This window comes from Saccopteryx leptura, chromosome 1 (genome assembly GCF_036850995.1).
Source record: "Saccopteryx leptura isolate mSacLep1 chromosome 1, mSacLep1_pri_phased_curated, whole genome shotgun sequence".
Lineage (NCBI taxonomy): Eukaryota > Metazoa > Chordata > Mammalia > Chiroptera > Emballonuridae > Saccopteryx > Saccopteryx leptura.
Window position 1 is genome coordinate 247,967,479 of NC_089503.1, and position 143,339 is coordinate 248,110,817.

Sequence of the window (143,339 nt, forward strand, 5' to 3'; positions counted from 1 at the left end):
TATTGTCAGTAGGATTGAGATTGCATGAAGTAAGCATAAAATAAGTGCTCAATAAATGGGAATGGATGTTATAGTATCCTGTGGCAGAGCCAAGGCAAATGGAGATATTTAATGTCTTGGTAATCTTGCCTGTAGGTTAAGACAAGTCCTTAGGGCTCTCTTCTTCCAGAAGCCCTCAGGTAAATTCTTGTCTGCTTTTACCTACAACCAACCATAGTCATGAGCATCGTAAGGGCTAAATCACTGAACTGAGCATCATACATGTTCCCTTTTCTTGAAGATCCTCTTCATCCAGTTTCCAGTAAGGAGGGCAAGGTAGGTCCTAGACACTTAAGCCTCATGGCCTTGGGAAACCAAAGGGGCTTTTACCATGGGGCTTTGAGGATTAAGTGTGAGTTCTCTGGGCAGAGGACTCATCTTAGGTGATTCAGCTAGGACCAAGCTTAGGTTAGAGTCTGACTTTTCTGTCCATTTTGTCCCACAACTGACACTAGGAAGATCCCTCTCCCTTATTGAATTCAGAAGTTAGGAGCTAAGTGTTTTTGTTAATACAAAAGAAACTACAAAATGCCCCATTAACTTCCACTTTCATATTTATTTTTATTTTTTGTTAGAATTTATTCTATTATTTTCTAGTTATTTGAATTGAAAGCTTGGTTCATATTGTTTTCTGATCGTGTTCATGACTGTTTTCCTCTGGGTACCCCTTTGAAAACTGCAATCCACAGATTTCATTACACAATATACTTATTTATAGTCTTTCTTTAAACCCATGCCTTATTTAAAAATGTTTTTTAAAATTTCTCACTTTAGGCCTTTTTGTGGAGGCAGACTTTACCGCAGAATCTACTCCACGGTGCCAAGATCTGGTTATTTTATCTAATATTTGTTTTTTTGAATTTGTAAAGCTGTCCACTGCTGGTTTTTCTAAATGTTGACTTTTTTAAAATAAATGGTCCATGTGTTTGAGAGATTGGGGGCTGGGGAATATAGGGTTTGATCAGCCTATTTGACTAAGTTTATTAATAGTGTTAGCTACATCTTCTATATATGTACGGACTACTTGATCTAATGGTTTCTAAAAGGAGTAATTCTGTCCTTTCCTAAGCTGGGCCCCTGTCCTCACTAAAACCATCTCTCCTTGTCCCTGGGGCCTCTGTGTGACCATAGGGTGAAGGATCTTTCATCCCATCTCTGAGTCAAGGTATAGACAGAATGGCCCACCCTCCATCCCCCAGGGTCTGACTCTGGCTTGGAGCATGGGTCCACTGATAATAGTGCTCCTAACTCAATGCTTCCTTCTCTGGACTCAGCTCTCTCACCAGCCCTTCCAGAAAAGGTGGCATGGCTATAGTTAGGACTGACCAGAGTATGATTCCCTGCTCCATTTCAAACCTGTGTATATGATTTTGGGTTAGTGCCTGCCTTTCTCTGAGCCTCAGTTTCCTCATCTGTAAATTGGGTTGATGATGCCCATCTTAGACATCTGGCTCCTGGTAGATGCTCAGTGGTGGTCACATTATAATCAACAAGAATAACTATTATCAATGAGGCAGACCCTGTAAGACCAGAACTTAGGTTCTAGCTTTAAGTCTTAGTACAGCCCCTTTAGACACTGTAATCTTGGACCAGCAACACCACCTCTCTGGGCTCCACTCCTCATTGGTCACACGATGGCATGAGAATACAGCTTTCCAGGCCCTGGTCAGCACCTAGGACAAGATGAGACAGACAGAGGCACGACAAAGATGCCACCAACGGCCGGGTTCACACGATCTTCCTTTAATACAAAGTTGATATATCTACATACACAGAGGTGGGAAAACCACCCAGCTGCTTCCATTTGAATAAACAGGGTCATGAGCAATGGCAGATCTGCTCTTGTACAAAGAGAAAAACTCACTTGCTCGGGGATGGGGGATACCGTCCTTTCTGCTTTTGCCCCAGAACTGCCCCCGAGTCCCAGGGGAAAGCTCCCTGAACGGGGCAATACACAGCCTCTCTGTCCCTGAAGAGGCGGAATCTCCTGTTTTCTTCATTCTTCCTCCTCAGGGGCAAGTGATGGGGGCTCGGGCTGCAGGCAAGGCTGGCTGCGGTCATCTCCTGGGGCGGTGCCCACGCCACCCTGCCCACCTTCAGAACTATTCTTGATATGTCTGAGAATTTAATCATTAAAAAAAAAAGGTAAAAAAGAAACCAGGAGCAAAAGGACATCCTATTTCTTGAGTGAGGCACGGCTTCTGATGGCAGGAAAAAAGCCAGCCACAGGGATAGCTGTCGTGGCGTGCACTTGCGGACACAGCCAGCACACAAGAACATCTTCTATGGTGAAAAAATAGACTGTGAAGATAACAGGAATAAGCAACATTTTTCTTTTTAAATTCGCTTACTGGCAAGTTACTTTTTTTTCTGTTTGTTTCTTCTTTAAAAAAATGGGAAAAAAATACGCTATTTAAAAAAAAGGAAATGTCACTGGATACAGTCACATGGAGTTTGAAAAGAAAGCTGAATTCTGCCCCCTCCCCAGCCCAGTGCCCCAGGATGCAGGCCTGGAAGGCTCCCTGGGGGGTGAGGGGCCCCGTTCCCGGCCCCTGCCCTCCTCTGGTTCTGGGGAGAACCCCCATTTATTCACCATCCCCCCACCCCGGAACTGCTCGTTTTGGAATCCAAGGAAACGAGGAATGTGGAAGTATTAGAAGGCGACGGCCTGTGCCAGGGAGGCTGCTGGGGCCGCGGGGGGGGGGGGGGGGGGGGGGGGCTCGAGGGGCTGCGTTGTTCCCAGAGACCGTGCAGAAATGCTGCCACCGGGGTGAGGCGTCCCGGGCCTGCCCAACCTGGGCAGGAGCATCAGGAGCCGGTGCAGTTGGGCCGGACGACCATGGCTTTAGGTTGCATAGTGGTCAAAGCTTCCCAGATACTCCAGAGCTGCCTGGTAACAGAACTGGTACTCATCCTGTGGAGGCGGGGGTGGGGGGGGACAGGAGCTGTCAGTGACTCCTGCTCTGACGCCTCTGAGGGCTCCCTGTGGCCCACAGGAGCAGCCATCTCCTTAGCCTGGTGTGTGTCCCTTGCACGGGCTAACTCTGCAGACTGAAAGTCCTCTCCTCTCTGCCTACAGGTCACACACATCTTATAAGACTCGGCTGCTCAGCTGTCCCCTCCACCTGCCACCTGCCCCTCTAGGCTAGGAACCTGTAACTCCAGCTTTGTCTCTGTAGAGATGGGAGTTTCAGTACATTGTTTTTAAAATGCCCAATGAAGAATGCTATTGCAGGAAGACCCTCCCCACTCTGGGCCTCACTTTCCCCATCTGGGGAGAGGTTGGACTTTACAGTCTGTGGCCTGTTCTAGGGCCCTGGCTGAGCCATGAACTTTGAGACTAGAATGGAACCCTCTCCATCCATTCCGAAGGGCACATCTTGGCTCTGGACTTCAGCCTACTCTCATGTCAAGAGTTAACTAATCCCCTTTTAGTCTAAAGCAGGAAGCGATGAAGACCACCCATTCACAACAAGCCCACCTCACAGAGGAGGGGACTGTGGTTCAGGCGACAGAGCTGTGAGGCCAGGCCACCTCTGCCCCTCACTCCTCACCTCCGTCTGCACCATGGCTGGCCTCTGGGTCCGCAGCATCTTCACCGTCTGGAAGATGTCCACCACTCCTTCGTACCGCATCCGCTCCAGCACGATGCTGAGCGTGATGAAGACACCGGTCCTGCCCACGCCGGCACTGGGGGAGGAGGTGGCAGTTCAGGGCCAGGGGCTCTGGAGCCCCCACTTCTCTAGGCATGAAAATAGCCCAGACTGGACTGCCTGAGGCTGATGGCTCTTCTCCTTAGGCCTCAGTCTCCCTAGACAGAAAATGGGCTGGGGCCTGGGGAGCAGCTCACCTGCAGTGGACAGAGATGGGGCCGTCCTGGCCGAACTGCTCCTTAGTCTTGTGCACTTGGCCGATAAAGTCAATGAAGCCCTCCCCTGACTTTGGCACACCCTGTTCCGGCCAGTCCGTGAACTGGAACTGCCGGACAGTCCGGGACTGGCCGTCCTGGAAAGAAGAACCCAGTCTTGCTATTGAGGTCAGTGGTAGTCATTCATGGTTGTTTTCTGGCCCTGCCAACCTCCACTCTGATCCTCCAGCCCAGCTAATAGCACCCTCCATCCCTCCTCATCCACCCTGATGACTCACTGTCCTTCACCTCTAATGGTACCATCTTCCCCTGAGATGCTCCGGTCTCACTGCCAACACCACTGTACCCCTCCCATCTTCTGTTGTCTCGCTCCAAAGACACCACCTTACATGGCCACTGTCCACCCCCCATCCCGCCCAACAGCTCCTCTCTCCCTATCTCCAATCCCATCCACCACAACCACAGTGCCAGCCAACACGACCATTCTCTGCCATCCTCCATCCTGTACCACCCACCTCCCTGTCCTCAGTCACCCTGCACCATCTCCAGGCACCACTGGAACCATCATCTTCCGTCCTTCACAACCCAGCAGCTCCATCTTCTACCAGCGCCAACCAACATCAGCACCTGTGCTCTTCGCCACCCAACCGCGCCATCTCCCCCCACCCACTGCTCTCACCCTCCGTCTGTCACTCAGCGGACCACCTGAAACGGTCATCTCCCCCCTCCCTCCTCCCCCTCTAACTTATCTTCTGCTGCCATGTCGTCTGACACCCCCCTCCACCACCCACCATCGATAGAGCAGTGCCTCCCTCCTCCGTAGTTTCGCTTTCTATGGTTTCAGTTACCCGCTGTCAACCATGATCTGAAATCTGAATTATTTCTGGAATTTTCCATTTAATAAGCTCTTGGTGTGGCATTCTGAGCAGTGTGATGCACTCTCACGCTGTTCTGCTGGTACGGGAGTCCTCCCTTGGTCCAGTGTCCACTGTGGATGCTCCCTGCCTATTAGTCACTTAGTAGCCATCTTGGTCTTCAGATCAACTGGTGCACGTGTTCAAGTTGCCCTTATTTTACTTCATATTGGCCCCAAAGCTACTCATATAACTTGTTACAGTATACTCTTATAACTGTTCTACTTTATTGTTGTTAGTGTCTTATTGTGCCTAATTTATAAATTTATAAAAAAAAATTATAATAGGTATATATGTCTAGGAGAAGACGGTCCATACAGGGTTCAGCACTATCCACCATGTCAGGTATCCTCTGTGGGTCTTGGAACACCCCCCCCCCCAAAGCTAAGTGGAGGACAACTATACTCATCACCCTGTATCACCACAGAGTACCCCTAGCACTATGCCCTCCTATCATATCATCCACCATTGCCAGCTCCCAACCTCTGACCACCCCGTGTCACCTTCCACCGACGGTCTCCATTTCCACCAACCACTCCTCCCCCTCGCCAGTCCTGCCTCCCACTACCCAGCAGTGCCGCCTGGACCCTCGCTCTGCCACTCCCACTCCTCACGGCCCAGCGGCACCACCTCCCCTATCCATCTCCACTGTCCAAGGAGTGTTATCTTCCTCTGATGTTCTCTACCCTCCTTCCCCATCATCTGCTTTTCCCCAATCACATTCTCTACAGCAAAATGGTGACATCCAATGCCATCTCACCCTAAAAATCTTGATCCTCCACCACTTGCCAGACCCTTTCTCCAAGCCTGCCTTCCTCTATCTACAGCAATGCCATCTCACCCTAAAAATCTTGATCCTCCACCACTTGCCAGACCCTTTCTCCAAGCCTGCCTTCCTCTATCTACAGCACTGTCAACCACCAGTGAATGTTTACCATTCTCTACATTCAGAAGTCATTTTCCATTGATTTTCTTCACCACCCCCTACTGGCTCTTCTCCAATCTCCTCTTCTTCCGTCCATTGCTGATAACACATCACCCTCGCTGGCCTGTAGCGCCACGTTCCATGGGCATTACCCATCTTTTGTCCACACATTTCCATTCTCAATCCTCTCCCATTCAGCGCCATCCTTATTCACACCCACTTCCACCATCCAACAGTACACTCTCCCACCAATTCTCCAATCCCACAGCCCCGTCTTATACCACCCAACAGTGTGACCAACGATGATGATCATTGGCTTTGCCAGCCACTGGCAACATCCTGACTGCGTCTTCCCAACCCCAATCATCCTACCTCTGCATTCTCCAATCCCCTCTTCTACCACTCACTTTGATCCTCTGTAACCCAACAGGGCCACCGTCCTGTGTTAGTCTTTATCCATTGCCATCTGATAGCTACTGTTCTCCCACCATCCAATACCACTGTCCTCCACTGAGTCCTTATCAAACACCTCTGCTCTGCTTCTCATCTCTCCCTACTGCCCTGGTGCCAAGTCCCACCACCTCACTCTCATTGTTCACCACCCCTTTCCGTTCCACAGCTCCAGTTTCCGCCACCAGCAGCATCAAGCCATCACATCTCCCCCCAGCCTTCTGCCTCCTCACACTACCCAGGCTGCTGCTTCCGGGGCACACCGCTCACTCCCTTTCACATGATCCCCGTGGGCTGTGTTCCCTAAGAGTGGGGTTACACATGCTCCAGTGGGGACACTATAGGACAGCACAGGGACACAGTCCTCTCTTTTACCCACTTGGTGGCAGGAGAGATCGGTCAACTCACTCTTTTTCCTCCCAACCCGTATGCTCATTCCTACCCCCTGGGTCTTTGCTTCTGCCCCCAACTAGAGAAGCGCTCTCCAGATCACCAGGGAAACAGAGCCAGCCTGGGCTCTTGCCAACCTGTCCCCACACTTACCCGGGCGTCTGTGACCTTGAATTCTCGCAGGATGTACTGTGGCATGTTGTATTCCGCCATTGGGTCCACCACAAAATACTGGTAGCGGGCGGAGCGCTCAGCTGGCCAGTACTGGTGACATTTTTCCTATTGAGGGGATGATGTCTGTGGTCAGCCCTGTCCAAGTCCCTGCTTGCCTGGGCCCTGCCCTCCATGACCCCCACCTACCCGGCCCATCTCCCGCAGCTTGGTGAGCATCACCACAATGGTCGAGTTGTTCTCCCACAGCATACGCCAGAAGTCCTCCGTGGTTTCTGCCAGCGGTCCCTGTGTTGCGATGTAGGCCTTCTGCTGCCTGTGGGGTGGGGCTGTGAGGGCAGGGCTCGGGGAGGCCTGGGCCTGGCTTGATGCTGCCTAACTGGTCAGGAGCAAAGCAGGACTCCACACCTGCCGCGTGCCAGCCTTCCTTGGAACGGGTGGCCAGTGGACCATCTCCCTGTCTTATTCAGCTTTCCCAATGACCCCACTTTGCACATGGGAAATCCTCAGGATTTGTTCCAGCTCGCTACACTGTCCGCTGACCTCACTGCTTTGCCTCCCTTAAGTGCCAATAAACTAGTTTCGGCTGTTGGCACAGACCAAGTTCTCGCTCACACCAGGGCCTCTGCACAGGCAGTACCTTCTGCCTAGACACCTGCCTCGGCCAGTTTTTCAGCATCAGCAGCACTGACATTGAAGGCTGGATCACACTCTGTGACCAGGCACTGATCTGGGGAAAGCCCTGGCCTCTGCCCACTACATGCCACCCCCCAAACACACACTCAGATCATCACAATCAAAATCCCTAAGCATTGCTAAATTTCCCCTGGGTGGCAGAATTGCTCAGATCGAGGACCACCAATATATATATTTAAAAAACAAATCGTGTTATAGACAGCAGCCACTAGTTATATACATGCTGGCAGACTCCCTCTGCCTCAACGGAGACTGCACGGGGCTGGCAGTATCTGTGCAGCTTGGCTCCCAAGTAAGAATGGAGGCCCCTTGGGGACAAGGCTGGAACCCTTCTGGTGCCCCACTATTGCAGGCAAAGGGGAGGTACCTGTAGCCATCAATAAAGCTGGCATTGATGTAGTCGGAGCCTTCAACGCCCCGGATGGGCTGTAGGCAGACCCGCGTACTCTCATATGGCATGATGTTTACCAGGCGGTTCTTGAACTTGTTACAAGGCAGATTGGCACTGATGAACCGGGATGTGTGGGCTTTGGAGTTGGCTAGCCGCTGTGGGGACAAGGAGGCGGGGGCTGCCATCAACACAGCCGCCAGCCAGAGCACTGATGGTGGAACGGAAAGCAGGGGAACACAACCCCCAAACTCTGGTCCCCACCGTTAGGGGTAACTTCAGTCTACAGTTCCTCAGTCCCCTCTCTCATCCCACCCACAGCAGGCCTCCAGCTCCTTTCCCACCTTGAACTCGAGTTCCATGCCAGTGACATGCTCGCCGGGCTCCACCTGCGCCAGCTTCTGAATGTAGGTGTAGAGGCTGCGGGCAGGCACCTCTGTGTTGCCGCAGCCCACGGCCTCCAGCAGGGCCTCATGGATGAAGCTGTACTGGTCCTCAGTCTGCACCATGTAGTTGCGCTGGGACCGCATGAGTGTCACGTGGCCATACACATCCACCGTCTTCTCAGGCTTGATCCGCTCCAGCATGGCATCAATGACAATGAAGCAGCCAGTGCGGCCCACGCCAGCACTATGGGGAGAGGTGTGGCGATCAGGGGCCCCTTAGGAGAGGGGGACAAGGCAGGGCATGCAGAACAGGGCAAAGGACAGGGATAGGAATACCTGCAGTGGACCACAATGGGGCCAGCATCTGGGGGATTGCAGGTCTTGACTCTCCGTAGGAAAGCGAGGAAGGGTGTCGGGTACTCAGGCACCCCGTGGTCCGGCCACGCTGTGAACTGGAACTGGCGGACCTCACGTTTCTCGCTGGAGCCATTCTGGGAGCCACAGAGACACTGCCTGTCATGCAGCCAACCACCCACAGGCAGAGGACACCCAACACACACCTCCCGACCACTGTACCCAAGTGTCCCCTAGACACAGAGGAGTCTCCAAAATGAAAGTTTTATGCCTGCCTCACACAATGCAGCCAACATTGTGCCCCAACTTTCTCCCCAAACCTGCTCCCTCCATCTCAGCTGATGGTGGTTCCATCCTTCCAGGTGCTCTGACCAGAACTTAAGTCACCCTCGACTCAACCCCCTTCCTACATCCAACACAACAGTAACACTGTCAACTGCCTTCAGAGTCTGTCCCAAACCTGCCCCCTTCTTGCTCTCCTCATGGTGGTCACCATGGTCCACCCCATCATCGCCCTGGGACCATGTGAGTGTGCCCTGGTACCCCCAGTGTGCTGGTATCACTCCCACAGCCTGTTCCCCTCACAGCAGCCAGCATCTGTGAGCATGAGCCAGATCCCCCACTTCCTTTGCCTACAACCCTTGAAGGCTCCCACTTCCCTTGGGGGAAAAGTCCAACTCCTCCCTGAGGGCCACTAGGCCCTGCACAACTTGCCCCATCAACTCCTTGACCTTGATTCCTCCCTCTCTCCTCATTGTTCCCTCAGCCCTAGCCACATAGCCTTCTCATTGTTCTGCCAACATGTTCCGCCAACATGCCAGGAAAAGTCCAACTCCTCCCTGAGGGCCACTAGGCCCTGCACAACTTGCCCCATCAACTCCTTGACCTTGATTCCTCCCTCTCTCCTCATTGTTCCCTCAGCCCTAGCCACATAGCCTTCTCATTGTTCCGCCAACATGCCAGGCACAGTCTTGCCCCCGGGCCTTTGCACAGGCTGTGTCCGCTGCCTGGAATGCTATTTCTACATACCTCCTCATGAGTGGAATTGACCTTCCTCAATTCCTCCAGGTCCCCCAGTACACATTCTACTCTTTTCCTCTGCTTTATTTTAATCCTACATGTATGATTTGTCATTTTTGGACCTTGGTCTCAGAGGGGTTTTTGTAAACTTGATCCTCTCCCAAAGGCAAGGGAAGTAAAAGAAAAAAACAATGAACGGACTGTATCCAATCGAAAGGCTTCTGCACTGCAAAAACCAATGAAACGAAAGGCAACCAACCAAATAGGAGAAGACATTTGTAAGTGATACATCCAATAAAGGATTAATATCCAAAATATATAAAGAACTAAAAAAAAAAAAAACTGATTAAAATATGGGCAGAGGACCTGAACAATTTTCCAAAGACATACAAATGGCCAATAGCTATACGAAAGATGCTCAGCTTCACTATTAGGAAAATGCAAATCAAAACCACAATGATACACCACCTCACTCCTGTCAGATTGGCTAATATCAATGAGACAAGTGTTGGAGAGGCTGTGGAGAAAAGGGAACCCTCATTCACTGCTGGTGGGAATGCAGACTAGTACAGCCACTGGAAAATAGCATGGAAACTCCTAAAAATTTTAAGAATAAAGCTGCCATATGACCCAGCAATCCCTCTTTTGGGTATCTAGTCAAAATACTTGACAACTCTTACACATAAAGATATATATGCCCATATGTTCCTGGCAACATTATTCACGGTGGCCAAGACATGAAATCGACCTAAGTGTCCTTTTAAGGATCAATGGATAAAGAAGATGTAGTACTTATACAATGAAATATTCAGCCATAAAAAAGTTGAAATTTGCGACAACCTGGATGAATCTTGAGAATATTATGCTAAGTGAAATGATTTAGACAGAAAAGAACAAGAACATACGGAACAACAAATGAACAAACTCATTGATACAGGCAACAGAGTGGTGGTTACAGAGGGGAAAGGGAGAGGGAGAGGACAGTGAGGATAAAGGGGGTCAAATATACATTGACGGAAGGAGACCAGACTTTGGGTGGTGAGCACACAGTGGAGTACAGAGATGTCACATTATAAAGATATATAGCCTGACCAGGCGGTGGCGCAGTGGATAAGAGCGTCGGACTGGGATGCAGAGGACCCAGGTTCGAGACCCCGAGGTCACCAGCTTGAGCACAGGCTCCTCTGGTTTGAGCAAAAGCTCACCAGCTTGGACCCAAGGTCACTGGCTCGAGCAAGGGGTTACTTGGTCTGCTGAAGGCCCCCGGTCAAGGCACATATGAGAAAGCAATCAATGAACTAAGGTGTTGCAACAAAAAACTAATGATTAATGCTTCTCATCTCCCCGTTCCTGTCTGTTGGCCCTATCTATCCCTCTCTCTCTCTCTCTGTAAAAAAAAAAAAAAAAAAAAAAAGATATACAATTGAAACTTACTTAATGTTATCAACCAATGCCATCCTAATACATTTAATTTAAAAAGACTTGTTATTTTCATGTTTTTTGTCTGTGTCTTGTCCACTAGACTAAGCCCCACAGGTGAGGATATTTGTCTGTCTTGGTCCCACCTGTTTCCCAGTGCCCAGGTGAGGACCTGACACACAGTGTGTGCTTAATAAGTATGAATGAACTAAGAATTCTTACTCCCTCCTCCTGTCCACCTGCTCAGTCTTCTGGCACTCGGGCCAGGTATGTGCTCATGTTGAGAGGGGACCTGACTGGAGTCAGGGGAGCATTGTGGTGCTAGTAGCCCCTCCTCTTCCCATCACGACAATAAAGAAAGTTCCCTTGATTGCAAACTGCCACAACTGAGAACCACTGATATAGAAGACAGATGGAACCATAATATGTATCTCGAGACTACCTTTGCCCCAGCCTCGACTTCCCAAGGCCAGCAAGGTCTCTGTGTGTTCCAACCAAGACTTAAGGCTCGTTACGGGCAGGGGTTAGACTCTGCCAGAACTCTGTCAGAGGTCTCGGGCAGGTAAGGCCAGAGAATAAGGGGTCAGGTAACACCTGGGACATAACTGATGGCAAGAGGGTAACAGATTTATTGCTAGGTGGGTTCTGTTGGTTTTGTCCTCCTGCGGTGACCAGAGACAAGAGGCATGAGAATGTGGTCAGCCTGGGTCAATATGCTTGGTTATCTCTGATAGGAAGTTCCCAGGGCAGAAGCTGGGGCCCAGTCTTCCTCCTGCGCCCAGCATCCCTCCCATGGCCTCTAGCTCCGGCTGGGGCCTACCTTGTGCAGGGAGAACGTCCGCACACAGAATGTGGCCAGCTCGATGGTGTCCAGCAGCGTTACCTGGATGAAGCCGTAGGTCTCCGTGCCCCTGTTGGGCCAGTACTGATCACATTTGATCTGTGCCAAGCAAGAGACCAGAGGTGAGGGTGTGCCGGCCTGGCTGGGGGCTCCGGGGCGGTGGGACTCAGGGCTCACCCGTGATTTCTCCTCTAGCCGTGTCATCATGACAATGGTAGCTGAGCGCTGCTCCCACACCATTCGCCAGAAGTCACCAAAGGTCTCGGGCAGCGGCCCCTGCGTGGCGATGTATGCGTTCTGCCGCCTGTAGCCGTCCACATAGTTGGCATTGATGTAATCACTGCCCACGATGCCTACGACCACGGTGAGAAGCCAGAGATCAGTGGGGGTGCCCTGTCCTTCTAGGCTGGCTCCATGTGGTCCACCTGGAAGCCCTCCTGGGGTGCCCTAACCTGCCCTCAAGGAAATGGTGAGGCATGGACTTCAGACTTCTCCACCTCAGCACTACTACCATTTGGGGCCGTCCAGTGCCCTGGCCTCTACCCTCTCAATATCACTAGCAACCTCCTCCTCCAACTTGTGATCATGAAAATGTCCCTAGACACTGCCAAACGTCCCTTGGCAGTAGAATTGCCCCAACTGAGAATCAGTGATGTAAAGTGACAGATGGAAACAGGTCATGGGTAAGAATCACTGGTTAAATACGAATCAGAAAATTCCCAGAGACCTCTGGCTAGTGTTGGAGCAGGCCTGAGACCAGAATCAGGCTTCAGTTTCCCTATCCGTGCCTGAACCTGTCCATGCTGGCCCTGCCCCGTGGCCAACAGGAGGAGGCGTGGAGTCCACGCGCTATTCTGGGGAGCGAAAAAGGGCAGGATGGCACCAAGGCCCTCACGTTACCTTCGATTGGCTGGAGGATGACGCGGGAGTGGTCGTAGGCGATGACATTGGCGTAGCGGTTCTTGGGTTTGTTCACTTCCAGGTTGGAATGCTCCCACGTGAACTGCTGGCCCGGATCAATGGACTGTGGGAGAAGGTGGGAACTGTCAGGGTGGGCACTAGAGGGCCCAGGATGGTGGGAGGCGGGGTCCAGCTCACCTCGTACTCCTGTGAGAGCTTGAGGCTGTCATTAGCCTTGAGGCGTTCTGTGTGTTCTGCCATGTCTGAGATGGGGATTGGCGGGTGGCTGAGCATGCCTGCGGGGAGAGCAGACATAAATGGTGTGGAGTGGTCACCAGGGGGCCAGCCCAGAGGCTGGGGGTGGGGGTGCTCTACAGAGTGAGTCTACAATGGATGAGCTGCGGTTAGAGGGCATGGTGGGGGTAGGGACCCCAGGCCTGAGGGTCTGAAGTGGAGCATCAGAGGCTGAAGTTCCTGGCAGAGCCCCACACCTCTGCTCAGACTGTCCTCCCACTCCATCTCAGCTCAGGGAGCACTGCCCCAGAGGACTTGAAGCTCCTAGTGCCTCGTGGCAGGAAGCAGGCGAGCGACACAGAAATGACGAAGCAGATGGCAGCTACCTGGGCCTCCAGAAACACTGTTCCCTGGGGTGGGAGACGAATACTCCTTTCTGCCCCCTTGGGATCAGAGGGCCTGAAGTTCTCTGCCAGGTAGAGCTGAGGGACTGCAGGGGAGACATGGTGTGTCCCCTTCCAGCCCAGGGCAGGCGTGCTGAGCCCCTGACTCTGAGGGCTGGTTTCTCATCTAATACATGAAGTGGATGACCCTGGTCTTCAGAGCGCCTGAGGTAGTGGGGTGGGTCTGGTTCCTTCCCGAGCTGGCACTACACATGCACTCACACGGAGCTACGAGCCGCCACAGAAGCAGTGGTGTTGAACAGTGCCAGGTCAGCAGGTAAACAACTTGTTCTGACTGGTGCTCTGGGAGCCCACCTCCACGGGGGTTGAGACATGTGCCTGTGGCTCTCCTTGTCTGTTACATGGGGGGGCTCCTGTTCTTATGTATGTATGTGTGTCTCAGCTACATGCCTGCTGCCACCCCCCCCCACACACACACAGTCACAACCAGCACCCTAAGGGCACAATGGACCAGACCTCCCCCAGAAGCCAGTGCAGGACAAGTGGGCAGAGAGAGGTGGCGGGATGGAGAAACCGAAGATGGAAACAAACGAGGGGCGGTGGGGGGTACGGGAGCCGAGAACAGAAAGACACAGAAACTAACTTTCAAAGTGAAACCCCGGCTCCCTGAGGGGGCTGCTGAGGCCTGAATCTGCAGAAACAGCAAACAATAAAGAAATGAAAACACGCTGGGGGCTTGCCTCCCCCACCCCTTGGTGGGTGCACGCACAACAGCCTGCCGACAGACGCCAAGGGCGGAGCAACTTCAACAATGAGGGCCGCAGGCTGCGGGCCTGACCCAGGGCCTGGAGGGGCTGCTGTGTTTCCCTCTGCCTGGGCTTCAGCCATAATGTGGGGAAGACCCCAAAATTTTAGGTTCTTCTGTCAATGTGTCACCCCAAACCAACCTGGCCTTGGGCCCCCTGTTGGGGTCACGAGGGGGTATTTTGGAGAAGAATGCAGAATGGGAGGGAGAAACTTGGGGGCAGAGGAAGGACATGTGGGCCCATGCCATGAACTTTAAGGAGGACAGCAGCCACCAGTTAAGCTCATGTGTTTAAAATCCTCATTTGGGCCTGGCCTGTGGTGGCGCAGTGGATAAAACATCAACCTGGAACACTGAGGTCACTGGTTCAAACCCTGGGCTTATCTGGTCAAGGCACATATGGGAGTTGGTGCTTCCTCCTCCTTCCTCCCTTCTCTCTCTTTCTCTCTCCTCTCTAAAAATGAATAAAATCTTTAAAAAAAATCCTCATATGAATGGAAACATAAGACAGAAACTCTTTTCTGACCGGAGACAGAAAAAAGAAAGGTGTACATTAGAGGCGCCACATGAGACCTTTCATGACCTTTTATGGAGAGCTAGAGCCATCAGTTAAATACAAATGTTTAAAATCTCCATTTGGTTGAAAACATTAATATGAACCAGTTCAGACATAGGAGTGGAGACCAGAATGCAGGTAGAGGGACAGATGTGACCATGCTATGAGATCATAAGAACAGCAGCAGCAGTTACATAAAAAACTCCTGATCTAGTTAGAAGCAACTGGCATGAGCCCATTAAGAGGGAGGAGCTGAGGGAATGCGTGGATGATCAAGGACAAGACCCTGATTCAGTTTCCCCCCAGGCTCTGCAGGTGATTTAAGCTGCACCCCATTACTCTACAGGGGATTGTTAGAGGCAGGAGTGGAAGCATCTGTGGCCATGGAGGGGAGAGAAGCGGGCATGTGGGAGGTGTAATGTCTGTGCCTGGCTAAGGACACATCCCAGAGGACTGTGAGAAAAGGCCAGTCTTAAGACTAGAGGTGTGAACAGAACAGAATTGTAGCTCTTTCTGCCGGAAGAAATGGGGGGGGGGGGGTTGGTTTTTAGATGCCCTTTAAGCTCCCCACAAAAGTCAGCAACCACCAATTAAACGCAGCTTTTCAAAAGCCTCATCTGGTTTTAAGCAGAACCAATCCATGAGAGCTCCAAGCCTGGATGGATCCATGTGGAATTTGGGAATCCGAAATTTAACTGCACAAGCATGGTTTGCTGGGAAGATGAGGGTCTCCAGGAGGCCACTTCCTCTTCCCTATCAGTGTTGTCCTTGGCACCTGGGGTAAGCACATACCTGGTGTCTGGAAGTTAATGCGTCTCATTTCCACGGGGTCCTTGGGGTGGTGGGGGGCAAAGTCAGCATTGTTCAGTAGGCATTTGGTGCGGGGCTCTGAGTCCTTGCGTTTACTTTGTGGAAGGAAGAAGAATAATCAGTGAGTGCCAACATGTGCCCAAAATGTGTATGCACGTGTGAACACACTCCAGGCACCATGAACGTGTGACCCAGCCAGTGGGAAAGGAATCATGTGTAGGCATGACTGGACTTCCCAGGACCACGCATGCACACATGTGCACCCGCTAGAGCGGCCAGGCACCCCCACCCCCAGGGCTCAGCACCACCCGTTCTCCCTCCTCAGCCTCCTGTCTGAGGCCTCTAGAGGGCACGGCCAGTTCTTACCTGTCAGGTTTGCTGCTCCCAAAAGCAGACACAGGAAAGGAGGGAAAAGAGACAGGTGAGGGTGTGCTGGCCATAAAGTACCTGTTCTGTGACGGTGGGTGGCCTCAACCTCTCTAAGCCTAGGGCTAATCCTTTCTGCTGAGTCCACCACCCTCCCTGTCTAAGCTGGGCTATGTCCCATGTGGCCACTACAACCACCATCTTCATTAAACTGGACAGAGATAGCCTCTACCCCCAATCTTCTTAGTGAGTGGAGCGTGGGGCTTAACAAAAGTCAAATCACTGGCCCGGTGTGGACCCCAGCCCTACTTCTTCCCAGGCTGCGTGTCTCTGATCAAGTGGCTTAACCTCTCAGCCTCAGTTTCCCTATCTATACCATAGAGGGTTTCTATAATGATCTTCTGAGATGACTTTTCCCTAGACCTTTCCAGAACACCCTCCTTTTCCAGGAAACCGTCCCTTCTGTCAAGCAGGGAGTGTAGGGGACTCACTTCTTGTAGAGCAAGATGGCAATCACGATGCAGATGATGAAGACCACAGCCAGCACAGGCCCGATCACCCAGATGAGCCCCTCCTCGCCGTCCACAATAGGCTGAGGGTCTGGGTTATCTAGCTGGAAGGGGTCTGAGAAGGGGCTGGCTGCAAATGTCTGCACAGACAGGGTAGAGAGAACCTCCATCAGTCTCTATCCTCCTCGCAGTGGCCAGATGGGTCCTCCACAGTCACAAATCTATGTCTCTCCTACTCTAAAACCTCTTATGGCTCCCTGGAATGGAATACTGACACTGGTGGTAGCCTGCACGGCTGGGCCCTTGCCAAGCTGGCGTTCTCCTGCTTCCCTCTCTGCTTCAGCCACTCTGAAATCCTTTCTGCACCTCTTGTATTTTCAGACCTTTGCACATGCAAATCCTGGGGTGTCTTTTTGTGACACCAGTCAAAACCCCCGTTTCCCAAGTTCCTTCCTCTAAAACGCCTTCCTCTTGGGCTTCCCCTAACTTCAAGTCCTTCTCTCTTGCCAGGAAGCTGGGAAGATCTATGTCTGCCTGAGGTCAGGGCCCTAGGCTGAGGTCACTTTGGGGCCTGCCTCACTCAGACAGTGTGGCTGGATGTAGGCAAACATCACTGGGGACTTACGGGCTCGCTCTTCTGCAGCACAGCGAGCACAAAGAGAACATATCGGTGGCCAGGTTCCAGGCCTCTGTTGTCAAAGCCCCCATACTGCTTCTGGTCCCCGGGCTGGAAGGTAGATGGCAACATGGAGAAGCGAGCTGCGATGTAGGGCCGGGGCACCTCGAGCTGGCGCGAGTGCCGCAGGCTGCGCCTCTGCAGCCGGGAGATGTCCTGGATAAGCTATGGAAACAGAAGCGTGTGCTTCTCAGAGCCCAGCTGGGATCAACTGGGCTCACGACAGCTGGGACACGTCTGTCTGTTGCAGTTTAGGCCCTAGCCCTCACCTCCTCCAGGTCCATGTCCTCTGGGCTGCCCAGTGGGGTCAGGAACTGTCCACCACGAGACTTGCGCAGTGGCACCATCACAATGAAGTAGTTCCTTTCATGAGACAAAGAGTCAGACGGAGGCTGTGTACAAGCAGGACCAGAGATGCTGTCTGGGGGTGAGTGGGGAGCCTCCCTTTCTGAATCTTCACTTCTGCTTACAATGGGTCTATTCCCCTAATGCCCCAGCCATAGTTAAACCTCCAGGCCTTCGATTACACTGTGCCTTCTGCCTAGAAAGCCTAACCCATACAACTATATTTCTTGAATTCCTTACACACCCTTTAAAACCTCAGCTTCCATGCCCACACATTTTTTGCAGCCCTTAATGCTTCTCTGCCTCTTACTGCCACACCAAGGGGCCGACAGCCTGTTTAGCTGTCTCCCCACCAATCTGGGAACCCAAAATGAGAAGGTCAGCCACACAGATATGTCATTTACTATTCCCAGGAGACGCACTGGACCTTCAGGGGAACCACTTAAGATGGGGCTGACATAACCCCCATTTTATAGACAACTGAGGAAAATGAGGCACAGACAGGTCAAGTGGCTGTCCTGCCACACAGCTGGCTAATGGGAGTGTGAGGAATCCTGGAGGTTGGGGGTGTCAAGCGTACTGGACTGGCACGGGGCTCTGGCCGTCAGGTAGATACACCATGATGAAGCCATCGGCGTTGGGCTTGGGGGCCACACTGGGCTTGCCGCTGAGCAGATTGAAGGCAGTCCAGGCAGTGACTGTCTGCTGGAGGCCGCCTAGGCTGCTGCCGCGGTTGGTCAGCACGAAGTTGTAGAAGGTGTTGGGCTTGAGATGCGTGATGAGCTTTTTGGTGGTGCGGCCATCCACGTCCAGTGTGAGCCCATTGTATTGGATCTGTGGGCCAGAGCTGGCTCAGTGGAGTTCTGGGCTGACCCCCAACTTGGAGATCCAATCCTGACTGAGCCTTAATCCTAAAACTCGGCCCTGGCCCTGGACAGAGCCTCAACCCCAGGTGAGCGCCAATTTTGAACCCTAATCCCAAGCTGAATCCCATCTCTGACTGAGACCCAATCCCCACTGAGCCCAAACCATAAAATTGAGCCCTAAATCCTGACAGAGCTTCAGTCCCAACTGAGTCCCTACATTAACTGAGCCCTAATCCCAGAATGAGCCTGATCCCAGGTTACATCTTGAGCCCAGACTAAGCCTCAATCCTAGCTGAACCCTTAGCCCAAGACAAGGCCCAGCTGCAAGACCCCATCCTGACTGACTCCTAATCCCCAACTGAGACTGAACCCAGAATGAGCCTTAATCCCCAATCCCACACAGCCCTGAGTCCAAATGAACCCTTCCACCAAGACTCCAGACTGAGCCACACCCCCCCGCCAAGCCACTAAACCTGACCCAGCCCACCCGCCTGCCAGGTGGCCACACCTTGTAGGGTGTCGGTGAGTTGTAGTTGTCCGGGAACTCCCAGCTGAGCAGGACTGATGTCTTCATGATCATCTTCACCTTAAAGTTCTTGGGCGAGACTGCCAGGCAGCAGCCAAGCAGGAGAGAGCAGAAGAGAAGCCACGTGAGTGCCAGGATGGGCCGGGCAGGCAGATGGGGTGGGGTGGGGCGGCCCAGGCATTCCCTGTAGTCCACTGTGCCCATGGCCTTCCTGCCTGGCCCTGGCCCGGCCCTGCCTGGCCCTGTCCCAAGACCCTGCTGGGGAAGACGGCGCGGCTGCAGAGAGAAGGCAGAGGAGGAGGGAAAGTGGGGGATGGTGGTGCCACCTAGGCACGTCCCACCTTTGCCAACGCCAGAGCCTCGGGGTCCAGACTCGCCTCGAGCATCCACGAGGAAGCAGAAAAGTGACCACTTACCTGGGCAGGGGAGAGGGAGGGGGCTGGGGTGGGGGTGGGCACAAGGCCCAGTCCGGCTCTGGTGCGGGGGTCGCCGCGCGCCTACCTTGGTCCCGCAGGAACGTCCGGTAGCGGACGGGGGGGCTGTAGGGGCCAGGGCCCCGGCGCGTGTGGGCCCGCACTTGGAGGTCATAGGCCGTGTCGGGCTTGAGGCCCTGCAGTGTGAGCACGTTCTCAGCCCCCGGCTCGGCTGCTGCCAGCAGCTCAGTCTCTCGGGCTGGGCCCAGGGCACCAGCCTCCCGGACTGCCACTGTGTACTTGACAATGGCCCCGTTGCGCTCAGCGGGCACTGGTGGCAGCCAGCGCAGCAAGACAGTGCCAGCAGAGGCGTTGCCAGCTGCCTCAAGGATCTGCGGGTGGCCACGGGGTGTGTCCTCTGGGATGCTCAGGACCTCCACTGCCTCCTCGCCCAGGCCGCCTCGGCTCCGGGCTGCCAGCCGGAACACATACGTGGCCCCCTTGTGCACGCCTGATGCTGTGTAGTGGTCCTCAGTGGGCAGGAACTCCAGAGTGGCCAGGGGTGATGAGTCCTCACGGCCGAATTGCAGGCGGTAGCCCAGTACCTGGTCCTCGGTGGTACTTGCTGGGGGCTCCCAGTGTGCCAGCAGGCTGCCCTCGGGGGTCTGCTGCACCGACAGAGTGGGGCGGCCCAGCACTGTGGGGACAGGGCCAGTGTCAGTCACCACCTGGGAGCATGGGTAGGGTTGTAGTTCTTTTTTTTAAAGATTTTTATTTATTGACTCTTTTACAGAGAACAGGGGGAAGAACAAGAAGTATGAGTTGCTTCACTTTAATTGTTCATAGATGGCTTGTTGCATGTGCCTTGACCAGGAAGCCCAGGGTTCGAACCTGCGACCTCAGCAATCCAGGTCAACACCTGTCCACTATGCTACCACAGGCCAGACAAGGGCTGTACTTATTTTTGTATTTTTCTGAAGCTGGAAACGGGGAGAGACAGTCAGACAGACTCCCACATGCGCCCGACCGGGATCCACCCGGCACACCCACCAGGGGCTACGCTCTGCCCACCAGGGGGCGATGCTCTGCCCCTCCGGGGCGTCGCTCTGCCGCCACCAGAGCCACTCTAGCGCCTGGGGCAGAGGCCAAGGAGCCATCCCCAGCGCCCGGGCCATCTTTGCTCCAATGGAGCCTTGGCTGTGGGAGGGGAAGAGAGAGACAGAGAGGAAGGAGGGGGGGGTGGAGAAGCAAATGGGCGCTTCTCCTATGTGCCCTGGCTGGGAATCGAACCCGGGTCCCCCGCACGCCAGGCCAACGCTCTACCGCTGAGTCAACCGGCCAGGGCCGAGGGCTGTACTTTTTTAAAGTGGGTCTCAGAGAGGCCTACTGAGAAACAAAGACTTGAAGGAGGGAAGGGAGGGAGCCACAAGGAAGTATAGGAGGAACCGTGTGCCAGGCAGAGGGAACAGCTAGTGTGAAAAACCCTGAGGTAGGACTGTGCTGGGTGAGTGTAAGGAACAGCCAGCAAGGAGGCCAGGGGCTCAAAAAACCCAGTAAAGGAAAAAACCCCAACGTTATATAGCAGGCCTCATCTATTTATTTCCTCCTTAGGTCAGTAAATCATACATTTCTTGCCATGTTTACTGCTCCTCACTGGCACCTGATTAACATCTGTGGGACACAGGAGTGTTCACATCCTGCCCACACCCTACAGTTCTCGCAGTTTTAGTAGTGAGTGTGCCAAGAGGTTTTGGGTCAGGTAAAAAAAGTGGGAAAGTTGGGCTCCAAACTTCTCCTCTGCAGGACTTACCAAGACCTTTACTGGACTATGAACAACCACAGTGTATGCAGTGGGTTCAGCTTAGCAAGCATGGCTCTAATGCAATGTTCCTGAGAGAAAAGGGGGAGACCAAGGGAGACTCCTTGGAAAAGGTGACATGGGCACTAGGCACTGGAGGAGATACAGACTAACGAGGCTCAGGAAACAGCAAGGGCAAGGCTGGCAGCAGTGTGGAGATGGGCTGTGTTTAGCCTGAATGTCATGCTGTGTGGTCACAGGTATCGCACTGAGGGTGGCAGAGAGAGGAGTGAGTGCGGGAAGTGAGGCAGAGGCCTTGCTATGGTTTCTCAAACACACTAAGCTTGTTTCCCTTTTCAGGCCTTTGCCTGGACTGTGCCCTCTGCTTGGAACATCCTTCCCTTACATTTTCACAGCTGTCTCTTTTTCCTCACTCAGCTCATTTGTGGGTGGGGAAAAAACAGAACCTTGGGGCTGATGGGAGAAGCCAGAAGGGACAACTGAGGCAGGACTGCCAGAAGAGGTTTCCTGTTATAGCTGAGAAAGGCACACCACCTCAAAATGACGACCCACCCAGGGTGATCAGAGCCACGATGGGGGAATGACTAGAGTGCTGGGTGGGCCCAGAGGGGACATCAAACCAAGACAGTGGGATGGGGTGGGGTGGGGAAGGCTTCCCCGGCGAGGTAGAGACAAAGCAAACACCTAAAGGATGGAGAGGCGACCGCCAGCCCAGTTGAGGCAGAGGGAGCAGCCAGGGAAAGCCACAAGACCTTGGGGGTTAGAGTCAGCCATTAACCATTTGCATCTGGCTGGAGCCAAGTGACAAAGGAAGAGAGTGATGAAGATAAGATGGGTTTGGAACTTGTTGGGCCCCAAATGCCACTTGAGCAGCCCCCACCCCCTTTGCTCTGGCTGTTCCCCTTGCCCAGTACACCCTCTACCCACATGGGCTCAAGAACTCTTTGGGAACCCTCTGGGGGCAAAGGAACCATTAGGGGAGGGGCGCCTCATACCTGCTCCTTTGGTCACTACCACCTTGGGTTTGCTGCGAGCGCCATCGCCTTTCATAGTATAGGCAGCTACAGTGATGGAGTAGGTGGTCTCAGGCTGCAGGTTGGTGATGACCATCTCCTGCAGGCAGGGGTGAGGTCAGCAATGCAACCAGGGCTGAGATCAGCCCTGTCCATCCTCCTTCCAGGGCTAGGCTCAAACAAGGTAAATGTGGGGCCTGGTCCATGGGCAGAGACGTGCACCCAACCTCATGCACAGACCCCAACAGGTATTAGGTTCATGCTGAGATGGGCACACGCAGCCTGATGGAACAAGGAAACTAACTGCCTCTGTCCCAGTAATCTGGCTCCCATCCCCTCACCAGATTGTGTCCTCCTTGTAACAGCCACCAGGGGGTGCCTGTGAGCACCTGAGTCAGTTCCTACCTCTCCTCTGCCCAAAGCCCTCCAGGGCTTCCACCTTCCTGGAACAAAAGCTCAAGTCTTTCCCGAAGCCTTTATAACAGGGGTCCCCAAACTTTTTTCACAGGGGGCCAGTTCACTGTGCCTCAGACCGTTGGAGGGCCAGACTATAAAAAAAACTATGAACAAACCCCTATGCACACTGCACATATCTTATTTTAAAGTAAAAAGACAAAACTGAAATAAATACAATATTTAAAATAAAGAACAAGTAAATTTAAATCAACAAACTGACCAGTATTTCAATGGGAACTATGCTCCTCTCACTGACCACCAATGAAAGAGGTGCCCCTTCCAGAAGTGCGGTGGGGGCCGGATAAATGGCCTCAGGGGGCCGCATGCGGCCCGCAGTTTGGGGACCCCTGCTTTATAACGTCCTACAATGCCTGCCAGTTCCCCTCCCTGCTCTCACCTCCTCCTCCTCTTCCCCTCACTAGGCTCCAGCTATAAGGACCTCGTTACTGTTCCTCCAACAGGCCAGGCATGGTCCTGCCAATTGGTGTGCTTGAATTTCTATACCAATTCACGAGAGCCAACAGTTAAATTTTCATAAGTTTTGTGAGCCAGTTATTAAACATAGCCATTACTGAAAAGCAAATTATATAAATGTACAATAAATAAAAAAATTTAAAAAGGTATTAAAAACTCAACCCTCTATTCTTAATGATCCTAATATGTTTATCACTTTCTGTGATGTCAAGATCATTCTGCCTCTTGTACCTTGTGGTAGAAAACTACACAATGATGAGCTATTGCACATCTAGCCAGTAGCTTGAAACTGACATGGTGGGAGTATTTATACCACCGGCAAATGCTACATATTAGGGCTACCCTCATCCACCCATCTGGAGAGCTGACATTTATACACCACTGTCTACACCCTGCCTCCACCAGTGCTGTACCTAGACATTTATTTGCGTTTTTTTCCCCATGAATGTCCCTCTCCCACACTGGACTGTGACTCCAGGGAGGGCAGGGTCAGAACTCTGTCTTGGTCACTGTCATTTCTGTAGCATGTTACACAGTGTTTAGCCTACACTAGGTGTTCAGTAAATGACTGCTTATTCTACAAATGCCAGAGCACCCTGCACACACACCCACATACACCATCACACGTGTGCCCATGTTCACACATGCACACCGCAAACACAGCCCAGCATGCCTGGGAGCTGTGGGGTGTCCCCAGGTCTAGAGCATGAGGGGGACAAGGATGCATGAACAGAGGGTCTCCTGTCCCTGAGCCTCACATTTAGTCCCTCCCAGGGTCTTGGTGGGTGGAATGGATTGAAACTTCCCTATGTGACAGGGTAGGGCCAGTGTCAATTTAACATCAGACCTGGGGCTCTCAGAAGAGCCTCTGGCCCTCTTATGAAAGGGTGAAAGATAGTCCAAAGAGGCAGTGACTTGACCAAAGTCACACAGCAATCCCAATGCCGGTTTAGGGCCTCCAGAGAAAGCTTGGAAGGATGCAAACGGTGGTGCTGCAGGCCTCTTTTCCTTCCCTAGGCCCGCTAACCTTGCTCCTCACTCAGTGGCCAGAATGAAGCAGATGCTTTGGCCACAGAAATTTCTAGCTCAAGGCAGGTGATAAAAGGGTCTGGCTGGGTTGGAAAGCAACCTGGTTCTGGTCTGGGTCTGACACGGGAGGCAGTGGGGTGGATGAGTGGGTTGGCACTATAGGAAAGGCACTCCAGTTCTCAGGAACAGCTTGAGCAAAGGTTTAGTAGTGAAGACCGCAAATGGTGTGTGTGTGTGTGTGTGTGAGAGAGAGAGAGAGAGAGAGAGAGATAGAGAGAGAGAGAGAGAGACTGGGAGTCTAGGGACCAAGTTACATTATCCAAGTAAGAATAACAGATGACCTCTGGAGTCCCCTAGCAGGTGCCCCTGGGGCTGCTGGGTCCATTTTCCAGAGGTCAGGACTGGAAGTGCTTGCTTTAAGAGGTAATGTGTATCCAGGACCCAGGGGAGGAGACCCTTTGACAAGGGGCGTGCAGGAGGGGATCACAGCACAGCAAGACACTGCCCGAGGAAAGAGCACGCCAGTGGCCAAAGAGTACTACTTACATATTCAGCCGTGTCATCCGTCTCCCACTGAGTGTGGGAGGAGGCCGCAGGGAAGAGAGCAGGAGATGAGCAGGGTGGCCAGAGAGAGAGAAGCAGCAAGAACGCAAGAGGAGCACTGGTCGGGCACATCCCCGCCCACCTGGAACTTCACCCCCCTAGGACCCGCCCCCGGAGCCCCGCCCACCTGGGCATCGGCCAGCATGACGTCCTTGATGCGCGGTGGCCCCTGGGCCTCAGCACCCTCCATGCGCACGTAGTGGACCTGGTAGCCGCGGATCTGGCCGTGCTGCCGGCCTGGCGCGGGTGAGCGCCATAGCACACGGATGGCCGTGGAGTTGAGCGCCTCCGCTTCCACCTTCCGCGGTGGCGCACTGGGCACTGGCGGGGGAGGGGGAGCGGGAAGCGGAGGGGAGGGTGGGGGCGCTGTTACCAGGGGATCCGGCCCTGCCCCGGGCAGCTGCCCGATGCCAGGGTGCCAAGTGGCGGCTGGCTGACTGGGTGCTCTAAGCGCACAGCACCAGCAAGGGAGGGCACGCCTCCATCACGCCTCCCGCCAGCCCAGGGAGAGGGCCCTGATGGTGTGGTGTGCTCCATCAAACAACAGATGGGGCAACTGAGCAGCCCCAGAGCCTGTGGCTCTGTGATAGTGCCATCCACAACCTGTTCTAAGAACTTAAGCCATACAGTTGATTCCATGACCACAGGGTTAGAAAGAGGCAACACAAGGGTCTGAACCCAGGCAGTCCAGCTGCATGCTCCTATGCAGTGAGCCCACTTGGTCTGGAGATCTTTCTGTCAGTCCTCAGATTAGAACCCTCTCCGACCACCTCCACCCATTAAGAGCCTCTTTTCTTCCCCATGCTCAGGATACAATATGGGGCTGCCAACTGAATCTTCCAGGCCAATGGCTCAGAAAGCAAATCAGGTTCAAAGGGGCTGTTTTATTGGGAAAGCTACTTGCTTCATTTCACCCCAGATGTTCAGCTTCAATCATGTCAGCACCCATCTCACTTGGCAGCTTAAAACTTTCTACCTCCCAACTGTCCACAGCAGAAATATTGACACCCCAGAAACTGACCAATGGTACAAATCAGTTTCTGTCTCCCAAAGAGCTGATGATTAAGTTTATCAGCACACAGTCTACCTACTTTTAGGTAGAATGGTTCAAACCCAGGAAGCTGGAGATCCTAGTCTAAAAGCTAGGTTTCTGGAGTCAGGGACCATAATTTTTTTGCAAATGATACTCATGCTTCTTACACTTTGTTTCCATGGTTTTCAACATTGCACCAAAATACTGGGATGCCCATTCAACTTTCCGGGCACAAGGCTCAGGGAACAAATGGTGCCCATTGGTCTAGATTAGAAAATTCCAAGACAAGAAACCCAGAATTTCCTGGGAACAGTGCTTGCTTCATGTCTCCCTTTCATGACAGTGGCTTCTACCTTTTGGCCACCAGCCAGCCCAGTTTTCCAGAGAGAAGACTCCAAGGCAGGGTGGACTGGGGCCTGCGGGGGATCCTCAGGCCAGGGCAATGCTTACCGTCCTCGTCGGTGCGGATGACCACGGGCGAGCTCTCAGGCCCTGGTCCCACCTCTGTGTGAGCGACAGTCGTGATGCGGTACTCGGTCCACTTGTCCAGTGCCTCCAGCAGGATCTGAGTGGTGGTCGGGGGGATGCCGTTCACCTCCTTGGGTTGTGGGTCCTCCGAGCCCAGCGGTCGGTAGCGGACGCTATAGCTCACCAGGGCCCCGTTGTGCGTTTCCGGTGGCGGCGGGTGCCAACTTACCAAAATGGCCGTGGAGCGTGTGCTGACACACTTAACATCTTGAGGGGGGGCAGACGGTTCTATTGGAGGGGGGAGAACGTAGGGGTGGGGAAGGGAGGCAGGATGGGCAGGGAGGGGGTGGGGAAACAAAAGATGGGAAAGAGAAAATAAAAAAGAAGATGATAACAAACAAAACAAGACCAAAGCAAAAAGAAGTCGAACCCAAAAGAAACGGGTGTCAACCAAAAGTGAGATGGGAGGGTAGGGGTTGGAGTGGGGGCTGGGAGGGCTGGCCAAGAACACTGCACCCACTTATGTGGCTACACCTACCTGACACATAGTAGGTCTTAGGTAGTGGGCAGCCACAGTCCCTGTGGAGGACATGTGTGTACAAAGAATTGTGACGAGAGGAGCAGCAATAATAGCTCCATTTATTGGGCATGTACTATGTGCCAACATGGTGCCAAGGGCTTCACTGAATAACAGCAAAAGGATGTATTTATTGAACCCATACGACATGCAAGTACCATGACAAGTGCTTCATAAAATAGTAAATGTGCTTATTTATTGAACATCTACTCTGTGCTACACATTGTGCTGGAGGAAGAGCAATAAAAGCTCCATCCATATACTGGGTACCTACTATGTGCCAGCTACCATGCCAAGTGAAAAAGCAATAAAGCCTCATTTATTAGATAACTACTATGTGTCAGACACAGTACCTAGGGCTTCATAGAATAACAGTAAATTACAGTGTGTTCGTCAAGTCATGGTGTACTTTTGACCGGTCACAGGAAAGCAACAAAAGACGATAGAAATGTGAAATCTGCACCAAATAAAAGGAAAACTCTCCCAGTTTCATACCTATTCAGTGCAGTTCGATGTGGGCTCACGCACAGATTTTTTAGGGCTCCTTAGGTAGCTATCCCGTATAGCCTCTACAGACTCGTCACTGACTGATGGCCTACCAGAACGGGGTTTCTCCACCAAACTGCCAGTTTCCTTCAATTGCTTATCCCACCGAGTAATGTTATTCCTATGTGGTGGCGCTTCGTTCTAAACGTGCCGATATTCAGTTGCACTTTGGTCACGGATTCGAATTTAGCGAGCCACAGAACAAACTGAACTTTCCTCTGTACCGTCCACATCTCGACTGGCATGGCCGTGGGCTGCTCCACAGTATACACAGTGTTACGTCATCATCTGTGCATGCACACATGCTGCCACATCATCCTACAGAAACTGGGAGGGTTTTCCTTTTATTTGGTGCAGATTTCACATTTCTATTGTCTTTTGTTGCTTTCCTGTGACTGGTCAAAAGTGCACCATGACTTTACGAACACACTGTATTTATTAAACACCTATTATTTGCCAGGTACTGTGCCAGAAGATTAGCAAAAGCTCCATTTACTGGGCACCTACTGCGTGCCAGGCACAGCACCAGGGATAGGATAACAGGAAACACATTAATTTACTGAACACCACTTGACTAGATGGCGGTGCAGTGGACAGAGTGTCAGACTGGGACACAGAGGACCCAGATTTGAAACCCCAAGGTCGCTGGCCTGAGCACGCGCTCATCCGGATTGAGCATGGGGTCACTGGTTAATGCGTGGGATCATAGACATGACCCCATGGTCGCTGGCTTGAAGCTCAAGGTTGCTGGCTTAAGCCCAAACATCGCTGGCTTGAGCAATGGGTCACTCACTCTGCTGTAGCCCTCTGGTCAAGGCACATATGAGAAAGCAATCAATGAACTAAAGAGTCGCAATGAAGAATTGATGCTTCTCATCTCTCTCCCTTCCTGTCAGTCTGTCCCTCTCCCTGTCTCTGTCAAAGACAGACACACACACACATACACACTTACTGAACATCTACTGTATACCAAAGGAAGAACAATGAAAGCCCCATTTATTAGGCACCTATTGTATGCCAGGCACCCATGACACTAAGAACTTCATAAAATAAGAGTAAATGCATTTATTTAGTGAACCAGGATGCCAGAGGAATAACACATTACCAGGGAAATACCTACTATGTGCCAGACACCAGGCCAGGTGGAAAAGCAATAAAAACCCCACTAGGTAAGTATATGCCAAGCACCATGCCAAAAGCCTTCAGAGAGTGACAGTATATATTTATTAAAGACCTACTATGTGCCAGGTACTATGCTAGGATAGGTAACAGCAATAAAAGCCACATTTATTGGGCATCTACTGGTGCTAGAGCTTCACAGAGTAACAGTAAGCACATTTATTTACTCAATACCTACTGTGTACCATGGGAATAGCACTGTCAGGTAACAGCAGTGTTAGGGGAGTGGCAGTAAAAGCCCCATTTATTGGGTACCTACTGTGTGTAGGCATGGTGCTAAGATTTCACAGGTTAACAGTAAAAGCATCTATTTGCTGAATATGTGTTCTGTCAAGGACCCCAGAGGCTATCCCTAACCAGGGCCATAGTCTTGGCCTCACTTGAAAATGTTGCCAATGTCTTGAGCACCTACTGGGTACCAGGGAGCATGCCAAGGGCTACACAAAGTAATACTATAAATGCCTTTATTGCACACACACTGTGTTGGTCCCGGACTGAGGACTTTATAGAGAACACAGCACATATTTAGCACCTACTATGTGCCAAAGTCTTTATATATCTGAGTTGTTTTGAGTCCACACTGCATCTGGCACCCACACTAAACATTACAGATCAAAAGTAAGTCTTATTGGCCTGACCTGTGGTGGCGCAGTGGATAAAGCATCAACCTGAAATGCTGAGATCGCCAGTTCAAAACCCTGGGCTTGCCTGGTCAAGGCACATATGGGAGTTGATGCTTCCTGCTCCTCCCCCTTCTCTCTCTCTCCTCTAAAATGAATAAATAAATAAAAATAATTAAAAAGTAAGTCTTATTTACTGAGCACCTACTATGGGCTAAGCACTGTAATAGCCCTCTAAAGATAAAAACAGTGTGTACCAGGCACTGTGCTAGGGTTAACTTAAAAACAGTGCCTGACCTGTGGTGGCGCAGTGGATGGAGTGTCAACCTGGAAATGCTGAGGTTGCCGGTTCAAAACCCTGGGCTTGCCTGGTCGGGGCACATATGGGAGTTGATGCTTCCAGAAAAACAACAACAACAACAACAAAAAAGTAACAGATCCCACATATTAAGCACCTACTATGTGCTAGGCAAACAGAACATGAATACTGTGGTTCTCACTTCTTAAGCACCTACTGTGTGCCAAGAGCTGTATTATTGGATAAACTGGTTAATAGTAGTAGTTCTCATACATTAAGTACCTGCTGTATTCCAGATACTACGCTAAGGGCTTTACTGGATAACAGTAGTAGTTCCCATGTATTAAGTTCCTATTGTGTGCCAGACACTATGTTAAGAGCCTTACATACAAATCGTAGTAGTTCTTATCGAGCACCTACTATTTGGACACATGGTGACAAGGGCTTTGCAGAAAATAACTACACGTTTTGAGCAAAAACTGTACCAGCACCATGTTAGACCCTTTCAGGCTGACAAGAGTTCAGATCTGAACACATTATACCTACTGCCAGGCCAACTTCATTTTTTTATTTTATTGTTTTAATTCTTTAAATTTATTAATCTTGAGGGAGAGGAAGTAACAGAGAGAGAGACAAAAACATTGATCTGTTCCTATATGTGCCTGAACAGGGATTGAACCCATAACCCTTGAGTATCAGGATGATGCTCTAACCAAACAAGCTATCTGGCCAGGGCCAGGCCAACTTGTTTAAAGAAAATACCACTATTGAGCACTTATTGTATGCCAGGCATCATGCTAAGGGCTTTGCAGAACAGTAACAGTAGCCCTCATATTTTGAGTATCTACTGTGTACCTGGCACAAGATTAACCTTGTAATAAACTGCTAATAGTTTCCATTCATTGAGTGCAAACTATATTCCCAGCACCATGACAATTTGTATTTAGACTTAAAACAGCAGCTGAATATATGAAGCACCTACTGTGTGCTAGGCAACATGCTAACAGTGAGACTTTCCATATCTCAAGCACCTGTGTTAAAAGGCTTTATGAAGTAATAGTAATGGTCTCTATGTGTTGAGCACTACTACGGGCCAGGCCATGCGTCATTGGCATTATTGATAATAAACCTCAAGTTCTGTGTGCTTTTTGTACACCTAGTACCCCATGCGCTCTAAAGACTCAAAGCGTGTCCCACTGATCATATTTCATTTAATACTCATGACCTTCCTAGGGAGCTGAAACTATTACCCCTTCCCAAACCAAGGCTCAGCTATTCTCCAAGGACTGTTTCAACTTGAGGCTGGGAATTCTGACCTCAGCCCGTACCTTTGATCAGCTCAGGCCTGTTGAGGATGGCTGGAGCCACACTCCCTCAGCTGCCCAGGACTCCAAGTCTACCTTGCCTAGAAGAAGGTCCAGAAAGGTCACTGGCCTTGCTTGATATCAAGGCACAGATAACCCTCAGCATCATGCCAGCCTCATTTGTTCACTGAAATGTGTTTACAGAGTATTTACTACATGCATACCCTGGGATCCAGAGATGAACCAGAAGCTCATCTTCAAAGTCATCGGGCTACCAGAGACCCGAGAAGCCATTCCATAGACTTACTTCAACTACAATGACCCTCCAACCTCACTTAAGGTGAAATACTGGAATGCCCTCCTTCAAAACTAGACACTTGGGGTCCCCTCCCCTATTTCTTGACCAGCCACCCCAACCAAAAGTGCCCAGGGGAGTCAGGCAGGAGGGAAAAAACCAACCAAGGAATGTGTTGGAAGAAATGGATTCACTGACAAAGGGGGAGGAACAATAAAACCAAAACCATAATAAAATACGAAACAGTGATGGTAATGATGATGAGGAAAACCATAATAAAAGAAAGACGCCTTCCAGAAAACTCCCAGTCCGGTTACCTACCTTCCACTCTTCAACTGCTAACTTATAAGACTTTCTTACGAGGGAGGGACTGGCGAGTGCTGAGCTACAAGGCCAGACCGAGCTCTGGGTGGGTCTCCAAACGCAAGCGGGCCTACAGCCCTGCTCTGGCCCCCAGCGTGAGCATGCTGCAGTTCCGGACTGGTGCCGACGAGGCAGGAAGGTGGGATGGTGTCTGGGGAGACCCACGGCTGAGTGGTCTGGCCTCCACCTACCCTTGAGGTCAGCCTAAGAAGCCCGTAGCCCCCAGGGGATACGCCTGGCCCTGAATCTTGGCTGCCAGTTTTCTCAGGCCCCACCCATCTCGGGCGAGAAGCGAAGTCCCTTCTCCCCAGGTCCCTGTCCTGGGCCGCCCCCGAGGTTCCATGGCTGGGCCAAAGCCACTTTCTTGACGACCCTGGAGGCCGCCTCCTTCACAATCCGGCCCAACCTGCATGACATCTTGGAAGGGGGTGGGTGTGGACAGAAATAAGACACGTCTGTGGCAGGACGTGATTCCAGATTCCCCACTTCTGGGCAGATGTGCCTCTTGGCAATAAAGAATTTGGGGGGCTGAATTTGGGCTCTGGACTGCCTATGCAGCCCAGAGCTGCTGGGGCAGGTGGGGGGCACACAGGGTGGGCCGTCTTTGTGAATCTGCTTGAGACCAGCGCGTACTCACCTTCACAGCACCTGTGCCAGTCTCTCACGTGGCCACCCAAGCCACAGGACACCCTCACTGATCGCCTCACGCACAAACACGCCCAGACGTCTGTGACCTGCAGAGCACTCGGCTCGGCACGGAGGAGTGGGGAGGAGGGAAGGGCTGCAGGTGGACAGCTGCTGTGTCTCCAAAGCCCCTGATCCCAGCAGTTCAGACACCCTGGCCCAAGTTGCTGTTATTCTCTACTGACCCGTGATCCTCCCCCAGGTGCACACACCCAGGGAGGGCTTGAATGTTTGAACACTGAGGCTGCTTCCAGTACAAGGCCTTGGTGGCTACGCGTGACTGACTGAGAAGTGGGAGGGGAGGAGGCCACAACGACGACGGCCACAGCAGTGGAGACCATGTGGCGGAGGCCACACCAGAGGCCACGCCAGGCTAGGCTGAGCAGAGAGGAGAAAGCAGAGGGAAGAGAGGGAGGCAGGGAAACAGCAGGAGGAGGGGCCTGCACAGGCCCTGAGCTCAGAGCAGGCAGAGGGCAGTGGCAGGGGCCACGGTGTGGCCCAGACTCAGCTCCCGGCTGTAGTGTCCTAGCCAAAAGGTTAACTTGTTTGTGACAGGGAAGCCAGGCAGGCACAGCAAAGAACTCGAGGAATCTGAGAGCCCTGTACTGAGCCCTACACTACCCCCCAAAGCCAATGTCAACACTGGCTCCCACCACCCCTGTGCTCGACCAAGGAGACCCTAGAGTGGGGGAAGGAAGGGCCACCTAAGGAGGTAAAATGGTCTCTGCACCCTTTCTTCTCTCCAGGTGCGGCCTGTGACAGCCTCATGTACCCCTCTAATTAGCACCAAATCAGGAAGAGGAAGAGGAGAGAGGTGCAGCCAGCAACTCCTCCCAAACTAAGAGCAGTCCCCTAAAACTAGCCCCCAGGAAGACACAGAAACCAGAGCCTGCAGGATCTCACTGCCCTGGTGGGGAAGGCAAGGACAGCCGCCAGTGGACGTGTCCAAAGTTAAGGAGGGGATAGGCCAGAGGTGCCCCCCACCCCTTACGGCAGGCTCCACCTGGGTCAATGCACACAGACGACATCTGCGACAGCCGAGGGGCCCACCGAAATGAGGGCGGGGTCTGCGAGACACCTACTGGACTGCAGCGTGCGCTGCCGCACCACCGAGGTGAAGGCGCCCAGGCCTTGTGGGGAGCGTGCCGCTAGGCGGAAGGCATACTCCGTGTTGGGCTTGAGGTCGTCCACCACGAACACCGTGGTCGGGTCGAAGGTCCTCCCGACCTGGGAGCAGGGGCAGGAGTGGGGAGAGACACACAGACAGAGACAAACACATAGAGACAGAGAGAGACAGAGGCACAGAGAGAAACAGATACAGAGATGACAGAGACAAACACAGAGAAGGAAACAGATGGGACAGGTGTATGCAGAGATTACAAGACACAAAAACACAAAAAGACAGAAAAGAGAAAGAAATGGAGAGACATAGATGCAAATGAATTATAGAGAAAAAGAGAGAGACAGGAGAAAAGAGAGAGGAAAAAGTGGGCGGAGGGAAGGGGGAGAGAGACAGACATGGAAAGAGATGAGAGAGAGGCAGGAAAATCAGAAACACATAAGGCAAGAGAAGGGGGAAGAGAGACATCCAGACAGAGTCAGCGAGACAGGAGAGGAAGCTCAGAGCAGGCTGGGAGGCCCAGCTGAGCACCGCTGCTGCCCGCCGCCTTGCCCCCAGGTACCTCTCTGCCATGGTCGCCTTCCCGGAACAGGAGTTCATACTTGACGATGCTCTCCTGCCTTGGGGGGCTCCAGGAGAGCCCAATGCTCGTCTCTGACTTGGCCTCGGCCCGGAAGTTCATGGGCTGACCAGGCACTGGGGGGAGGCAGAGGAACAGAAATGTGGGGAGGCTGGGAGGGGTCCACCCCTGGGGTGCATAACTTGCTAGGTATCCACATTCTCCTCAAAAAGAGCCCTGTGGGACTCCGGCTGTCTCTGGATGTTTCCAGAATATTCTCCCACTGTCCTTATTACTCTTATTTTCCCAGGTGACCGTCTATAGTCCCCTTGTTGTCAATCATCCACTTCAATTCTCCCACTCTCTCTGCATCCAGTGGAAAACACATTTTTAAATTACCCCCATGCCTTTTCCCTCCCCCAAATTAAGTGACAGAGAAATGGGGGCACAGGAGATAATATTTGGAAATATGAATCTCCATCCTTTCTGCTATGTGGTGGCAGTCCCAACCCTCCTGTCCATTTGCTTGAGTTGCCTGAGACCTCCTGGATTTGAGGTTCAGGAAGTCTGAGCCCATGAGGAAAGGACCAGAAACCTGCAGAGAGCTGGGGCCCCACACACCTAGATGCCCTCCACCCCCACCCTGGTCCTTCAACCTCAGTGGCTGGAGACCAGCCTATCCTCTTTGGGTCATGCGCATTCCGTTTGTTGCTTCAAATTGGGCAGCGTGCATCTCTTCAGTGACAGCAACAGGCAGGGGCTCTCAAACTGAGATCCCAGTGGGCTAGGCAGTTACTGGAGAAAAGCAAGGGAACTGGAAACCAAACCCCTTTATTCAGATACAGCCATGGGGATCTATCTAGATGTCCGACTGTAGCCCTGTGGGCTTGCCAAAATCAGATTTTCCAAGTGAAGCCAGAAATTTGGGTTTTTCTGGGACAACCTCCTGCTTTGAAACGCAAGCATGAAAATATTTTAAAGCACCGTGTAGGACAAATGAACCATTTTGCAGCTTCCAGGCATGATCAGCCAGCTGCCTACTAGGAGGAGGCATATCATCATACCGCTGCCTCTCGCTCTGTTGGGACACCCCAAATCCTGCAGTCCCCACAGAAGTCAAGCCTCCCACAGGCATCTCACCTCCTTGCTGTGTCTTGACCTGGATAGGGTCCGAGAGGGGCCCATCGCCCACAGAGGTGAAGGCCAGCACGCGCACAGTGTAGGTCTCATCCTCCAGCAGGCTGCCCACAGTGGTCAGCAGGCTGTCATCCACATTGTGCTTCTGCCAGTTGCCCACGGGGTGCTCAGGTTCCATGGTGTAGTAGATCCTGTAGCCCCGGATGAGGCCGTTGGGCTCCACTGGCTCCTCCCACTGGATGATCATGGTGGTGGCACTCAGCATGCGGGCCTGCACGTTACGTGGCGCACTGGCTGGGGCCTGCTCGCCTGTGCGGGTGACCACTGACTCACTGGGGGGACCCTGGCCAATAGAGTTGACAGCTGACACCCAGATCTCATACTCCGAGTTGGGGCTCAAGCCACCGATGCTATAACGTGTCGTGGTGATGTCCTCTTTGATCTGGTATGGTCCATCCTGGCTCTTGGATTTATACTCGATGACGTAGTACGACACAGGGTCTGGGTTACCTGAGTCCCATGTGATGGTGATGCTTGTAGCTGTATTCTCTGTCACCACGGGAGTCCCGGGGGCTTTAGGGAGAGCTGTGGGTGGGGGCATGGTCACATGTTGGGCATGCTGCCTGTAGGCCCTGAAAGCTGTGTGACTTTCAGCTAGACAACTGACCTCTCTCAGCCTTGATTTCCTTAGCAGTGACCATGAGCCTAATGACCCCTATCCCATCACCTATACCAGTGGTAAGCAAACTATGGTCCAAAGGCAGGCATCTATTTTTGTAAATAAAGTTTTATTGGAATACAGCAGTGCTTACTTATTGCTGATGGCTACTATTACACTATGAGGCAGAGATGAGTATCTGCAGCAGAGACTAGATGGCCCATACAGCTGAAAATATTTACTAAAAAAAAAATGCTATTTAGGAAAAATACTTATGTTTGAAGGACACATTGGCGGCACTTAAGCCCCAGCTCTCTCTGTGGTTCACTCTGCTCAGCCATAGGGTCCTTCTGTCTGTTCCCACTTCCCACTTTGCTGTTCCAGTACCTGGAATACTCAGACAGCTACATGGCCAGCTCCTAAAACCATTCCTTAAGGCCTCACCACCTCGCTTACCACCCCTTGCCCAGTTCTTATCATCACCTAAGGTCATCTCATTTTCACATCTGTCTATTCTCCCTACCAGCGGGGCCCAAGTTTACAGCTGTGTCCCAGCACCTGTATAATTGTGACTTTCTCTCCCACTTGTTCCAGTATCTCATACCACACAGGCCCCAGGAAGCATTCACCAGGAGTTCAATCCCTCAGCAAAATGACCAACAAATCAGCTGACGCTGACATCTCTAGGGCCCTAGGGCAGGGCTCATTAATCTTTTCCTGTAAAAGCCCAAAAAGTAAATATTTTTAGCTTTGCAGGCCTGTGTTGAGACTATTTAGCTTTCCCTCTGCAGTCAGAAAGCTTCCGCACACAAAGCATGAACAAATGGGTATGTGTCAATAAAACTTTATTTATAAAAAAATTGAGGCCCAATTCAGCCTGTGGGCTGAAGTTTGCTGCCCCTGTTTTAAAGCTAGAAAAATATTTGTGGGCTTCCTCTGAATCTCACCACAACTTGACACAGGGAGAATCTGCAGTCCTCACATCTTACCCGCCCTTTCTCTCTAGGTCTCTGAATGAGCTCTTTCTTTTCCTTAAAACTGTGCCCCATCTTTTCTGGCTTATTCCTCTTTCAACTTTTAGTCTTTCCCTGACCTAACTTCCCTGGGAAATGTGGCCTTTACTCTGAGGGTGTGAACAGTGCTATGGGGCCCCCATGACAGCCCTAATCCACCTGTATCATGGCTATCTGGCTACATAGGCATCTTCCACTTTAAACTATGAGATCAAGGGAGAGCAAGGCCCAGAACAACTTATAACCAACAAATGTATGTCCAGAGAACTATCCCCCTCAACGCCATGAATGAATAAAGCCAAAACTCAGAGGTTTTCCACCTGTACCCCATCATCTGCACCTGGGGTTAGGGGACCACCTGCCTCCCCCGCACTCCCTGCTTACATTTCACTGTGATTTGGGCCACAGCCTCGATGACGCCCAGGCTGGACATGGCTACACATGTGTAGTTGGCAGAGTCCTTGACATCCGTGAGTTCTAGCACATTCCGACCCACGGGCATGTCATCTTCTGGTGTCAGGTCCTCAGCCCCCTGCATCCACTTGACATATGGCATGGGAGAGCCCACAGCTACACATGTGATGTTCACGTTGCCACCTGGCATGATCTCGTGGCTCATGGGCAAGATGGAGAATCGAGGAGCCACGCGGCGGACTGGGGGCAGGAGGAAGATGCATGGGGTTGGGGGTTGAGTTGGGGAGACAGAATGCAGAGGGAAAAAGAAAGAAAGGCAAGAAGAAAGAAAAAGGGAAGGAAGGAAGGAAGGAAGGAAGGAAGGAAGGAAGGAAGGAAAGAGGGAGGGAGGGAGGGAGGGAGGGAGGGAGGGAAGAAGGAAGGAAGGAAGGAAGGAAGGAAGGAAGGAAGGAAGGAAGGAAGGAAGGAAGGAAGGAAGGAGGGAGGGAAGAAGGGAGGGAGGAAGGAAGGAAGGAAGGAAGGAAGGAAGGAAGGAAGGAAGGAAGGAAGGAAGAAGGGAGGGAGGGAAGGAAGAAGGAAGGAAGGAGGGAGGGTAGGAGGGAGGGGAGGGAGGGAGGGAGGGAGGGGAGGGAGGGAGGGAGGGAGGGAGGAAGGAAGGAAGGAAGGAAGGAAGGAAGGAAGGAAGGAAGGAAGGAAGGAAGGAAGGAAGGAAAGAAGGAGAAAGAAAAACAAAAAGAAAGAAAGAAAAAAAGGGGGGGAAAAAGTGGAAAACAATTTAAATATAAACAGGGCTGTTTCCTTTCCCCCAGTTGAATTTTTTTTTAAATTCCAAATGAAAAGAAAACAAATAAACCAAATTAAAAAACCAAATTCCAACACAAAGAAACTAAAACTTCAAAGGAAGGTACTCCACAAACAATAGAGATATATTGATATATATTCAGAGACATGAAGCATTATTTCATAGCAACAGGGTTTCAGAGACCAGAGGGGCTGGTCACAGCACAGTTACAAACACAAAAATTTATCAGCTGTTTCTCATCTTTGATGACAGATATGGCTTCAGGGAGCAGACCCTCCACCCGCTCTCCCAAGTGGGGAGCTTTGGAAAATCCTGGCTGCCCATGGGGGGTTCTGGGACAGAATGGAGCAGGGAGGTCAGGGAAAGGGTTGGAACCAGGAGGTAGAGGGGGCCAGTAATATCAGGCCCCACCCTCAGCCCCTTGGTGACTCAGGGGCCCCGCCCACTTCCCCAGGGGCCCTCCAGGAAAAGATGAGAAACTCTAATGAAATTTTTGTGGTTTTTGGGTATAGAAACCCTTCTAAAAGCTTCTGTCGGATCTCACAAGTTTCCATTGATAAATGCAGCTCTCAGAGTCACAAACAGCATGCAAAAGAGATTGGTTGATAGAAAGAGAGAGAAAAAGAGAGAGGCAGGAAGAGGAGAGAGCTAATGCATTGGAGAGGCCTGGATCTCAAGGGCCTTAGTGCACACTTATGTGGGTACCATAGAAAAGACAGATGAAGCAAGACAAAGATAACACAGGAAGAGGGACAGAGAGAGGGAGGGAGAGAGAGAGAAATTAGGAGGAGGGAGGGGGCCCACTCAATGCTGCATATTAATTCTAGTGGATGTGACCCAATGTGACATGTCACATTGTCACATCACAGCCCTGGCAGAATACAACAACAACAATAATAATAATAATAAACTGGGGGATGAACTTGAATGCTGAGAAAACAGGGACATATTCTGTGCATTTCTTAGCGGGAAAGCAGATGCAGCCTTCTGTCCCATCTCGCAGACCATGAAGGCAGCAGGACACATTTCGGGGGCTCCATTTTCGGAAGTTGGACAGGTTTCTGGGTTGGGGGAATATGGAGATGGTGCTCACAGGCACCTGAACTTCCAAAAGGCCTTGCTGCCCTCTAAGAGTGGTTTAACCGTAGTGGGAAAAACTGGGGTTAACCTAGTATAAATCCTTCTAGCCAGAAAAAGCCTGTCCCTACTTAACATCTTGGGGCATCAAGAAGCCACGTGGGCAGGTCCCCAGCTTTGGGTGGACCAAGGAGTCTTGTCTCTGACTGTGGAGAGGACAGAGTAGAATCTCAAAAGGCAAAACAGGGCCACAATGTGACTTTCAGCATTCCAACCTGCCTCTAATTTTCACATGGTACTGGGGTTCAGCTGTACCCCTAAGAGGATTCTTGTAGGGAGTGTGGCCTCCCTACAGAGGCGGAGGCTATAGGGGATAGATAAAGAGAGGCAGCCTGGTTCCCAGCTAGAACGCCCACCCCATTCCCTGAATCGCTGAATGGAAGCATAGAGAAGGAGGGAGCCCCGTGGGGGGTGGGGAGGAGAGCCAAGAAGCTGGCAGCCCTTCAGAAAAGGAAGCCCCACGAAAGTCCAGAGTCATGTTGGAGACAGGATAGAGGAAGTGGAAGGTAGCCCCTGAGGGAGGAGTGGGGGGGGGCAGGGAGGGGAAACAAAGGAGCCATGCAGACAGACTAGGGGTGATGGGTGGGGCTCTGAGATGGGGGAACAGCTTTCTGGCAGGGCTGGGTGGAAGGCGGTAGGAGTCAGAGGAGGAGAATGGGGTAGGGCCAGTCAGTGGACTCGGTCCTGGCCAGCCGCAGCCGCCGGCATCCACAGCGAGGCATATGAGTGGGATGCCCACTGCTGCGTTGTCATGGAAACAGAACACGATGGGAGATGAGCGTGGGGAGCTAATTAATCAAGGACAAAAAACGGCGACGTCCAAAACAAAACCAGGAGAAACAAATGAAGAAACAAAGCAAAAAAGAAAAAGAAAAATCCAAAACAATCAAACAAAAAACCATTCCGAAACAAAACACCCAAAAGCAAGAAGAAAAAAAGACATGGAATGGGTATGGGGCTGAAAATCGGGGTCTGAAAGGAGAAGGGCTGTGGCTTCCCCTGGGAGGTACCCCCCCACCCCTGGCAGAACACAGGGTCTGGCCCCCCTATTCACCACCCAAGAGCTTCAGCAGCCAGAGGTGACATCCTCACAGAGAAAACCTTCGGGACAAACCAACCCAGCCCCACTAGAGCCCCTCTCTACAAAGCCCCTCTAGGCCTACTTCTCAGTGACATCCTGCTTGACATTTAGGGCTGAACAGAGGACCAGACACTAATTGCATAATAAGACCAACTCCTCAAGGCTTCAGGAAACCTCTCTGGGCAGAGGTGGGGGTGCTGATGTGGCTGAATGAGCCCCGTGGCCTTGGGTAGATCTCTCATCCTTCTGGAACCTCAGTTTCCTCATCTGTAAAATGGAGGCAATCGGTGGCACGATGAGGTCATTAAGCTGCCTGGGGCAGTGCCTAGGACGAAGTAGTTGCTTGGCCTGGCATGGGACTGGTGAAGTTTTCTTCTGAATGTCCAGGGTTCTGGGAAGATCAACTAGATTCTCTACCTTAAGAGAGTTTGGGGGATGAATTAGAATTAAAAAAAGAAAATTTAAGGAAATACTAAGAATTTGTATTGAATCTCCATCTCACTTTATCCCTCCCAACTTTGAGAGGCATATGTTCTTATGGCTATTTTGTGGATGAGGGAGTGGAGGCTCAGAGAGGTAGCAGGGCTAGCTGGAAGACACAAAGGAAGGACATCGTGGTGGGTGAGGCCACAGATCAGAGCCAGGCATACCTGGTCTCTGCCTCAAAGTGAGCCTTCTCTTCTTACACCAAGAAATACAGCCAGGTGTCCCTTTTTGGCATTTGGCTCTTGCAAACTTGTGTGGCCTTATCCACTGAGGACGCGAAAGAGGGCAAAAGTCCCCATCACCTACCTATATACCGCTATCAACTGAATAATGCCCAATAACCACCAGTTGAATAACAACCAGAAGCCTTATAATGAAAGGGATTGTTGGAACATCAAAGGGAATGAGAGCTAGTTTTAGGATGTAAAGCTTAAATGTGAGCCCAGTTTATCCCTCTGTAAGGCTCAACATCCCACCCAAAAGACCCCGTTCACATTTGATCTTAAAGTATCTTCCCTTAGGAAGTATCATAATTTGGAAGGTACCTTTTTTCAGAAGTAGAGACAAGGCATACATCTTAAATATGTAAAAGACTTGCTGTGCAAGGTTGTTAACTATACGTCGGTTAAATGTGGGAGGCATTTATCAACAAGAGCAATTTTAGTGCTTATAATCCCCAACATGGCCGGCAGCCATCGGTTAAATGGATCTGCCAATAGCTATAAAAGCCGATGCCTAAGACACTTTGCCTACATGCTTTCTCACCCATCCTATTCATTTCTAAGGATACGCTGTAGGAGGAGGGCTGGTTTGCCACGAGTTTGGGGAGGATTGTGCCCATTGGCACTAGTGACTCAGAACCCCCCGGGGGTCTCATAAGGCTTCCAGCCATCCTCCCAGCTGGCAAGGACAGGTGGCTGACGCTGTGTTCTGCCCAGTTTGGTGCTGATACCCACCCATGTCATCTTTCCACCCCCGGTTGCAAGTGTGAGGTGTGGGTTAGAAAGTAAGGTGGGCGCGGAGCCCATAGGACAGTGGCCCCGCGGGACCCCCGCCCCCAATTACCGACCTGAATGGAGGGTCCAGGCAGGTTATAAGGGGACCACACCAGCCTTGGTCCTCAGCACGCTCCAGCTGGCTCTCGTTTCCAGCTCTTCTCGTCACCGAGTAGCTGGGGGGTCCCAGCGGGGGACCCGCATGGGTGAGGGGATTAGGAAGGTGGGCGGTGGGGGTGGCGGGTTTGGGATGGGGGTGGGTCGCTTCAAACCCCGATTCACATGGCAAAACAACTCAAAAACTGTCAAAGCAACTGGGAGACGACCCCTACCCCAAGCAGGAAGAGGCAGAAACTCAAAAACCAAAAGTGGGGTTCAAGGGAGAAGGGTGGGGGAAAGGTGGGAAGAAACTCAAAAGTGAGGTGATCTGGTTGAAGCACTAGATAGGGAACTCAACAGTGTCAGACATCTCAATGATTCAGCAAGCCGCAGCTCCAAGGGGTGGGGGGTAGGGCTCTGCTGGGCATTTTGGGGTGAGAGAAGCTACTAATGCTCCTCCAAACTCCAAAATGAGGATGAGGGTGGCGAGGACAGGGGAGAGATGCCAAGAAGTTCTGCAGCCTCCATGGGTTTAAGCTTAGATTACACCTGTCAGGGGAAGGGAGGGGGTCCGAGGCCTAATTTCAAATCCTGTTTCTCAGCCCCTCCATTGATCCCCAGCCTGTAGCTCAGGGAGGGTGGGTACCGTTCCCCCCACTGGCCTGCCTTGTGCATCTCCCCTCTCCACCATCTTGCCTCCCTCCTCCTACCACCAGCTCCCTCCGCCATCCGGATAGCATGCAAAGGCCTGGAGGGACCTGGCTGGACTCCTGCCCCATGGGCTGACCAGCGGCCTTGGCAAACTGGCGTTTTGAGCTGGACATTTTGCTGCACTATCAATTTTTTTTATTGGTTCTTTTTTTTATATACCCTCTCTCTCCCCATTTCTTTTTGTTTTGGTTCTTGCAGAAAACGGGATGACATCTTGCCAATTGACTGATTACCCTTGCCCCTTTGCTGCAGCTGGAGACACAGGGCTTTCCAAGTGACAAGGTGTAATCTAATGTTCCCCTCACACCCCACCAAAAACAGAGAAAACAGCAATGCAGAGTGTGTGGGGCAGGCAGCAGGCGAGAGGTGTCTAGAGCTCAGTGTTCCTGCAGAATGCCTCCCTCCCCACCACCCGCCATGTCCAAACAGAGGAGAACCTGCCTCCCCACCCTGGAGCCCCCTCTCCCCTAGGGGTGAGGGTGGGATGAGGAGAGAAGGGCTGGGTCCTGGTCTGCCATCGCCTACCTTCATGGGAGTAGCATGACTAGGTATAAGCAGAACTGGGGAGCTCGCCCACATACCCCAGGGAAGTCTTCTGGAGATAAAGGAGGTGAGAGAGGTTCCAGGCCTAATATCTTCACCTACTCCTGCTTTGGGAGACCAGGAGGTAAGGAGAGCACTTAGAGGTTATATCCACTAATTATATGGCTTGAGTACCAGAAATTTAATTTTAAAAACAATTTGTCCCATAAGACTCCATGCGGACTGATCTAAAAAGAACCAGGGACGGGTCTCCGATAAAGGTTCTGAAAAACTCCTGGAAATTGGGACAATCTAGGTCTCCCACTGGTGATGGGTTTCTTAGTTTAGCATTCAAGACTAGGCATTAAATTACCCCAGCCCTACAAAACCCTGATGATATCTCAAGTCCCTTAAAGGTGGAAAGTTCTGCCCCATGTCTCCATCTTGCTCTGAGTTCTCCCTGCATATTCCCACAATACAGGTGTGTGGCACACCATTTTACTGGGTCCTGTGCATCATGGTTCAGTAATGCTATGTTGCTAGACCAGATGGTAAAGACACCATCTTTAGCCACTAACTTGTACCTTACAGATTTACAATTTTACAGAAACAAAAAAGAACATTAACAACCAGGGAAGATAGAATCTGATCATCTTCCCGCCTTGTCAAAAGCCTGAGCTACATCTTCCCCAGGAGAGTTCTGGGAATACAGCTGCCAGCCACATTAAAAAGTGGGCTTGGTTTTGCCCTGGCCGGTTGGCTCAGTGGTAGAGCGTCGGCCTGGCGTGCGGGAGTCCCAGGTTCAATTCCCGGCCAGGGCACACAGGAGAGGTGCCCATCTGCTTCTCCACCCCTCCCCCTCTCCTTCCTCTCTGTCTCTCTCTTCCCCTCCCGCAGCCAAGGCTCCACTGGAGCACAGTTGGCCCGGGCACTGAGGATGGCTCTATGGCCTCTGCCTCAGGCGCTAGAATGGCTCTGGTTGCAACAGAGTGGCGCCCCAGATGGGCAGAGCATCGCCCCCTGGTGGGCATGCCGGGTGGATCCCGGTCGGGCACATGCGGGAGTCTGACTGACTCCCCATTTCCAACTTCAGAAAAATACAAAAAAAAAAAAAAAAAAAAAAGTGGGCTTGGTTTTGACTTTCACCCTTTGAATCTCACAGATTAAAGTTCAGGAGAAGGCCAAATCTGGATACTGTATTCCACTCCCTGAACAACCCAGGATTAGCAAAGCTAAAGATTGTCAATTGAAGAAGAGTTAGATTTGGGGTAGAAATTCCTTGCAATTAACTCCCAGGACTGGCTGCTCTGGCAACAATGTAAAACATTTGTAGCTTTCAGGGCAGAACTTGCCTGATGGCCCATCTCTTCCCGTAGGCTGGCACTTATCTGCAAGGGTAGCCTAGCACCCAAGCTGGGCTTCTTTTTTGCCCCCTTCTGATACTGTGGCCACAGAACTGCCTGGGGGAGTGACTGGGCATAAGATAAGAAATATGGCTCTGGGGAGGCCACTGATCTCACAGGAATGGGTTTGGAGCCAGGAAAAAACGAGATTATGGGATGACCTCAGAAAAGCACTAGTAAATAATGAGATCCGAACAAATGGATTAGTTTTTGCCCTTCTTTTCAAAGCAGTTTCCCATACCATATTATTCAAACAGTAGATCACTGAAGTATATAACAGGGAAACTGAGGTCCCCAAAGAAGGGAAGTAACTTGTTCAGATCATTTGTTTGAACATTTTACTCCCCTGTTCTACAACAATCACACTAGCGATTTCTTTTGTGCCATGAACTACACGGGGCACTTATGGAGTCTTGATTATCTTGATGAGATCCTCCCAACTACCCTGTGAGCTAGGCATATAAATGATCCTTACTCTTTATTTGAGGAAATAGTGACTAGCCCAAAGCCACACAGCCAAGGAGAAGCAGAAGCAGGATTTGAAACCTGGTCTGCTGGAACACAGAGTCTGTGCTCTCACCACGAGGCTATACTGCCCCCAAAGTCCAAGTGGTCTTCAGAGACCCTCAGCTACTCCTCTGTTTCAATTCACTGGGACCCAACTTTGGTAGAGGGGCTGGGAAACCCCTCTCTCATCTTTTGGGACTTCCTTGAGGGTCAACCTGACAGCTCTCACACTGGATTAAAAAGAGACAAAAGAAATATATCCCCCCCTTTGCATCTAAATTCCTCCTGACAACTTGGCCCTAGACTAAATAATTGGGAGTTTAGTGAAGGTGAGTAAGGGACAAGAGAAGGGTAAAGGTGATCCCAAAGAGGCTGGCCTCTCTCAATTATCAATGTTGTGAAGTGGCTAGGGGCTAGGGCTCAGAAATCTAAATGGATTTTACTGGAGACTGGCTGGGGTTGGAGTGGGACTCTCAATGACTTGCCTTTATTCAAAGGAGGGGACAAATGATGGGAGTGTGAATCCCTGAAGGTCTGCAAGAGTGAAAGAGACAGAGAGAAAGAGAGCTGAAAGAGAGAGGTAGAGAGAACTGCAGAGGCAAAGAGGGGGGGGGGGGAGAGGCTGTGTCCAAATTTCCCATGGGTTTTCTCCAGAATTCCACAGTTCTGATGCTCAGGTAATCAGAAAGTGACCATGCTATATTGCTGGACAAAAGACACCAGCAACTAGACCCAGAGCCTACGAAGGTGTGAGGGAGTCAGCCAACATCATCTGGTAGGCAAAGGCATAATAGTAAAGGGCAGGAAAACTGGCTAAATATTTCTTCCAAGTCATCATACCAGCTGCCATTCTGAGTGCTGCCGATGTGCCAAACACACCTCATTTTGGGAGGATGGTCCCGTTTAAGGTGGCCACTTCCCACACTTGGACATATCACTACATAGAACAAGAACTCAAAACGCCAACTGCCCATTCAGACATACTTCAAATGCCTGTTTTTTGGGTTGTTTGGGAGCGTGGTAGGTGGTCTCATGATGAGGCAGAAAGATGGGAATGCACCTGCTTAAGTACCCTTCCAACATGGCCACTTGGCAGGGTTGAGGCTCCAGATCTGGGTAAAAGGGGCTGGCCAGTGAGATCAGACAAATTGGGCTGCTCTCCCCACATCTCTCACCCAGGCTATGACTACCTCCCACCACTTGTCCATGCCCTGTCCCTTGCGCCCAGGCGGTCACTTTCTGTACCAGCATCCCAGCTGTGGGACCCCTTCCGCCTTCCAGATGGTAGCTGGGACAGGAACACTGGCTTTTAAATCACAATGCGTTTGGAGAACAACCACAGAACAGCTCAGCCCAAGAAACCAAAACCAAATAGCACGGAAAACACAAGACAGAACCAAATACAAAACGCTTTGGAGGAGGGGCCAGGTGAAAGGAATGGGAGGGGGAAAAAATAACGAACGGATCGGTTTTTTCCCCCCCGAAATGAAACAAAACTTAAAAAAAGGAAAGAAACCTCATCATTAAATAAAAAAAACAAATAAAGAAAAAAAACCAAAAGGGAAAAACGGAACGGAAGACGAGAAACACTCCAACAGAAGGCGTTGGGAATTCACCAAACCCACCGACAAGAGTGGCATGCAGAGAAATTTTTACATTCTCCCAGCATGCATCAGGCCCAAGTTACCATGACGACGAGGAGTGCAAAAAACTTAGCAACAACATTACCAACGGATGCATAGATAGGCGACCACAATGCAAGCATCGCATGTGTGCGGCCTGCCCTAGGCCGGGCTGGGCGCGGCTGAGATTTTCGTGTCTTTCTGGGTTTTTGCTCTCACTTGGTGGTATTTTGTTTTGTTGTTTGCTTTGCGCTTATTTATTCATATTCCGTTATTTTTATTTTTTTAGTTCATTTTTCTATTATTTTCCATGTGCATGTCTGTGTGTGTCCGTGTGCTCTGTGTGTATTTCATGTGTGCGTGTCACTTTCAGAATGTAAAAATGTGGGTAAAGAAAGTAAAAAAGAAAAAAACACACCAACCTTCTCGAAGCTCTGAGGGATGTAAAGGGGGTTTGATGCAGAACACAATGACATGGGGAGAAGAGAAAAAATAGGGGAGATACAGAGAGTAAAAAGAGGACTTCCCAAGGCTAAAAGCTGCAATAGTTTGTTTTTTCTTTAAACCAAAAAAAAAAAATTAAAATTAAAAAATAAAAAAGAACAGCAATGACCTTTTTCCTTTCTTCCACTCCTTCCTTGACAAATAAGATCTACATTTGCCTTCCATGATTCTTTTTAAATTCAATCTTGGAGCATCTGAGACCCAGACAAAGACTGGGAGGCTGGATTCCCCCCAAAGGAAGGAGGCACATAGCGGGGACCCAACCTCTGGGGGCCGAGGACACAAAGGCCCCGTCATACCCTTGCTAAAGGCCGCCCCCACCCTGCCCCATTACTGCTGTCCACACTCTCCTCGAGCTCTGCCAGACTTATACATCCCCATCCCAGGTGTTTGCGGAAAAATAAGCAGGTTAGACGAAGACCAGTCAGCTGGAGTCATGGACGCACTATAACTCACCAGAGGGGCCATGGCAGCAGATCAAATGTGTGCCCCCTGCCCGCCTGCCCACCCGCATCCCCATCCCCTCCCTCCACGCAGCCTCCTTCTCAGAGACTTGATGCAAAACCCCAGGTGCAGAACTGAGGAGCTGCTTCACGGCCAGTGGGGCTGTGCTTGGTGGGGCTATGGGTGAGGGAGCAGCCGCTCAGCCTTGCAGTGGAGAATGGCAGGAGCTTGGTGTGTCAATGGGGGAAATTGAGGCCTGGAGAAGGGGAGTTATGGAGTCAAGTATACAGAGCCAATTGGGACAGCCCTGGGGTTTGAAAGGGCCGTTTTTCTGGCAGGCAGAAGTTGTTTCTACCACAAATCTGATCAGAAACATTTGTGGGAAGGCAGGAGGTGGAGGAGGCAGATTAAAATTTCTGAAAGGACTGAAGAGAACCAACACAGGGATTAAGGGGTTGACAGATGCATCAGGGGGCAGGAGCCCTCAGGGCCGTTGAGGGGATACCAAGGGACCCAAAAAGAAGTGTGTGTAGATACTTCCTGGGGCATCCTTGGGTGGGATGAGGGTGCTGGGGCAAGAACCTTATGCGGAAGCGACAAGCCTGGCTGGCTTGACAGAGCACCAGGCCCTGGGTACAGGTCCCTGCTATGGCCCTGGTCTCGTTCTGGCCTACATGAGTCCTTTCTGAGGGTGACAGAGAAAGAGCACTGGGCTCTGGGAAAGCTGACAATGCTGGGCCAGCGGCGGAGGGCACCCTCGAAGATCCCTCCCCAACTCTCAGATGGAGGGCGCTGGAGGTGGGGGCAGTGAGGTGAGCTATGAGGCCACGAATTTTGGAGAAGCGAAGCGAGCACATGACAAGGGGAGGCACGCACGACACAGCACAGAAGAAGCTGACTCAGGTGAGTGGGCAGAGGCCTGCAGACTCCCCCGGCCCTGTAGGCTCAAGACTGAACCCATCCCATGGCCTTGCCCTGTTCCCTCCTTCCGCCCCGCAAGTCCTGTACCCCACTTGGGTATCTATCACAAGGCACAGGGGTGGGGGCTAATGCTGCCTCTATCTTATAGGCAAGGAAACAGATTCAGAGAGAGGGATGCCTCCCTGCCCAAGGTCCCACCACGACCAGGCAGAAAGCCCCCTGCTCAGGTCTGCAGGGGACAGGGGAGCCCGGAGGCTGTGAGCCCGAGAAGGGAGGGGGACGGGATGGGGCCGGTCCCTGCCTTTGACTTGGATACGGCGTTCCCTACCTCGCACGTAGAGGTTGGCAGGCGAGGAATAGCGCACACCGGCACTGTTGGTGGCCACACACTCATATTTGCCCTGGTCGGTCTCCTCGCTGCTCTCAATCTGCAGAGCCCCTGTAGGGAGAGGGCAGAAAGCTTGGCCAGTCAGGAGAGGCCCAGGGGTGGGCTAGGAGGGCTCTCTCAGAGTCCCATCTGGCCCGTCTCTTGGTCTGGCTGGGCCGGAGAAGCAGACGAAAGAGTTGAGTTAGCCTAAAAGCCCCAGCTGGGCTGGTGCCTCCCTGGCTCATCTCTCCTCACCCCAAGTCTAGCCCTATACTTTCCTGATCAGACCACATTCCCCCAAAACCCTCCACCATCACTGTAAAAGCAGCTAGCGTTTCATAAACAGGTGCCAAGGTGAAGTTCGAGCTGGGGGGAGCATGTGCCATGAAGGTGTGCTTGCAAAAGCACCGAATGCCACTGTCCAGGCAAAGGGGAAAGACAGGGTTAGCATTCATAACTGGTAAGTCATTCCAGAGACCCTGGGACCTAACGAGCCCAGGTGATGTGCGAATTCAGGGAACCTGCTTTGCTGGTTTTACCCAAAGTCCATGTGTAAATGAACATGGGTCTGGGTTCCTTAAGTGTTTGCAATCATAGGCCCCAATGGCCACAATGCTCGTAAGTCAACAGAGGCAGGGTGTAGTTCTTCAAGGGTGACTGAATGAAATTTCAGGACTGGCTTACCCCAGATGATAGTTAAAAGTAAAGGATGCTGAGACTGATATACATCAGGTATGTTTAAAATTATAATCCTGGATCAAAAAATTTGTAGATCCTGAGTGAATAAAAATTTAAAGAAAAGGCCTATTTTCTCAAGCATATTTAAAATCACAGGCCCTAATCACAGATCTTGGTGCCCATGAGGTAAATAAAAATAGGGCTGATTTCCCCTCAGCATGTTAGAAATCACAGGAAGTGAACCAGACTTCACATGCACATAGAAAAATGAATGAAATTTCTCAAAAATGTTTGAAAGCACAGGCCTTGATCAAGCACTACAATGCCCATGAGTAAATGAAAACGAGCCCAGGATTTTCCCAAGGACACCTGAAACCAAAACCTAGGCCAAACTGTCATTTTCATAATAAGAATGTGCCTGACCAGGCGGTGGCGCAGTGGATAGATCGTCAAACTGGGATGCGGAAGGACCCAGGTTCGAGACCCCGAGGTCGCCAGCTTGAGTGCGGGCTCATCTGGTTTGAGCAAGGCTCACCAGCTTGAGCCCAAGGTCGCTGGCTCAAGCAAGGGGTTACTCGGTCTGCTGAAGGCCTGTGGTCAAGGCACATATGAGAAATCAATCAATGAACAACTAAGGAACCGCAACGAAGAATTGATGTTTCTCATCTCTCTCCCTTCTGTCTGTCTGTCCCTATCTGTCCCTCTCTCTGTCTCTGCCAAAAATAAAAAAAATAAAAAATAAAAAGAATGAGTGAACAGATATATCTCTAAGCAAATCTGAATCACAGGCCTGGACCCAAGTGCTTGTTGACCTGTAAATAAAGATGAGTGAATATCTTCAAGTGTGTTAGAATCACAGGCTTCTATCAGAGTCCCTGGCACCAAGCTCCCAGGCAGACCCCTCTCCTAGCTTTGTTCATGGTTGTCCCATGGGAGTGATGTGGGACACTTCACTTAAAAGGTGGGTGAGAGTCTGCTCCCATATAACATTCCTACTTTCCTCCAAGTTCAAGGCTCTGGGGAAGCAGGAAGGCAGGTATTATTATGGAAGACCAGAGATGACGGAGAGGCCGTTCTAAGACACAGAGCATTTTGTGGTTAACACCAGGATTCCTAGTATTCCCATCCAGACCTATTCTATTCTCTGGGGCAGCACCCAGGGACTCAAGTCAGACCCAGCCTTTGAGATTGCCTATCTCCCTGCTCCGAGGCTAGATCCTCCATCCCCAGATCAAAGCTTCAGAGCTGAAAGACCTTTCTGTACACTCATGTTACCGATGGGAAAACCGAGGCTGGAAATGGACAAGGGCTGCATATAGAGCAATGGTCAAAAACCTGGCTTCTAGCACTCTAGGTGGGCATGGAAGGAAGTAACCCTTCCTGAGCTGGAAATTTCCCCCTTCCTGCAGGCAGGTGGCCTGAGGTGCCACTATGGCCAGACTCAGCACCCAAGCCACAGATAGCAACATAGACACAGAAAATAGACAAACATGGGCAGGGTGGCAAGGAGGAGACACGTGAAAGGGGGCCTTGGGCAGCCCCCCATGGAGCCTGGGAGGCTAGGTGGGCAGCAAGAGAGCATGAGTGGGTGAGTGGGTGGGTGAGTAAAGAGCCTCTTACCTCGGATCGGAGTGCTTTCTGTAAGGGAAGCAGAGAGAGTCAGGTGAATGACAGAAGGTAGTCCTGGGGGGGGCGGGGGCTGGGGGCCCCAAGGAGGCCAGGCTGGGCCGTGAGTGAGGCCTGTCCATTCTGCCCCTGGTGGGACTAAGCCAGCCTAGGTCTAAAGACCCTGAAGACCTTGCTGAGGAATTGGGAGACAAAGCTCCTAGGAGCAGGGTGGATTTGAGGGCTTGTCAATCAGGAGGACTTCCCATAGGCTTAGCAGGAATCTACTGGGGAAGGAGGGGCATCTCTATGCCCTGGGAAGGTCTATGGCCTGGCCTGGCCTGGCTCTGTTGGCTGCCTTCCTTCTGAGCTGAGGGAGGGAGGTCCGGTCCATGACCTCCCTTCCTTCTTTCCTTCTCGGGAGGGACAGGGAGCAATGGGGATCTCAGGAATCTTGTTAGAGACAGTGGGAAACAGGTTAGTGCCCCAGGGTCGGGCATTAATAAAGCAAAGGAAAGGAAAGGTGTTACAGACAGGCCAGGTAGGAAGGAGAGGGGAGGGCAGTGAAAGGGGATCGAGGGCAGAGGGAGGGCCCCATAGCCTCATTTATTCCAAAAGGAAAAGAGGAAAAAAGGGTTATCTGTGTGTCCACCTGGGTACTGGGGGCAGGGACAACTTAGGGGACAGGAAAAGAAGGTCCTGGACTGGAGTGTCATATCCTCAGCTCATCTTCCTGGGGGATATAACCCCTACCTGCTGATGACAAGGGGACCCCAAGGGCAGGGCAGAGAAGCTGTTGAGGGTGAAAAAACAGCTCCTTTGCATGGCCCTGGCCCATTTTACAGATGGGCAAACTGAGGCCCAGAGGGGCCAGGGTATTGTCACACCATGAGTTAAAGACAGGGGTGGGCTTTGAACCCAGCTATCCAACCTATCAGGTTGGGGACCTTCTAGCCTAAAGTTTTTGGGACCCCTATGTTAACTCTTACAAAATCCTCCATCCAGCAAGGCCACTCTCTTCTCTTTACAGAGAGGAAATGGGAAGATGCCTAATGCTACAACGTGGAAAACTAGAATCCAGGGCAGTTGGGAATCTAGGTCAGCCCCTGCTTTGGGCAGTTTCACTACATGTGGATTATGATAGAGGCTGGAGAACAGGAGTTCTTCCCAAGATGGCCAAATAGTCCATGGCAACTATACTGACAGGAAAAGAATGTACCCCAAGATAAGAAGGAAAACATCATGGGTCACTATCAGTCATTCTCACCTTAGTAAGAATTAACCCAGCCGTTGGTTTCAGGGAATTCAGGCTAGATACTGGGAAAAGAGGATGAGTAGTACCCAGTACCAGCCCAGCTAGAAAACATCCCTCTCACTCCAGCCCCAGTCCCCAAACTTCTGTAATCTCATCATTTTCCAGCAGTGTCAGGGCCCAGATGGGGTAGGTAGACTGTTATATGCAATGCTCCAGGATATCCCTGATTTCCCCTCATCTCCCTGTGTGGCCTTGCCTTTTTTCCTCTTTTCCTTTTGGCCTCCTCTCTCTGCAGCTCCCTGGTGCCTGGCTAGGGAGGACTGGGTGGCCGGTAGGGAATGCTGGTGGAGAGGGCTAGGTTAGTAAACATGCCACGTGGAGTGGGTCAGTTACTGTCACAGTGGCTGTTAGTCTGAGGGGAAGGGACAGGGGGACAAAAAGGGAACGTTAGTTGTTGACGTGATGAAGAAATGAGACTTACCAAAGGTTTCTGAACGTTTATAATAGAGGGACAAGAAAAAGAGAACAGGATCATTAACGGGTGGTTATGCAGAAGCCTGTATAGTTGTGGGGGCAGGGTGTGGAGGGGAAGTCAGAATAATCAGATTTATTATGATTAATAAAGCAGCTTATGTTCACTGAGTACCTATTATGTGCCAGACATTCCGTCCTGGGCCTCTCACAATAGTGCCAGGGAGTAGGCACATTCTATAAGGAAGCTGAGACCCAGAGAGAACATGCTCTGGGTCACAGCTGACACCTGACCCAGGCCAGCAGGACCTGAGGCCCATGCTCTTAATCATTTCACTACACTGGGGAGACAATGGTGGAAGCCAACAGAGAAACAAGTGAATTTTTAATGTTGCCATCATTCCATTTTGGGCTGAACCCCCAAAGCTGCAAATATCATCAGACAGATTGGGAGGGATCAGGCTATCTCTCCCCAGTGCAAAAACTCTGGGTTTAATATCTGCCCTTTTTCCAGGCTTAGGTCTCCCCTGGGGAGGGGAGCAGAGAGCAGAGAGCAGAGGACGGGCAGACAGGCTCCTCAGAAGGTGCAGCTGGGAGCAAGTAAGGAGCACTGAGAATGAACGACCGGACAGCCTTTAGGTATGGGCGGCTCCATGGTGGACTCTTCAGAGGAAGGGGAGAAAAAGTACAAAGAAGTATGCTCTAATGTGTGTACTCACAATGGACTGACACACGCAAGAGTGCATACAGCACATCCCTACCACGTGTCTGCACACACAGGACTGCGGCCTGAGCTACGTGCGCATGGGGGGCCTGCCCTGGGTACACGTGCACGGAAGGGACTGTAACATGGGTACACGTGGCTGAGATGCGCGTAGACAAGCTCTGCCCTGGGAGGGAGAAGGGCTGCGTGTGCCCACAGATCAGACCAGTACAGGGAGCTCAAACACACACACACACGGACATATCACGAAGCAGGGGGAAAATGGACACAATACACACAGCCCAGCCCCCCACCCCCAGGCATATGGATTCACAGATGGGGCTCACAGGTTCTATGCCAAGACACAACTGTGGAACCACCCATCTCTGAGGTGACCAAGGCATGGTGCTCTGTCCCAAGGCTGCCTACCCCAGCTAGGGCCTAAACAAACAAGCTAAGCTGCCTGTCTGTGCTCCATAACTTCCTTACTGTGTTGATCTTGGACACACTCTAACCCTACCGCTCTCTATGGCTCCCACACCTTACCTGTCTACAGCTCACTACCCCTCCAGAGAGGCCAACTACTTCAACATAGAAGATACTCTCCCTATGCCACCTCTCATAGTTTCCATTACTTTGGCTCTCTGTGCCCCATTACATACCCAGTGGTTAGGCATTGAAGATGGCCTTTCCTTGCTACCTGCCATGGCTTCCCATCACCTCTGCCTGTCTGTCCCCCTTTGTGTCCCCACTGCAGATAACCACTATCCTCTGTGGCTTTCCATCACCCGTAACTATCTGTGCCTCGTTGGGAACCCACTACTGGGTACTGGAGACACTGGGGCCACCACTGTGCATAACTGGGCCAATTATATGCCCACTCAGCATTAAAGAACTCTCCTCCCACCACCTACCACTGCTCTTCATCACCACTGCCAGTCTATGCCCCACCATGTCCCCACTGGTTCAGCTCTGAAGACACTCTCCCCTCCCCATCATCTGTGCCCTGCATGGCTGCCCATCATCTCTGTCTTTCTGTCTCCCATGAGCCCACAGGGCTTGGGCCCTAGAGAAGCTGCCATCCCCCTGCTGCCCACTGTGGCTCCCAGAGCCTCCTAGCCACCTGCACTCACCTGATCTCAGCTGCTTGATGCGCCCGTTGCTGGCACTGGGGTCCACGGGCAGGAAGTCCTTAAACCAGGTGATCTCGGGGTCAGGGTTGCCGCTGGCAGCACACAGCATTGTAGCTGTCCGCGTCCGCTCCACCACCTTCAGCTGGGGGCCCATGTCGATGTTGGGGAAACCGGGAGGCAGCTGGTCCTCTGCAGGCGGAGACAGGAAAAAAAGGGTGGAGGCTGGTTATCACATGGCCACTCCCCAGGGTAGGGCTCTGGGACCAGCTGCCCTATTTCCCCAGGGAAACAAGAGGGCTGTAGTTGCGGCCCACATGGGTCATTGCACAGAAGGAAATGACCCCAGTCCAAAGTCCTGAATGCTAACTCTGTACCAGGTTCTGTGCGTGTTCCTTCCTGTGCCCTCCGCAGAGAGGGGGCCTGTTTCAGAGGGGGAAACTGAGGCTCAGACACACACCTGTCCCAGGTCATATAGCCAGGACACAGCAAGGCCCTTAGGTCTGGTAGCTGTAGAACCCCATACTGGACCGGACCTACTGGGGCCTGAGGTAGTTCAGGCCCTGAGGCCTGAATGACCAGAAAGGTGGTTCTCATTAGTTCCAATGACATCACCAGAGGTTAAAGCCAAAACAATTGGACCTTAATTCCTGGTGCTCAGGGCTGGCCTGTACATGTAGGAGGCTGGGGGTCTGCCTGCAACCCTCTGTGCTCCCGTTTCCACATGTGTGCATGCACGTGCATAAGTATTCACCCATGTACACACTCACACCCCCTGCATGTTCACATGTTAGCACTTCCCATGTGTATGTAGATCTGCTGGGGTCCCCATGAGCATGTGTGGGTGGGAGCAGGCACATGGGTGCTGGGGGAGGCCGCAGTCTCCTGATGTTAATTCAAGCTCCTAATTAAACAAAAATGTTCATCGCGTACCACATTGTGGCCTATTCCTCAGAGTTTAATTAAAACAACGGTGTGGGAGGCGTGAGTAGAGTCCACAATCAGGTAGCAGGGGAGGGATGAGGAGGGAAGGAGTGGCAGGGAATGTTGGGACCAATAGCTCAGGCCTTCCTCACTCAGCAGGGGCCACTGTGGGGAACAGGAGCTCAGGGCCTAGGGCTGGGGATGCCAGGCATTCCTGGGTCAAACACCCCAGGCTGTAGGCCCAGCCCAAGCACCACATCCTTCCAGCAGCTGGAGCACAGGGAGATGCCAAAGAGGCCTTGATGGGGGCAGGGAGCAGAGACATTGCTTTCCCAGATGCCCAGGGCACTTAATAGATTCACAGTTTGTTCTTTTAACTCTCTGAGCACTTACAATGGAGGCTGGCACAGGCCGAGGAGAGGGAGGCTATTCCATCTGTGCCGGGAAAGGTCAGGGCAAAAGTATCTGCTGGGAAGGGGCAAGGCAGGCCAGGCTCCGGACTCCTCCCTGTTCCCCTCCCTCTTCCCTCCATCCCTCACAGGACAGGTTCTAGGACCCATGGAAAAAGAAACAATGGGGCCTCTGGTTAAAAAATTATTAAGAATTTCCAGATGGCCTGACCTGTGGTGGCGCAGTGGATAAAGTGTTGACCTGGAATGTTGTGGTCACTGGTTTGAAACACTGGGCTTGTCTGGTCAAGGCACCTGTAAGAGTTTCCTACCCCCTTTCTCTTTCTCTCTCTCTCTCTCTCTCTCCTCCCTCTCTAAAAAGAATAAATGTAAAATAATAATAATAATAATTTCCAGATGGTCACAGCAGAGCTTTCTGAATGAGGGACCCTGCAGAGGTCACTCACACACCAGGGTATAAGACAAAGTGCCCTTGGGGCCAATGGGATGCCTCCTCCCAGGGCTCCAAGCTGACCGCAGCTCTGCTGTCCTGGAGGGCACTGGAAGAATGCCACTCTGGGAGGCGTAAGGGGGGCACCTACCATCAGACCGCTGACTGTGGCTCATACTTATAGATCAGGGTATTATCCCTGCAGGTGACAGGAGCAATCCACCTACCTGAGAGCTGCAGAATGGCTGGTGGCCAAGCTGTCTTGTTCAAACCAGAATAACAACGACAACAATAATATCAGACAGATAGACTTGACCAAGTGCTTACTCCCTGTGTAGCACTGCATGAGTCTCTTATATTGTACACTCATTTGATTTATGAAACCACCCCATGTGTTAAGTATCATTATTACCCCACTCTGGAAGTGAGGAAACTGCAATTCAAAAGAAGTTCATTAACTTGTCCAAAGTCACACAGCTTCAGAGTGGCAGTGTTAGGATTCGAACTCAAGTTGTAGGGCCCCAGGCTAAAACCACCTTGTAATAGAGAAGGCAGTAGAGAGCAGCTGTGTGGAAATTTGTGGCAAGGCTGTCTGAAGGCTGCTGTTTTATAATGAGAAAGTAATTTTCTGGTGCCCCCAGCCAACTGAAAGAGACCAGCAAACAGGCCAGCAAAGCAGTGTTCCCAAAGGATCCGTGTGAATGTATGGGGAAGTGGGGGCAGCTGTTTCTGCCTGCCAGTATCTTATTCCTCCTTGTTCCTTTGGGAAAACCATGCCTTACTGACCATGTCTAAGCAGCGAACATACCCTGGACTCGAGGACTCCAGGAAGAGCTCTGCCAACCAGAGTCCTCTGATTGTTCCTCTAGCCATAGTCACTGGCTCAAGCATGGACAAGCTGCGCCAACGTGTACCAGTCCTGCGTTATTTGGTCCTCCCTTTTAGGTGACGGCTTAGAAGCCTCGAGTTAATGAGAGAGAGGCATCTCACTGAGGATATAGTTGATGTGGAAGAAAACAATCCCAGAAGCAGAGAGAGTGAGCTCTGAGAAAACCATATGAGCATCTAGATCCAACTGAACCTGAAGCTGGTCCACTCTGCATAATTCTAATTACATGAACCAATGAATTCTCTTTCTTATTTGAACCAGTGTGTGTTCAGGCAACCTCTTGTAATCAGAAAAGCATGATTAAGATAAAAAATGAGAATGACTCTAGTCTCTTAACTCCTCCTTCCTGAAAAGGTTTGCTAAAACCTATTAGTAGGCTCTGGGCTCAGTGGTATTAGCGGCTAGAGAAGGGAGATCAAGGTCTCCTGAAGAGAAAATCGAAACCAAGACTTTCATAGATGCCTTTGGCATTTGTCCCCAAAGCCTCAGGCCCAGTTCCCCGCCCCCACCCAGGAACACAGTACCTCGGAGGACAGTGAGCTTGGCATGGACCGTGATCTCCCCAACCGAGTTCTGGGCCACGCATTCATACACGTTCTCATCCCGTGGTGTCCGTAATGGCTGGATCCTCAGCACGGCCCCCGAACTCCCGTCAAACTCAATAGTCTGCCAAGGGCAGGGGAGAAAAGTCAGGGTGAGGCTGGGGTACCGGAGGTCCAGGGAGAGGAGATGGGTTATGTACAAACAAAGAGTATTATGTGTATGTGGGTGTGTGACATGCACATTAAGTCTGTGTAACAGGCATGTGAAGGTGTGTTAGATGTGAAAACATGGATGTCTGATCATGTGCATGTGTATAAATTCCTTTCTGTGAGCAGTGTGAGTCTGTGTGAGTGTAAGATAAGATCGAGAGAGGGCCCTGGACGGCTGGCTCAGTGGTACAGTGTCGGCCTGGCGTGCAGGAGTCCCAGGTTCGATTCCCGGCCAGGGCACACAGGAAAGCGCCCATCTGCTTCTCCACCCCTCCCCCTCTCCTTCCTCTCTGTCTCTCTCTTCCCCTCCCACAGCCAAGGCTCCATTGGAGCAAAGTTGGCCCGGGCACTGAGGATGGCTCTATGGCCTCTGCCTCAGGCGCTAGAATGGCTCTGGTTGCAACAGAGCAACGCCCCAGATGGGCAGAGCATCGCCCCCTGGTGGGCATGCCGGGTGGATCCCAGTTGGGCACATGCAGGAGTCTGTCTGACTGCCTCCCCATTTCCAGCTTCAGAAAAATACCAAAAAAAATAAATAAAAAAAAGATCGAGAGAGGGCAGGCCTCTCCTTGAGGCCACACAGCATGCAGGTGGCAGAGCAAGCCAGCCTGGCAGGGCCCTCACATGACAGGGAGTAGACGGGAGAAAGGTCCTAGCTTGCAAGCGAGCCCATGCACAATTGTCTGGCCCCAGACTGCTTCCCCTCACCCCCCACTCACCTCAAAGCGCTGTGAGTTGACCTTCTTCCCCTTCTTGTTCCAGGTCACTCGTGGCTTGGGGTCGCCCGTGGCCTGACACACAAAGGAGGCCACACCTCCTGACACACCGATCTGGTCTTTGGGTTCTTTGATGAACCTGGGGGGCTCTAGGGATAGAGCAGGAAAAAAGAGAGGCTCCAGTGGGCCCAGGTAAGTGGCCAGGACCTCAGGGGGCCATGCCCCCATCCCCTGTCCAGCCATGGAGTTACTATGTGGGCCTAATAGGAGGGCTGGAGAGAGAAGAAAGGTGAAGAAATGCTGCCATTGGATGCCCCCCACTGCCAAGGAACCCGGGGGTCTGCACAGCCCCAACCCAAACCACCACCACCTAGACCAGGGGTCCCCAAACTACAGCCCATGGGCCGCATGCGGCCCCCTGAGGCCATTTATCCAGCCCCCGCCGCACTTCCGGAAGGGGCACCTCTTTCATTGGTGGTCAGTGAGAGGAGCATAGTTCGCATTGAAATACTGGTCAGTTTGTTGATTTAAATTTACTTGTTCTTTATTTTAAATATTGTATTTGTTCCCGTTTTGTTTTTTTACTTTAAAATAAGATATGTGCAGTGTGCATAGGGATTTGTTCATAGTTTTTTTTATAGTCCGACCTTCCAATGGTCTGAGGGACAGTGAACTGGCCCCCTGTGTAAAAAGTTTGGGGACCCCTGACCTAGACCCTTGAAGGGTCCTTAGTTTTGAAAAGACTTAGATAACTTGATCTAATCCCCTGGTGAGACATGTGGGAAAACTGAGGCAACACACATATTAGTAACATCTAATCCTTCTGATATGCTTGACATGCTGAGGAGCAAGGCCATTATAATTCCCATTTCATACATGAGAAAGCTGAGGCACTGACCAGACAAGGCACTTGCTTCTGACACACACAGCCAGCGGCAGAGAAGGGATTTGAACTGGGCTGGCTCCTGTGCCCACATTTCCTGCCCTTCTCAATGATCTAATATAGTCTCTCCAAGAAAGTGTCACAAAGGAACATGTGTCTTTAACATTCCCTGGACAGTTTCAACTCTGCACCTAGGACAAGCTACAGTATCCAGCCAGACTTCAATAACATTGTTTCCTTTTTATTGACTTTTCACGGTAACATCTGAATTGCCCAAAGGAATACTGCGTTTCCATTCACAGTCATGCTACAATGTATCCTATAAAATGAATTCACTTGATATATCCAACCAAAGGGGGGTGATTAAATGAATAGTGGGCTGTCAGTGAAGTAGAATATTATGCCCCCGAAAAAAAGGTACAAGGATGCTTTTCAAATGTACTATTTAGAGAAAAAAACAGCAAGACATAACATGAAATAGAAAAAAGTGAGGGCTAATAAAAGTGTAGTGACCAGTTGATCCCTGGTCAAGGCACATACAGAACAGCTCAATGTTCCTGTCTGTCTTTCTCTCCCTGCCTCTCTCAAAAAAATGGCGTATTTAGTGCTGTGTTTGAGTGATAAGAAAAATGAAAAGAGGGAGAGTGTGTATCTCATGTCATGTGCACGTGTGTGTTTGGAAACAGTGGCTGCCTCCAGGGAGAGAAAACGTGCTGGACCCAGGAGGAAGGAGGAGTCATACCTCAGTACCTTTCTTAGATTTAGAACTAATTTTCAAATAAACTTAAAATACTTTTTTAAAGGATCAAATAAAAAGGTCAGCCAATTAAAGGAAACTATTAAGTAAAAGTTTGGGGTCTGAGGAGAGGTGGAAAAGGGCTAAACAACTCAAACTATAGCCATACTGGGTCTCTGGGTCCTCAAAATCAGCAGAGAGCAGAGGACCAAGAGGGTTCAGCTGGAAACTTCTGGCTGTTCAGAAGCACAGAAAAGCTCAAGGCAGCCTCAGGTTTCAAATATGGGAGCCCACAGGCCCAGTTTGTCCCATGCATAGTACAGGTTAGGTTTTGAACAAAACAGAGTGCCTGTATCAGTGGTCTGATCAGCCTCACCTCCCTCATTCAAGGCTCTGCTTCCACTCACTCAACTCCAGTGTAACCCCCTGACACAGTGACTGTTAATCCCACTGTAGAGACGGGGCTATACAGATTCAGGAAGGTTACCACCTTGCACAAGGTCACACAGCTCAGAAATAAGAGTACCCAGATTTGAACCTGGGTCTCTCTGTCCCCAAGACCACATCTTATGCTCTTATCACCTCCAGGCCTTCAACCTGGCTTAGATGTTTTGCTCTACACTGAGCCTTGAACTGGGCCCAACTCCCTGGCTCTGACCGCTGGCCGCCCTCCTCTGAGCCTCAGGACTGGTGACTGGTGCCATATGGGGCCCCAGCCAAGGTCACAGGGAAAGTTGTTGTGGCCAGGTCAGGAATCTTACTTCTGGGAAAAGACTCCCTCAGAGCCGTTGGATGAAAGGGCAGAGCAGCTGTGGGAGGCATAGCTGTCTGTTTGTCAGGGCTGGAGACACACCCCTACACCCACCAATCCGAGGAAGGAAACACACTGGGAGCCCCACTATTCCTTCTCCTGGAGTCCCTCCCTCCCCTTTCCTTTGGCAGCCCCAATATCAGTTGGGCCAGCACCTACCCTAGGAGCCTTCTCAGATTACAGCAGCCCAGGTCCAGAACCCCTTTGTCCTCACTGCTGCCTGGATGTACCCCATCATAGCCCTGATCCCGCCGGGCTGAAATACCTGGCTTTTTGCCTCATGGCAGGATGGGAATGGGCAACCCCCTTCCCTAGGACCCCATCATACCTTTCTGTGTTCAGTGACCTTGAGGGGCTCTTGACTTTGATGCCCATTAACACCAGGCCCAGTGAAGCTGCCCACTAACTCCTGGGCTCCCCCTCTCTGCAGCAGTCAACTTCTTAGCCTCTCTGCAGGTGGCCTCAGGATCACTGCCAATCCAGGAGAGCTTCCTCTGCCCACTGCATCCCCTACTAGAAAATTCTTTGTGGATGCCTGGATTCTCTCATTCTCTCCCCTCCTCTTCTTGGCAAAGGAGCCCCAGACACGAGAAATATGCACTGGGTATGGCCAAAGTTTGTGCCAGCAAGCAGTCATTTGTGCTAGGCCTGGTGGGGCTCCTTTCTTACCCCCGCGTCACAGATGGACAAACTGAGGCTCAGGAAGGGTAACTGACCTGTACATCAGGTCACCTAGCTCATGATGGGCAAAGAGCTAGGATTCTAACCTGGTCCCATCCAGCTCCCAAACCTTGTAAGCAGCACACTGAATAAATGGGGCTATGGGTCTTCATTACTGAAGAGTGCTCCAGGGGTCCCTGTTTCCTAGATGAAGAGACTGAGGTTCTGAGTGGTGATGCCAACAGTGCAGAAGCAGGAAAAGGTCTGATTTCTGCTTGTTCATTTCAGATTCTGCAGAAAAGAATCTGGTGCCAGATCCAGAGACCCACCCATCTGTCCCCTTCAACTCTGACTGGGCTGGCCCACAGTATTTTCCTGGGGGAAAAGCCCCCAGGACTAGGATCCAGTTCTACAGCAGAAATCACTCTTCTTGGCACTGGCTGGTGAACACTTCAGCTGCTCCCCCAGGCTCTTTGCATCCCTGACAGCCCCCATCACAAATGGCTCCCTGAAGACCTGGGCTACTCCCTGAAGCTGGCAGTGCCAATCACGATGCCCATAGCCCCCCGTTGTGCCCCAGATGACAAAGCTCCTCCTGCTAAACAGACCTACCTACTGCAGTTGAGATGCACTACCCCTGGAGATGAAGACCTGTTTGAAACTAGACCAACACCTACAGGAATACAGTAATAATCAGGGGCTCATGAAAGAAACACCTATTGAGCTATCTCCAGCTACATGCCAGGTCCTGACTGACATACTGGGTCACACTCCATCGTGGTCCAGTCCCTCAGCTGCTACTATCACCCACAACAGTCTGTCTTCCCCCATAGGAGCCTCCAGAGGGTGCCAATGAGCACCTAAGTCAGGTGCAGCCCCTCCTTTATCCACACCCCTCCAGGGCTCTCACTTCCTTAGTGGTAAAAGCCCAGTGCTCCCCAAACCCACAGAGCTGAGTACAACCTGCCCCGTCCCCTCCCTGACCTTACTTCCTCTCTCTCCTCCAGCCACACAGGCCTCCTGGCTGTTCCTCCAACAAACAAGGCATGATCCTGCCTCAGGGTCTTTGAACATGCTATGCCCTTTGGTTGGGACACCCTCCCCATACCACTTATGTGCACTCCTCACCTCCTTTAAATCTCTGCACAGATGCCACCTACTCATTGTGACCTCCCTCTAATCCTCCCCCATGCCCTCAGCTCCCTTTCTGCTTATCTTGCTCCTAAGCATGTCCACCATCCAACACACTTAGAGTCTCTACCTCACTAGATTAGCAGCTCCTTAAAGAGGGGAGAGTCTATTTCATCCCCTGTGTCTAAACCAGTGGCTGGCACACAGTAGGTGTTTAGGTAAGAACACAGTCTCTCCCATGTCACATGATCAAGCCAGAGTTCAAGCCCAGGACTAGAACTCTGTGATCTCCATCCCTTATCACAAAGGCCACTTTGTGGCCTCAGTTTCCCCACCTGAAAACAGGGATGATCTCAGCTCCAGCATGGCCAAGGCTGGTATTTATCAGTGGAGCAAGATGTTAAGCAGTAACTATATTAGTTATTTAACTGGTGTAAATTAAATCAGTGGTTCTCAACTGAAAATGAGGTATTTTTGTCTGAGGACATATGTTGTCACATTGAGGGTGGTTCCTGGCATTGAGTGAGTGGGGCCAGGGATGCTGCTCAACCCTTTACAGTGCCCAGGACAGACCCCCACAAAGAATGACCAGACCTCAATGTCAGCAGTGCCTGTGGGGAGAAACCCTATGTTAAATGAATGAAAAACTAAAATTTCTTAGTACGTTTAGTCCACCATTCCCACTGCAGAGAATCAAGTCTAGGAAGACACAGACCCTGGGTAAAGACTGGACAGATCATAGCCTAGCCACGCCTGGCCTTTGGCTTGGAGGCAGTTTCATACCATCCTCGGGAACTCAGCCTCTGGAGCCAGGTAGCCCGGGTTCAAATCTGAGCATGGCCGCTTCCTGACTATTGTAACCTAACTGTGCCTCAGTTTCCCCATTTGTACAGTGGGGGTGATGATAACAGCATTCATCTCATCAGACTATGGTGGTGATCTGAATCTGAATTACGCACTTACTAAAAAACAACATGAAAACGAGAAAAAGCACCAATGGAGAAGGCAGGTGTGTGTGTCTCTGGTATTCTCATCCAGCAGTAATAATTACTATGCTTGTGAAATACGGGACTGTGGGCCTACTATGTACCAGACAGCATGCAAGGGCTTATCACATATTCTTGTCACATGAATGCTAGAGTGGGGATAATGTTATAAGTCTCATTCAATCAAGGTAAAAATGGGAGCTGAGTTAGTTACTAGCCTAAGGTCACATAGCAGGTCTTCAGCAAAACCAGCCTGATCAAAGATCCCAATTTCTTCCCCTTCTGGCCTGACTCTGTGTCCCTATGGGCCTGAGTGATGCCTCCGCTGGGCCCCTCATGGTGGGGTGGGTATTGGTGTTGAGCCCACAACTGACTCTCATCCTCTCCATGTTACCACCAGAAATGCAGCCTTGTCCACTGCCTAACTGCACCAACCTCTTTTCCTCACCTCCATGTGCTAACACCTGGAGAAATACCCTTTCCATCGGCAAACTCCTACACACCCACGAAGCCCCACCTCCAATACCCTCTTTCCTAAGAAGTGTCCCCTGGCTCTGCCTGGAAAGTTGTCTCCCAGCTGGGTCCTGGTGTTTCTACCTGAGGCAAGGGAAGGTGAACTCTGGCTCACTCAGGAGTGAGGGACTTCAAGAAAGTCCCTGCCTACTCTGAGCCTCATTTCCCTCACTGGAAAATGTAGAAGGTAATAGAACTGGCATGTTGGGTTTTGAAAGGCCTGGAGGGAGGTGAAGCAGGTAAATCTGTATTTAGCAGTGGGCTTGGCACAGAGCTGATGCTGGGGAAGCAGACATTGTAACCATTATTACTGTTATTCCTTTATTAATACCATCATTACTACAGTCTTTACTTCAGATGTTCTCAAGACTCAGTGCATAACAAGCATCTTACTCAGTAAAATTCATGGAGCACAGAGGCTCCACTTGGCAAAACCAGGGGCCCCTGGGAGGACATGTGTTCACACATACACACGAAAATGCATACTCAGGCATCCACACACTCTGCACCAGGCTCTTACCTTCTGCTGCGCAGCCTCCAACCAACAAGAACACAAGGAAGCCCACGGGACCAATCACAGATGCCACTCCAGGGCCCCAGGCAGGAGCCATTCTTAGCAGTCACCTGCAACCTCCAAGCGCCGCCCTGGAGGAGAGGATGGCCCCAGTCCCTCACAGAGAGGCCTTGAGCCAAGGGTCTGACGAGGCAGCGTCTGCAGAGACAATGAAAGGGTAGAGAGAGCAGGGGAATCCTGGTGGGCCTTCAAGGGGAAGAGAGTCACAGGATGGGGAAGATAGGGTTACAGGACAATGGGGGAGGGTCACAGGGTGACGATGGGGTGGAAAGAAAAGTGCTGAGCCCTTACTATGGATTGAATGTTTTCTCCCTTCCCTAAATACATGTTGCAATCCTAACCCCCAATGTGATGGTATTAGGATGTGGGGCCTTTGGGAGGTGATTGCATCATGAGGGTGGAGCCCTCCTGAATGGGATTAGGGCCCTGACAACAGAGGCCCCTGGGAGCTCTCTCAACTCTTCTTCCATGTGAGGACACAAGGAGACAACAATGTTTAAAAAAACCAGGAAACGAACTCTCACTAGACACCAAACCTGTCGGCACCTTAATCTTGGAATGTCTGCTGTTTATAAGGCACCCCCCCCCCCAGTCTCTGGTATTGCTATCACAGCCCGAACTGAGACAGCCCCAACATGCAGCTGAATCCCAGCACCAAAATGAGCCCCCAAACCTGGACAGAATTCCTAACTGACTCCAGCCAAGCCCCAAACCAGGATTAAACACCAGCTCCAGAATTTGCTCTGAACACCCAATTTCTCCCTCTCATAGCCCAGAACTCTGGAAGAAAGAGGTTCCGGTTAACATTGCTAACTGTCCCTAAAACCAAGGCCCATTTGGCCACCAGTCAGATCTACCAAACACACACCTGTTGATCCTTGCCCTGCTCTAACACATGCTGTGGCTCTTACTGTCCCCAGAGAAAGCCACTCCTGCTGATAGCCACACAGTCTGAGCTGTCTCCCCTGCAAGCCTTTGCCCCTGCTGTGTCTTCTGCCATAAATGTCCCCCTTTCCCACACTACCACATGACAAACTCAGCTGTCACTTCCTTCGAAACCCTCCTTGCCCTCAAAAGTCAGCACCCCCACCCAATCCCACATCCCACAGTCTCAGAAATGACTAAGATCATCCTCCACAAGATATACTCCAGTTTGTAAATTAAATGGAATGTTAATCACTTAGTAGTCTGCTTGTCTCACAAGAATTTAAACTCTTCTAAAGGCAGAAGGGTCCCTTGTCGCATGGGCAGAACCTGGGCTGGCCCCCTCCTCAGTCTCTGCTGTGGCCAGAATCAGGGTGGAGGGCTAGTGAGGGGCAGGGAAAGACCCAAGGATAAGGCCCTCTGACCAGGTCAGCCCCGCGCCCACTCCGGCCATGCCCTGGGTGGGTCTGGGCCATGCCACAGGGATGGCTGCCACATAATGACAGGGCAGCTCCTGTCATCTGGCTCCCAAAATACCCGGCTGTGGTCACCTCGCCCAGCCATGGAGCAGCCCCAGGGAAAACTGGGTGGTGGCTGGGTCATGGCCCAGGGCAGAGGGTAGGGAAGCTGGGATGGGGGCTGGGGGTAGGAGGGATCAACCTACAGTCAGACCAGTAACTGACACATAGTCAGACTAGACCCAGAGAAGGATGTCTGCAAAGTCAAACCACAGGCAGGCACAGGTGCAGTCAGACCACAGATGGAGAGAGAACAGAAACAGTCACAGATATAGTCAGGCGACAGATTTGGGGCCACAGGAAGTCAGGTAAATAAAACACACATAGTCAGACCACAGGCAGGCAACAAATTAGACTTCAGATACACAGAGTCAGATAAAATACATATACAGGGTCACAGTGGGGCAGGGCAGGCACTACACGTACTCAGACCACAGCACAGCACACAGAAACACACAGTCAGATCAGACACACACAGGTCCACACAAAGACACAGACACACAGCCAGACAAGAGACACACACAGGGTCATGGTCAGGCAAGCTAAACAGGTACATGATTGGGCTTCAGGCAAACATAAATATGGAGTCAGGTCAGAGATGTGGTGCACAGGCAGGTAAACAACACACAGACCTCAGACTCAGATGCACGCACACAGTCATGCTAAAGAGGGGCCGTGTAGTCAGCAAACCACACTTTCCCCAGCCAGACAATAAATCCAGACATGTGAAGCCAGATCCCGCTCACACGCACATACGTGCAGACAGGCATGTACATAGACTACAGATACACACTCAGACACCGACAGTTGGGGACTGGGCAGCGGGGCAAACTGGAACCTCGAGCTCAACCTCTCATCTTATACCCCAGCTATGGGCCCTTTAAGAGCAAAAGTGACTGATGAGGAATTTGGAGGCCCAGTTGAGGCCAGGGTGACCACAGTAGCTGGCTCTGCCTACAGAAGCACATCTGCTTGGCCACATCTGGGGAGGAGGACTCTGGCCCAGAGCACTTGGGTTAGCCGAATGAGCCCTCAGAGAGCTTCTAGAGAAACCAAGGCAGCAGCAAGCCTGCAGCACAGAAGGGTCCTAACCAGGGCTTCCAGGCTTACCATGGACCCCCAGGGGGTGACATCTCTGTTTCAGCCTTAGTTTCCTCACCTAGGCCCAGTGTATAGAAGGGTCCAGGCCACAGCTGCTTCCCTTACTCTCCATGCCCCACGGGAGCCAGGGGCAGTGCCTTCTAAACAGGGAAGCTCCAAATTACCCCCTGGTTCCCGCAGCCTGGCCTTGCTGGGCCCATGGCTTCTTGATGTCTGGGCAGGATGGGGCCAGGCTCCTAACTCCCTCAGACCCAGCCTGCTGGGGTTGGGGTGAGGGAAGGGAGAGGACACAATGTTGGGGGCTTTCAATGTCTGGATGACGAAGCTGGAATGGGGGTGGGAAGCATGAAACAGACTAGGAGAGGAGAGGGTCAGCCACCACACAGAAGATAAGTGTGACAGTGTCTCTTAGGCCTCCATGTACCATGGAAGAACTTGCTATGACAAGAAGTAAGACCATGAAAAGCCCATGACCCTCCTCCTAACAACCACTTCCAAAAAGACTCCGAATGTGGGGTCTTTTTCAAGGGGCCTGGGGAGAATACAAAAAAGTCTCGTTGGCCTTGGCGGGCTGGTTCAGTGAACAGAGCATCGGCCTGGCATGTGGATGTCCTGAGTTTGATCCCCAGTTAGTACACACAGGAGAAGTAACCATCTGCTTCTCTTCCCTTCCCTCTCCCCCTTCTCCCTCTCTTCCTCTCTTGCAGCTAGTGGCTCTACAGGTCCGAGCATCGGCCCTGGGCGCTGAAGATAGCTTGGTTGATTCAAGCATCGGTCCAGTGGATCCCGATCAGGGTGCATGTGGGAGCCTGTCTCACTACCTCCCTTTCTCTGACTTAAAAAATAAAAAAGGCCCTGTCAGCTCTGCCTTCAAAATCTATCCCAAATCTGCCTACTTGTTACTTTCCCCTCTTCTGTCTCTACCTGGTCCAACGTCACCCTCAACCACACTTGGAGCCATTGCACTCCCATCCTCACCCCCCCCCCCCCAGTCAGTCCTCACCTGGAAGCCAGTGAGCACCTGAGTCAAGTCCCATCCTTCCTCTGTCCACAGCTCTCCTGGGCTTTCCGCCTCCCTTGAGGTAAAAGCCCAAGGCCTCCCCCAACCTATAAGGTCCTGCACGACCTGCCGTCATCTCATCCCTGCCCTCTCACTCCTCGCTGACCTGCTACAGCCACATGGGCCCCCTCACTATTACTACAACAAATAAGGCACGATCCTGCCCCAGGACTTTTGCACTGGCTATCCCCTCTGCCTGGCTCTCTCTGCCTTCAGATTTAATGTTAATATTATTCATTGGCTGAATATTAAAGGGTGAATGTACATGGGGGGGGGGTCCATCCTCACAAGGAACAGCAAGAAGCAGTACTTAGAGGTCCTAGGAGAAAGATGGGAAGAGATCAGAGCAGAAACACAGACAGTAAGGTGCTCTAGGCAGCTCTGGGCAGGGAAGGATGTGGCCAGGTTGGCAGCCAGCCAAGTCTCTTCCCTGAGCCTCTTTCAGGAAAGCAGCCTGGGACACCACCAGCCCTGCCACTGTCAAGAAAGGGGAACAAAGGCAGGTGCATTGGGGCATAATGCCGCAATCCCCGAGTGCCAGGAGGGTGGTGTGGCTCTTAAAAGGGGAAGAGCCACCTATGGGAGTTGCAGGAAATAATGGGGAGCAAATGAGGCTGGGCCAGGGGTGGGGAGAAAGGAGCAGCTTCGGGACCTGGAACCCAGGGTCCAGGGACGGTCCCACCCAACAGTAAGCAGAGTTTCCTCTATGCCAGGTGCTGAGACATCCACCATTTGCTCCCAGCAGTCAGTTGGAGGAGAGAGGGTGCCCTCCTTTCAGAGATGCGGAAACTAAGACTCACAGAAGTGTCTCCAGGGACTTGCCCAAGACACCAAGCTGGGTCCTGGGTTCTGTGGATCTTGGGTCCAACACTCACATTTAATCACATGACTGTGTCCTTCCTTGGCCACTATGTGATCTCACAGTCTGATATAGCCTGCTGGGCAGCCACTGGGGGCTCCTAGACTGTGCTAATGGGAGACTAGTGGGCACCCATTCCAGCTAGGCCAGCGCCTGGGTCACGCGATTCCAGAGTGGGCCTTGTGTACCCACGCAGGCCAGGGAGCATAAAGGGGTGATTATGACGAAGGACTGCACAGCAAACAGGCTCTGTGTCACCAGCACAAGGCGGGGTCTTCTGGGCCTGATGATGCTACTCTCTACCCCTGCCTGAGGGTCCTGGGGGGGGGGGTCTAGGGGTTCGTCTGTGTAACTCTGACTCTCAGGAGACTTCCCATGGCCTCAGACCACAGGAAGGGAAGGCTGGTGATGTTGGCAGTGGGGTTTGAGGACACTTAGTACTGACCATCTCTCCACCCTGACATCCACCCCCCCCTTCCCCACTGCCTCTTTTCCGGGCCAGAAGACTTTCCTGGTGCTCGAAAACTCTTCCCCAGGGCCTTAGAGCCCCTTGAGGGCAGGAGCTGGGCTTCCAGCCTCACTGGATTTCTGTGTCTGCAAAGTGCCCACCAGCCTGACCAGGCGGTGGCGCAGTGGATTGAGCGGCGGACTGAGATGCCAAAGACCCAGGTTCGAAACCCCGAGGTCACCAGCTTGAGCGCGGGCTCATCTGGTTTGAGCAAAGCTTACCAGCTTGGACCCAAGGTCGCTGGCTCGAGCAAGGGGTCACTCGGTCTGCTGAAGACCCACAGTCAAGGCACATATGAGAAAGCAATCAATGAACAACTAAGGTGTCACAATGAAAAACTAATGATTGATGCTTCTCATCTCTCTCCGTTCCTGTCTGTCCCTGTCTATCCCTCTCTCTGACTCACTCTCTGTCTCTGTAAAAAAAAAAAAAAAAAAAGTGCCCACCAGGTCTAAGCTCCAGCTGAGTCACTTTTGGGCTCAAATGGCTCCAGCCAAGTCCTTTTCCCTCTTAGGGCTGCAGTGTCCCCCCACTGGGAAACAGGCTCAGTGCTGGACTGGTCCTGCCACCTTCCTGGAGCAGACTAGACCTGGGGCAAAGGATGTGTTGATGTGTATTAAGTGCTGTCTCCAAGACCAAAAGTGGACAACAGGGCATACAGAGAGCCAGGCCCAGCCCCAGCGGGAGAAATCAGTAATCCTAGTCGGGTGTCCCAGTGTGACAAGCTCTCTTAAGTGTTCTTGAATTGCTTTCTGTTTGACAGATGAGGAAACTGAAGCTTAGAGAGGGGTTGCTGCTTCCATGGGTCACATAGCATGGAAATGGCTATGCTGGGATTCAAGGTCAGACACTAGCTCTCAGTCTAACCCAGAGTCATCAATCCATGAGTGTCCAAGCTGCCAGGCTTGCTCCTGCCAGCATGTCCCCCCATTGGCTTCATAGAGAAGCTTGAGACATCAAGAACTTGGTGCATCCCTGCCCTGCTCACACCCTCCAGGGCCCCCACCTGCCCAGCTCCTAAGCTCAGCATTCTAGGACCTTCAGGATCTGACACTAGGCGCACCCTGTGGCCTCTTTCCAAAAGTTACCACCAATCCCAGAATGTACTGGTCTGCCTGGGGCCTCTGGGCCTTTCTTGACATGGGCCTGCCTAACAGGTACACCATTCCCCAGCTGGCCCAACTGTCAACTCATCCTTCAAGCTAAAGCCACAGATTCATCCCAATCCCAGGCTAAGCCTTGACCGCCCCTAGACTCTCCTCCCCTGACCTCAGGACCCTTCCTCAGCTCAGTTCTGACCCACACACCTGCTGCTGGAAGGAGCTGTGTCTGACTGCCCCTTCTTTGCTCTAAAACCTCCCACGGCTCTCATCTATGTGCATTAAAATCCAGACTCCTAACAGCCCAGAACTGCTGACCCCATCATGTCGCACCCCCAGTGCCTTGCTTGTCTCATTGCCCTACTCACTGCCTTCTGGCTCACACAGGGGTATTTGTACATGCTATTCCTTCCCCCAGCACAACCTTCCTCCTTCCACATCGAAACTCAGCCGTCACACTTATCATCAGGTCTCAGCTGAGCTGTCACCTCCTCCAAGAAGCTCCCCTGGATGCCCCAGGCTAGATCAGGACTCTCTCTGGGCTCTCCCAGCACCCTATGTCTCCCATCCCAGCTCTGCTCCCATCATGGGCCTGTCATCCTCCATGATGGGAGCCTTCTCCCCATCCTGGAAACTTGGCAAGGCCCCTGCATATATTGGATGCCTACTGCATGCCTGGCTCCACTTGGCACTTTATCCACAATCATTCCTGCAGTCACGTTCATTACAGGAGGGGAAACTGAGGCCAGAGTGAAACACTGCAGGCAGGGGAGGCCAATACAGGCATGGCAGGTCACCAGCTGCAACTTACATCTGCTCTGGCAGTGAGACTTGAGGAGGGGTAGGCTGGTCTTGGGGGGCTGGGACCCTTGCCAAAGAGTTGTAGGAAGTTCCTCTGGGGTGGCCCAGAACTAGGAAGAAATCTTGGGAAGGAGGACTCTCAGGCAGTAAAAGAGGTTGCTGAAGCATGGATTTGGTGGGCAATAATGGAAGGTACAAGGTATGGAGCTTGGGGGTAGGGACAGGAGGTGAGAAGGTGAGCACTGATATGCTTGCCCTGATCCCCCACGTTATTAAAGCCCCAATGAGAGACAGTGTCAACCTGGGGTCCACAGGCTAGAAGGACGCACACAAATAGAGTGGAAAACTTTCCGTAAGTTTTAGGGGGTGTCTTAAGAGCAGAGATCCCAGCCACGTATCCCCCAACCCACCCCCATGGTCCTGCGGCCTTCTTCCAGGTCCAGGTCTGCAAGGAAGGTTGCAGAACCCCCCCCCCCCTCAGCAAAGCGCCCCAGGGCTGGCAGCTAACGAAGCCCCAGCCTGGCCCCGCCCTCAGGAGGTGGAGAAGGAGAAAGGGCCAGGGGCCAGGCGGGGGAGGGGACCCTGCGGAGCATAACGGTCAGGAGTTTTCCAAAGTAAGAACAACAAGCCTAAATGGGGGAGGGCCAAGCAGTGTTGGGATAAAGCTGTCCCTGGAGCTTGGCTGAGCCAAGCCCATGCAGGGAGGGAAAAGTTGAGAGACGCGAGAGTACACCATCCTGGGAGCCTGGGGGGTGGGGGGGAGGGACGACAAGGAGGGAAACAAAGCCCAGCGCAGATTGGCTCCAGGAGTGGAAGAGAATCCCAGGTGCACTCACCCCGCGGCTCGGCTGGGAGATCTGGGGCCCGAGCCTCGCTGCAGCTGGTCCCTCGATCCCTTGTCCACCCTAAACGCTAGCGCCGTACGCTTAGCGTATCAAGGACTTGGGAGAGGCCTCGGCCCAAAGGGCTCGGTCTGGGGGCGGGGCCGGGGCGGGGGGGGGGGGGTGACTTGGGGGCGGGGCTCCGGACGGAAGTGGGGCCGAGGACCAGCGGGGGAGTCCCATCTGGGGCACTGGAAGCGTCCACGGGGTTCCTGCGTGAGGAAAGCCTTCAAGGGGGTACTGTGCCCTCCACTTGCACATGCATGCAGGAGCATTCTGAGACGCCCTCCCCTCTGGAAACCTGATGTCAGAGGGAACCCCTATCCTGCTCCCCCTCCCCTTCCAGGTGCTGATCGTGGCTATGGCAACGGATGATGGGGTTGGATGCCTGACGAAGCAACAGAAGGCTCCCCAAACACACCCAAATATTGGAGGTCGGATAAGGGGCAGAAGGAACCCCTCCCAGTTTGAGTTGGATGGCAGAGGCCACGCCCCCTACACACAGAAAGACCCAAAGGGTGGGGGAAGGGCGCAGGCACAAAGAGGCTGCCCTTCCGCAGTGATCTAGTTGGGGTCTATGGGGATGAATGGGGAACATGGTGGCAGAGGCCCCCTCCCTAGGCACAACCCTGAAGCGGGGGGAGGGAGAGCGCTGGCCCAGATTGGAAACAGATGCGGCCACCATGCCAGGCCGGAGACACCAGATATACAGTGGGTGAATGGAAAGGAGGGGGGAGAAAGAGGGGCGGCCCCACCCAGGCAACCAATCCCGGCAGTGCTGCTGCTCCAGTGTGGATTTGAAAACTCCAGGGTTGAGGCAGGGAACGTAGAGGCCCCTCTGGTTCTGGGAGCTTGGGGAGGCATTCAGGGAGAGGCAGAGACCCTGATGGAGGGCTAAGAGCCAGCCACCACAGGGGGCAGGCTCCCCCATCTGCTCTTATCCCTGGTGAAAATGCCTCTTGTTCCACCACTGGTGCTCAGGATGATTCCCATAGCTAATGTGTATTGAGCTACTAGTGTATACCAAACACTGGGCCTGCTCACACCACCCCAACATCACCCTCCATTTTCCAAAGGGATTAGAGGAGGAATAGAGAGGTTACTTGTCCAAGGTCAGGGAGAGAAGGAACTGGAGCCAAGGTTTGGGTCCGGAGGATGAGCCCTTACCCACAATGCTGCAGGAGGCCTGGGGCAGGGAAGACGACAAACGAACAAATTGCTACAAATTTAAAGCATCCAGGACACAGTAGTGCTGGATAGAGACAGGTTCTACCCTTTATAAGCTCACTGCCCAGTGGGACAAACGCCATGGGCTTTGATGGTGACACACAGGCAGCTGTGGGAGCCCAAAGGAGCCTCTGATAAGCATGCAGGGACAACTCACTTCCTATGGTGGTCCATTCATGCCCTGCTATGCCTGCCTTAGAGGGTCCATTCCCCACTTCTCTCTAGCACCCCAGGTGGGTAACCTGCCCCTTTCCTGACCTGTGCCTCAGTTGCCCACTCTGTAAAACAGTGTTTAATGCCACCTCCTCTAGCACTGAAGAGGCCTACACCAGAGTTCCCAATGCTGGGCACACAGTAGGTTCTCTGTGAATGTCTAGATGCGGACTCTACACAGAACACACAATAGATGCTGCTAAACACAAAATACTACAATAACTCCCCCCTGCAGCCCTAACCAGGGAGGCACATAGTAGTTGCTTCATAAAGTGCAATACCTGACACTCCAGCACCACGTACGGCACACAGGAGTTGTGCTCTTTGTCAACACAGATGTGGAATCAAGCAGTGTAACCCCCTCCTGCATGGCAGGGGACAGAGTAGGCCCTCAGGAAATGCCACCAGGGCATAGTGAGTGCTTTGATGGCATCTGCAGGCTGCTGGCCTAGGCATAGAGCTCTTACACACCCAGGAATGAATCCAAGCATGGCCCATATGACCTCAAAGAAGAGCCTGCACCTCCAGACCTCAACTTTCCCATCTATAATAGAAACCAGGCACACAACAGGTACTCAAAGAATCCAAAATGTCAGGATGTCCAGGACTGTGACCTGGGGAAGAAATGCCTGTCTCTGGGTTGTCCAGGACCCAGAGGATAGTGGCTGAGGACCTGCCACCCCCATCCCTGGCTGGCCCTGCCTTCTCTGGGCCTCTTGCCCATGTCTCCCTAGAGATGACATTTTGCCTCCATGCAGTAGCAATGACCACAGTGGGCTGGGAACACAGCCACCCCCAAGGTAGGGGTGGGAGAGATAACGGCCGTGAATGAGCCCTGCATCTGGTCGACCCCAGCTGAGTGACTCCGTCCACACAGGGCAGAATCTGTCTTCCTCAGAGCACACATCCTGTGCTGGGTCCTTAGCACCCAGCAGAGGGCATGCATGGTACACAGTATGTTCTCAACAAACCATTACATAAACAGCCAGGACCCTCCTCACTCAGGAAAGCCCTCTACAATCTTATTCTCCCCTAGAGGCCACAAGGCTTGGTATCCTCATCACAAAGCAAGCGTCTTCACTCACCTGCTTTTAAACAAAAATTTCTCAGCACCTACTGTAAGCCAGAACTGGTTTGAGGCACTGGGGACCCAAAAGTGACTAAGACTGACAAAGAACCCTGCCCCCATGAAGCTGATGCTCTAGAAAAAAATCAAATACATCAAAGTTCAGTTAATAGTGAGCTATGAAGATGGGACAAAGTGGGGGGTGGAGGTGGAATGTAGTGTTAAACAGGAAGGTCAGGGAGTAACATTTAACCTAAGGTGACATTTGACTTAAGGCCTGAAGGAAGTGAGAGGATGTGAAGAAAGTGGGGATGTTTGGAGAAAGCGTGATGAGGGGGACATAGAACATGCAAAGGTCCCGGGGAAGGATTATGCTTGGCAAGTTGTAGGAACAGGGAGGAGGGGTCTGTGCAGCTGGAGCAGAGTGAGCTAGGAGGAGAGAGGAAGTAAGGACAGGGAAGTGATGGGGGCAGGTCACACAGGGGCTTTTATCTCTTAGGAGGTGTGAGCTCTGGAGGGCTATGAGCGGAGGAGGAACAGGACCTGACTCAAGTGCTCACAGGTGTCCTCTAGCCACTACAAGGACAGACTGGAGAGGGGGTCAGGAGGGATGTGGCTACACATATTCGGGCCAGCAATGAGGGGGCTGGATCAAGTGGAAGCACAGGAGAGGGGCAAGGAGAGAAGTAGTAGACATATTCTGGATAGATTGTGAAAGCAGAACCAACAGAACTTTCTAAAGAACTAGTTGTAGGGCATAAATTAAAGCAGGAACTTAAGGACAACTCCAGGGCTTGGGGCCTGAACACCATGAAGGTTAAGAGCTGCCACCTCCGGGAAGGCCTCTCTAACTGCTTTGCTTATCCATTGCCTTTGAGGGCTGACTCCAGGAGCCCCCAAATATTTGGTTGATATGTCCTCTATATATACACCCAGGAGGCAGCTGCCCTTGGGGAGAAGCATGGGGCTAGATCACGTCAGCCCCTGCAGCTGGGATATTTGGGGGTAATTTTTTTTTCAAAATAACTTTTCTTCTAATTATAAAACAGGCACATACAGCAGAAAATTAGAGAAAATCAGCACAAAGAAGAAAATAAAAATTGCCCATAATCTACCCCTCTTCTGGAGAGAAAATGTGAGCATGTAGTCATTTTCATTCTTTTCACAAACATTTATTGAGTACCTACTGTGTGTCAGGCTAATGGGGATTCAGCAGTGAGCATGAGAGAGCCAGCCCTCCTGCCCTCAAGACAAGTGAGGGAGACAGACACTGATAAGAAAACCAACATTGTCACTAATTTAATGCCAAAAGAAAAGAAAATGCATACTGAGGCTCTGTAAGGCTGGAGGGGTATGGAGGACTTCTCAGAGAACCTGGATGAAATCAGCAAATCTACATTTAAACACCTATGGGAATAGAGTTTCAGGCAGAAGCAAGAGCAAGTGCAAATGTCCTGAGGCCAGTTGCTTTCTTCTAGTCTTTCTTCTATGTGTGTGAATTGGAACTTTCCTCTTAAAATGGAGGTCACTATTATGAGACTATTTGCCTGTGTACAATCCACAGAGTTTAACTAGTTCCCACTGCTCTACCTTACAAACAACACTGAGAGGGACATCCACATATGAACTAACTTCCAACCAATAGCTGTCTCTGTTGGGATGTTCTACTGCCTTTGACCCCTGACCTAATGTGGTACCCTCAGGCAAAACCACACATCCCTGGAGAGGACACTCCTCTCCCATCCCTCTTACAACTTGATTCACTGTGAATCATTTTGGTCCCAACATTTGGGACCAAAATCTCTCAAAGTTGCATTTATAGGCAACCACCAAACTCCACACCCTTGGGATATAGAATGAGGGAGAAACTGGTTGGGCAACTTCCTCTTTTCCTTAGGCTCCAGGGCTCCCCTACCTTCCATTCAGAACAGTATTCATGACCTGGGTCAGTGAGCATGTGCTGACTAGTCAGGAGCCCACCTCACCCACACACACATTACGGTCCTGGCATCGTATCTGCCTGCCAGCTACACCACAGTGGGCACCCTGCCCACTACAGGCATGCCCCAGCTCATCTGCCTTTTTCACTTGCCATTCCCCCAGGCCCAGCTACCTTCCTCTCCATCCAGAGAAATCAAAGATGCCTTCAGGTACAGCTGGATCCAGATGTTTCTCCCCTTCTTGGCTGATGGCAGCTCTACCTTCCAGAGGCTCAGGCTGGAACCTAAGGGCCAGTCCTGACTTTTCTTCCCTCACCTGCACACGCTGCTGGTCTAGAAATACTCCCAAGTGTTCCTCTTAAATTTCTTCTGAATTTGCCCACCTTTCTCCATGTGCCTTCTTACCCTGTCTAGTTCCCATTATTGCCTGCCTGGACCAGACAGTCACCTCTGCCCTGGTCCCCCAGCTCTTGCCTTCACCCCCCAGTCTGTCCTTCCCTCAGTAGGCAGAGGGTTCCTGAGTCAGGTTCCTGGTCCTGTCCTTCTTCTGCCCACAGCCCTCCAGAGCTCCTGCCACCTTCAGGGTAAAAGCCCAAGCATTCTCCATAGCCCATAAGGCCCTGAACAATCTACGCCCATCCCCTCCTACCCACACCTCCTCCCTTTCTCCCCTGCTCACTCCACTCCAGCTACATGGCCTCCTCACTGCTCCTCCAACATACCAGCCACAAACCTGCCTCAGGGCCTTTGCAAAGATGATTCCCTCTGCTGGAACACCCTTCTTCCACACTTTCTTGGCTGTTCCTTCTCACCTTTCAGGTTGCCCTCACACATCACCTCCTGACACACACCCTGATTGATCACTCCAGTTCAAGTAACACCCCTATCATCCTTTATCACATATTCCTCTATTTTTTTTTCTTTTTTGGCACTTTTGCTTGAAATTACAGGTTGGGGCAAAAGTAGGTTTACAGTTGTGAGTACACAAAACATAGTTTAGTCTTGTATTTTTATTAATTATTACATTTTCCATACAAACAACTATAAGCCTACTTTTAGCCCACCTTGTACTTATCTCTTGTTTATTGTCTAGATCAGTGCTGTCCAACAGGAGAAAATTAGCCAAGTACGACTAGTTAAATAAAATTCAAAATTCAGTTCCTCAGTCATACTGGCTGAACTTCCTGCTCGTGGCCATGGTACTGGTGCAGATATCGTGCATTTCTATCACCACATGTGGACAGCTCTGCTGGAGACTCGGAGCCAGGAGGGTGAGGCTGGGTTGGCTTTAGTTACTGCTGTGTCCCAGGGCCTGGTACATAGTAGGTGCTCAATAAATGTTCTCTCAATAAGTGAATGAACAAATGAATGGCTAAAAGGCTTTGTGAAGACTGTAGGGGCTGCTCTGCAGGACAGGGCAGAGGTCAGCAGGTGCTATATGCAGTTGCAAGTCCACAGGCTGGGATTTACACCTGGGTCTACCTGACTTGCAACTCAGGTCCTTTTTAGGGGCATTTTCTAGCCCCAAGGCAGAAATGCATAAAAAGCTGCTTTAGTTAGCCCTGGTCAGGTGGTTCAGTGGATAGAGCACCATCCCGGCATACCGAGGTCACAGATTCAATCCCCGGCCAGGACACATACAAGAAGCAACCAATGAGTACACAACTAAATGGAACAACTAAGTGGAACAATGAGTTGATGCTTCTCTCTCTGTGTTGCTCTCTCTTCCTTTCTCTATTTCTCTCCCCATTTCCCCCAAACTCTCCCCTCCTTGCTCATGACTTCTGTGACATCCCAACCCCCTCATTAAATCTTTCATTTAATTGGCTCATGTCTTTCTCTTAAATAAGCAATTTCAAGCAGTGTGCCCCAAGAATTTTTAAAACATACAATACCTGACCATTTAGTGAGGGGCACCAACCTCTTTTCTCTTAGATTGTCAAATTTAAAAAATGACAACAGCCAACACAACAAGAGCAGTCTGTGTGAATGCCGTTTTGAACTATAAATTTATAGGTCATATAACAGAGTTGCATCTTATTGATCACATCAAATAATAAGGTTACATGTGACTGGTTAACTCTTGGTACCAGAAATCCTATACTATACAAGTATAGGTACCCGATTTTTTAAAAAGTCACTTTGGAGCAAAAAGGGTAGGTAATCACTATTATTTTTTTGTAACTCAATCAAAATTATACCTATTCTTCTATCACATCAGCAAAAAATATATTTTTTGGTGTACCACAGAATTTCAGTAGTTTATGTGTGCCATGAGATGAAAAAGGTTGAAAATCGCTGCCTTGATTTACTTCAGAAACTAACTCGATAATGCACAGCTCTAAATGCCTAGCCTTGAAAGTCACCAGAAAAATTGTTACAATAAAAATACGTGCAGAGTTCTACCATTTTCCCTGAATACTGTTGCTAAAAGCAGCAGCCTGAATGAGACTTGGTTATAAAGAGATTGGCAGGTGTTGGTGTTAAAGATCCCACTGGCCCTGACTCTTTCTCCTTGACCTGTTACATATGAACCACAAGGGGAGTCACTGCTAGTCTGTGCAGGTCTGTGCCAGTGAACACCTCCATAGGTCATCCCCAAACAGCTTCGCTCAGGGGCGTGGGCCTCTCACTTCAGAAATCATGGCCCCAGGAGACATTAGGACAAGGTTCTCTTCCCAGCTCTGTCCCCAGGAAGCTATGTGGCCCTGAGCAAGTCCTTGCCACTCTCTGGGCCTCAGTTTCCCTACCTGTACAGAGAAAGATTGGGTTTTTTTAATGCCTGAAGCTGGTTTTTATGGGTTCAAGGCCTTTGAAGATCAAGGTAACTGAGGTCAAAAAGCTCAGTGAGGTCCCCAAGACATGGCTTGGTGCAGCCTCCGACTTCCCTTGTGAGATGGGACCCCATCTTGATCACTACTCATACCTCAGTCATCTACCCTGCACCAAGTGCTTTCCTGAGTTCTGGAGACACAGCAAGGACTGAGGCAGACAACCTCCCACAGCTTCTCTTCTAGGGCAGGAAAGTGACGTACAAAGGCAGCCATGTAAAGATGGGAGTTAGGAGGGAGTTCTGGGCAGCGGACACGACAATTGCAAAAGCCCTGAGGCAGGACTGAACATACAAAGTTCTAAGTAAAGACAGGTGGCTTGTAGCTGAGAAATGGGATTAGAGGGGTGAGGGGGGCTTGTCATTTGAGGAATGAATATATTTGTGGCATAAACAATCATCACACTCCTGTAACATTCTCCTTTCATACCCAACCTGCATTTATAGAGCCCCTACTGTATACCAGGTGCTGGGCTGAGCACTACAGGCACAGGATGACCCAGGCAGCCCCGGCCCGGTGTTAAGGAGTTCACCACCTTGTGGGGGAGGTACACGGGGCTCCAGTAGTTAAAGATCAGAGCTGTGATGGGGGATAGCTCTGCCCTCGGAGTGGGGCAGGCTTCCAGGAGAAGGTGATAGCTAAGATACTAAGAAAGAAGAGAAACTGGGAGAGGAGACTTAAGTAGCACTGGACAAAATGGAAGAGGTGAGAACAGGAACCTTGGGCCAAGTCCCTCCCAATCACACCCCCACAGATGAGAGACAGGAACTAGGGAACTGGCTGTTGGGGGTGGGGGGTGGACCTCCTAAGTGAGCTCAGATGCAGGTACAACCTCTAAGCTTCCCCAGCTCTCAAGTCCAGGAAGAAGGTGACATCTTTAGACAGGGGTTTGGATCTGAACCCAACCTTGTCTCCCCTAAGACCTAAAAACATTCTTTAAATACTTAGTATGGGCAAAGCACTCAGAACTGAGCCGGGCATACTGTAGGTGCTCAAGGAACACAGTGCGTGTTACTCCCAGCTCTTCCCCAAAGGCCAGACATATACAAGCAGCTTGCTGAACCCCCTCAATGAATGGTATTATTCCCCCCGTTTTTCAGTTAAGGAAACTGAGGCACAGAGGTTGAGCCCAAATTTTCTCCACTAATGAGCATCAGAGCAGGGACCAGAACCCAAGTTGGTTCTTAACTCCTCCCCCAACCACTCATATGAGCCTCAGTTTCCCCTCCCCAGCCCTCACTCTCCTGCCTCACTTAGAGATAACACAGTCCCAGAATTCAAGGCTTCTCACACTGAGCCCACCTGTGACTCACAATCTGTACATGGAGACCTGGAGGCATAGGGTGGACCACTGGTTCCCAAATATATTTATTATTACCACTATTTTTATTACCATTATTATTAATTATTCTGTAGCAGCTTCCCCCAGTATTGGGAGCCATAAGGAAGGCATGGACAAAGACAGTGTCTGGGGTGAGGACAGTGGTTTGGGCTCAGCAACTGTCCCAGGAAGACACAGCACCAGGCCTTTGTACTCTCTGCCCCTCTGCCAGAACTTTCGCCACAGAAACCCTCCCTCACTGTCTCTGCTTGAATGTTATCTTTTCAATGAAGGCTTCCAGGACCTCCTACTTAAAATTCTGCCTTCCACTCTGGCACTCGCCCCTCCCCTTCTCCAATTTTTTTCCTTAGGGCAATGTACCACCCTCACACTGGATGTGGATTTTCTTCTGGGCTTTGTTTGCTTTCCCCAACTAAACTGTGAGCTGCAACAGGACAGGGAGTCTGTTCCTTTAAGTGACCCGTGCCCGGAACAGTGAGTAGCAGGCACACAGGACACATTGAGCAGTGCTGAAGGGAAAGTCCCTCTTTGCCCCAGAAACAACCTCTGTTGTTGCTTTGTATCAATCTATGCAGACCTTTCCCCTGCAGTTACAGACCAAAAGTAATGCCATAACACAGACAGAGTGGGGTTATTTATTATTATTATTATTATTATTATTTGTATTTTTTTGAAGTGAGAAGCGGGGAGGCAGAGACAAACTCCCACATACACCTGACCGGGATCCACCCGGCATGCCCACCAGGGCGATGGAGAGTGGGGTTTTTAAGCGGAAACTGTATCATCCTGTTTGTGTCATTTCCCAACTTGCATTTTTTCCCACATGACAGTATACACGCATCCCTGGCCTCTTTGCACCTGCCTTACAATCGCCCATTACAAGACTGGACCCATTTATTACTATCTGTTGCCCACCCAAGGCCATGGTAAATCTCTGCATCCATGCCTCCCAGGCCCTCAGGGAAGCATTTGTCCCTCTCTCAATGCTGAGAAGTAGAGGGATGTTTTCACATTCCCTTTGAGCCCGCCAACGACACCTCTAGAAATTTATCTGATAGACACATTCCCCTGAAGTGACATGTATAAAAATCCTCACAACCAGACTTGAAATAAGTACCATCAATAATGGATCAGTTAACTATACAAGAGTACAAGGGATCAAATAATGCCACAAAAAAATTAGTATCTCTTACTTATGAGATTAGTATCAAAGCTGTGAAAAGGAATGGGAAAACTAGAGATGTACAGTTATGAAATTATTTTCAAGATGTTGTATTTTTATTTATTTTGGGGGTTTTTTTGTTTTTGTTTTTTTTACAGAGTCAGAGAGTCAGAGAGGGGTAGATAGGGACAGACAGACAGGAACGGAGAGAGATGAGAAGCATCAATCATCAGTTTTTCGTTGCGACACCTTAGTTGTTCATTGATTGCTTTCTCATATGTCCCTTGAACATGGGCCTTCAGCAAACCGAGTAACCCCTTGCTCAAGCCAGTGACCTTGGGTCCAAGCTGGTGAGCTTTGCTCAAACTAGATGAGCCCACGCTCAAGATGGCGAGCTCAGGGGTCTCGAACCTGGGTCCTTCCGCATCCCAGTCCGATGCTCTATCCACTGCGCCACCGCCTGGTCAGGCAAGATGTATTTTTTTTTTTGTATTTTTCTGAAGCTGGAAACGGGGAGAGACAGTCAGACAGACTCCCGCATGCGCCCGACCGGGATCCACCCGGCACGCCCACCAGGGGCCGCGCTCTGCCCACCAGGGGGCGATGCTCTGCCCCTCCGGGGCCTCGCTCTGCCGCGACCAGAGCCACTCTAGCGCCTGGGGCAGAGGCCAAGGAGCCATCCCCAGCGCCCGGGCCATCTTTGCTCCAATGGAGCCTTGGCTGCGGGAGGGGAAGAGAGAGACAGAGAGGAAGGAGGGGGGGGTGGAGAAGCAAATGGGCGCTTCTCCTATGTGCCCTGGCCGGGAATCGAACCCGGGTCCCCCGCACGCCAGGCTGATGCTCTACCGCTGAGCCAACCGGCCAGGGCCGCAAGATGGATTTTTAAACATACACACACCAAGGTGTAGAAAAGCATGTAAAGGATACTATCATTTGCTTAAACAAAGGAGTATAAATCTATCCACCTACTGAATGCTTACAGAAGAATTCTACACAAATCGACTGTCCAAAATGGCGGCCATAAGCTGCACATGGCTGCTTACATTTAAATGGAATAAAATGGAATATAATTTAAAATTCAAGTCCTCAGTTACACTAGCCATATTTCAAATACGTAAGAGGACATCTGGCTAGTGGCTAATTTATTAGAAAGTTCAGGTGGAGAATATTTCTATCACCACACAAAAGTTCTACTGATTGGTGCAGAACCAGGGTAGCAAGCCAGAACCCACAGGCATAATCCCACCCACTGACTATTTGTGTGAATGAAGCTTTACTTGTACATGGCTACGCTCACTCATGCTCTACTGTCTCTGGCTGCCTTCTTCCTACAATGGTAGAGTTGAATAGTAGGGACAGGACCCTCCAGTTAGCAAGCCTGAAAAGATTTACTATCTGGCCCTTTGCAGAAAAAATTCTACTGACCTCTGTTTCTGGGTAAGGAGGGGGAAGAGAACTGAGGATCTGGGAGGCAGCAGAGACTGTCCACTGTGCATTCTTCTGCACACTCTCAACTGTGCCCCATGTGTATGCATTATCTGGCCAGAAACATAAATTAAAAATAAAAGATATCATGCCTGGCCTGTGGTGGCACAGTGGATAAAGCGTCAACATGGAATGCTAAGGCCATGGGTTTGAAACCCTGGGCTTGCCTGGTCAAGATACATATGGGAATTGATGTGTCCTGCTCCCCTCCTTTCTCTCTCTCTCCTCTCTTTCTCTCTCTCAAATAAATAAAATCTTAAAAAGTAAATAAATACATACATATATACATACATATAAATAAAGGTCCATCAACTCATCCATCAACCCCAGACTCTTAAAGAACAGAGGGGAGGGTCCCAGTGCATCTCAGTCGCTGCAGCATCCCCAGCATCTGTGTTGGGTCAAGCAAACAGCTGAAGCCCAATAAACGAGCATGGAGGGCTGAGGGAACTGGGTGCAGGGCCGGGGCTGCACTGCAAGGGCCGCGATTGCTGGGGCTGGCAATGGGCATGGAATACCAAGCCAAGCTTTCCCAAGGCTGTGTCACCAATGAACATGGGGCCAGCCTGGCTCCTGGGCAGGCCAGTACTACTACTACTGGTCCCTTGGGCAGGAGCCTGTGTGCATCCTTCCTGGGGCAGTGCTCGGCAGTGGGAGCAATGGGCAGGGTGGGTGGGGGTCCTGCAGCCATGGGGGTGAAAGGAACATCAGGCTCCAGACCTGGAGCGAAATTATATATTCATCAGAATCTTAAACAAAAGTCCCACAAGTCTCCTGTCAGCCAGGCTCTGGTTTTCATGGTAATCGGCGATGAATTACCCACAATGCCTGGCCAAGCGCAAGTGGTTCTTGGCCCAGATCCTAAACTAATTTTTATATATTCGTGTGTATATAATTTCACTCCCTCCCTCCCATTCCTCTTCCATCATTAGTGGGACTGGGCGGAGAGCGGGACAGAAGGAACCCTGGGTGTAAGGCAGAAGGTGCTCGTCAAGTCCCTGGAGCCCACCTGGCACCAGCCCCAGGGCGCAGAGCACAGTGGGGGCAGAAGGTAAGTGCCAAGCTGAAGCCAAGGGGAGCCTGGAAACCACCAAGGACTAAAGCTGGAACTCTAAGGGTGGAAGACACACAGAAAAGAAGAAAGAAGAGCCAGGACGGGAGGGAGAGGCGTGCGGGCCTATAGTGGGGTCAAACCCCTACCACATACTGTGTTGGCCTCAGGCAAGTGTCTCAATCTCTCTCTTCCACATCCCAAACTAGAGGCCTCCGCGAATCTCTGAATTTCTGCCCCAAGAGCCCCAGAAGAGTTGGAGCTGGTAGAGCCCCAACCCAAGCCCCATGCAGCCCCCAAAGGTATAGCTGGGCACTATTCTAGTGCTTTGTACATAAAGCTAAGAAAAGAATGTGCCTTGCACTGAGGGCACTGGCTTGTTTGCAGCAAAAAGACACAAACCCCAGATCACATCTACCACCTCTAGGAGGCCCACACCAAGCCTCCAGGGAAAACCAGCCCCTTTACCTTCTGGGCACCTTGATGACTGTCCTGTAATGGGGGGTCCCCATGCCTGCCCCTCCTGTCCTTGCAGATGCTCAGGTCAAAAATCTAGGGGTCATCCTTGGTTCCCTTCAATCCCACCCTCACTCAACCACCGGACCAATCCCACTGGTTTCTGTGAAATACCCTTCCAGAATCCAATCACTTATTTCCCCTCTGCCTCCACCTGATCACCTCTAGCCTCCATCATCTCCCGCTTGGACTAGTGTAGTCACCCCCCCCACCCAGGTTCCCTGGCTCCTGCCTTTGCCCCCACTGTCTGTCCTCCCTGCAGTAGCAAAAATACTCCTGCAAGCATCTGAGCTAAGTACCACTCCCTCCTCTGCCTATAGCCATCCAGGACACCCACCTCCCTCAAGCTAAAAGCCCAAGTCCTCCTTGCAGCCCACAGGGCCCTGCCTGACCTGTCCCTACCCTCTCTTCCTCTCCCCCTCACTCACTCTGCTACAGGCACACGGGCTTCCTTGCTGTTTTTCCAATGATCCAAGCATAGTCCAGCACAGACCCCTTGCATGGGTTGTTTCCCCTGCCAGGAACACCCTTCCTCCAAAACTCCACATAGCTCACTTCCTCACCTCTTGCTAGTCTTGACTAAAATGTCACCTCCTCAGAGAGGCCTGCCTTGATTCACTATCTAAAATAGCTCTCCTTATCACCTAACCCTTTCCCGGGCTTCATTTTTCTTAAAGGCATGGCATCCAGTAGGCCCTTAATAATTACTTAGGCTACTAGTTTGTGTACGGTCCTTCTCCCCGCTACACTCCATGAGCACAGGGTTTTTTCCTCTGGCTCCTGCACCACTCTGCTACCAGCACCTGGATCAGGGCCAAGCACACAGCAGGTGCTCAGTAAATACGCACTGGTGACTCTAGACCCCCCAGCAGGGTTCTGGGCCCAGAAAAGGCAGAATGACTGTTTTCTCAATACTCAGAAGCTTTCGTCAGGGTCCGAAATAAAATTTTAGAGCTAAACCATCCCCTGGGAAAATGGGGGGCAGCAGTGCTGGCTCCTGCAACTGACTCAGTGGTAGCAGCCAAGAGCAGCCAAAGAAAGAAGAAAAACATGCCTGTGCCATAAAGCTGCCACCAGGAGGCCTGCACTGGCTCACTGGTGGCTGGCGTGCAGATTAGAAACACTCTTTGTAGGTGACCAGGCAAGGTCTAGAGAATGCTAATGTGGGCACAGGACTCGTGGAAATGGGAAGAGGGGAACAACAGAGCTGTATTTGCTAATGCTAATAGCAGCAATAACAACAATTGCTAATATTTTAAGACCATGTATTATGTGCTAGGCACTGTTCAAACTGCTTTACACATAATATCCTTACCTAATTCTCTGCATTTTACAGATGAGGAAACGGAGTCTCAGAGAGGTCAGGACACTAGCTAAAGACCACAGCTCAGATGTGGCAGAATGGGGTATGCGGTGGCAAAGCCTGCCAGCAGCCAAGCTCCAAGCCTGGTACACAGTAGGTGCCAAATAAATGCCACGGAAATACCCAAGGGCGAAGTGAACTGAGGCAGGGCTCATGGCTCCAAGTGGAGATGGCTGGAGTTGCTGAGCAGTCAGTGGGGAGGAGGGGGAGGAGAAGGGAGGAGGGAGGAGGGAGAAGGGAGAAGGGAGAAAGGAGAAGGGAGAAATGAGGAGAAGGGAGAGGGAGGAAGGAGAGGGAGGAAGGAGAGGAAGGAAAGGGAGGAAGGAGAGGGAGGAGAGGGAGAAGGAAGGGGGTAAAGGGAGAGGGAGAAGGGAGTGGGAGAAAGGAGAGGGAGGAGGGAGAGAAAGGAGGGGGGAGGAAGAGGAGGGAGGAAGAGGAAGAAGGAAGAGGAAGAAGGAAGAGGAGGGAGAGGGAAGAGGATGAGGGCTCAGGCAAGCAATACAAACACAGAGGGAACTGGGCCTCAGGCAAGGCGGCTGGCTCAGAGGATAACACTTGGCTGCCAGGCTCATTTCCTCCTGTCACAAAGATGGGCAGGCCTGGCCAGGGCCCATGGCTGGCATGGGGCCAGGGTCAGTGGGGACCTCCCCACCTGTCACCCATGATGTGTTCATCAAGAGCAAGGGGAATGTCATAGCCATGCAGGGTGGGTGGCAGAGGGGGCATCAGGGGGTACTTCTTGGGTGGAAAGGGGAGAGCCTGGCCCAAGGTCAATGTGGCCCCTAGCAAACCTGTTTTCCTTCTCTGCCTCAGCTGGACCATTTAACGTGTTTACATAGAACCATATGATGAGAGATCCAAGATCACAGGTTTGATATGTGTTAGAATCCATGGGAGTCCGAAAGACCAGAGTAACAGGCTTTATTGAAAGGAAGAAAGGAACCCTGCTGGGCACTCCTCCTGGGGGAGAAGAGCACCGGTTACAGACTAGGGGCGAGTTATGTAGTGTTTGAGAGAGCCTGAGGGGATACTGAGGCAAAAGTCCTGGTATGTCCGGAATGCTCCTCCTTGGGGGGCTTCGAGCATGTGGGTGTTGAATCAAAAGTCCTGGTGTGTCCGGAGCCCCTCCTTGGGGAAGCTTCTCAGCTTTTTGGAATTCCTCTGTCTCAGGGTCAATAGTCCAGTAAGGGTGAGGTATGACATAAGCGGAACATCAAGAGGGCAGTTTGGAATTCACGTATCTATCAGTATGAATTTAGTTCCAGGCTCTGCTCCTGGCTTACTTGCTGGGTGACTGTTAGTTAGCAAATCACCTCCCATCTATGAACCTCAGTTTTCCCATCTGTAAAATAGGCTCTCAGCCCTGGCCTGGGACAACTTTCCCAAGCCACAAAGTTTACATTCACAGCAACCCTGAGTCTAAATTTTTGGCTTAACTCTTTCTAGCTCTATGTCCTCAGGCAAGTAGTTTAAAGCTGCAATCTAGGCCTGCTTTTCTTCATCTGTTAAAGGCTCCTTGTTTGCACCCCTGGACTAAGCCACGCCTGAAGCTGGTATGCTAATCAATTCATCGGATTTTGTACTCAAGTCCGTTTGATTTGGCCTTATTCTCCTTTCAGGCTGCAGGCCCACTGTGTGTCTCAGGCTGAAGCCTCACTTGTAGCAGGGCAGGGAGCTGAGGGTGTGAACCCTTGAAGGTTAGTTAGCTCAACAGTCAACTTGTTGAATGACTTCAGACAGACCCAAACCTCTGGGTCTCAGGTCTTTCAGAACAGTCACCGAAAGCAACATCCATGTGGGTGGCATCATCCAGATATGGGACCAAGAACAGGAACCATTTACATCTACTTTGTGCTGGGCCCAGTAAAGACACAAGTTTAAATGAACTACTTCACCCTGAAAGCTCACCGTGACTTTGTGCAGAAAAGGAAGTCTACCAACACTGTTTCCTCCGCCTGGAGCACGCTTCCCTCCCCACTACCCAGTTACCGCCAGCTCAAACTCCCCTGGGGAGCTTTCCCTGACCTCCCCCTCCCATCCTTTCTTCCCCTCCTTTGTCTCAGTTCCAGGTCTGGCAATTTCCATGCTCACTGAGTTTAAGATGCATCATTATTTTATGTACCAATAAGGGGGGGGGGGTGCTGCCAATTAAACTGGACATGGCTTTTTTATCACAGAGAATTATCATTTAATAGCTACTGAAAGAGCTTTTTAAATTTCTTTGAACAGAGATTTTGGTCACTTTTTTTCTACTGAACTAGGTACAAAATGGAAAGTGTAAATAAAACGTAAGGTTCAAGTTCTCCTAAAACTCCTCTGTGTCCCGAGCTCAACTCTTCTGAACTGCTTTTTCAACTCAGACTTGCCAATTTGGGGTTTTGCAAACGGCACTGATCCCTGTGCAGCCAGGCCCCAGAAACCCAGCACCACCCATGGGTGGCTGCTCCAGGATTTCCCTCCAAGCTGCCAACAACACCGTGAAGGGATCCACAGAAAGTACTAACGATGACTGGGGCTCCTGCCCACCCTCACGTAGCCTGAGCACTGTGGTTTGTCAACTGAAACTTTGTGGAGTCTGCAGTGATCAAGAAAGGAATAACCACTCTGATTAAAACTGCCTGGCGCATAGCAGGTGCTCAAAAAATATTAATGGATGCACAAACATTACAGAAAACATGAGTTCAGGCACTGGTCACAAGTCACACAGCCTAGCAAAAGGTGAGGGCAGACTTTGAATTGAATTCTAACACAAATGCCAGCTTTGCACTGGTACACATGTCTGATAGCACTTACAGTGTACTTTCCTAAAACAAGACAGAGTATGACCCCAACAACCTTTCAACTAAAAAACTTACTCACACAGCCTTTAAAGGCTTGTGGTTAATCTATAAATTAGGAAGAAATGATGGCTGTTAAGTACTTGGGGAGCAAGCTGTACCCCAGCCAGACCCATCAGCAGGTCAGCCTGGCTGGCTACCCTACCACTATGCAACATCTAGCTGCGTGACAAGTGTCAGATGACTTGACCTTTCTGGGCTTCTGTGTTCTCATCTGTCAAATGGGTATAATTTTCTCTCCCCCTCACACCTATTGTGAAGAATAAATCCATTAAAAGTACACAAAATGTCACCTTCAGATTCTATCCCAAATCTGACCACTTCTTCCCCTCTGGTCCAGTCCCTTCTTCTGCCCTTGTCCTTACCCCCCACACAGGCTGTCCTCCCCGAGACACTCACCAGAGGGCGCCAGTGAGCATCTGAGTCAGGTCCCATTCCTCCTCTGAATGGACCTCTAGAGCTGACACTTCCCAAGGGTTATTAAAAGCCCAGCTTCTCCCCAGAGCCCACAAGGCCCTGCACAACCTGCACCCCGACCTCACTCACTCTGTTCCACCCACAGGGACTTCCTAACTACTCCTCCAAGAAGTCAGGCATGATCCTGCCCCAGGACTTTCTTTTTAAATTATTTTTATTTTTATTTTTTATTATTTATTCATTCAGAGAGGAGAGAGAGAGAGAAGGTGGGGGGCAGGAAGCATCAACTCCCATATGTCCTTGACCAGACAAGCCCAGGGTTTCAAACCGGGGACCTCAGTGTTCTAGGTCGAGGCTTTATCCACTGCACCACCACAGGTTAGGCCTGCCCCAGGACTTTTTCATGGGCTATACTCTCTACCCAGAACTTTCTTCTCCTACATATTCACTTAGTTCCCTCCCTCACCTCCATCTGGTCTTTACTCAGACTGTCACCTCCTCAATGAAGGTGTCCTTACCATCCCATTTAAAATGACAACCCTTATCCCTCTACTAAATCCCTGTTTTTTCTTTCTTGCTTTCTCTCATCACCATCTAACACAGCAGATTTTATTTTGCTTACTGTCTCTATGATCTGAACAAGAGCCCCACAAAGGCAAGCGCTTCCGCCCCAGCCGGTCCCAGCAGAGGGCCCAGTACACAGTAGGTGTCCAAAAAACTCCCTGGATGACTGAAGGCAGACATGTGGGGGAGGCAGTGGCTGCAACTGAACCAGCCTCTCGGCCTGCAGGGCTAGCATGGGAAGTGTCCACGCCTCCTCCAGTGGCCCTTCCTGTCCTATTTCTGAGCCATCCCTGGACTCTGCCCCCTTTCCTGAGCCTCCAGCCCCAGTTATGAGCCATCCGGTGGTCCAACACCTGCTGAGCAAACACAGGAAGCAGAGGCCCCTGCATGGTGCCTGTGGCCTGGGCTGGGCATGTCCCTTCCGCCAGTGATATGCCTGCCCTGGTGGGAGAGAGCGATTGTGAGGTTGAGCCAGGACCTCAAAGTCAAACAGATAGACTGGAAAAGCAGCCACCTCGCTGATCCTGTTCCCAGGAGGAACCAGCCCACAGAAGATGCCTTATCAATATTTAGCAAATAAACATGTTATTTACAAGCACCATCTCACCTTCAGTCTAAGCCAGGGCTGCTTTAAGGGGTTCACCCTCAGTAACTCACCAGATCCTCCCAAGGATCCTGGAAGGTGGTGGTCATGGGGACACTGACACCAGGAGAGGGGGAAATCACAGCAAACAAGAAACAGAGCTGGGACTCAAACCCAGGCCACCTGGCCCTAGAGTTCAGTTTATTAACAATTAATTCACAGTCTCAATAAACAACAGGACTAAAACATAAATAAACGCTTATAACTTCTATAAAGTATTAGCTGTGTACTGAAGCTCAGAGAACTTCAGCCATTTGCTTAAGTGCTGAGATGTCCCCATTTCACAGACAGGTAAACTGAAGCTCAGAGAAGTTCTGAGCCCAAAGTCAAAGAGCCAGCAAGCTCAAGTGCTGGGAATTCAAACTCAGGGCTTCCCAACCAGTCTTGGGACTGTGGGCCACATGGTCCCAACCAGAGCCGACATGAGCCTATGGCAGGAGCTCTCGGCTCTGCAAACCAGACACAGCTTGGCAGCCGAGCCTAGATAGAGTGTCCACAGGGATACACAGAGCGAAATCTAAATGACAAGTGTCAAGGATGGGAAAGCGGCCCTGTGGGAGACTGGGCTTCTTCAGAATAAAAGAGGGGCAAAAAAACGACCTAACACCAACTATATTTTTAAAATCCCACAGCAGTAAGGAGACTGGCCCATGAGCAAGGCATCACATCCGTGGGCAGGCAGAGGCCCCGGAAGGCTCACAGGGACACAGCTATTTTAAAGGGGCTATTTCTGGAGGCCGAGGTGAGAACATGGGGGCGAGAGAAAGGATCAGGAGCAGCCGCTGGGACTGACTCTGCCCGCCTGGGCTGGCCAACTGGTTAGGGGGCAGGGTGAAAAGGGAGAACTTGGGAGCCAACCACCTGTTTGGTGCAAGTGTGGGCACTGCCACCAGCCAGGTAGAAGACCTCAGGCCTCATTTCTTCCCCTGCGAGCCGAGCTCTGTCTGTACAAATATATGCACTGAGCCCCACTGTGTACAGAAGCTGCTGTGGACATAGCAAAGAAGACAGGCAGTAACGCCTCCCCCAGAGTCCCAGCCAGAGCATGAGGCAGATGACAAGATGTATACAACATGGACAAGGTGACAAGTGCTTCTAGTAAAAGCAGAGCAGGAAAAGGGGAAGACAGTGAGCCGGGTAGAGCGGCAAACTTTGCAAATCTTCATAGGGAGGTCAAGGGAGCCACACTTAAAAATGTTCAGAGACCTGAAGAAGACCAGAAAAGCAGTTTCCAGAGGCTCACGTATTGCTGCTGTTAGGGTCAAGTTGGGCTGCAAGTGCTAATTTTCTCTTCACATCAAGTAACCTCCTAGGTAGGTTGGCCTTTCAGGGCCATTGTGCCCACCCCACAATCATCACAGTTCAGGCTCCTTCCATCTCGATTCTCCTATTCTCATCCATGATACCTACCTCATGGTCCAAAATGGTTGCCTAAGTGCCTACTCTCCTCTCCATATTCCAGCTGAAGGGTAGAGAAAGCATGCACCACCTCTCTTTGAAGGCATTTCTAGGCAATCCTACTTATCTATCCCACTGGTCAGAACTGAATTATAGAGTACAGACAACTTGCAAAGTACACTGGAAAAAAATTTTTTTTAACTAGGTGGCCATGTGCCCAGATAAGTCATAGGATTTAACTGCTGTGGAGAAGAGAAGGGATACTAGGGCACCCTATCACAAATATATGGCCCAATGGGGTCAGGTCTTAGGCTCCAAACCAATGCACCTGGGACACTTTGGCCTGGAAAGTAGAGATGGAAGTCACTGGGGCCATCCTCCTGCCTCCATGCCAGGATGGTGTTCACACATCCCTCCCCGAAAACTCCAAGGTCAGAGTTCAGGGTCTGTGTTTTGGCAACCCCTCGAAGGCAGAAGCCCACCCATAGCCCACAGTCCCCAAGCACCAGAGCCCAAGGCACCAGGCCTCCCCCATCCTCCCCCACCCTCCCTCCTGCCTGCGTGGAGGACGCCTGACCAATTCATCTCCTTCTCCTTGGTAAACAACTGTCAGGAAAAATAAATAGATTTTAATAGGCTCATTAATTGAATTCAGGGAAAATAACCTTCTCCCCAGGCCACTGAGAAGGAATACTCAGATGCAAACAAAAAAGTCTAAGCAACTCAGTCAGGAGGCAAGAGGGGGACCTGCCCTCCCAACAAGGCTGGGAGACCCCCCAATAGTGCTAGCCACATTCAGTAACAATGACTCAACCAGCAAGGGGGCAGTCCTGTCCCGAGTATCTTCCATCCTCTGAGGGTTGGAAGTCTGGTGGGTCTAACGTGGCTTTAATGTCTCAGTAGCCCTTGGCCTCTGCTCTAAGCCTGTGGCAGCAACAAAATGATTTAATGTCTTTTTTTTCCTCCCATCACATTTAAAAAATTTTTTTCCATTGATTAAAGGGGGTGGGGGAGATAAAGGCAGAAGAAAGGGAGGGGGAGGGGAGAGGGGAAGACGGAGGGAGCAAGAAATATAAACTCATTATTCCACTTAGTTGTACACTCACTGACTGCTCCTCGTCCATGCCCTGACCAGGGATCTAACCTGTAACCTGGTGCGCAAGGACGACACGTTATCCACTGAGCTCCCTGGCCAGGGCCTACCATCACATTTTTTGTTTTTATTTATTTTTTTATTTTTTTTATTTTTTATACAGAGACAGAGAGAGTCAGAGAGAGGGATAGATAGGAACAGACAGACAGGAATGGAGAGGGATGAGAAGCATCAATCATTAGTTTTTCATTGTGACATCTTAGTTGTTCATTGATTGCTTCTCATATGTGCCTTGACCGCGGGCCTTCAGCAGACCGAGTAACCCCTTGCTCGAGCCAGTGACCTTGGGTCCAAGCTGGTGAGCTTTGCTCAAACCAGATGAGCCCGCACTCAAGCTGGCGACCTTGGGTCTCGAACCTGGGTCCTCCGCATCCCAGGCCGACGCTTATCCACTGCGCCGCCTCCTGGTCAGGCCATCACATTTTTTGTAAGGTCTTGCCTACTTATGCCAAGGACATACCGGGTTCCCATTCACGAGAGTGAGACAGTTTTCTCTTAAGTTTTAAAAAAGGATGGGTTTAAAGAAAACTATTCAGTCATTAGGAGGACCAGGCAGCCAGGGCAAAAGGCATATATCACAGTGAGTAACTGAAATTTGGGTGGTATCCAGCAGAGCACTGGACAGGGAGTCTGGAGGCCTCAATGCAGCCTGCAGGGTGACCTAAGCACAGACCTAGAAGGTCAGAACTGACCACCCATACCCGTCAAGGACTCTGGCCACACCAGTGTGACTTGGTTTCCCCACCATGGATCAGGTGGTCCGGGGCAGGCCTCCTGCCAGCCTCAATCACAGCTTCAACCTGACCTGTGGTTTCACCTGCCCAGGGCTTGCCATTGGCTCCTGCCAGCCCGCCCTTGGCACTGCAGCAGGCATGTGACTCCACACCGAGAGAAGCCAGACTTGGCCCAACCATTTCCTGGCACCCCCAAACCATACTTCCCAAAACCCAATACATGGGTCCTCCAATTTTCTCCCAGAGGGCAATAACCATCACACTGTACTTTGTCAGCACTTTCTAGTTTTCCTCGGTCTGAATCCTTCTAACCACCTAAGAGACAGTCTCACACCCACTTTATTACAGACAAGCAGACAGACCCCGGCAGGTAGATCCACTGCTAGAGGCAGGGTCACACTGTCATGACTCCAAGCCAAGACTCCAATGTGGGTTCTTCAAATGTCAAATGTGATCCCCAAAAGAAAGCCTGGCCCATTCCTGGGGGCCTCCTCGGTATTCTCTCCAGCAATCTGGCCAGACACAAAGGGTATCTAATGAACATCAGGGGTAAATGAGTCTTAAAATCACCTGGCCTGGCTACTACGTACTTTTTGGGGTCCCAGCTCCTTTAAGCTTCTTCCAGGAGACAGGAAATGTCATAGACTGTTTCAGGGTTCCCTAACTCTCATCCTTAAAAAACACTTGGCTCTCAATAGCCACTGGATCACTGCTTCTGTGCCAGGCACCTCAGAATTGCAGAGGCTCAGAGACAGTAAGTAAGTAGCCAAAGTCACATACAGCACCTCTAATTAGGACCCCGTCTCCTAGCCTCGCTGCTCAAGGCAGTGAGCTGAGCAGGAGTGTTTGAGCTGCCGAGGCAGGACTTTACCAGCTATGACCGACCTAACTGAGAGAATTAGTGTGGGATGGCAGTGGCTGCAGAATGAAGAAGAGGGCCTGACCAGGCAGTAGCACAGTGGATAAAATGTCGGACTGGGACGTGGAGGACCCAGGTTCAAAACTCCGAGGTCATCGGCTCATCTGGTTTGAGCAAGGCTCACCAGCTTGAGCCCAAGGTCACTGGTTTGAGCAAGGGGTTACTCAGTCTGCTGTGCCCCCCCCCCCCCCCGTCAAGGCACATAGGAGAAAGTCATCAATGAACCACTAAGGTGCCACAACGACGAATCGATGCTTCTCATCTCTCTCCCTTCCTGTCTGTCTGTCCCTATCTGTTCCTCTTGCTGATTCTCTCTGTCTCTGTCACAAAAAAGGCAGGGAGAGAGGGTGGGAGAGAGGGTACGAAAGAGGGTACGAAAGCTGGCAGGGACTTTGCTGCCAAGGGGAGGGGGTAGTTTGAGAGTGCCATCCAGAGAAGCAAAACTATGTCCCTAGAGCCACACAGCTTGTGAGAAGGAAAAAGAGTTGGAATCCAGACCTGGCCAACAACTATGTCCCTCCCTCTGCTCTGCTCCCAACCGCTATGGGAAGCAGCCTTTTGGCTCCATAATTGCTACATAATTTCAGAGCCCAGTGCAAAATGAAACCGCAGGGCAACCAAAAATAAGATTTTCAAGAAAACAGCAGAGCATTAAACCAAGTAAAGTACAGACCCTTCTAACCTCCACAAGTGCAGAAGTGACTCCTGGGCTTAGTCTGGCCAGGGGCGGGGGGCACAACCCTGACAAAAGGCTCCAGCCATTCTAGTTTATCATCCTCACTATGTGCCTCAGTTTCCCTATCTAAGGATGAAAACAGAAAATGCAAACAAAGCCGCAGCCCAGGACCAGGCACAGTGTGGGCTCCATGGGGGACTCAGTGACTGCTGAGGTGATCTCCCCTCCATTGTAGTTGTTGGGAAATTGTATGTTTGGGGCTCCATCCTTATCCCCTAGCTGTACATAAAGATGGGAGAGCAGGAGGACACAAGTCAATCAGTCCTACATGGGTACCCTGGGTGCCTGGCACCGTATCAATGTGACACTATTTAATCCCCAATGATGCAGCAGGCATGCTCTGTCCCCATTTCACAGATGAGAAAACCAAGACTGGGAGGAGAAAGTAACGGGTTGCTACACACTGGGGAAGATCAGTGTAAGAATTTGAAATTAGGGTGCTGAAGCCCACAAAAGCCCTTCCCCAGTAGGGACAGAGTCCAGGCTCCCAGGACCAGGTGGGATGACAGGGAAAAACAAGCCAGACATGACAGCCCCTCCACAGTCTACATCTAGCACCACTGCCAGAAACTCTAGCCGTTCCTGATTTCTAGATTCCATGTCAGGGGCAATTACCTGCTTCTGGTAATCAACTTAGCAGTGGTGCTGGGACAGGTGTACAGTGGGAACCCATCAGTAACCTCAGCGTGCAAGTCCAACAGGACCCTGCAGAGCATGGGAGGTGACCTTCCACAGAGGAGTCAACAGCCTGATTTCTCACACTGCCATGGGTCTTGAGCATGAATCGGGGTCTCCCCATCAGCACTGACGACATTTGGGCCAGCTCATTTCCTGTGAGGAAACCATCCCAGGCACTGTGGGGTATTGAACAGTATCCCTGGCCCCCACCTTCTCAATGCCAGGAGCACCCCAGATGTTCCCAGACATTGCCATGCGTTCCCTAGGAGCAAAATCACCCCTGACTGCAAACCACTGCAATAAATTCTACAAATGACATTGGTGACCCCACACCCCAGCCTCCAAAGCAAACAGGTATGGTCTGGAAAAGAACGCGCGAACAGATCCTGCAGCCAGAAGATAATTCACAGCCCTCCCCGTGGGACCAGCCAGCTTCCTTCTGCACGGCATTTAATTTAAGTCAAGTTTATCATTATGACCAATATTAATATAATCAGAGCCAACATTTATCGAGCGCGGACACTAGCCCAGGCCATTCTCAGCACTTCCATGAGTTATTGGGCCAGTGCTTCTAAAGAACCCATCAAGGTGACTTCAAATCTAAATCCATTTTATAGCCCAAGAAACAGAGGCTCAGCAATGGCAAGTAAGGTGGTTCAAGGTAACACACCAGTGTTTTGTTTTAATTTTATTTATTTATTTTTTACAGAGACAGAGAGTGAGTCAGAGAGAGGGATAGACAGGGACAGACAGGAATGGAGAGATGAGAAACATCAATCATTAGTTTTTTTCATTGAGCGTTGCAACACCTTAGTTGTTCATTGATTGCTTTCTCATATGTGTCTTGACTGCGAACCTTCAGCAGACCGAGTAACCCCTTGCTGGAGCCAGCGACCTTGGGTTCAAGCTAGTGAGCTTTTTGCTCAAACCAGATGAACCCGCGCTCAAGCTGGCGACCTCGGGGTCTCAAACCTGGGTCCTCTGCATCCCAGTCCAACGCTCTATCCACTGCACTACCGCCTGGTCAGGCTACACACCAGTGTTTTAAGAAAAAGAAAGCTCCAAGGATGTAAAACAGGGCAATTTCATGTAAAATCTAGATTTGGAGCCATTTGGGACTGCCCACTCAGGAGGTTGGGGTGGCCCACCTGCTGGGCCCTGGGGTTCCATAATGATGCTCCTGCCATGGTTTCCTGCCTCAGTTTCTCCCTCCAGACTGGTGTCAGAGGACCCAGCCACCCTCCCAGTGGAGCCTTCCACCTCTCACTCCTGCTTCTCTCACTTCCAGCCACACAGCTGCTGTCCCCACACCTGTTCATCTGTCTCTTTTCAGGTCTCAGCTCAAAGGTCATCTCAGAAAGACCCTCCGTGTCTCTGCCCCCCAAGACAAAATAGTGGCCAGGTGATGTACTAGGTGTCCTCGAATTTTCAATCTCAGAACCCGACTGCAGTCAGTATTTTTTTGCTTATTTATGTACTATCTCCCCTAACACAGTGCAGGATCCAAGGGACAGCTTGCCTTGTTCACTGCTGTATCCCTAGAACTTACCATAATTTTTATTTGCTACTATTTGAAAGGAAGGAAGGAGGGGGAAGGAAGGAGGAAGGGAAGGAAGAGGGAGGGAGGGAGGGAGGGAGGGAGGGAGGGAGGGAGATCAAGTACTTACAAAGCATTTTCTTTCTGTCAGGCTTAGTTCATATCCCCCTTGCAATACCCCTATCATGAGTGAAGCAATGCCAAAACACTCATTTCACAGATGAGTAAACTGAGGCACCAAACAGCTCTGTAAAACCTGAAGCCCCACTTCCAGGAAGCAGCAGAGCTGGAATTTGAACCCAGAATCTGGCCCCCAAGTTCTCTGACAGCTGACATTCAACTAATACTGATTGAACTGAAGGAATGAAATGGCGAATAAATGAATGGATGGATGCTCACACGTCAAGCTTGTCAAATGATCCTCTTCTGAGCACTCCTCAGTGGGGCCACAATCAAAGCTGAGACCTCAAAGCTGTGAAGCATCCCTGACCTCCCCCAGCCACTTACTCAAAGCCCCCATGGATCCTGGCAGTCTGAGGTTATCGCCTGTGGTCTCAGGAGCACCCAGAACCCTCCCTAAGCAGTCGGCCTGCCCTCCCCACCAGCATCGCCTGGCCTCCAGTGGCTCAGACCTTGCCAGGCACCTGGCCCAGTCCTGCTGCAGAAGTGGGGCGGCCTTGATTAAGCAGTTAGTGATGGGGAACGCCCCAGTTTGCAGTGGCTGAGTCATCCCGACATCTCTCCCATGCTGGAGCCCATGGAGGAACAGAGGGGCTGCTGGAGAGCCCCCACCAGGCAGGTCATACTAGGTAACAAAGCACTGCTTTATACATTAACTCATTTATCCTCCCAAAACCCTGCAAGGTGGGTACTATTAATCTCCAGTCTACAAATGTGAAAATGGAAGCATAGAGAAGTTGAGCAACGCACCTCATGTCACACAGCCAGCAGGTGGCCAAGTCAGGATTTTAACCCAGACAGCATAGAACCAGCATCCATGCTCTTCTCTTACCCTCTAAGGAAGGCAGCTGGGAGACCCAGAACCTCCACAGTAACTCTCCAGTGCCCCCAGCAGGTGAAACATCAACAAAACAACTTCTTTGACAACTGCGCAGACTCTGCAGCAGTTATGACTTCAGGTTCTGGTATCTGTTGGTCCTGGGTAAGATTCCTTACACTGTTACTTACAAGCTGTGTAACCCCAGGCCAGTGAAACTCTGTGCCTCAGTTTCCCTCTTGGAGAAACGGCTCTGAGCACAGTAACTGAGCTCACAAGGGGTATGAAGGTTAAAGGCATGAGGATGTACCTTGTGTGCTTACTCAGCATAGGCCCTGGCACAAGGCACCAACTCCAAATAAGTCTGAGCAGCTATTATTGTCCCCCCAACATCCCTTCATTTACTGATCACGGGGTTAATTATAAGCGGCATTAAATTATACACACACAGACATGTCGACCTTGCTTCCCCAGAACCCCTAAATTTCCACCAACACTCAATTACCCACACAACAGCAGCATCTTCCCGGCCCTTCTCTGCCCCGCGCCTGCCTCTATCCGGGGGTCTCATGCCTCTGGGGCTGTAGTACTACGACTTGCCGGACTGGGTGTCAGACACACAACATCTCACAATCCCAGCACACCAAGAAGCAGGTTGTGATTGCCCTGAGCTTAGAAATGAAGCAAAACAGAAGTCAACTAACCAGCCCAAGAATGCACATCAAGGAGGGTAGGTGGTGGAAGTCAGGGCTCTGACCTCCAACCCAGGGGCATAATCTAATTTTGCAAGTGAAAAGCCTTCCGCAGAGAAGTTACAGAGCAGAGGCGAGGCCCCACAGAGAGGGAGAGAGGAGAGGAAGGAGAGAACCAGGAGAAAAACTGAGATTTTCAGTTCCCCCAATAGGAAGACAGGGGACCCCTGACCTTCCTACAAGGGGCTAACAACAAAGATTAAAAAAAAAGAAAAAACACACAAAAACTCAAAAGTCACAGGGACCACCCAGGGAGTTCTGGACAAAATCTGCACTCTGAAAGAAAAATTACATTTGTGATTCAGCTCCAGTTCAGGCATTTTGGGGGGAGGGGTCACTGCAACCCAGAAACCCAGGCTCCAAGCCCCCCACCAGAGTGAATGAAATCCATGGGACCGAGAAGAGAACCAACAGGGATGCTGGACAAACACCTGGGAGGATTTTCAGGTCTGGGAACCCTTTGGCCTCAGCAGGACTCTGGGGTGCCTTGCTTCTGGGAAAGAAAAGATGGGATTCCAAGGCCAAGGCCAATCAGCATCAACTCCCCCAGGTCCAGCCTGGCCAAGCCAGGAAGGGGCAGGGAGACTGGCAGCTCGGAGGAGGAGGAGAAAAGATAAGAGACAAAAATAAAGCAATAAAAAGGTCCAGGCCTTGTCCCTGAGTCACTTCCACGCGCTCGCTAATTTTCGCCTTTGCAGAAGTGTAAGCCAACTGATTTTTTCATATTCCCCATGCACCCTCCCACCCCCAACACTTCAGAAATATCAGCCAAATACAAGAAATGGTACATCGGGAATTTTTTCTTTCTTTCTTTCTTTCCTTCTTTTCTTTCTTTCTTCCTTCTCTCTCTCTCTCTCTCTCTCTCTCTCTCTCTCTCTCTCTCTCTTTTGAGTCTTTATTTCCTTAAAGAAAAAAGTCAGAAAGGAAATAAATAAACCCACACATTATATTCAATACCCTTGAAATTCTAAAAGGAAAGAAGGTGACAAACTAAACCACAGGGCTGAGGTCCAGGTGTCACTACTTCCTGTGCATCTCAGTGCTAAGATCTGCCTGTCTCTGGGCTGCCCATCATCCTTATGATAGAGTTGCTGGCACTTGAACCTCAACTCTCATCCAGCACCCATCTTCCCACCCTGCAAGCCAGCAGCTTTCTGGTTTCAGACAAGGTGGGATTAGACAAAATTTAAAAACCACTTGAAAAGCCCTCAAAGCCTTGTTCTCCCTAAGACACGCAGTGATGTGACTATCCACACACCCACAGTGGATTTTTGTTGGCTTGGCACATGGATCCTGTATAGGTTATGCCTTCATCTCATCCCCTCCTATCTCAAGTCTCCAATGGAGGCTGAGCACCCTGCGTCGTGGACTGGGGGATCGGGGTGGGGGGGTGTCTCCAAATACCCCATCCAGGGCATTTTTTGCTACACGGAAGCACAAAGCAAGGACAGCTGGCACCTACTTCATGGGAGACAGGCATCCTCCTCCTCGTAAATTCTGGAAAAGGGCATGCCCACCATGGGAGGGTGTGCCAGGAGGTTGCCCTCGATGAAAAGAAGCCTGGGACTCTTGTATCTCAGTGCCCCTGCCTAGGTCCCCTGTCTCCCTGCAGAAGCACAAGACCCCCACAAAAAGAGCCATGGCCTGCAAGGTGCCTGCCAAATCCACCACACTCTTCAAGAACCTTCAGCTGGCTCCGAATGACTCTACAAATGGAGCCTAATGCAGTGTGTAGGGGGTGGGGTGGGGTCTGCTCTCAGCTGAAAACATTAAGCTTCATCAATTATTCCCCAAACCTGCTGGGTTTATAAATACCCATTTTTATTTTTAGGGTTTTCCTCCCCACCCCAAACTCTCTCAATGCTCCTCCTATGTTCCCCCACACAAGGCCAGGGTAGGTACTAAAGTCACGGTTAGCAGGCGAACACAGGGCAGAGGGTGCCTAGGTGGAAATGCCCAAGGAAATGCCTTTTACTGAGGAGTCACATAGTCCCGGCCCACACCTCCCCAGCCATCTCGCTTGCTGACCATTGTTCAAGCCATGCGGCTGCTGGAGTAATCAGCAGAGCCACAGGTCTCTGGAGCCCAGATGCTGGAAGCAGCAGTTGGAAGTGTGCGCTGTGCTCTAACACCTGTGAAATCCTGCTCAATGCTGACCCAGGAGACAGGAGGGGAAACTGAGTCATCCCTGGAAATCCATTTGCCCAACAGGCGTGGATCTGTCTCCTTGACCAGGCCCAGGTCCGGGAAATACCTGGCAAAGCCCTACACTCTGTGTGACCCAAATATATAAGAAACTGGGTAGACAGTGATGGCTCCAGAATCATCCACCCAGATGCCACCACTAATCTCTAACACCCAGAGAGCTTCTCCCCTTCCACCTGCTCCTGACACCTGGGGCCTGAGCCACAGTCCCAGTGTTGGGAGAAAATGCCTCATGTCTCCAAGTAGGGCCCACAGACTTGTGGAGATGCCTAGAATCCCCTGGGAAGCAGGGAAGGAAAAAAGGCTTTAAAGGGGAAAAACCAGAAGCATGGTCAACAGATGATGATCTCTGCTCAGCAGGCAGACACCTGGTTTTCAGTGACCCTCTCTCAGCACCGACCACATGTCTTGCTCAGAAGCCTGCAAGGAACCTTGGGGGAAGAGGGTTCCCTGGGGAGCCCAGCCCACCACCCCAGCCACACCCACCAAAGCCACACCCCAGCCACACCAGAACAATCCACTCCCCATCTCCCAAAGGGAGTGGGCTAGGCTACCAAAGTCCACTGACATAATAGCACCAGCCCGCCCCCACCCTGTCACCCCTAAGGGGCCGATGTCACCGGCTGAGGTGGCAAGAATAGAAAAACGCATTAGCTCACCAGGCAGACTAGGTCTCCCGCGACGTTTTGTTTGCCTGAGCCCAATTACACCAACTCTCAGTGTTACAGAGTATGTCGGGTGGCAGCCCCCCAAGGGGCTGAGCGGGTGCTGGGCCCCATAGAGAAGTGCACTGTCATGGTGAAGGTGCCACCCCCCCCCCACCTCAGCCCCGGAGACAGGGCAGAACAAAGCTTTCTGGAGAGGAGGAATAAAGACCTGGACAGCAGGCAGCACAGGAAGCGAAAGATGCCCAATGAAGGGCATCGTGTGGGGCAGGGGAGTCCAGCCAGAGACACAGGCTCACGCTGGTGGGCTCTGGGATTTGGGGGCGCAGGAAGCAGCTGCCCCTAGCCCCAGCTGCCTGCCTTCCTCAGCCAAAGTATCAGCTGGCAGAGGAAAAAGAGCTGAAGGACAGAAGGCAGGCGATATTGGCAGGGGGAGGGGGCACAAAGGGAAGGGACCCTGGGAGGGGGAAGGGAACTATGCAAATGGCAGACTCAACTGGGTTGCTCAGCCATTAATAAAAGCTTCAGCAGCAGCAGCTGGCATCATAGGAGCAGCGGGGAGGGCTGGCTTCCTCTCTTCCAAGGCAGCTCCAAAGGGGAAGCAGGGCGCCCCAAACAAAGAAGGGCCCTTGTCCCTTGCACCCCAGAGACAACAACAATGAGGGACATCAAAAGGCCAGAACCCCAGCAACCAAAGTCTGGATGGAAGCCACTAGGGGTCCAGAATAGGTAGGTCCCTATCCTGGGGACCCTCCAGAACCCTCCAGCTTTGTCCCGTTTAAGAGTCCTAATCCCAGGACTGGACACCTTGACACCCCCCCCCCCCTTCACCCGCCGTGTTACCCAGGCTGGTTTTTCAGGGTTCTGATCAGCGGCAGAAGTGCCCCATGCTCAGAATGGGGACTCCCCCAGTCGGAGATGGGGGAACAGGGGAATCCCAGCTGAGCCCACGAGAAGGAGGGGAGGCAGCTCCCGGATGGAGGCGCTGGAAAGGTTTGTTAATACGGGGAATGAGGTCCCTAGGGGATGGCTAAATTTGAAGAAAGGTTGCAGAGGAAGGAGAGTCTCAAAATCTGTGCATTTACAGAGCTACTAGAGGAGGATTTCAAATCTAGAAAGGGTCACTTAGGAGGAGGTTCCAGATTGGGGGAGTGTGTCGCTGAAAAAACTCCAGTTTGCGGAGGGTTCCCTGATTTGAGAATTTTGGAGAGAAAGCCTCTGAAGGGAAGTTCCCCGATTTAGGGGGTTTCGTGAGGGTAAGTGTCCTGTATTTGTGAGGAGAGTAGTTAAGGGGGGGACCCCTAAATTTGAAAAATTTCCTAAGAAACAGTGAACTTGGCCGCAGCCTAGCCGAAACCCTTGAGCCCAGGGCACGGGCACTGTAACTCCGGGAACCTCTCCTTAGGGCAACGTCCACCCACCTCACGCCCCCTTCAACCTCTTTCCAATGACTCCGCCCCTAGATGACGTCACCGATCCTCCCCTCCCAGCCCCCAAGGGTCTCCAGGGGCGTGCAGCACCCGCGGGGCTAGCGGATCTAGGGGCGGCTTCCCCTCTCCCGGGACCCCCAGCGCCCAGGGGAGGTCGGGTGCCCGGCGTGCGCTCGTCAGCTCGCCAGAGTCTCTGGGGCTGAGAGCTAAGCCTCGCCTCGCCTCGCCTGGGGGGGCGGGAAGGGGACGCCAGGGCCGCAGAAGGGTGGGGCAAGGCCGGGGTGATGGAGAGGCGCTCCCCTTTCAAGGGAGAGACGAGGCTGGGAAGGCGCTCGAGGGAGACAGGAATGAGTCCGGAGTCTCCAGGGGATGGGGACTGGAGAGGGAAGGCGGTGGGCAAAGCAGCCAACCTGGGCGCACCTGCCGGTTCTCCCTCGTTCCCACCTGGAGCCACACGTCCCGGGCTGGTGTCCGCTGGCGGACGCCCGCGAATCCCCCAACACCAGCACAGCGCCCCCTGCCTCCAGGACCATCCCGGGGTCCCTCGCCGGCGTCGCCGAGGCCAGCACCCCCTCCGCACACACACACGTCCCCCTGCGCGCCTTCGCCCCGCCCGCAGGCCGGGGTGGTGCAGCCGGCGGCGTTGGGCAGCTTCCAACGCCGCGCTCCGGGCGAATCCAGCCCAGCCCCCTCCCCTGCCGCGGCGCGAAGCCCCCCGCCCCGCCCGCCGAGCCGCCTTGTAGCCCCAGCCCGGTCCGGCTCTCGGGGGCATTGTTCGGACGCAGCTGACCGGGCAAAGCGACTGGGCGTGCAGCCGGCTGCAGCGGAGCGTCCTCCGAGCACAATGGCCGTGCAGGCTTCCCGGCACAAAGCCGGCGCGCTGCCCATTCCGCTGCCTCTGAGACACCCATTGTAGCGCCTGCAGTTTTGGAGTAATTAGGAATTTTGTTCCCCCTTTACCTGGAGGCTGGCTGGGTTGGGCTCCCCCGGCTCTGCTCCGCTTCACATCCTGACTGTTACACGGGATCCTAGCGGAGCCGGAGCGCCAGCGACTCGCGGCGTGCGCGCGCCGGCCGGGCGGGCGGCGCGAGGACACTCACTGCGGCTCGCGCTCCTTTCGCGCCGGCTCGCGCGCACCCCCGCCTCCGGCCGGTGACGTCATCCCTTCCGCCAGCGCCGCCGCCGCCGGCGGCCGTGGGGCAGGGTCTGCCTGCGCGCGTCACTGCGCAGCCGCCACGCCCCTCCTGGCCAATGAGGAGACGGTCTGGGTCACGTGGTCTCGGGGTTTTTAAACGGCCGCGGGAGCACGTGGGACACTCGGCTTAGCGAGACACGTGGGTAGTGGCGTTAGCGCGAGGGAACCCCTCCGGCCACCGGTTCTCGTGTGAGCAAGATATTTGGCACAAAGGCCTTGGTGCTTACCATGCCCTACTATAAACTTTGTCGAGGCTCCCCAGTGCCCTTCGAGCAAAACCCAGCTATCTCTCTACATTTGCATCAACCACTGTCCCCAGCTCTCCATGCTCCAGACAAGTCAGTTCCTTAAAGTTCCAGCAAACTGCTCACTCCTGACTCAGGGCCCTTGCCTCTGCTGTTCCTTTGCCTGGAATAGTCTTCCTCCAATATCTTCCAGTTTCTGCTCAAACTGCAACTCCTCAGAGAAGCCCTTCCTGACCCAGGCCACCAGCTACCTCATTCTCCATTCTCTATCCCTCATCCTGATTTTATTCTGGCCTCACTAAAGTGTGATTCCATGGGCTGTGGGATCCCTGTGTATTGGTTGGATGAATGAATAAATAAATGAGGGAGCCTTCCTGCTGAGTAAGCACTTTACAAACATCCCACCTAGTTATGGTCAGCTGCCCTGGAGTCAGGACCAACCACCATAAGAATCCCAACTCAGGAACTGACTAGGTTTGTGGGGCTCTGAGCCTCGGTTTTTCCACCTGCAGATAGAATTTTCCTCTCTGGTTCTCATTTTCCCAGCTGTGAAATGGGGAAAGGTAGCCCCTGCTCACATGAGAGCCTAAGGATGAATTGTGGTAATGTGCCTACCTAGCCTTGTAGTTGATGTTGGTGTTTGAAAATGAGATAATGAGAAAACAAGACAGAAAAATAATTGAAAGGATTACCATGGGAGGTGTGAGTGCTCAGACACCAAACAAGATGGATTGCTCAAGAAATCATTGTGTTCTGAACATGTTGAAATAGTTTTATTTCCTCAAGGTATGTGTTTGGAGAGGTCCTCACAACCACAAAGGAATTCCAGTTTAGAATTTGAGGGGTTTTTTTTCCTCCAAAATCATTGACTATTCATTCCAGGCCAAAGATGCAGATATAAACAAAAGGCATTAACCAGCAAACAAAATGAGAAGGCGGAAGTCATACATAGGAGAAGAGAATTGAGAATGAATAATTAAATAAGGAATCTAAATTAAGCTTGGAGTTTCCCAGCGACCAGTACAGTGGCCAGGTCTGCAGAGCCTATTTTGTCCTTCCTAACTGCATGACCCTGACCTAGCTGTGGACAATCTGGCCTTGGTTTTTTCATCCAAGCAGTGGGAACACAGCCCCATCTTGAAGGATCAAATGGGATGGTCCCACAAATGCTGGGTGTAAAGCCAGGAGTCACAGCCAGGGCCACTATCAGAGCAGCCCAGCCCATGCAGGTTCGCATTGGATTCGGACAGTCGGTAAAGAAACCATGGAGCCAAAAACTGGTGGGCCATAGTCTTTAATCTAGCTTGCACCCAGCGGGCAAGTAAAAATATACACTGGGCTCCAAAACCCAGTCACATTCAGTGCTCACAAAGCTACTGATTTATCCGAGTTTCCTAGAATCAAAGGTTTCTAGCTCACCAGCCTTATTTCCCTCAGTTCCCCATCTTCTTCCTTATCCCAGATACAAACTCTGTACAAACTGGCATCTCACTCAGCACTCCGCCATCTTGGCTGCTTCTCCTGGCCTCCTCCACGTGGCCTCCTTTAGCTGCTGGCTCTACTCTCTCCGCTCTCTCATGCTAACCTCAGGAACCAAGAGCCCAAACTCTCATTCCGTCCCCATTTTATAGTGTAGAAATCCAAACCCTTAATCCAATATACAAAACAGGGAAGTCTCTGATACAAAGTCACTCTCTGAGGCATGATTGGATTGTACCGCCCTACATCAAAAAGGGTAGGAAAGGCTTAATCCCAAAACCAAGCCTCAGGCTACAAGGATTCTACCTGCCTTTAGCCCACCCCAACACACATTAATATCACCTGGGTGACGGCCTCCTCGTGTTATCTTTAACAAAGTGAGCATAATACATTTTATCTGCCCAACACTGGGCATGGTTTTTCATGTACAGTAGATGCTCAGGCCTTGCATGCTAGATGGAGGCAGAGTGAAATGAGACTGTAACTCATGAGCCTCAGCTCTGCCACCTACTTAGAGGAGGGACCTTGAACAAGTCACTCTGAGCCTCACCATTCCCATTTGTAAAAAGGGGACAACCACATTACCTCTGAGAGTTCTTTTGAACAGCAAAGGAAAATGGGCATAAAATATGGTACAGTGTGTGCCCAGGAAACCCATCTGTTCAGACTATTAATCTGTGTACCAGACTGTATTAAGTTCTGGGAAACAAAACTAACAAGACAAGCTAAAAAAATTTCTGCCTTCCAGAGTTATTAATCCAGAGAAAAAGATAGATAAGATCCCACTCCAGGTAAAAAACCCCAAGTCTTCAGTGAAACCCACAGATCCTACACGACCTATTGTTGTCTCCTCCTTCCTCTACCTGTCTCCTTTGCTTACTCCACTCCACCCCCAGGAGCCTCTTCAATGTTCCTTGCAAACATCAGTCACAGTCCAGCCTCAGAGCCTTTGCACTGGCTGTTCCCTCTGTCTAGGATGCTGTTCCTCCTGCTCTTCCCAAGGCTGGATCTTCCTCACCCTTCATCTTGGGACCACATTATTTATTATAACTTGGTATGATTTTGTATTTGTGCCATTTTGCTTATTTTCTGTCTCCCCACTCCAGCTGTGCCTCTGTTTGACCATCTATAAATGGGGAATAGTAATAGTCTATCTCCTAGGGTTGTTGGGAGAGTGAAGTAGGCTACATAATGTCAAGCACCTGGCATCAAATATAGACTCAAGAAGACTTTGCTTGATAAATGTAGTTGCTGTCAATGGGAAAGTCAGGATGGCTAGCCAGGTGATGATAAAAATCAATACAAGGAGAACAGAACATTCTATTATGATATTGTTGTAGCCTCCAGACAGCCCCAGGAGGTTGACAAGTGTCAGAAAGGCTTTAAGGATTCAGTAACACCAAACCAAGACTTCCTGCAAGCCACAGCTTGAAGAGAACCAAAGAAAGAATGTTCTCCCCCGGAGGTATGGCTGAAGCCTCAAAGTTCCAAACTGTAGAAAACACTAGAATTGGGAGGTAAGGCTTGGTGGACTCTGGTTCTCAGCCAACCTCTGCACCTGGCAAGCAGTGGGTGTGACTCATTGTTTGTTGGGTGAAAAGTTCAGTTAATGAACTTCTGCTGTGGGTGGGGGTGCTCCCAGTCTCCTTTCCCTTCTCTTCCAGCCCAGCCTGCTCCCACCCCCAGTGTCTCCCAGAACCTGGTAATTAGCTCCAGTGTGTTTTTGTTGAGACAACTCCAGGGGAGCCATTGGCTGCCCAATACTATATATAAGCAGGACTCCTTGTGCCAACTTTAGGATTGTCTGCACAGAACCCAGACTTAAATTCCTGCGTGACAGTTTCAAAACATCCCCCTTAAAACTTTGTCCTATGCCAGAGAGTCTACCATCATTACACATTCCTTCAAATTAAACATGGTTCTATCTCTCTTTCTCCTTCTCCCTCCTCTCTCACTCCAAGTTCACTTCAAATGCTAGAGAGAAAACGGGCACGTGAGAACACCGCATTGCTGAACACTGGCTCTTTACTGGGTTCCATGGAGGCTCCTTTGGGAGTTCCCCGATTTGGGATTCTGGAGTCAGAGAAACATGGGTTCAAATTGTGACTATGGCACTTAACAAAATTCATCATCTCTTCATGATAGGACACGCAACTAACTAGGCATAGAAGGATACTTCCCCAGCCTGATAAAGGGCACTATAGCTAACATAATACTTAATAGTAAAAGATGGGATGTTGTCAAGAACAAAATAAGAATGTTTGCTCTCACTATTTCTTTTCAAAACTACTAGAATCTATAACCCAGCAATTAGGCAAGACAATGAAATAAAAGGCATCCAGACTGGAAAGGAAGAAGTAAAACTATCTCTATTTGTACATAATTTGGTAGATAGACAATGCTAAGGAATCCACTAAAGAACTATTAAAACTAGTAAACAAGTTCAGCAAGGCTGCAGGATAAAAGATCAATACAAAAAAATCCATTTTAATTCCTATGCAGTGGCAATGAACAAACAAAATGAAATTAAGAAACCAATTCCATTTACAGTTGATCAAAAGATTAAAATATTTAGAAATACAGTCACCAAAAGAAGTGCAAAACTTATACTATGAAAACAACAAAACATTGTTGTAGGAAATAAAAGAAGACCTAAATAACTGGAAAGACAGTCCACAGTCATGGATCAGGAGATGTAATACTGTTAAAATGGCACTAGTCCCTAAACTGGTCAACTGGAACTCTATCAAAATCCCAATGAGCTGCTTTTGTAGAAATTTACAAGTTGATCCTCAGATTCATACAGGAATTCAAGTTACCCAGAATAGTCAAAATAATCTTGAAAGAGAACAAAGTTGAGGAGCTCACACTTCCAAGTTTCAAAATTATTACAAAGCTACGGTTATCAAGACACTGTGGTACTGGCTTAAAAATAGACATAGGTCAACAGAATAGAATTGAAAGTCCAGAATAAGCCCTCACATCTATGATCAATTGATTTTCAACCAAGTTGTCAGTTCAGTGGGGCAAGAATGGTTTTTTTCAACAAGTGGTGCTAGGAAAACTGCATATCCACATGCAAACGAATGAAGTTGGACCCTTACCTCACACCATCCATAAAAATTAACTGAAAATGGATTACAGGCCTAAATGTAAGAGCTAAAGCTATAAAACTCTTGGATGAAAACAGGCATAAATCTTCATGATCTTAGATTAGACAATGAATCCTTTTGGAGTTTCTTTTGGGGTAATAAAAATATTCTCCAATTAGGTTGTGGATGGTTGATGATGATGATCATTTGGGAATATACTAATAATGATTAAATTATACACTTCAAATGGGTGAATTGTATGATGTATAAATTATATCTCAATAAAGTTGAAAGGCTCTGGTGATGTCATTGGCCCAGGGAGGAGCCTGGACTAAAGACCAGCCCGATTGTAGAAGCTAAGCCCTTTCCTTCTCTGTCCTACCTCTGGGTGTTTTCCCAGGCTGGGCCCACGTCAGTCTTGCCCTTTCTGCCACACCACATTTTTCCTAACTCTTATAAGGCACCTGCAGGAAGTCCTACTGACTCTTGCTTAAGTCACTAATAACAGCTGGGCTGAGGGCTTAGGATGGGCAGGGAGCTCCTTAACCCATCCCACAGAACCAAGCACACCCTGGTGCTTGCTAAATACCTGCTGGGTGTGTGGGACCTTCCTGAGTGTGGAAAGGGTTAACTCACTTCATTTGCATACTGTGCCCAAATGCATATTGGGAATAGACAGCAGCACAGCTGCAGCGGGATGGTAGGGAGTCCTGGAGCACCCAAAGAGGTGGATGAAGGGGAAAGGGCTGATTCTGGGTGGAGCTAGAAGACTGAGTTGGGGACTGCAGGCTGGGGTGAGGCACAGGTCGCCCTAACTGCTGCAGGGTTAGATTGACATTTCATCTCCATAACTAGACAATTTAAGGAGTATGGGCATCCATGCATATTTTTTACCCCAGGAGTTTATAAAGTTATTTTTAGTTTATTTATCTGCTGTTTGCATACATGGTGTATTTTTTTTTTTTTTTTTTTTTTGTATTTTTCTGAAGCTGGAAACGGGAGAGACAGTCAGACAGACTCCCGCATGCGCCCGACCGGGATCCACCCGGCACGCCCACCAGGGGGCGATGCTCTGCCCCTCTGGGGCGTCGCTCTGCCACGACCAGAGGCACTCTAGCGCCTGGGGCAGAGGCCAAGGAGCCATCCCCAGCGCCCGGGCCATCTTTGCTCCAGTGGAGCCTTGGCTGCAGGAGGGGAAGAGAGAGACAGAGAGGAAGGAGGGGGGGGAGGGGGGGGGAGGGGGGGGAGGGGGGGGGAGGGGGGGGAGGGGGGGGAGGGGGGGGGTGGAGAAGCAAATGGGCGCTTCTCCTATGTGCCCTGGCCAGGAATCGAACCCGGGTCCCCCGCACGCCAGGCCGACGCTCTACCGCTGAGCCAACCGGCCAGGGCCATGGTGTATTCTTAAGAAAGCTGAGCAAGCTGCAACTATTGCCAGGCCATTTGACCTAGCCTGTGTTAACTGCTGTACATGTTACTAGGTCAGATAACAAATGACTGGGAGTAGCTCCTAGTTGCCTTTAATTGTGCAGTTATCAGAGAAGAACCTGACACATAGGAGGCACTTAATATATGCCATACTGTTACCTTATACCTCCAAAGGAAACCCAGCCTCGGGGAGGGGCAGCTTGGCCAGGACATAGGAGTGGGCATGAATGTCCCAGCAGTGCTAGAGTTTAGTCCTCCACCTGCCACCCTCTGTGGCTTCCATCCAACCATGTGGCTGCGAGGCTGCGAGTGGGATCATCCTGGCAGCGGAGATGTCATGCATGATAAAATGGAAAGTGCTAAATAAATCTGCTCGCCTTGTGTCCCAATTACCCATCAAGCTTCCCTTCAGTGCCTAGCACTCTGGGGTCCTCAAAGGGGGTCTCTGTGCCTCAGAGACTCAGACTGTGTGAGAAGCAGCACACAGATGTCCCAACCTAGGGTCACTGTCCTTGTCCCCTAGGGGACATGACCTTTTTGGAAAAGAAAGAAACCAAAATATTGGGACATTTCTGAGCTAGGTGGAGGCAGCTGAGGGGAGGGAGAAGGTCATGGACATAGGACAACAGAAACATTCATTTGATGAGCACCTGCTGCATGCTGGGTTATGAAAGTTTCCTATGCAGCCATGCAGCACAGGTCCTTCTCAGGGAGTAAGATGGGTGTTTTCTGCACATTTTACAGCCAAGCAAACTGAAGCTCAGAGTTGAAAAGGATATACTAGCATTTGCATAGCTTGGGAGAGACAGGGCTGGGCTTCCAGCCCCAGGTGAGAATCAGCTCATTCTAAATTTATCCATGCAACTGGCAGATAATTATTGGGCACCTACTATATGCCAGGCATGGGGGACACAGCAGGGCACAAAACAGGCAAAAACACCAGGCTGACTTCTTTTTTAAAAATTTTTAAAAAATATTTTATTTATTGATTTTTAGAGAGAAGGGAGAGAGAGAGAGAGAGAGAGAGAAAGGGGAGGAGCAGGAAGCATCAACTCCCATATGTGCCTTAACCAGGCAAGCCCAGGGTTTCGAACCGGTAACCTCAGTGTTCCAGGTCGACGCTTTATCCCACTGCGCCACCACAGGTCAGGCTTGGCTGACTTCTTAACAGAAGAGATGGACACAAAACCAGGTGAATAAATCTATGATGAGAAGTGCTGGGGGAATGAAGCAGGAAAGGGGAAGGACTGGGGGTGCAATTTTTAAATAGAATGGTCAGGGAAGACCTCACTGTGATATTTGAACATCACAGGTCTAAAAGTTGTGGGTGAAGAACATCCCAGGCAGCAGGAACACTCAGTGCAAAGGTCCTGGTGCAGAACTTTTCCTAGCATGTTGGTGGAACAGCAAGGAGATCCATGTGGGTGGAGCAGAGTGAGTGAAGGGGAAAAAGGGAGAAGGAAGGACAAGGAGGGCATGGGGGCAGTTGGTGCAGGACCTTCTGGGCTGCAGGGCAGACTTAGGCTTTTACCCTTAGAGAGGTGGGAACCCTGGAGGATGGGCAGAGGAGGAAGGGTAGCAGACTAAAGAGCTCATAGGTGCCCTCTGGTGGTTTCTTCAGGAAGGACAGACTACAGGAGGGTGAGGGTGGGAGCTAGGGGACTAGAGTGAAGGTGACAGTGCTGGCCCAGGTGAGTGATGATAGGGTGGACCAAGGTGCAGGCAGCGTAGGGGGAGAAATAGCTAGATTGGGGACAGACTTGGGAGATGAAATGACCCTCGGCCACACTTTCCTAGCAGTCTTTCTGGGGCCTGGGTGACCTGCAGGGACTAAAGTGGGGCACATTTGTGTCATTAACACAGATGACAAAGTCCCAGGACTTGGCCCTCCAGTCATGCACTAATCAGGGGTGGTACACACAGCCCCTGAGTCCTCTGGCTCCTGCAGCTGCTGCCCCCAGGGGCTGTGTGATGAGGTTGAGGCGTGTGAGGCCCCACCCCCAGGCAGAGCAGCCTGTGCCCCCAAAACTCAGTAAATAGGAGCCCACTCCACCCTCAGCACTTGAGCAGAAGTCTGCAGATGGCTGAGTTGGAAACATCAGTGACATCACTCCCAGAGTTCTGTTGGCTGCTGCAAGCCATTCCTAGTGTGTGCCAGACCTCACCCAAACCTTAGTAGTAACCGAGCCTCCCTGATGACCAGATCTGCAGGTGTCACCAAAAATAACTTTTTCAGGATGCACTCTCTGTTTTGGACATTGTTCCCAATGTTTTTCCTGGAAGGTCTGTACTGTTATTGGCCCCCATTTTATAGGTGAGGCACAGAAAGGCTGAGGACCAGACTAGGCCCACAAAGTGGAGGCTGGATTGGAAATCAGGTCTCTGAGAATTGAGTTGTGCTTAGCCATGACTGCCCTGAAATCTCAGATTGGGGTCCCCTCTGCCCTTCCATCACAGACTGATGGAGAGGTGAGGGGCCTTGGATGTCGGGATTTCGCAGAGTGGAAAACGCTCCCTGATACAAGCTGGCCTTGCACACTTCCAGCAACAGGACCCTAGTTTCCTGTATAGGAGAGCTGTCGTGATTTTGGGTAATGCTAAGGGTTAGTTTTCCCTATAATCTATTTGTCTCTGTCTCCCTTTCACCCCCTTCCTCTGGCCCTGGTCCTACGCTCTGGAGGTTGCTTAGAAAAAGTCTCCCTTCTTTCTTCACTCCTCCCTTTTTCTTTCCTCCTTCTTCCCCTTACCCCCTTTCTTTCCTCCTCCAAGCAGCCCCTCAGCTTTCACTCTAAGAACCAGAATTAGGGAACAGATGACTCCCAGGGTTTAGAGTCAGACACACCTGCTACTTGGCTACTCTGTGGCCCTGAGTAATCCATGTTGTATATTTGTTTTTTGGTTTCTCATCTGTAAAAACAAGGACACTATCCTCAATCTTGGTTGCCCTGTGTCCCCAGCATCTAGCTGAGCCTGGCACACAGCAGATGCTTAATAAATGCTTGTCCAATAAATGTTTCTCCTTTCAAATATTGGTTCGTTGATTATTCCTTATCTATTCCAAATCTGACTCTTCTCCAAAAACTCCCAGGGTAACACTGATAGGGTGCACCAGGGTGCAGGCAGCTTAGGGGAAGAAATAGCTAGATTGGGGACATGAAATAGCTAGATGAAATGATCCTCGGCCACACTTTCCTAGCAGTCTTTCTGAGGCCTGGATAACCTGCGGGGACTAAAATGGAGCACATTTGTGTCATTAACCCAGATCACCCTCATCAGGACCCACAGCCCCAACCAACCTCTCTCTGCTCCCCACCACGCCCAGCTCCTTCCTAACCTTTGCACGTGCTGTTCCCACTGTCAGAAATGTTATTCCTGCTCATCTGCTTTGTTTTTCATCCTTAATATGACAGACAGCTGAGAAGTCAGATGAGGTTCCCCTTTTGGGCTCCCTTCCCTTCTGTGTCCAGGGTTTACATTTAAACTGTGACGGTTATTTATGTAATTTACTGCTTAACTTCTGTCTTTCCACACATTCATCATGTCAGGAGGGCAGGGCTTGTTATCTGCTCTTTCACACCTGTAGCCCCTGCACCTTGGACTGCACCTGACACTCACTGAGTACTTAATAAATGCTTTTGAATGAAAAAAATGAATGACACGTGTTATATCCCACCTTCTCCCTCCCTGTATTTCAGTTTACCAGTTTTCTGAATTAAACACACTCCTCTTAGTGAGGTTCCAAGCACAGAAAGTAGCACAATCACTTCCTTGTTTTTGCAATCCATACTCCTGTTAATACAATCAGAATGTTTTCACTTTTTTTTCTGCTTTTTATACTTTTCTCATTCAGGAGAGGAAAATATTAAAATGCGTTGATGTAGTCAGAAGTGTTTTAAGCATTCAGACAATTCAAACTTGAGAACCAAGTGATGGTGAAAGAGCTAAAAAAACCCACCTTCTCATTTATTAAGAGTAGAAATAAAATGCAATTTCAATATGACAGAGGCTCATTGTAAAGCCAGTGGCCACGGCCAGGGCCACCATCAAAGCAGCCTGGCCCATGCAGGTTCGCATTGGATTCGGACAGTCGGTAAAGAAACAACGGAGCCAAGAACTGATGGGCTGTCATCTTTAATTCTAGCTTGCACCCGGCGGGCAAGTAAAACATACACACTGGGCTCCAAAACCCACTCACATTCAGTGCTCACAAAGCTACTGACTTATCCGAGTTTCCTAGAATCAAAGGTTTCTAGCTCACCACTTATTCACCTCTGTTCCCCATCTCCTTCCTTCTCCAGCGTCAAACTGCACAAACTGGCCTCTCACTCAATACTCTGCCATCTTGGCTGCTTCTCCTGGCCACATGGCCTCTTTCTGCTCTCCTCTCTGCTCTCTCCTCTAATGATAATCTCAGGAACCAAGAGAGCAAGCTCCCGTTCTGCCCCCATTTTATAGTGTAGATTCAAAACCTTTAATCCAATATACAAAATAGGGAAGTCTCTAATACAAAGTCACTTCTCTGAGGCATGATTGGATTGTACCACCCCACATCAAAAAGGGTGGGAAAGGCTTAATCCCAAAACCAAGCCCCTACAACGATCCTGCCTGCCCACAAAACACATTAATATCACCTGGGCAATGGCCTCCACGTGGGCAGCGTTATCTTTTACAAAGTGAGCATAATACATTTTATCTGCCCAACACTCGTTAATGCCAGAATATAAAGATAGACACTTCCTGTCCTCTACACGCAAACTTCATCCACAGCTGTTGTTCCAGGCCCTCCAGAGCGGTTGGTGCAGGGTAGCCACAAAGAGAACGTAGTTGCTCCAGAGTTGAAGCCCTACTCATTCCTGGAGCCACGCCAAGATTGAATGAAGGTCACAGAGGATTAAGATGCTGTAGGAGGGAATTGCTCTTGGGACCCTTTGAGGATATAAGGAAGGGCCAGGCTAAGCCCCCAGGGGAAGGGATTCTCATTTCCTGTCACAAATGTGTGTGTGTGTGGGAAAGCTCTCCTATTGGTCAGGTCTTGAAGGAATGTTTCTCCTCCTGGGGAAAGAAGTTTCTAATGAACATTTGAGTACTCACTGTGTGATCTTGGGCACATTGCATTCCCTCATTGTGCCTCAATTTCCTCATCTGCCAAATATGAACAATATTTTAATATTAAAATTATAATATTAGTTATAATTATTTGTCATTATTATTAGTTCTTTGTTTTTGTCATTGCTTTCATAACCCATCTGGGTGTTGGCCCTGCCCATGGCTTTTCCTGATAATTGCCCCGACCCTCCACCCCACTAACACAGCACCCCCTGCATCATTCACAGTGTGACCCCCACATTCCTGTCCTAACTGATTGGACCAGGGCGTAGGCTGAGCCAATCAGATTTTTTCCTCTCAGAGTTGAGAGTGAGAACCCCAACATACATTCTAGGTTCCAGACACTGCAGACTACACCCCTGCCTTGTGGGAGGGACAAACACCCTGAGGAATAAGATGATCATTGAAGATGGTGACAATTGCAACAAAGAAACAAAAGCATGGCAAAATAATGGAACGGTGATGTTGGGGAGACTTAGTTAGCCAGAGTGGCTGGTTAGGGGGAACTCTCTGAAGAGCTAAGAGATAGCATAAAGGGCAGGGAACAGCAAGGTCAAAGGCAGGGCCAGGAGTTTGGATTTCATCCTTGGGCAATGAAAGGAAACTAAAGGGATTTTTAACAGGGAAGGGATTAAATTTGTGGCTTAAAGTTGCCCATCTGGAAGAGGAGGATCATTTGTCAGCCTATTTTCACCTCACAATTCCGATTGCACACATGCTCACTTATGGGAAGTTGCAGCTTGGAGCCTGAATTCTGACTCTGTGTGCCTGTTCTACAGGGAAAGGGTGTTGTAATTGATTAGTGATGCCTGGGTCCTGCCTTCTTGGGAGAGTTCTGTTATTGATTAGTGATGCCTGTCATGGGCAGCTAAATAGACCTTGGTGTCCTGTATGTCACATGTTTGCCACCCATAGGTTAAGGGGCTGCTTCTGCTTAGAGAAAACCCTCTATACCAGGGGTCTCAAACTCGCGGCCCGCAGGCCGCATGCGGCCCGCCCACCAATTTTGTGCAGCCCGCAGACTAATCAAACTTCGTGGATTAGTCTGCGGGCCAATCTGCGGTATACCTAACATGCATTAGTGCTTGGGAATGGTTGATGTCGGCCTCTCCAGGCCCCCTCCCCATAGCCCGGGGTCTAACACTGGCTCTTTTACCTCCAGACCCAGCTCCAGGGTTGGTTCCAATTCTGCCCTCCAGATCTGATAAACCCTTGTCACCAGCTTTCATTCCCTCCTCTCCCTCATGGAGATGTTCTGTGGATTGTGTGAAGTGATATGTGTGGTATGCCTAACATGCAATAGTGCTTGGGAATGGTTGATGTCGGCCTCTCCAGGCCCCCTCCCCATAGCCCGGGGTCTAACACTGGCTCTAGCCTCCAGACCCAGCTCCAAGGTTGGTTCCAATTCTGCCCTCCAGATCTGATAGAAACCCTTGGCTGCATCTTGCACCTGGGTTCTGTCCCCAGAGTTGTCAAAGTCTTGGCATCCACCAACCTCAGTTATGCCCCACATGGTAGCAGTATGCATAAAACCAAGTAAGCAGAGGGACAGATAGGCTTGGGGCTCTCATGGAGAGGGGGTCCCCACATCTGGCCCCCACTCACCTCCACCTGGGCCTGCCAGGGAGGGTGTTCTTGGCTACCCACTGTGGGGATTGTCACTAGCCTGGCTGCTTACCAACTCTTGGCTTGGTGTTTCACCTTCAACATTTATGTCTGCAGGTGACTGGGATCACTTTGCTGCCTTTGTTAACTGTCATGGACTAGAGGAACTTTGGGGAACTGTGAGGAGAAGACACCTCAAAAGTATCTTGCTAGTGCCTGACACAGGATGACTTTGGGAAATAAGAAATGTGCAGGACAAGACAAGAAACCTGGGATAGAGGGGGCAGAGGTGGCCTCTACTCAGTTCTCACCTGGTCCCTTAACTCCCACCTCTTCCTCTCCCTCCAACACTTCATACTCCACTCAGCAGCCATACGGAACAACAAACCCTAACCTGTCCCTATTCTGCTTAGCTTCTTCTGTAGCTGCTTTCGTCCCTGGGGAAATGAATGGAAGGAAAGAAGAGAGGCAGAGAGGGAGGGAGGGAGAAAAGAAAGGAGGGAGAGAGGGAAGGAGGAAAGGGAGGGAGAAATGCACTTGTCAGCCTGTTTCACACATGGAGCCAGAGAAGTCTCTTTAAAACCTAAATGAGTCTCTTTAAAGCCTGACCTGTGTTGGCGCAGTGGAATAAAGCATCAACCTGGAACACTGAGGTCGCCAGTTCAAAACCCTGGGCTTTCTTGGTCAAGGCACATATGGGAGTTGATGCTTCCTGCTCCTCTCCCCCCTTCTTTCTTTCTCTCTCTCTCTCTCTCTCTCTCTCTCTCTCTCTCTCCCTCTTCCTCTCCCCCCCTCTGAAAAAAAATTGAATAAATAAAGTCTTTAAAACCTGAATGAGAATATCAGGTCACTGGATCCTGTCTCCCACAGGTTTCTTAATAAAGTTCACATTCCTCCACATGGCCCACAGGCCCTGTACAACCTGTCCTGATCCTCTCCCTGCTCTTATCTCCTCCCTCTCTCCACCTTGCTCACTCTGCTGCCACACAACCTCACTCTTCTTCCACATGCCAGCATGGTTTTGCCTCAGGGCCTTTGCATGGGCTGTGTCTGCTGTCTGACACTGTTTTCTAAACACTCTTTTTTTAAAAAAAAGTAATAATTTAGGCCCTGGCCGGTTGGCTCAGTGGTAGCGCATCAGCCTGGCGTGTGGAAATCTTGGGTTCGATTCCCGGCCAGGGCACACAGGAGAAGCGCCCATCTGCTTTTCCACCTTTTCCCCCTCTCCTTCCTCTCTGTCTCTTGCTTCCCCTCCCACAGCCAATGCTCCATTGGAGCAAAGTTGGCCCAGGCGCTGAGGATGGCTCCATGGCCTCCACTTCAGGCATTGGAATGGCTCCAGTTGCAACAGAGCAACGCCCCAGATGCGCAGAGCATCGCCCTCTGGTGGGCATGCCAGGTGGATCCTGATCGGGCACATGACGGAGTCTATCTGCCGCCCCCTGCTTCTCACTTCAGAAAAAAAAATAATAATAATTTATTTTCTTTCAGTTTGTTACTCTTTTCTTCTTTTCTTTTCTTTTCTTTTTCAGAGAGAAAGGCAGGGAGGAAGAGACAGGAACATCAAGTTGTTCCTGTATGTGCTCTGACTAGGGATCAAACCGGCAAGGTCTGTGCCTCCACATGATGCTCCAACTAGTTGAGCTATCCAGCCAGGGCTTAATTTTCTATTGATTGATTGAGTTTTTAAAAGAGAGAGAGGCCCTGCCAGGTTGGCTCAGTGGTAGGGCATCAGCCTGGTGTGTGGAAGACCCAGGTTCAATTCCCAGTTAGAACACACAGGAGAATCGCCCATCTGCTTCTTCACCCCACCCCTCTCCTTTCTCTCTATCTCTCTCTTCCTCTCCTGCAGCCAAAGCTCCACTGGAGCGAAGTTGGCCCCGGGCGCTGAGGATGGCTCCATGGCCTCCACCTCAGGCACTAGAATGGCTCAGGTTGCAATGGAACAACACCCCAGATGAGATGAGCAGAGCATCGCCCCCCAGTGGGCATGTTGGATGGATCCCGGTCGGGCGCATGCAGGAGTCTGTCTCTCTGCCTCCCTGCATCTCACTTCAGAAAATAAATAAATAAATAAATAAATAAATAAATAAATAAATAAATAAGAAAGAGAGAGAGGAAGGGAAAGAGAGGAGGGGGTAAGGGAAGCATTCATTTGTTGTTCCACTCAGTTGTGCATTCATTGGTTGTTTGCTGGGTGTGCCCTGACCTGGGTTGAACATGCAACCTTCTGGTCTCAGGATGATGCTTTAACCAACTGAGCTAAATGGCCAGGGCAATTTTTTATTTTACAAGTACAGCTGATGTACCATATTATATTAGTTTCAGGTATACAACCCAGGATTAGACATTTCTATAACTTACGAAGAGATCCCCCCAAAAAACCTATTACCTATTACCCATCTGACCCCATACATAGTCATTACATTATTGACTATATTCCCTATGCTGTACTTTACATCCCCATGACTGTCTGTAACCACCAATTTGTACTTCTCCTTTTTTTTTTTTTTTGTATTTTTCTGAAGCTGGAAACGGGGAGAGACAGTCAGACAGACTCCCGCAAGTGCCCGACCAGGATCCACCCGGCACGCCCACCAGGGGCGATGCTCTGCCCACCAAGGGTCGATGCTCTGCCCCTCCGGGGGGTCGCTCTGCCGCGACCAGAGCCACTCTAGCGCCTGGGGCAGAGGCCACAGAGCCATCCCCAGCGCCCGGGCCATCTTTGCTCCAATGGAGCCTTGGCTGCGGGAGGGGAAGAGAGAGACAGAGAGGAAGGAGGGGGGGTGGAGAAGCAAATGGGCGCTTCTCCTATGTGCCCTGGCTGGGAATCGAACCCAGGTCCCCCGCACGCCAGGCCGATGCTCTACCGCTGAGCCAACCGGCCAGGGCCCAATTTGTACTTCTTAATCCCTTCACCTTTTTCACACATCCCCCAACTCCCCTCCCATCTGGCAATTGTCAAATGTTCTCTGTATTTATTATTCTGTCTCTGTTCTGCTTGTCCATTTATTTTGGTTTTTAGATCCACATTTAAGTGAAATCATATAGCATTTGTCTTTCTCTCTCTGATTTATTTTACTCAGCACAAACCCTCCAGGTCCATCCATTTTATTGCATATGGCAGTATTTCATTCTTTATTATGGCTGAGTCATATTCCACTGTACATATATATATGCACCACTTCTTTATTCACTCATCTATTGATGGACACGTAGGTTGCGACCATAACTTGGCTATTGTAAATAATGCTGCAATGAACATATAGATGTATAAGTCTTTTCAATTTAGTGTTTAGGGTTCTTCAGATAAATATTCAGAAGTAGAATTACTAAGGTCTTCCTCATCTCTTGATATAGCCTTTGTTTCAAAGTATATTTCATCTAGAATAAATATTGCTATCCTGGCTTTTTTAAAATTTCCATTTTCCTGAACTATCTTTTCCCATTCCTTTACTTTCGGTCTGAGTCTCCTTTAAAGAACATATGTAAGGGTCTTGTTTTGCTATCCATTCAACCACTATATGTCTTTTGATTGAAGCATTTAATCCATTTTCATAAAGTAATTGTTGATAGATAGATGTATTTATTGCCAGTTTATTGTTCATACTTTTTATCTTTTTATTTTCTTTCTTTATTTTATTTATTTATTTATTTATTTATTTATTTATTTATTTATTTTAACAGAGGCAGAGATAGACAGGGACAGACAGACAGGAATGGAGAGAGATGAGAAGCATCAATCATCAGTTTCTCATTGCGCGTTGCAACTTTTTAGTTGTTCATTGATTGCTTTCTCACATGTGCCTTGACCGCGGGCCTTCAGCAGACCGAGTAACCCCCTGCTGGAGCCAGCGACCTTGGGTCTAAGCTGGTGAGCTCTTTGCTCAAGCCAGATGAGCCCGCGCTCAAGCTGGCAACCTCGGGGTCTCGAACCTGGGTCCTTCCGCATCCCAGTCCGACGCTCTATCCACTGCGCCACCACCTGGTCAGGCTATTTTCTTTCTTAAAGAACACCCTTTCACATTTCTTGTTATAGTGATTTGATGGTGATAAACTCCTTTTGCTTTTTTGTCTGGGCAGCTCGATGATTCTAAACGATAGCGTTGCTAGGTAGAATAATCTTGGTTGTGGGTCCTTGCTTTTTATCCCTTTGAATATTTCTTGCCAATCTCTTCTGGCCTGCAAAATTTCTGTTGAAAAATCAGCTGACAGTTTTATGGGAGCTCCCTTGTAAGTAACTGTCTTTCTCTTCCTGCTTTTAAGATTCTCTCTTTGTTTTAACCATTGACATTTTAGTTATGATGTGTCTTAGTGTGGGCTTCTTTAGGTTCATCCTTTTTTGGACTTTTAACTCCCTGGATTTGTATGTCTATTACTTTCATCAGCTTCAGGAAGTTTTCTGTCATTATTATTATTTTTTAATTTTAAAATTGTATTTAGGCCCTGGCCGGTTGGCTCAGTGGTAGAGCGTAGGCCTGGCGTGCGGAAGTCCCAGGTTTGATTCCCAGCCAGGGCACACAGGAGAAGCGCCCATCTGCTTCTCCACCCCTCCCCCTCTCCTTCCTCTCTGTCTCTCTCTTCCCCTCCTGCAGCGAGGCTCCATTGGAGCAAAGATGGCCCAGGCGCTGGGGATGGCTCCTTGGCCTCTGCCCAAGGCACTAGAGTGGCTCTGGTCACGACAGAGCGACGCCCTGGAGGGGCAGAGCATCGCCCCCTGGTGGGCCTGCCGGGTGGATCCCGGTCGGGCACATGCGGGAGTCTGTCTGACTGTCTCTCCCCGTTTCCAGCTTCAGAAAAATACAACAACAACAAAAAAATTGTATTTAGAAAATTAACTTTAACACAATGACATTGAGCTGTCATTATTTTTTCAAATAAGTCCAATTTCTTGCTCTCTTTTTTCTCTTTCCAATTCTTCTATGATGCAACTGTTGGTATGTTTGAAGTTGTTCCTGAGGCTCCTTATACTGTCCTCATTTTTTTGGATTCTTTTTCCTTTTTGCTGTTCTGATTGGGTGTTTTCTGCTTCATTATCTGCCAAATCACTGATTTTATCCTGTTTTATCTATTGTTGATTCCCTGTAGTGTAATTTTCATTTCAGTTACTGTATTCTTCATTACTGATGGTTCCTTTTTATATTTCCTATCTCCATTTTTATGTTTCCTGTCCTTTGTTGAAGTTCTCACTGAGATCACTGAGTACCCTTATAACCCTGTTTTGAACTCTGCATCTTTTAGATTGCTTGTCTCCATCTTGCTTAGCTCTTTCTCTGCTCTGGAGTTTTGTTCTATTCTTTCATTTGGGACATGTGTCTTTGTCTCCCATTTTGGCTGCAAATCTGTGTCTGTTTCTATGTATTAGGTAGAGCTGTTATGTCTCCTTGGCCTTATATAGTAGGTATCCTATAGGATCCAGTGGTACAGCCTTCCCAGTCACCTGAGCTGGGTGCTTCAAGTGTGCCCTCTGTGTGGGCTGTGTGTACCCTCCCATTGTAGTTGAGCCTTGATTGCTGTTGGTACATCAATGGGAGGGATTTATCCCAGGCCGGTGGGCAGCAAGGACTGGCCATGACCACTGTAGAGGATTTGTTATTCAGGGGCTGACCCCACAGAGCAAGACTGGTGTAATCAGGGGGCCTCTGGTGCCTACTGATTCTGTTCCCTTGAGTGTGTCACTGTGGAGGTAGTTGGGTGGTGTTTCAGCATGGTCTGAAGCTGTCCACAGGTTTGCTGGCTCCGGAGCCTCCTGGGAGGTGTAGGCCAAGGTCAACTATTGTCTGGGCTCTGCCTGGGAACACTGGGTCCGAGCATGATGTGATCTGCAGAGGGCTGCGGCCTGTCCTGGGTTTGGAGGTGCCCAGGAGAGGCCAAGTTGCAAACCTAGGCTAGCTGCTACTAGTACTGGGCCTGGGGCCACTTAGCAAGAGGTATGGGGCACACCAGAGCCAGATGCTATTTGTCTGAGAGATTTTAAGAAAGTCTGCAGCATGAGCCAAGACAGGCTGCTTGGAAGGAAAAGCCACTAGAAAGGGAATGGGTGGGCCCACAAGTTGGATGGAGTCTCAAGGAATCACCAGCAGGGGCGAACAGTGTCAACCAAGTTGATAGAAACTGAAATATGGTGCTTGTCTGCCTGCTCTGTCAAGGGAGGGCTCAGCAAAGGAACAGTGGCCTCTGCCAAACTTCTATCTGGGAGAAAGCTGCCTCTTCCAGCGCTCACTGGAATTCAGTTCCTCCCTGTATGTCCCTGGCGCCTTGGAACTGCTGTGAGTCCACAAAAGGCCCTGTGTGGGCCCTTTAAGAGAAAAACCTGAAACTCCAGCAGCCTCAGTCATACTCAGCCACAACCCCCCCTGGTTTTCATGGGCAGAAGTTGTAGAGACTTTTCTTTCTGGTACTGAAACAGTGGGCCGGAGGCCTGTTGTGGGGCTGAGCCCCTCACTCCTCAGGGGGACCCTCCACAGCCCAGATAGCCATCCTGGTTTTTTTTCTTTTTTTCTTTAGTGAGCAAGAGAGAGGGACAGACAAACAGGAAGGAAGAGAGATGAGAAGCATCAATTCTTCATTGTGTCATCTTAGTTGTTCATTGATTGCTTTCTCATACGTACCTTGACCGGGGGGGCTCCAGCAAAGCCTGTGACCCCTTGCTCAAGCCAGTGACCTGAGACTCAAGCCAGACACCTTGGGCTTCAAGCAAATGACCTTTGGACTCAAGCCAGCGACTGTGGGGTCACCTCAATAATCCCAAGCGCAAGCCAGAAACCCTGGGCTCAAGCCAGAAGAGCCCACACTCAAGCTGGCGACCTCAGGGTTTCAAACCTGGGTCCTCAGCATATTTGGCTGATGCTCTATCTACTGCGCCACTGCCTGGTCAAGCTCCTCCTGACTTTTTAACCACCACAAGTAGGTGTGGGACCAGCCTGTTCTGAGTCTCCACCCTTCCTACCAGTCTCAATATGGCTTCTTCTGTATATCCTTACGTACAGGACTTCTCTTCAGCTATATTTTAGGTGGTTCTGAATGATGGTTGTTCAGTAGTTTAGTTGTAATTTTGATGTGGTTGTGGGAGGACATGAGTACTGCGTTTACCAATGCTGCCACCTTGACTGGAAGCCCCCTAACTTTTGACTGAACCCCCAGCTCTTCTCATCACTGAGCCTTCTGCCTAAATGTCATTTCCAGTGAGAAGTCTTTCCTGATCACCTTCTCTGAGCAGGTGCACAATTATCTCCTGCCCCCTATTAATTTCCTTCTCAGTTCCAATCCCCATTTGGTAAAAATCCATGCATTCGTCAGGGATTATTTACCTGTTCAATGTCTATTGCTCCTGCTTGAATTGTGTCCCTCTGGGCAAGTCCCTGCCTTTCCCTGAGCTTCAGTTTGTTCATCTGTCAAATGGGAGCATGATGCCCTAACCAGTTGGCTTAGTGGATAGAGCATCGGCCTAGTGTGCGGGATGTCCTAGGTTTGATCCCCGGTCAAGGCACACATGAGAAGCAACCATCTGTTTCTCTTCCCTTCCCTCTCTCCTTTCTCTCTCTTCCCCTTTCACAGTCAGTGGCTCAGTTGGTCCAAGTGTCAACCTTAGGCACTGAGGATAGCTCTGTTGATTTAAGCATTGGCCCCAGATGGTGGATCCCTGTTGGGGCACATGCAGGAGTCTATCTCACTATTTACCTTCCTCTCACTTAAAAAACAAAATAAAATAAAATCAAAATGGGAGCATGAGCCACCAGACACTGAAACCACACCTAGTTAACTTTTCCCTGCTGGGTCCCAGCACCTGGGACAGCATCTCGCACATAGTAAGTGCTCAGTATACGCACACAGGAATGAATAAACAAACCCAGTAGCAAATTCATTCACTCTCTCATGCCCAGCACTGGCTGCCTCTCAGAGCTGCCTTTCTGGGGCTGATGAGCTGGGTCTAATTTAAGCGGCAAAGGGCACAGATGTCACTATGGCATTTGTGTCCCCACATGTGTCCCTGCTCCTGCCCGTGAGGGGAGGCAGATGGGCTCATGATATCCAGTGAATCTCAGCCACTACATCCTTGCCTCTGCACATGCCCAGGCAGCTTGTTTGAGGGCACACATGGTAGTCTGTGTGACTGTCCCCTTATGTGTGTCAGGCTCCATGTGGCCACCTGGGCCCTAGTCACCCTATGAAATAACAACCCCAACTCTCTGCCATGTTTTCTCCTCCCTGCTACCCCACATTCAATCAGCCAGCTACCTCCTGGCTCTTGAGTTTCAAAAGCTGACGCTCTGATGGGGGCAAAAGAGCAAAGTACTTCTGAACTTCCCAGGAAGGCGAACATTAATTGAGCACTTACTGTGTCCGGGCCCTATTCCAAGCCTTTTATTACAGTTTCCACATTTAGTTCTCCCACAATCCTTTGAGGTAGGAAGTATTATCATTCCCATGTTACAGGTGGAGAAGCAGATGCGCTCAGAGATGAAGTGACTTGCCCAAGGCACAGAGCTGGTAAGAATGCTGAACACAGTTTGTCTGCAATGGTAAAATGGAAATGGAGACAGCCTAAATGTCCATCCACAGGGACAGGTTCTAACAGTCTAGTCTAATCCTTCAAAGAACTGCAAATTGGTGTTCCAATGAAAACTTGCACATGCATGTTTACAACAGCATTATTCACAACAGCCAAAAGGTGGAAACAACTAAGTGTCCATGAATGAATGAATAGATAAACACAACGTGGTCCACCCAAACAATGGAATTCAGACTGAAAAGAGAAGGAAGATCTGACCCATGCTCCAACATGGACGAACCCTGAGGACACTATGCTCAGTGAAATAAGCCAGGCACAGAAGGACAAATACTGTGTGATTCTACTTATTACGAAGTCCATAAAGGAGTCAAGTTCACAGAGGCAGAAAGTAGATGGTGGGTGCCAGGGACTAGGGTAGGGGGTGGGGAGTTAGTGTTTAATGGGTATAGAGTGTCAGTTTGGGAAGATGAGAAAGTTCTGGAGATGGATGGTGATAATGGTTGTACACCAGTGTGAATGTACTTAATGCCACATAACTGGACACTTAAAATGATTAAGATGGCACATTTTGTTATGTATGTTATACCACAATATATGTCTTTTATTTTATTTTTTTATTTTTTTGCTTATTGGGGAGATGGAAAATTCCTGGAACTTGATAGTAGTGATGGTTGTATAATATTATGAATGTTCTTAATGCCACTAAGTTGTACATTTTAAATGGTTAAAGTGGTAAATTTTACACTATGTGTCTTTTATCGTGGTAAAAACAGTCTGGTTTATTCTCTCAGGGGAGGAGTTGCCAACAGCATGGAGAGGGAGAGTCCAAGCACCAAGAAGTGATCTCAAAGGCACTGTTAAGTGACAACAGGGAAAGTGCAGGGCAGCATCTGAGTACACATGCATGTTAGAAAAGCAGGCAGGGAGGAGAAATGCCAGTGCTTATGTGTCCACACACTGTCCCTGGAAGGAACAATGGCTGCCACTAGGACAGGTACTGGGTGACCAGGTCCAGGATGGGGAGAAAAAATTTTTTTCTCTCTCTGAATTCTTGTACCTCAAAAGGCATTGGTAAGATGCCCAGCTTGCCTTGGACCAGCTGTGTGACCTTGGGCAAGTCACTTAACCTCTCTGTGCCTCATGAGTGTTATCACCTACAAAACTAAAGCGATGATGTATGCTTCGGAGGGCTGTTTGGATTAGAAGATAATGAATTAATAGCAATCATGTGCTAAGAATAGGGTTTGACATAAGGCAGGTGCCATCTAAGTACTGCTCTTCACTTGTTTAGCCTGTTCTACTCTTTCCTACCCAAACAAAGAACTATATAAGACTAAAATTTTTGAACATTGAATGAATAGTGCTTAATGTCTGGCGCCTAGCCCGTGGTTGGCATCTACAATCTCCAAACTGGTGAGCTCACCCCTTCTCCCCTCCACGCCCCCATCTTCAGCCTCCAGGGACCCAGCCTCAGAGCAAGTGACACAACAGAGGAAACCAAACTCCCTCAGGAACCCGGTGCTCCCTGCTCCCATAATGCCTAGCCTGCACACAGAGTGGGGGAGGGAGTGCCCTTCTGGCATTTAATTCTCTGGAAGGGTCAAGGGTGGGAATCTTCTCCTATTTGCCTTAATTAGCATCTCGAAGGAGCCGGTTGCCATGACTTCAGGAGGAAGTCTCTAGCTGGGGGGAGCCTGGCCCCAGCTGCCCCAGGAGGGGGCCACTCCTCATCCCCACAGTGTAGCTAGCCTGGCCAACCCAGGAAGCCTCTGAATCAGGCTGATCTGGGGTCGGTCACATCCAGTCTTTCTTTTTTTATTGACTGGTTTTAGAGAGACAGAGAGAAGGAAGGAGGGAGAAGGAGAGAGAGAGAGAGAGAAGCATTCATTTGTTTTTCTCTTAGTTGTGCATTCATTGGTCACTTCCTGTCTATTCCCTGACTAGGGATCAGACCTGCAACCTTGGTGTTTCATGATGACACTCTAACCGACTGAGCTAACTAGCCAGCAAGACTTTCTTTTCACTGTATGACCCTTTTCCTCTTCTGTGAATGAGAACTAATAAAAATGTCTCCCTTCTAAGCTGTTGGGAGAATATAACAAAATATCAAATGCCCAGCTCTGGGTTAGACAACCTAACTATTGTTGCAGTTATTAATTCATTGGGAGAAAGTAGTTTTAAATAGGATCCCACTATGATCCCCAAACTGTTTTTTATGCATAAAAAAAATCTGAAGACCACACATCACAATGTCAGTAGTACTTATGTCTGGGGGCTATAATATAAATAATTAATAACAATAATAATAATAGTTTGTCCTAAGTGCATTAGATGTATAACATTTAGCCTTGAGGTATGGAGGATTGTGATCCTATTGTACAAATAAAGAAACTGAGGCTCAGAGGGAACATGGCTTGCCCACAGTAAGGCATGATATACCTGGAATTTGAACCCAGGTGGCTGACTTCAGGATATTCTAGCCAACCTTGGGGCTATGGGTAAATCTTATCCAATGTCATTTTCATTGGGGTCCTGTTTATAAACACCACACCTAAAGATGAGTAGGCCACTCATCAAGCACCAGCTGAGGGGTAGCCCACAAGGTGGGCACATATGCATAATCTTACCTCCTTGTGAGAAAGGAATTTTTGCTTCATTCCTCCATTGAAGAAATGAAGGTCTCAATTGAGGACGTGTCTTAAGGTCACGCTGTAAGTCTGGGCTGAGCTGGAACAAGACTCTTTTGTGTTGGTCTTCACTCCTACATCTATCCAATTCTGTCCACTTCTCAGGGGGTGGTGAGAAAAACAGAAACAAGACAGTGATTTAAACAAAGAAAAGTTTGATACTGGAGCTACGAGGTCTTCTGATTAAGATCAGTGAGCAGAGTTTGGGGTACATGGGGAGGCTGGCTCTCCAACGTGGCTCCAGGGCCAGAGAAAAAAGCCCAAAGGGATATTTTTCAGCTAATATAAATGTTCTGAATCCCGAGACTTAGACCCCAGAACTGGACTTTCAGAGAAGGGGCTCTGTGGGAGGGACCTCTGTGTTCTACTCTGAGCACAGCCCAGAGCCAGGGAGCAGGAAGAACAGCTTGGCTGGCTCTGGTCCCTTCAAACTCAGGTTGATGATGGTGAGCAATGCCCAGGATGTAGGGGAGGAAGACAAAGAGTCAAACCTGGGCACTGCTTTGAGACTATCAAGAGAATGACCAGAGAGGGCGGGGGAATTAGCAGGATAGGCAAAGATGGAACAGAACATAGAGCCCAGCATGTATAGACATGGAAGGGTTGAACGGAAGAATGGATGGATGGATGGGTTGGTGAGTAGGTAGATGATGGATGGATGGATGGATGGATGGATGGATGGATGGATGGATAAGTGGGAAAATGAGTGGGTGGGTGAGTGGATGGCTGGATGGCTGGATAGCTGGCTGGCTGGATGATAGGTGGATAGATGAATGGATGGGTAGATGGATGAATAGATGAGTGGTGGATGGGTGGATGGATACATGAATAAGCGGATGATTGGGAAGGTGGATGGATGGACAGATAGCACTCCTACCCGTAATAACAACAGTCAATGATACCAGCTCTGCCTTACTAAGCAGAGTATGTGCTGAGTATATGACTTCACCAAATCCTCACACTGACTTTGGTGGTGGTGGGATGGTATGTGTGTGGGGGGTAGTCTCACTGATACTTTCACTCCAGATGTGGGGTATCTGAGGCTCAGACAGCTAAAGTCCCTCCTTAAAATCTCAGTGGTGAGCCCTTTCCACCACTGTTCTGAGATTGCCCTTGTTGAAGTGACCGCCCAGACCAAATACAATGGTCACTTTGCAGTTCCCATCCTCCTCTCACTCCGGGCAGCATCTCACCTGGCCAGTCCTGCCTCCTCCCGGGAACAATGACCTCACTTGGTCCCTGAGAGCCTGCATCCACCTGGCTTCCCCCATCCTCTCTATTGAACCCCTTCAATTTTTGCCAGTTTCTCTCCTTCTCTTCTCAGTTTCTAAACACAGGAAACCCTCAAGCATCTTCTCTCTCCCCCACCCCCTTGTCCATCCCCATGGATTCAAATGCCTTCTTCCATCATTGACCAACAGACCTATGTCTTCATAAGGCATCTCTCCCCCAAACTCCAGACCCTAATATCCAACTGGTCTCTTGACATCTCCATGTGGGCTCCCAATAACACAACGAAGCCAAATCTCAATTCTCATCTCCTCCCCCTTCAAACTACCCCTTCTTCCTCCTTCTGTCTCTTCTGAGGCAGCTCCAACCTTCCAGGCACACAGGGCAGACACACTGGCATCGTCCTCAGCTCTCCTCTTTCCCCACATTCTAGAACCAGTCCTTTAGAAAATTGGCTCTGCCTCCAGAATCTATCTAGAAGTTGCCCACTTCTTCCCCCTTTCTGCATCCTTTGGTACAGCTTCATGACCTCCAGCCTGAACCAGTACAGTTGCCTGAACCCTGGCCCCCAGCTTCCACCCTGTTCCCCCACAGTTTGCAGTTTCCACAGCAGCCAGGAGAGGTCAATGCCATTGCCTTTCTCCAGTCTCTTTCCCACAACAGCCAGAGGGTGCCAGTGAGCAGCTGAGTCAGGTCCCATTCCTCCTCTGCCCAAGGTCTCCCAGGACTCCCACATTCAGGAGGATAAAAGCCTAAGACCTCCCCATAGCCTACAGGCCCTGCAGGACCTGCACCCATAACATCTGCACCTTCAACTCTTCTCTCTCTACCCCTAGCTCACCCTGCTGAAGCCACACAAGTCTCCTTGCTGTTTCTCCAACATGCCAGGCCTGGGACTGCCTCAGGACCTTTGCACAGGTTGTGCCCTCTGCCTCTCCCTCCCCTACTTCTTTTGGTCTCTAGTGTTCAAAAGCTATCATCTCACTGAGCCCTCCCTCAACTACCTTGTTTAAGATTCACTTCTCCACACATCTCTATTTTCTTTTGCTGCTTGATTTCTTTCCTTTGTTCTCACCACCCATTGCATATTTGACTGGTTTACTTTTTTAACACACAACACTGGCTCTTGGAAATGGACACTTTCATTCTGTTCTGTTTACCATTTCCTCTCAGTACCTAGGACAGTGTCTGACATACGGCTCCTATTTTCCCCCCAAAGTTAGAAGCAGGGAGGCAATCAGACAGACTCACACATGCGCCGACAGGGATCCACCCGGCATGTCCACCAGGGGGGCGATGTTCTGCCCATCTGGGGCGTTGCTTTGTTGTGCCTGGAGCCATTCTAGTGCCTGAGGCAGAGGCCATGGAGCAATCCTCAGCGCCTGGGCCAACTTTGCTCCAATGGAGCCTTGGCTGTGGAAGGGGAAGAGAGAGATAGAGAGAAAGGAGAGGGGGAAGGGTGGAGAAGCGGATGGACGCTTCTCCTGTGTGCCCTGACAGGGAATCGAACCCGGGACTTCCACATGCCGGGCTAACACTCTACCGCTGAGCCAACCAGCCAGGGCCCCATTAATATTTTTTGAACAATTAAATACTTAAGGGAGGCCCCAACCCATTGAATGAGCTTCTGCTATTGCTAGACACCAAAAGATTTGTACAGGAAAACAGAAAATACAGTGAGAAGCAGGTGGAGAACCTATGAAGAGACCACATTAAAAACTAGTGCAGTCTGGATTTTCCTGACCCTGGCCCCAAAATGTGGCAACAAGGGAATTCCTGCTCTCCTGACACCCTCTGAGGGCTGAGACATGCCTCTCATTCCATGGCCCCTCCAACAGGACCTTCAAAGCCCTTGGCCTCTCTCTTCTCTTACCTCTCCAGTTTTTGCCTTTGAAGACATTTCTCTTCTGAGAACATTCACAGGAGCCTTTCACACCCTGGGCCTGCAGCACGTGAGCCTGGAAAAAATCATAAAGGTCAATGTCTATAATTGAATTTTCCCTGAGATAAAAATAGCATCTTTGTAATCGTTTAAATGGTTCTGAGGGAAGAAAGGAGAGAGGGAGAGAGCTGCCTGCAGTTAAAAAATTACAGACTTTGATGGCAAGTTGAATTCAGCATCAAGTACCCCTAGTTGAGTGACCTGGGGCACGTCATCCATCCAAGCTTCTTGGGCTACAGTTTCTTTCCATGTGAACTGGGGTGTGAGCATCCATTACAGAGAACTCCAACTATGTGCTGACGATGTGCTACACTGTAGATAGAGCTCGACTGAGGGTTGGACCTGAATGAATGGACCCTGCATGGAGGATTCTGGTGGGTGACACTGAGAGGGGTGAGTGGGTCCTCTCCTCTGGGCCTCAGTTTCCCCTCCATACCCCTGGTATGGGACTCTATTCTCTTTCTGCCCTTTTAGAGTTCACCCTCAACTTTGTTGAGCTGGCTCCCCGTTTTGTCCTCCATTCTGAAATCCTCTTACCCCACCATGTGTGTGGCTTGAGGGAAGGAGAGAAGCAGGAGAGGTACATCTATACACCACCGAAAAAAATAATATTAATTTTCAACATAGGAAGATTTATCAGCCCCTCCCCTCAGCTCTCTGCACAATTGGCAGTCAGTCAAAAATCCTCCCTTCTAGCCAGGTGGGTCACAAGCCTCTCACCTGGAGCCCCTCATTCTTGTTCCTCTCTTTGGATCTCGGTTTCTCTGTTTAAGCAAGTCACTTCCATAAATGAAGCCTGTTTCCTTAGCTGTCAAACCAACCCCTGGGCTGTTTGAGGTTTACAAAGACAAGGAGTCCATGCCCACCAAGGGGGCTCTGATCATACTTGTACACCATCTGCGAGGCCCAACTCTGAGTCTGTGCATGAGCTGTGTCTCTCATCTGGCTGCCCTCTCTTTCTTCTCACCCTTTGAATGATTCTCTTCCCTTCTCTGAGCCTCAATTTTTCTGCTCTGTAAAATGGGTATGGTAATAACAGTGTCAACCTTACTAGAATGTTGTGATAGTCAAAAGAGAGGCTGTATATGGAGCACAGTGCCTAGCATATAGTAGGTACGCAATAAATGCTCCAAAAATTTCTATATTATTCTCAACTCTGTGAGGCTGCAGGACATGGGTTTTCAGCCAGAGTGGGCCTGAGCTGGGGAATATAGTCAATAATCAAAAGGGTGAGTGACAAGCCACTGAAATCATGTGATTCCAAATTGCAAAGTCCAAGGCAAATGTCACTCATCTGAGTCATCATCCCTTAAAAACAAAAGTGACCCTCTTTTTTTTTTTTTTAAAGATTTTATTAATTCATTATAGGGGGGGGGAGCAGGAAGCATCAACTCCCATATGTGCCTTGGCCAGGCAAGCCCAGGGTTTTGAACCGGCAACCTCAGCGTTTCCAGGTTGACGCTTTATCCACTGCGCCACCACAGGTCAGGCAAAAGTGACCCTCTTGTTACTGTTTTGTTATGGCTCTTTCGGCAGAATGTTTCTCCTTTCTAAACCTGTTTCCCAAATTGTAATGGAGAGTAGATTGGATATTTCCAAAGGACTCCACTAAGCAAGCATGTAACAGCAGGAGACACTTGGGGGGGGGGGCTTAAGTCTCCATTTGAATTAGAGGGACATCTGTTCTCGAGCCTGTACTGATTGTGTCAGGCTCATATTCACACACTTGGGGGAAAAGGTCCTATAATGTCAGCACACTGGGTTGCAAAATAAAACAAATCTTAAGATGTTGCTCTTAAATTAATCCATGGGAACTGGGGGGTGTGCCAGGCTGTTCTAGGCACCACTGACACTGCAGTGTCCAAGACAGACAAATCCCCTGCCCTCCCTTAGTAATTAATCAAGTTAGATTGGTAATGGGGGGGGGGGGGAGTGAAGCAGGTGTAGAGAGATCAGGTGCCCATATCCTGCATACACACAAAAAAAGACTGGAAGAAAACACATCAAAATAGTAATAGAATAGTGATAACTGAGGGGTGGAGGTATGTCTGAGAATGGGGTTATCTGCATCAAAAGGATACATCCCAAACCTATGATCATTATGTGAATTTCACCTCACTAAAAATAAAAACAGTTTGACCAGGCAGTGCGCAGTGGATAGAGCATCGGAGGACCCAGGTTCGAAACTCCAAGGTCACCGGCTTGAACACAGGCTCATCCAGCTTGAGCTCGGGTTCACCTGCTTGAGCGCAGGGTCGCTGGCTTGAGTATGGGATCATAGACATGATCCCATGGTCACTTGAGCAATGACCCTATGGGCTTGAGCCCAAAGGTCGCTGGCTTGAGCCCAAGGTTGCTGGTTTGAGCAAGGGGTCACTTGCTCTGCTGTAACCCCCCCCACCCCCCCCATCAAGGCACATATGAGAAAACAATCAGTGAACAACTAAGGTGCAGAAATGAAGAATTGATGCTTCTCATCTCTCTTCCTTCCTGTATGTCTGTCCTTATCTGTCCTTCTCTGTCTCTCTCTCTCTGTGTCTCTGTCACAAAACAAACAAACAAACAACGAAATAAATAAAACAATGCAGGCAAAGAGAGAACTGCTGTGTGGACAAATGCTGATGGTGAAGTTGAGAGTACAGATAAAAATCTTAAATGATAGTTTTCATAAGAAGGTATCTTAGATACACCTCAAAATAAAAAATAATAAGGGAACAATATATTTCAAAGGACAAAGAGGAAATCCGGGGCATCTCATTCAGGGTCACTCACAGCAAGACCTTCATCACACAGTATTTTGCATCAAGAACCTTGACCATCCCACTTTGCTAAAAAGATATGTGTCACTGTTCTTTCATTTCTGTGTGTTTGCATGTGAAATTTACTTGATACAAAGAGGTTTATGTAAGGATTCTAATAAAGTTGTTTCAAATTAGTAAAAGAAAAAGGAAAGAAGAAAGCATGGGAGGAAGGAAGGTAGGAAGGAAGACCTTATAATCATGCCTGCCCTCTGATTGGTCATTCTAGGACATTTTCCCAAGAAAACAATTGTGGATGTGAACATATAAGTAACTCTAAGACTGTATACAAGAATCTACAATAGCAACCCATCCGACACAACCCAAATGCTTAACAATAGAGAATCAATTTAAGAAAATAGTATGTTTCCATTCAATAAATTACAATGTATGTAATCCCATAAAAAAGACTAAAAGGAAATACACATGTTGGCTCTTTGGAGCAGATGAGTCAAGTTTTATTGCTACATTTTAGTTAGTTTAGTTATTCTGTGGTGAAGGCCAAGATAAAGGACATTAATAAATTGTTTTTGTTTTTTTGGAGTTGTTTTTTTTTTTACGATTTTTACAAATATTTTATTTTAATGAAGCTAGTGCAGACAATGTCCATTTAAAACCCATATCCTAGGCCAAAAAGTACAAATAAAATAAAAAAGAACAGTGTTCTGTTGCACACACTTCTGCATGAATAACTTTATTAACTGCTAATTAAAATTAGAACTTTTCTGGGATCTTCTGACAAGATTTTCCTCTACTCTTAAAATGATTTCTCTTCAGTGAAGCCTCTTTGGAGTTAGTCTTTACTCTCACCTTATCTGTCACCTTGACTCCAACCTGGTATTCCTCTTCTTTTGGTCCAGACCTTCAGAGTTTAAAAGTAGCTTCAAGTTAAGGAAAGGTCATTTTTCCACAGTTCAGTTCTCTAAACAACACTTCCATCTCCCACTGAAAGTCACAGTCCAGGAGCAAAGCAGTCACACGCTAGAACTTCAGGGCCAATTTGAAAGTCATTATGAACACTTGCACTGGTTGACCTTATTTATCACAAACCTGAAAATGCACAGTCCTGAAAAAGGTGGCCTCCCTGTGCACACATATAATATGTAAAAAGGAGAGGGCAATATGAAGGGAGCTGAGGTCTGATCACCAAAAATCAGCACAATGAAAACAAACAATAATGAATAATGGGTACTAGAATTCAAATTGCTCTCTCTCTCTCTCTCTCTCTCTCTCTTCCTTCCTCTCTTATTAAAATCAATCAATAAATAAAATAAAAACAAGAGGAAAAAAATAAACCCAGGTAACATTAGGGGTGGGTGCTAATCAGAAATTACCTTGGTGTTGCCTGACCTGTGGTGGCGCAGTGGATAAAGCGTCGACCTGGAAATGCTGAGGTCGCCGGTTTGAAACCCTGGGCTTGCCTAGTCAAGGCACATATGGGAGTTGATGCTTCCAGCTCATCTCCCTCTCTCTCTCTCTCTCTCTCTCTCTCTCCTCTCTATAAATGAATACATAAAAAAAATTTTTTTTTAAAAAATTACCTTGGTGTTCTTACCTACGGAATGGGAATAATAAGATGTACATGACCACAGGGGTTTAAGGTGAAGATCTGACAAGATCAGCCATGTTGGACATTACAGACCCTCACAGGAAGCTGTTACCTCTTGTATAGAGACCACCCCAACATCCTCTGGCTTCCCAGCTCCTATTCCTGTAGTCTAAGGGAGTTTTTTGAAAAAAAGTAACAGATTAACTCTTCCTTCCCTGCTCAGACCCTCCTCTAGTCTATGAAGCAGGTACTGTATCATCACCTTCACTTGGCAAATGAGGAAACTGAGGCATGGGGATGCTAAGCATCTGTATGGGCTTCTCTGGACCCAAAGTCACCTGGCCACTGAATAGCAGTTCCAGAATTCGAACTCCAGATGGTTTGGCTCCCAGGACCTACCCATTATACCACACAGCTTGCCTCTGTCCCCTCCCTACCCTCACCTCCTCCCTGTCTCCACCTCACTCACTCTGCTGCAGCCACACAGGCCTCCTCTCTGTTCCTTTAACATGACAGGCACAGTACCGCTTGCCTCAGGGCCTTTACACTGACTGTTCTCTCTGTCTGGCATGCATCCCCACCCCCAACCAGATATGAACCTGGGTCTCTACCTACTCTCTTCAACTCCTTCCTCAAATATCACGTCTTCAGAGAAGCTCTCCCTGACCGCACTACCTGAAGGAGCCACGTCACCATCATTTTCTACGCTCTCACCCTGCTTTATTTTTCTTAACATCCCTTTCAAAACCATTCGTTATTTTCTACATCAGTTATTGCCCATGACCTCATCAGATTGTCATATCTCAACAGTGACGTTGCCTGTCTTACTCACTGCTATAAATCACAAGGACTAGAAGAGGACTTGGCACACAGTAAGTGCTCAATACATACTTGCTGAATGAATGAATAAATGAATGAATTCTGGGAGGTGAAAGGTGTTAATGTTCCATTCACAGATATGAACATAGTGGTTTGGGGAGGGGATATCGCCTATTCCAGGTCCCACGGCGGTCAGTAGAAAAATTGGGAATCAATTCTGGTTGGGCAGCCTCAGTTCTTCCTCCCTAACGCTCCAGGTCTGGGGGGTCTGGGTGGGGGCTGCTGAGCTGTTGCTGGAAGTCTGACTCTGACCTTCCAGCAATCAATGAATGCACAGAGGCTGCCCAAAGAGGTGCATCTCCCAATTTAACCAGAAGACACTGTGATCACAATGATCAAGAGTAGAGGGGGGGGTTGATGGCCCCACTAGCAGCTCAGAGCACACACTCCAGGCCTCTCTCCAGCCACCTTACCCTCACCTGTGGGCAGAGTTGCTGTGCTGGCAGGCTGTGCATGATACCTATGTTGTGTCAGTGGGTAACAATGGCCATGTGTCTTGGGCATGTCCATTGTACCAAGAAGAAGAGGAGGGAAAAAAGTCATTGCAGTCAAGGATATGGATAATCAAACCAGAACTATATCTCACTTTACACTGATCAGATTGGGGGAAAAAATGAATGAAATCAAGTATTGACAAGGTGACAGGAACAGGACTCATATACAGCTGGTGTGCAGCCTGACAGCATCACACTGCAGTGCAGCAACTCTCATTCTCCATCGTGAACCCAGAGACACATCTGCACCCAGAGACACATCTGCACTCAGCAAAGAGCTGTGTTCAAGCATGTGTCCTGCAGAGTTGTTGGTGATATGTGCCCATCCATTAGCTGGGGACATGGTAGATAAACCATAGAACATGCACTATATGAAAACATATGCCATTAAAAAAGAAAAAGGTGGCCCTGGCCGGTTGGCTCAGCGGTAGAGCGTCGGCCTGGCGTGTGGGGGACCCGGGTTCAATTCCCGGCCAGGGCACATAGGAGAAGCGCCCATTTGCTTCTCCACCACCCCCCCCTTCCTCTCTGTCTCTCTCTTCCCCTCCCGCAGCCAAGGCTCCATTGGAGCAAAGATGGCCCGGGCGCTGGGGATGGCTCCTTGGCCTCTGCCCCAGGCGCTAGAGTGGCTCTGGTCGTGGCAGAGCGACGCCCCAGAGGGGCAGAGCGTCGCCCCCTGGTGGGCAGAGCGTCGCCCCTGGTGGGCATGCTGGGTGGATCCCGGTCGGGCGCATGCGGGAGTCTGTCTGACTGTCTCTCCCCATTTCCAGCTTCAGAAAAATACAGAAAGAAAAAAAAGAAAAAAAAAAAGAAAAAAAAAAGAAAAAGGCGCCTGACCAGGCAGTGGCACAGTGGATAGTGTTGAACTGGGATGAGGTTCAAGACCTCGAGGTCGCCAGCTTGAGCGCGGGCTCATCTGATTTGAGGAAAGCTCACCAGCTTGGACCTAAGGTCGCTGGCTTGAGCCAAGGGGTTACTTGGTCTGCTGAAGGCCCACAGTCAAGGCACATATGAGAAAGCAATCAATGAACAACTAAGGTGTTGCAACAAAAAACTAATGATTGGTGCTTCTCATCTCTCTCTGTTCCTGTCTGTGTATCCCTATCTCTCTCTCTCTCTCTCTGACTCTCATTCTGTCTCTGTAAAAAAAAAAAAAGAAAAGAAAAGAAAAAGGCTGGTCCATGTGTTCTAACTGGTGAGGCCTTTGAGATGAAGGTTATTGGGTCCTACAAGTTGGACACTGGTGGCTTTCCTATTATAGTTGCTCATTTAGTGAGGCACAACTAGCTGTCAAGCATTGCAAGGCACATTATGTGAATTATTTCATTAGATTTTTCCCATTTTACAGATGAGGAAATGTAGACACAGAGAGGTTAAGCTACTGATACAAGGTCACACAGCCAGCAGCCAGTGTTCACCAGAACTGGGAATTAAACATGAGTTCTTTGATGCTCAAATCTGTGTTCTTACCCTCTCTCCTGTTTGTTCACCTAACCATTCAGAAAGCATTGATGACCACTGTGTGCCCATTCCTATTTCTAGACTCTGGAGACCCAGCAGAGAAAGGAAGTGTGGATATTTCCCACCTTCCTGGAGCTGCTGGAAGCTGGAGAGAGAAAATATGCAAGTAAACAAACAAAACCATTATTTCAAATAGTGATACGTGATAGGCAGAATTCAAGCAGGGTGGTGTAAAGAATACTAGGTAGGAGAGTGCAACGTTAGCTGAATGGAGGGTGTCTCTGAGGTGAGATTCAAGCTGAGATATGAATGATGAGATGGAAACAGCCATGGGAAGTTGTCGCAAGTAGAGGAAACAGCCTGTGCAAAGGGCCTGCAGCAGGATGACGCCTGGTGTGTTGGAGGAACAACAAGGAGGACTGGGTGGCTGGAGCAGAGTGAACAAGGGGTAGAGAGGAAGAAGGTGAGGGAATGGGCGGGACAGGGTCAGTTAGAGCAAGGCCTAGTGGGCTGCAGAGAGGACTTGGGTTCTTACCCGGAAGAAGGTGGGAGTCCTGGAGGATTGTGGGTAGAGGAGGGTCCGGGACCTGACTGGTGCTCGCAGAAGCCCTCACGTGGCTACCACGGGGAGGATAGACCATGGGGGTATGGCCAAGAGCCAGAAAAGCAGGTCAGAGACAACAGCACTGGTCCTATTGGGTGATGATGGGAAAGAACCCAGGTGGATGCACAGGATGGGAAATCAGTCAGCTTCTGCTGCACAACTCTCCCAGCCAGCAAACCCTTTGAGGCCCAGAGACCCCACCGTGCCCCCAGGTTGCCCAGTGACCCAGATGCAGAGCCAGACCTTGGGCCTCCAGTGAGAACCTCCTTGCTGACTCAGCTGTGCTCTGCTGCCTCTCCAGGGGCAGAGACTAGGAGTTTGTTTGCTACTATTTTTATTAATTCATTAACAAGTTCTCAGCAAAAGGAAGACACACTTGGCTCAGGTGCTTCCATGGTATCCAAATGAATCCTTTATGTGATCCCAGCTGTGTGGACTACTGGATGCGAAAAGTTTGCTTTTTTATCTCTTTAGATTTTTTTTTAAAGCTGACATGGGGTGAACATCTTGTCCTGGTTTACCCAGAAATGTCCTGGATTTATCACTTAAAGTCCTGCAACCCCACATAACAGGGAGCTCTGGGCAAACCTGGATAGGTGATCATCTTATTATGACGGGGAAACTGTGCAGTATATACACACTGCGGGTGGGTGGGACTGGGGGATCCTTAACCAGAGATAGCCGTTCCTGCCTCATAAGGTTGTGTGAGGAGCAATTGTGATAATTTTCCACTATTTGGAGGGTCTGTAATGAGATACTAATAGTTGGACCTCATATTTGGGTCTGAGCTTCTTAGGGGTAAAAGGGAACAGGGTAATTTTTTGTTTGTTTACTTACCTGAGAAAAATGAATATTCTGGTATATAACAAGCACTCAGTAAATTCTGGCTCTTACAGGATGGGAGAGGGACCAAGGGCTTCTCATAAGGGCACCTATTTGAGGGAAGACAGTGTTTCAAGCTCCTTCTACTCTGTCTTTAAGCAAAACTGACTTCAGACATTCCTGCCCCAAATGGAAGGAAACTCGTACCAAGCCCCAGTGGGTCTTCTGGATGTAATAGGCAGCTCCTCTATTACTCTACAACCATTTATGGCTCCAACTGCCCACTGGAGTCAACCTGCACCCTCCCTTTCGGACCATGATCCCCTCTGCGGCTTAGTCCCACCACTCCTGAATGACCCTCTTTGCTCACCTGAAGAACTCCCACTATGCCCCAGAGCAGCCCTTTCCTTCCAGGATCCTCTCCCACCACTATTCCTGGATGCTTGTGCTGACCCAGCCACCACTCTCCACCAGGACACAGGCCACCTAGCCACCCAGAGAAATCTTATTTTAGTCTGAGTGGGACAACTCCTATTTCTGTAAGCCCCTGTGCATGCCCTTGAACCCTAACTTTATCCCTGCCTTGAAGCCAAGATGCAGCTATGTGGGAATTGTGAGAAACATTTCAAGGTGGATGACAGTAGCAAAAACACAGCTGTTAATAACAATAGTAAGACAGCCACTGTATATCCCATTTCTTCTTTGTGTTGGCCATGTTGCTAAGTGCTTGTGTGTGACATCTTATTGAATCTGGAGATATGGGGATGATACATGAACACATTTCACAGATGAGGAAACTGAGGCTCAGCCAGAGGAAACTACCTGCCCAAATTGGCAATGCCAGGATTCAAACCCAGGCCCTTCTGCTCCCAGCTCCATATTCCCAGGAAACACATCCACAGGGGGGTTGGTTATACGGGCTGGGACAGGGTGGGGGTATCCCACTGACTTCCCCTATATTGTTCACAGTAACTCATACCATGTTAGATTCTCCCAGCCTCTGTGTCCATCACTCAATTTTCTTTTCATCATCTACAATATTCAATTATTTTATATGATCTGGGTAATTAGTATCTTGTACCATCCAGTACCTGGCGAAACGCCTCCTAATGGCTTCCCTGCTGCCATTTATGTGATAATGCTCATGTATGCCAGGTGCCACGAACATTCCCACTTTACAGATAAGAAGAATGAGGAGGCTCAGTGAAGGGAAGTCTCCTTTTCAATGTCCCACAGGAAGACTTAAGCCCAGACAACCATACTACAGTCCCCAAGGCTGTGCCACCTGGCTCTGTGCCTGGCTGCATGGTGGCATTTTGCTTTGTTATTTCCTGGGCACCCCGTTAATCGTCCACACCAAGCGATTAGCACATCCTTTATATATGGCCTGATATCTAATTGTCCAGACTGCAGAACCAGTGACTCAAAACCTCCCTTTCTAATTGTCTTCCTTGCACAATTAGTACCTCGTTATACATGGCTCTGTGGTTGCCTGCACTTCTATAGTCTAGCAGCCTCACTTCTAATTGTCTGACTCTGTAATTAATGCCTTGTGCTAGGATGTCCTCTCCATTCTGTGCACTTAGAGCTATGCTCATTCCTGGGATGCAGGCTGGCAGTGCCCACAGGAGGAAAATACAACTCCTGCTCAAAGGCGGATTAAGGTTGGTTGGGGTCCTAGGCGCAGAAGAAAATATTGGGCCCCATAAAAAAAAAGAGAGAGACAGGGAAAATAAAAATACATGTTAACCATATTTTGAAATAAATAAAAAATATTATGTACTATTCATGTTAAAATTGCACATATGAA

The 143,339-nt window shown here is 50.3% G+C and overlaps 1 protein-coding gene across 9 annotated transcripts; it reads right to left on the bottom strand.

Moving 5' to 3' along the window:
• Window positions 1–1,760: 1,760 nt before the first annotated feature.
• Window positions 1,761–105,524, bottom strand: PTPRS (protein tyrosine phosphatase receptor type S). Of its 9 annotated transcripts, XM_066344799.1 has the most exons (35): window positions 105,365–105,524; window positions 64,738–64,929; window positions 58,501–58,646; window positions 57,554–57,695; window positions 54,380–54,568; window positions 48,496–48,606; window positions 36,904–37,173; window positions 34,852–35,433; window positions 33,715–33,848; window positions 33,115–33,259; window positions 26,149–26,454; window positions 24,793–24,986; window positions 24,609–24,635; window positions 22,086–22,203; window positions 19,360–19,968; window positions 19,200–19,274; window positions 18,841–18,938; window positions 18,047–18,300; window positions 17,391–17,484; window positions 17,071–17,286; window positions 16,428–16,585; window positions 15,937–15,948; window positions 15,553–15,665; window positions 12,960–13,057; window positions 12,762–12,885; window positions 12,039–12,214; window positions 11,841–11,960; window positions 8,564–8,718; window positions 8,186–8,471; window positions 7,821–7,999; window positions 6,947–7,073; window positions 6,740–6,865; window positions 3,890–4,044; window positions 3,594–3,729; window positions 1,761–2,953 (listed from the first exon to the last, which is right to left on the bottom strand). In XM_066344799.1, exons 2-35 carry the CDS (start codon window positions 64,826–64,828, stop codon window positions 2,885–2,887), a joined length of 5,835 nt encoding a protein of 1,944 aa, XP_066200896.1. In that variant the 5' UTR covers window positions 64,829–64,929; window positions 105,365–105,524; the 3' UTR covers window positions 1,761–2,884. The 9 variants fall into 9 exon arrangements, with proteins under 9 accessions (XP_066200896.1, XP_066200903.1, XP_066200899.1 ...); XM_066344806.1 differs by lacking the exons at window positions 19,200–19,274; window positions 24,609–24,635; window positions 105,365–105,524 and adding an exon at window positions 72,499–72,622 and having other exon boundaries at window positions 26,149–26,263; window positions 26,396–26,454; XM_066344802.1 differs by lacking the exons at window positions 24,609–24,635; window positions 105,365–105,524 and adding an exon at window positions 72,499–72,622.
• Window positions 105,525–143,339: the final 37,815 nt, after the last annotated feature.

What these genes read in the sequence shown, in the direction of transcription:
- PTPRS (XM_066344799.1), bottom strand. Translation starts at nt 64,828, where the DNA reads ATGGCTCCTGCCTGGGGCCCTGGAGTGGCATCTGTGATTGGTCCCGTG. An exon ending in CCCATCTCTGTCCACTGCAG is followed by an intron (nt 3,730 to 3,889) that starts GTGAGCTGCTCC and finishes CTCCTCCCCCAG; the next exon opens with TGCCGGCGTGGGCAGGACCG. An exon ending in CAGCCATGGTGCAGACGGAG is followed by an intron (nt 2,954 to 3,593) that starts GTGAGGAGTGAG and finishes CCGCCTCCACAG; the next exon opens with GATGAGTACCAGTTCTGTTA.